At 37.9% G+C, this 144,179-nt stretch overlaps 3 protein-coding genes across 5 annotated transcripts; 1 reads left to right on the forward strand and 2 right to left on the reverse strand.

Moving 5' to 3' along the window:
* Positions 1-2,015: 2,015 nt before the first annotated feature.
* card14 (caspase recruitment domain family, member 14) lies at positions 2,016-75,125 on the reverse strand. 3 transcript variants are annotated; one of them, XM_056459867.1, is made up of 21 exons: positions 74,791-75,125; positions 52,135-52,272; positions 51,553-51,759; positions 51,139-51,257; positions 42,161-42,313; positions 41,937-42,056; positions 41,613-41,738; positions 36,465-36,614; positions 36,203-36,316; positions 30,789-30,907; positions 30,363-30,421; positions 28,744-28,816; positions 28,421-28,637; positions 27,193-27,319; positions 26,130-26,367; positions 25,764-25,827; positions 24,863-24,977; positions 16,135-16,299; positions 5,791-5,909; positions 5,225-5,340; positions 2,016-4,555 (listed from the first exon to the last, which is right to left on the reverse strand). In XM_056459867.1, exons 1-21 carry the CDS (start codon positions 74,999-75,001, stop codon positions 4,348-4,350), a joined length of 2,958 nt encoding a protein of 985 aa, XP_056315842.1. In that variant the 5' UTR covers positions 75,002-75,125; the 3' UTR covers positions 2,016-4,347. The 3 variants fall into 3 exon arrangements, 2 of the variants coding, with proteins under 2 accessions (XP_056315842.1, XP_056315843.1); XM_056459868.1 differs by having other exon boundaries at positions 52,135-52,177; positions 74,791-74,860; XR_008837976.1 differs by lacking the exon at positions 5,791-5,909 and having other exon boundaries at positions 4,466-4,555.
* A 10,987-nt stretch (positions 75,126-86,112) lies between these two features.
* On the reverse strand, positions 86,113-105,926 carry ccdc40 (coiled-coil domain containing 40). Its single transcript, XM_056459055.1, has 20 exons — positions 105,704-105,926; positions 105,525-105,583; positions 104,561-104,636; positions 104,083-104,207; positions 103,894-103,977; positions 103,556-103,775; positions 102,992-103,149; positions 102,641-102,763; positions 101,792-101,913; positions 101,471-101,714; positions 101,172-101,354; positions 100,012-100,257; positions 99,621-99,834; positions 99,175-99,344; positions 97,194-97,285; positions 96,953-97,073; positions 96,670-96,861; positions 95,140-95,298; positions 94,592-94,729; positions 86,113-86,361 (listed from the first exon to the last, which is right to left on the reverse strand). The coding sequence occupies exons 2-20, from the start codon at positions 105,579-105,581 to the stop codon at positions 86,245-86,247; spliced, it is 2,841 nt and encodes a 946-aa protein (XP_056315030.1). The 5' UTR covers positions 105,582-105,583; positions 105,704-105,926; the 3' UTR covers positions 86,113-86,244.
* A 343-nt stretch (positions 105,927-106,269) lies between these two features.
* On the forward strand, positions 106,270-112,517 carry anapc11 (APC11 anaphase promoting complex subunit 11 homolog (yeast)). Its single transcript, XM_056459869.1, has 3 exons — positions 106,270-106,369; positions 107,650-107,763; positions 112,372-112,517. The coding sequence occupies exons 2-3, from the start codon at positions 107,655-107,657 to the stop codon at positions 112,515-112,517; spliced, it is 255 nt and encodes an 84-aa protein (XP_056315844.1). The 5' UTR covers positions 106,270-106,369; positions 107,650-107,654.
* The last annotated feature ends 31,662 nt before the right edge of the window (positions 112,518-144,179 follow it).

The raw sequence follows: 144,179 nt of genomic DNA on the forward strand, positions 1-144,179 counted from the left end.
GGAATAACTCGAGTTGGGGTGTCTTCCCCGAGCTCAGAGCCCTCTCCCCCGAGCTCAGAGCCCTCTCCCCGGACAGCACGCCAAATACGCTTTATTCTGAAACTATTGCAAGTGTGAACTCGTGAAATAGTGGTTAGTGTCAAAATGATCTCTCTTTGAACCCTATTAATGGTAAATTGATAACTATAGGCACTTTTAACTTATTGTATTATCAAATTTCACACGTCCAAGTGTTTTCCCTCATATTAGATCTCATGCAAAGTAGACAAACATCTTGTGAACCCTACAACCCACATGTTTTAACATACAAAAGCAATGATATTGTATTTTATTCCTAAAGTATAATGTGCTTAAAATATGTAAGAAAAAGGAAGGTTTTTAAAGCAACTGCTGTTAAAAAAAGAAAAACAGATTAGTCCAGAACATATTCATTCACAACGTAAACCATAAAAATAGAACATTTAACCTTTTATTTAAAACATAAAAATGGTGGATATATATTGGTGAGAGGAGGAATCAAACACGACTGCGGATTCTTAAGCAAAAGGCCCAGAGGGTGCTTAATTTACAAAAGGATCCAGAAGGTGCAATGAAGGCAAGTAGTGTTCGGGAGGCTTCTGGATGGTGAGTATTGGTGTTCTCCAGGGTGTGCAATAGGTGTGCAGTCTTGTAAAGCTAAGGATGCCAATCTTATCTATATCTATATTATTTTCACATATTTTATTTACTTTACTAAAATTCCTTGTACTTGCAATTTTACTCGAGTACAGATTTTGGATAGCCTTGTCCACCTCTGGTAAAGTATCAGAAGTACATAATATCATTAGAACACAGAGCAAAAATCAAGATCATTGTGAGGTTTAATTTACAAAGCCTGGATTAAGCTGGACTAGCTGGTTTTGGCTGGTCTCCCAGCCTGGAATTGGCCAAAACCCTTCTAAAACCAGGCTGGTCGACCAACTAAAACCAGCGAACCAGCTTTGCCTAAATATCTGGGTGTCATGCCTCATCGCTCTGTTGGGGAGCATATTATTTTCTTGATACATACAATTCAACCATCCATCTATCATTTATTGGTCTACTTTTGTAGGATTTTTTTAACATTCCTGTGATTAACAAAATGCTTGCTGACATTTCTCAGGCCATAGGAAGTATAGTGTCAATGAAAAGCTACAAACTGCTACTTGACTTCTTTTTTAGATGAGCAGAAGGATACATCAATGGAGCACAAAAATAAAAATCTTTACATGAAGAGATATATTTTAAAACATTTGTCACAGGATTTGTAAAAAAAAAAGAAATATACAACAATAAAATGGAACATTAGCTGTACAAGTTACACATTTCCAGATTTAAATTGACTGTTATAAGTTTGATATATAGTTAAACATACACAAGAGTAAACAAAAGCAAATATACTTAACAACATATTAAAGACAGCTTGGTCTAGCAGAATGATAAGATTGTTTAAATTTCAACCTGAAAATGTTGATTTGGTGCTCCAGTATTAACATTCATATAGGGGTGTGACGATAACCGCATCACCGCCTTACCGCCATAATGAGATGTCAACCGCGGTGATGTGGTTATTACCGTCATCACTGCCAATTTTAGTTTATTATTTATTTTTGCTTGAATCTTTCAGTATTGTATAGAAAAACAGAATAAACTAAATAAAAGGAATAAAAGGCCTGACCTAAGTATTTTCCACCTAAATTACAAATTTAGATTACAAAACGAAAACACTGAATCCTTTTTAATAACCAGCATGGGCTGTTTTTATTTTAAGCTTATTTTAATAAAGCAGGCCTAACTCAAATCAATCGCTCCACAGAAAATAAACATTTTTAACGCACTGCTGTAATTTCTATATCCCAATCCCTTTATCAACATGTTTAATACAAGTCATTATTTTAAAGATTATGACTTGAGAATATAATTTTACATCAGCGCTGCACTTTTCTCCTTGTCTCTCTCGCTGAGTTCAGGTGACGGAGTGTTGTGAAGTAGTTAAACTCTCCTCAGTTCAATGTACAGTGTCAAACTGGCACAGGAATATCAGTATATTAATATAGGCTTTGCTAAAAAGCTGGTTAAATGTAGGTCTTTTTTTACAGAAGCTATACAGAAGCGCGAGCTGCGACCACGGTGATGAGTCAACAATCGCATATATTTTGACTTATTTATAGCATATAATAATTTTGTGTAAAGACATTTATAAAAACATGTAGCTAATATATCACAGGGGTTTGTGTAGGAGCAATTACAGTGGAGCATTAATTAAAGCAGTTTATTAAATTAAATAGTTTATTTAATTAAAGCATTAATTGCACAGTTGTGTAGCGGATGGGGATGCACAAAAATACACAATTCATATATTTTCGTCGGAAGAAAAATATTCTTTGAACGAATTTTGTTTTGTACAATTTGTATCTTAGTTTTTGTCGGTCAGTTTACAAAATAAACAAAAATAACTAATAAACTTTGAGGTGAAGCGATGTGCCTCAGGGTCCGCTATATGCCGCGGCCAAAACACAAACCGGTCAAATACAACTGTAATATAAGTAAAATAAAAGTGAAATATTCAGTTTGGAATATTGAGTCTTTGTTAACTGTATGATCAAAATTAAAAGAGCAGCCTATAATATCACTCTTTATGACAAACATCCATTGATCGGTCAGTTTCGCTATATTTAATCAAAGCGTTTAAACTTTTTGATATTTTAGGCAAAGTGGTCTTCATAACCAATGATAGAACTTCTCCACCTGCGACCCACCCATAATTAAACATCATGTAGGCGAGCTGGCTTTTTGATTACCTGAACCGTGTATTAACGGCTGCACCAGCATAACCATCTGCATATTAATAGCAGCACCAGCAGATATAAGAGAGTTTATTAAAAATCCTATATTAATATACTGATATTCCTGTGCCAGGTTGACACTGTAAATTAAACTGAGGAGAGTTTAACTACTTCACAACACTCCGTCACCTGAACTCAGCGCGAGGGCGAAGGAGAAAAATGCAGCGCTGATGTAAAATCATATTCTCAATCTCAAGTTATAATCTTTAAAATATTGACTTGTATTCAAAATGTTGATAAAAGGATTGGGATATAGAAATTACAACAGTGCGTGAAAAATGCTTATTTTCTGTTGAGCGATTTTATATATATGTATGGTTTCCGCTACATTCATTCTTCCATGGCGGGGCGCCAGGCCAGGATTCATCCCGCCACGGCTACATTACAGCTGCTCATTCAAAACATTTTATTATTTTAATAGCGGGTGATAATCGCACCAAAGTGTATTAAAGGGTAAGTGAGTTATAACAGCGCGAACTTTTCTGTAACAGTAGTAATGCTGTGCGTCTTTGTTTAACCCTTTAAGGTTACGTGCTGACTGACTGACTGGCTGACTGTGACAGGTGCATGATGCGTGAGGCCAGCAAACACGACGCCGTTTTACTTTATTTCAGGACGCATTAATAGCGGAGGAATTCATAATTATTCCTAGAAAATCTAATAAATGCTGGAGACATACTCGTTACATTAACGCACTAAATCGCACTTCAGCAGCGCTTATTTGAGAGGGCACAAGAAGATCTGCGCGCTCTTAAAGCGGCTTATATTTGAGGGGGAGGCAAGAAGTTTTGTGCACGAGCAGAAAAAAAAGCAGAGATCCGCATGCTGTAGGCTATTATATAAATGGGATCTCGGCTTCTAATACTGCACTCACGACATTTGTCATTGACATAACGCCACAGGTAGTTAGTAGATCTGTGTAAAAAAGGCCTGCCGCCACAGCTGGAAAAAATCCTAGAGGAAACATATATATGCGCGGTTAACCGACATACCGCATGATTTCTTGCTTCATCAACGCCGTAACAGAAAATCCGTTACCGTCACAGCCCTACATTCATATTATTAATATTATTGAAAAAAGTTGCTCTACTGAATATTTTTGACAGTATTACTTGCTGAATAAAAGAGCAGCATTAATTAAAAATTTAAAACAATATACAAGTCTACAGTAGTATTAATTTCCATCAATTGCCATTACTGAATATGTAAGAAATATTTATAAGCATTACAGTATCCTACTGTCCTCAAACTTTTAAAAGTTAGATTATTGCACCATAATGCATGGTTTATGAGGTTAAAGGGATTGTCCTTCCCAAATTAAAATTTACCTCACCATTTCTTCTTCATGTTTTAAACTTTGAGTTTATGAACACAAAAAATAACATTTAGAAAAATGCTAGTACCCATTGATTGCCCATTGAAGTAGAAAAAACCTTAGCTCTGTAGCAGTCCTCCATTTTTGCCATAAACTCCTATTGTTGCCTCACCAGGGATCTGACTCAACCCACACAATCTTGTTCTGTTCCTCTGTCACCACACTTTTGAGAGTGTCCACTAGGGTGGCGGTATCATGCCAGCTTTCTGGTGGAATACTTCGGTAAAGGCAGGGCAGTTTATCTAGAAGTGGCTCCTCGCTGCAGAAACACTCCAGCACCTGAGATTCAGTAACGCTGTTCTGCCGTAATTTGTGTCTGCAATACAAAGTATATAAATAAATATTAATACTCTGAGTAGCATTTTGATGATTGTTATTCAGAGTTTATTTAAAGGGAATGATTTTGATTGGAAGTTTGTTGGCAGCAATACATCCCTAAATCAATAGATGGCACCTCCACTGACGTGCATGTGCATATTTAATCATGACAGAAGCTGCAATAATAATAATAATAATAAGAACAACACAGCTTTTAGACATTCCTAGAGCAACATAACTGAGACCCCCTCAGCCCTGAAATTCTCCTCTTTCTCTCTTTTTTTCCCTATTATATGCAGCATCAACATGTTGCTTTTAGTGGCTTACCAATGAGACCAATGTAAATCTTCTGGCCTCAAACACACATTTTACTGGATCAGGATTAAGTAAACTGTTACTTGCAGTTACACCATCAATATCAAACAATTCAAACTACACCTCACAACATACAAAGGCAACATATTAAAGTTTTTGTTGAGGGGACCTGGAAATTTAATACCTTTAGATAAAATGTACCTTTTACATTTAGTCATTTAACAGACGCTTTTATCCAAAGCGACTTACAAATGAGGACCTTTTGAGTCTTCATTATCAGGAAATGCAGCCCAGGCCATTACTAGGCCAAGTTATTGGTCTGATAATGCCCATGTGTGACCATTGATACTACCTCAATCTGCGGAGACTTCTCTCTGTTGATATGATGTAGACAATGATGGGGAAGATTTCAGCACGATGGAGACGACACACACAGTCCAAACCAAGAGGTAAAACACAGTGAGTACCCTATTTAAGAAACCAAATATTAGATTATAGTATTGTGGACAGAGACGTGACTTATAGTATGTTGACAAATATGGCTTATGTGTTGTAAATGTATATTAACTATAACCATTTTATACATTAGCACAGGGAACTTTTAAAGCCTAAATACCTTTTTGTCCTACTGAAATCACATGACAGGTATGAGTGAAAGATGTATTTTTGGGGTCAATAAAACTAGTTACTAAATACCATTTTAATACAATAAATTGAATATGAGTTCAGTTCAATTCTTTTAATTTCACCTCTGACCTTATTTTTACAGAGCATATTTCTAGGCTTTCAGCTACTGCAATTCCTATTACTGCACTGTATTATTGTCAAATCTGTCATTTTGTTTTGTTTGAATTGAATGCACATAAGAAATTTGCCAAGCGGACATTTGTTAATATGACAGCAGCGTTTATGACAAACCCGTTTCATGATCTTCTCAACTCCCTGCAGTGTATAGCAAAGGTGTGTTTTTGAGTCACACTCTTCAAGAATCTCCCCTTTCTGCATTTGCATGCCATGCTCACTTGTCATTAGCAGTTCTAAAATAAAAAGAAAGGAGAGGAACAATTATTAGAGCGATTGACTAATCATTGATTGTTTCAATGACTAATGAGAAGACCCCTATTGCTGCTTGGCAAATATATATGGAAGGTTATTAATAATTAATTATATTAATGGAAGGTTCAGTAAAGCAATGGTCAATACAGGGGCAAACAGGTGTAAACAGGCTATCCAGAGTTGTAGTCTTAAACACAGGCAGATAAGGCGGCACAAAAGACAGGCGGCAGACAAGAATGAACAAACTTACAAAGCGAGGGTCAAAACACGGGAAAACAAACCAGGAGAAACGCGCTGTAATATTCGTGGGATAAAGACTCGGCCCTGAATGAATGAATGTGAGGTGTATTTATAGTCCATGTAATCAGTGTAGATGAGCAGCGGCTGTGTCTGTGTGCGTGAGTGTCCGGATTATTGTCAGCCGTTACCAGCGTTGATGAGCGCAGGGGTTTCTAGGAGTTGGAGTTCGCTCAGAAGTAGTCTCCCATATAGGAAACCCCGCTGGCAATTGGCACAAACTACAGGAAGTGATCACCAGCGAAGACAGCTCCACTGGCATTCACAACAGAGCCCCCCTCTACGAGCGGATTCCAGACGCTCTCAATACAATGCAGAAGGGAGGTGGAGCAAAGGAAGAACAGGGGGAGGGATGGAGGGCCAGAACCATGCAGCAGAGGTGTACCTGGAGCGTGGAGCTTTGGAGGACTTGGAGCGTGGAGCTGCGGAGGACCTGGAGCGTGAAGCTGCGGAGGGCCTGGAAGGTGGAGCTGAGGTATGTCTGGAGGCTTTGGTTCAAGGAGTACAGGTAGTTCATACAACCCCAGTGGATCAGGAGGCTTTGGTTCGAGTACTGGCAGTTCATATAACCCCAGTGGGTCAGGAGGCTTGGGTTCAAGGAGTACTGGCAGTTCATATAACCCCAGTGGGTCAGGAGGCTTGGGTTCAAGCAGTACTGGCAGTTCATATAACCCCAGTGTATCAGGAGCCTTCGGTTCAAGGAGCACTGGCAGTTCTTTTAACCCCAGTGGTTCAGGAGGCTTGGGTTCAAGGAGTACTGGCAGTTCATATAACCCCAGTAGATCAGGAGGCTTTGGTTCAAGAAGCATAGAGAAGTCACATGACTCTTGTGGCTCTGGGAAGTCACATGGCTCTGGCAGCTCTGGGAAAATCACACGGCTCTAACAGCCATTCATGGACTGTGGTGACGGCTCTGGCCATTCGTGGAACTCAGGTGGCTGCTCTGGTCATTCGTGGGACTCAGGGAAATCTGACGCCCGACATTCGAGGAATTCAAGGGGATCTGGTGCCTGCCATTCAAGGACTTCAAAGGACTCTGGCGCTCGCCATTTGAGGAATTCAGAGGAATTTAACGCCCGTACTTTAGGGAATTCAAGAGGATCTGGTGCCTGCCATTCAAGGAGTTCAAGAGGATCTGACGCCCACCATTCAGGAAGCTCAGGTGGCAGCGGCCATTCAGGAAGCTCAGGTGGTGGGGGCCAATCAGGAAGCTCAGGCGGCGGCCATTGAGGAAGCTCAGGCAGCGGCGGCAGCTCAGACAGCGGCTGCACCAGCTCTAGCAGCGGTGGCAGCAGCTCTGGCAGTTGCAGCAGCAGCTCTGGCAATTCTGGTAGCTCTGGTGGTGGCAGCTCTGGCAGCACTGGCGGCAGTGGCTCTGGCAGCAGCTCTGTTAGCTCTGGCAGATCTGGCAGCAGTGGCTCTGGCAGCGGCTCTGGTAGCTCTGGCAGTAGTGGCTCTGGCAGTGAGACTCTGGCAGTTCTGATGATGACTGAAAATCTAGCAGCTCTGGCAGGGACTGAGGATGTGGCAGCTTTGGCAGTGACTGAGGATCTGGCAGCTCTGGCAGCAACAGCTCTGGTGGTGGCAGCAGCTCTGGCAACTCAGGTGGTGGTGGCCATTCTGGTGGCTCAGGTGATGGCATTTCAGGAACTGGAACAAGAACTATGGCAGGAACAGACTCTGAACAGGAAACCATCTTCTGAGCTGGTGACCGACTGGCGCTTACCATATTGTGAGCTGGAGGGCTGATTGAGGCCACTTTGTAAGCTGGCAGACTGGAGGCAGCCATTTTGTTAACTAGAGGACTGGAGGTGGCCATCTTGTGAGCTGGAGGACTGATAACCTGGAGACATGAGTACAGGTGATGCCAGCATTACGTTGTTACTGAGTTGGGCAGCAAGCATTGTTGTGGGTGGGTCTTGCTGTCTATTGCCCCCCCTTCTCCCCAAAAAAACATTTAGGAGTTTCCTCTACCATTTCACCAACAATAAAGGAGGACCCACTGGCAAGGAGAGTGGGTCCTCAGTGGTTTCAGTGTTTCATTTAGTCCATGACAAAAGAAATCAATGAGTATGCAGTCCAGGAGAGTTGTGTCATTAGCAATATCCAAAAAGGAATTTATATGGTCCTCGAAGGAATTCATACCTTGCTTTAAACTGACGAGACAGCCTGCTGGACCCATTTTATGGCCGAGTTTTCTGTAACGAAGGAGACGCTGTGAGCAGACTTGTGGATCCAAATGCAGGTTTCATGGAAGGTTCAGTAAAGCAATGGTCAATACAGGGGCAAACAGGTGTAAACAGGCAATCCAGAGTCGTAGTCATAAACACAGGCAAATAATCAAAAGACAGGCGGCAGACAAGGATGAACAAACTTACAAAGCAAGGGTCAAAATACGGGAAAACAAACCAGGAGAAACGCGTTGTAATGTTCGTAAGATAAACAAGACTCAGCCCTGAATAAATGAATGTGAGGTGTATTTATAGTCCATGTAATCAGTGTAAATGAGCAGCGGCGGCTGTGTCTGTGTGCACGAGTGTCCGGATTATTGTCAGCTGTTACCAGTGTTAATGAGCGCAGGGGTTTCTGGGAGTTGGAGTTCGCTCCCATATAGGAAACCCCGCTGGCAATCAGCACAAACTACAGGAAATGATGTCAGTGGAGACTAAAACACATTTTCTAAAACACATTTGCCGCATTCCTTGATGCTATGTCTTTCAATAAAATTGCAACAAGTGCCATATCATTAGCATACTTATATAGTTTAAAATTTGCACTATGCGTTCTCATTGCATTTGTGTAAACAGAAAATAATAGAGGATAAGACACATCCTTGCCCCTGTATTTAGGACCGTCATATCTGACACAACTCCCCTTTTTCATACTTGTTGTGGTCTATACATTAGAAAATGTTTAATCCAATTAACAATTTCTCTATTCACTCCAAGACCACCTTAGTTTCAATAACAGTTCCTTCATAAAATTGTATATATGAAGAACACTGTTAACCCTTACTGTAGATTATGCAGTAAATAACTATAAAGTGTTTTGCTGCGATAAAAGGAAACAGTATTTTACTGTAAAACGAGCAGGATTTGTATGAAATTGTGTAGTGCAAAGAATAAATTACAGTAATTTACTTTATGTAGCCATTACAGGTAGTAACTGTGATAATAAATGGTAAATTACCAACCATTTCTGCCCCATCTACTCATCTACATCTACTACATCTACTATTGTGCTATATATAGAAAAGTGCATTCATCTTAATGCAGAAAACAATGATTTAGACATTGACGCACACATACCCAGGATGTCTGTATTATTCTAAACACAAAATTGTGAAATATGTTGGCCCTTTAAGGTAGCCAGTTGTTTGATTTGTTTACTTCTGAGTGTCCTCCATTCTCTGTTTAGCAGTTCAGATGCAGAGTCTGATGTTTTAAGCCATAAACAAGAATCTACAATGAGTAAGTAAAATGTGTTCAAATGTTTTTGAGGGTTTCTAAAATAAGTTTGTGTATTAAGTTATATTGTTGTTGTCTTGAACTGTGTACTTGAAGGCTACATTGTTAGCTAGTTAGCCTAACTTCTGGGCCTGTTCTCTTTGTCTCTCTCTCCCTCCCCCTGTGTCTCTCCTTCTACCTCTGGTAACTTTAATTTTACATTTAAGCTGGGTACAGTTTATATCATATGTTTTATCATTTCATATTTGATCATTTTATACAGTTATTTTGTAATTAATTCAGTTGTAACCATAGAGAATTATTGTCATTAAATCATCTCATTTTCAAGTATTTGTGAATTACTTTTGATTTAACATCAACACTTAACTGTTCCATATTGCAATACAATACAATCACATAATATCAATGCTCTCCCACATTTATAGCTATTAATACTGCCCATTCGGCAGAACTACAGTTCGAACCGCTGTAGTTTTAATTAACCTAATTCTACAGATGGTGCCGAAACCCGGGATCCTTTGCAGAGAGTTTTCTGAAATTTACTTTAGCCGGTCATAGCTGGACTTTTCACAGCTGACCTGGTGAATGGATTAAAACTGGACTTCTAACCACAAGAGTGGGTAAGTCTGCTTTTATTGTTCCTCCATTTGCTTAAATTGCATGAAACAGAATTTACAAGACTGTAATTCGTTTCAATAGTTAAATTAGGTAAATTTCAGATTACCTCCTCAAGGATGGAAGGGTTCATTTCTGAAGAAAGTGATGTATTGTTTGCTTTATGGACTGAAAAAGTTGAACCTACATTGTGCAAACTTAGCAAAGAAGGACTTAAGTTAACAGGCTCAGACTCTACATTGTTTGCATGGTGGAATGTAATTGGCAAAAATGGAAAAAAATCAAAGCGTGGTGATGTAATTGAAGCGCTTAATTACATGTGTTACTCAGGACTGCGTAACATGATGTCAAAAATACCTTCAATTATAAAAGCTAGATGTGAAGAATTTAATGTTCACAAATCAGAGGCAGAGAAGTCAGAGGCAAAAATTCTCGATCTCCAGTCACAGCTTGATAATTTATTAGCTGAACAGTTAGCCCTGGCTGAAAAATGCAGAAGTCAAAAAGACACTATTGCAGATTTAAAAGCTATGCTAAAAGGACAGAAGTTTGTGTCTCCCAAAATGCTTAACAGCGGTGGGATTGAAAAGCATGTTCACTTCTCAGATGATGTTACCTGTAATAAATCTGAAATGATTTGTTCAGAGGCCGTAGCTCAAAACAGTTTGCCTGTTTCAGTAATTAAGGTGATGCCACACCATAGCGCAGCAAAGACGCATGGTGTAGAAGCATTAGAGAGTCTTAAAAACCCTGAAACCTCAGATGATCACAGCAATCAACCCTCAGGCAAACAAAACAGGCTTTATATGACCTGTAATAAGTTTGGCCACAGAGAGGAACAATGTTGGACTTCGGGGCAGGGAAGACCTCCACCATATTTTCTGAGAAAACGGAAATCACTAAAGAGCAACAATCAGTGGTCTTCACGTAACAAAAACTCATCTGTTAATAACACACTTAGTGAACTAACTGCAATGTTAATACAAGGCCTGCAACTGTTAACTTCCTTTGCTGGTGGGTTAGCAGCCTAATGGCAATAAAAGTTAACAATTCCTGATCCTGTTTGCATTTCCAAATTTGTTATATTTGTGTTATACACATTTTCATTTCCATAGAACACAATGGTATTGTGTGATACTACATGTACACATAGACTGAGTAATTCCTTAAAACATGATTTTCTTACTGTAGGTGTAAAAACACTCAGGTCTGAGGTTTTAGAAGCCACAGATGCATTCTAGACCGCATGTCATGTATAAAAAAAGGAATTAACTGTATGCTAAAATTCATTAATTTTAAGGTACTTGTGTTTATATGTTGGATGAGTCTCATCTCCTAAAAGTGGTAAACTCTGCTATCCTCAATATAGCTGCAGTTTAAACTACAAACAGGAGTATAGAATTGCCTTGTGGCTCCAGTGTAATAACTGCAGTAACTATGAAAATGCTTTCTTACAGGATTCAGCCTTAAACATTGCACTTTAGCATGCTCCTTAAAAAAACATTGATTTGGAAGTATTTTGAGCCAGATCACATTCACATCTCATGCTCAAATTCCATCCTGGCTCCCTGTTACAACAGGACTAAATTTTACACACTGTCGTAAAACTTCCACCCTTTGTGGCGAGCATGTTTACACAAACACATAGCCTCAGCTGAAACACTGCCACACAGAGAACATTTCAAATCTTCACACACACATAGTCAAATTCACATTTGTCTGACACTGCTTCATATAGATTTTACATGTTATTTAAGTCTTTTCAATCAGACTTTATCATAACTATAGATTTTTCATCTTTGTTATTTCATCGTTTTGTTATTTTGGTTTCTTTTGATTATTTAACCAGTTACTTATTATTTGTTTCAATAAGTTATATCAAAATGTAAATTGGGATTCTAAATCCAAAATGCTGAATTGTTGCTTTTGTAACATTATTGACATCTCTACAACAAAAGTTATTTGTGTTTACTTTGTTTTTAATCCATCTAAATGTAATTGTGATTGTCTTTGAACACTGATTCATTTAATTCACTGTATTTGGTTACACTGAATATTTTGCTGATACTCTTAACCAGCTATTGTTGATTTTGTTGTAAAGCAATTTAATTTTGATGTTTCCAGATATTGTGTAAAGAGCTTGTTTGCTTTTTATTTTGTCTTAATCTTGACCATATTTTTAATTACATTAATTTAAGAGCATTTTGCTTGAGAAGAACTCAAACTGACCACATCAATCCTTTGATCAATGACAAATGCCATGTGTTTGCTTTTGCTGTTTGTTGTGCCATTTGCTGTTTTGAAATACAGGATCCATGGAGAAAAGGTTCACGTCTTCTGATCTACTTCAAGAGAAGAGCAGGGGTTCCCTGCATTCCTCAGCACCTATTCTTGTGGGGGTGTGAAGGACAATTTGCATATAAGCAGTGCAACACCATTCGACTGAAACCTCTCACACAGGGCTGAAGGACAACAAAGACTGACCATATACCTGCAACAAGCTTGGACAGGAAGTCCGAAGATAACAGCAGCACACATCGCAAAGCATATTTTCATCATTAATGTCACCCTTTTGCCTCTATAAGTGTCACAACGGTGCCAGGGGAGGACTGTAAGAGGCTAAATTATTATATGCGTTTGTTTAACTGACAAAACATGTATTTTTGACTCAAGAAGGTCCATACTGACTCCAAAGGCAGATACTGATAAGATCAGGGCCTGGTCTGTGGACTTTGGGGGTTTTACGATGTGGTCACATGTTGATTGGTCAGTTTGAATGTCTCAGCATTTGGGCTTTAGTCACATGGTCAAGAAAGATACAAAATAGGTGGTAAAACGCTGCTCTGTCTTTTTTCTTTTCCTTGCCTGCCTTTCCTGGTCTGCTTTCCTCCTCTGGTCCTCTCCACCTCTGAATATTCTCTGACTCTACTGCAGTCAGGCTAACTTCTGGGCCTGTTCTCTTTGTCTCTCTCTCCCTCCCCCTGTGTCTCTCCTTCTACCTCTGGTAACTTTAATTTTACATTTAAGCTGGGTACAGTTTATATCATATGTTTTATCATTTCATATTTGATCATTTTATACAGTTATTTTGTAATTAATTCAGTTGTAACCATAGAGAATTATTGTCATTAAATCATCTCATTTTTAAGTATTTGTGAATTACTTTTGATTTAACATCAACACTTAACTGTTCCAAATTGCAATACAATACAATCACATAATATCAACGCTCTCCCACATTTATAGCTATTAATACTGCCCATTCGGCAGAACTACAGTTCGAACCGCTGTAGTTTTAATTAACCTAATTCTACACCTATTTCCAGATTGTACAGATGCTAACAGTGTAATGTGTCTTTATGGCAAATAAGCAAATTTTATACACATAAAAACATTAAATTCCAATTTAATCTTTTAATGTTTTTAACCTTATATTATTTAACCTTGTAAATCAGGAGTCAAGTAATGCCACATTAGAGCTTATTCAAAGGTAAGTATTATACTGTATATAAACAACATACATTTAAAGGCAAAATTAAAAAATCTCTCTCTTTAACAGCACTTCCATACATTTTTTGCAGAGGCTCAATGAAGTTGACTGGAAAACATCAAATGAAGTAAGTAAAAGTGGTATTTGTAGAATAAAGGGTTTCTTAAATAAATGCATAAATCAGGTTATCTGTTTTGTTTTTTATTCCTACAGGTTTGGAACAACATCAGGATCAGTGCTGAACGATTTTACATTTTTTGCTTTGGATGGAGTTTGTTTATTAATTAATTTATATTGTTTTTTTATTGGATATGTGATTGTGATGTACGACAGTACGACAGAATTTCGCACACACAAAGCCCAGTGTAACCGCAGCTTTTCTTGTTGATTTCTAATAAGCCTCAATTAGTTTGATCAGGTGTGTTTAATTAGAGTTAACGCTAAACTGTGCAGACCTGTGGCCCTCTATTATATGGTATCAAATGGTATTTAAATGTTTGACACCTTGTGCTATATACGCTGCATGTGTTGTTTATGAATTGAACCTTTTCATTGTAAATAGAAAAAATTTATTGATATCTGCAGATTTCTTCAATTTTTTTGTACATTTTCTTTTGTATATTTGTTTGAAGAATTTATATACTTTCTAATTTAACAACACTTAGGAATGCTGATTAATTTTAGTAACACTACAATAACTATAAATGACATACCGTTAATGTGTATGCAATATAATGCTGTGAGTTGTAACAGGACAGTATTAACTGTGAGCAGTTTCCAGTTAGTTACCACTACTGGTAACTACCACTACCACTACTAATTAACTGGCAACACTGTTGCCAGCTACTTACTGTAATGGTTCAGTCACTGTAATGGCTTAGTTACAGTAATTAACTGGCAACACTGTTTCCAGTTACTCACTGTAACCAAACCATTACAGTGAGTAGCTGGCAACAGTGTTGACAGTATTCTACTGTATAAAAGCCTGGTAAGGTCTAACTGCGTTCACACCGAAAGCGGTGAGAGCGTCCAAGATTGCTCTGGCCGCCCTGGTGACAACGCTCTGCCTTTAGCTCCGGCGGCGAGAGCGTCAAACTTCACTACACTGATCTCATATTTAAAGGAGCTGTTGCAGCATATCAGGTAATTCCATGATTTCTAGCGTGAAAATGTTGCGCATTTCTTATCAAATTCATTTACCATTGGAAGATCAAGTTGCATGTGGTGTGGCTTTGCTCTACTTAATTATCCAATGTGTCCATATGTCTGAAATATCCTGAAGCAGCAATACTGTTTTGTACTGTCGCGTGAGATTCCCTCTTTTTTAAAGATAAATATATATATATAACATTAATGCACATCAGTAACTCTCCAGTAACTTATTTAATGCATGTTCCATATAAGAAAACATTGTAAATAATTGAAAATCCGGCGACCGCTATATTAAAACCCTTGGGAACAACTGTGGTCGGAACCAAAGTTCACAGGTCTGTGTTCTCTGAACTCCTCTCAAGCAGTGGACTTCTTCGTTCTGATTGCTTGATGCCGAACCGGGTCATAGCTCATTACCATAAACTTGACTTGATTTAAACTCTGCTCGACGCCCACACAGGCGAAGACGCGCCGCGCTGCTCCTCACCGCTTATCGCCGCCGCCTTTCATTGAAAATGAATGACTTCCGGCTACTTTGACGCTCTCGCCGCTTTCGGTGTGAACGTACGATAACAGTGTAATACAGTCCGTCAGTTATGGGGGTTGCTGCATGAATCAAAGACATCTTAGTTTGTAGTACAAAAGCATGACATAAAATAATATAAAACATATAAAACATGACAGTGTTAAGCATAAATGAGTACACACCTCACAAATCTCTCCTTTAAATTAATATTATTTTAACTATTATTAAAAGATGATATACAATAAAACATGTGCATATGTAGGTGAATAGTCAGTACCAAAGCCAAAACTGAAACGAATCTAACAAAAAAACATTAAGATCACAGTGAAATCAAATCAAGAGAAACATTAAAAAAAATTGTCATTTGTAATTTTTTTTTCAAAGACTTCTTTGAATTTAAATGTATTATCTGTCTATTCTTAAAGATCTTAGGTGACCAAACTCTTTGTTTTATTAAACACTTATATCCATTAAAATCTTTCGTTTGAAATGAACCAACATATATTGGCTATATTCACTAAGAAATGGATAAAATATACATTTTCAAAAGGGGTGTACTCATTTATGCTGAGCATTTTATATACACAATTATGACCGGAAACTTTTTTATTTCTTTATCATCGTGTAGTTATAGTATGGTTTCTACATGCTGTTTTTACCTGGCTCACAGAGCTGATAACCTTCCTGTTCTGCCAGGCGTTTGTGCAAGACACGGCCAAGGATTGTGGGAAGGAGGAGGACTGGGCGGCAGATGGGAGGGAACCGGGGTGTGACCAGTGTGAAGGGCATCAGGGTCACACATCTGCTGGGCAAACAGCCATCACCTACAACAGAGAAAATTTTACTTGATAGTTTCAGTATAAAGATATTAAATTCAGATACAAAATTTTGCCTGAAAATGCATACCACACCAAAGGAACTTATTAGCACCTCTCTCTCATGCACACCCTTCCACTACTCTTCATGAAACTATGAACCAAATGTGTTATATTTCTACATAATCTTTGTGAGAGTTAAATCAGTATAGTAACAGAGTCTGTCTGTAGTTTTTTTATTAAAATAATTAAAATAATATTAACAAAGCATTTGGTTTGTGCTGCATGGCTCAGTGGTTAGCGTTGTCGGCTCACAGCAAGAAGATCACTGGTTCAAGTCCATTTCTGAGTGGAGTTCTCCCCATGTTCGCTTGGATTTCCTCCAGGTGCTCCCACAGTCCTAAGACACAGTCCTAAGACATGCGCTACAGGTGAATTGAATAAGCTAAATTGGCCGTAATGTATGAGTGTGAGTGCGAATGTATGAGTGTTTATCAGTACTGGGTTGTGGCTGGAAGTGCATCCGCTGCGTAAAACATATGCTGGATAAGTTCATTCCGCTGTAGCAACCCCTGATATATAAAGAGACTAAGGAAAAGCAAAATGAATGAATGAATGAATGAATGAATAAATGAATGAATGGTTTGTGCTGCCTCAGCCTCCAAAATGTATTTGAAAACCTTCCGCAAGAAGCATTGGAATTGACCATTTAGAATCTGTACGATCTCCTTACAGGGTTGCCCTTTGTCACCGGTTCTGTTCATAATTCTATTCATAAATGTCAGAATTTCTAGGTGCAAGTTGGGGCTGGAGTGCGTCGGGTTCAGGGAGCACAGGTTGGAGGAGAATCCTTACTTCAGGTGGAAGGTTTAAGTATCTTGGGGATTTGTTCATGAGTGAAGGAAGGATGAAACTAGAAATTGACAGAAAAAAAGTCAATCAATCCTATTACATCCTATTATATCCTAATTACAAGTCAATCCAAGTTCCTAATCTCACGTATGGTCATAAGCTTTGGATTATGACTGAAGAGGGAAGTCTGGGGTTCCCTCCTGAGACTGTTGCACCCACGACCTGGTCCTGGATAAGTGGAAGAAAATGAAGGAAAAAAAATACAGGGATTTAAACAATGAAACTGAAAAGCCTTGTTTAGTGTATGGCTTCCTTTTACGGCCAATACAGTAGCAATTTGTCTGGGGAATGACAGATACAAGTTCTGCACAGTGATCAGAGGGATTATGAGTCAATCTTCTTGCAGAATAGTGGCCAGGTCATGCTGGTGGAGAAAAATGTTTCCTGACTCTCTCTGCTTCATGTTTATCAAAACACTCTGTCACTAATCTTGCTGTGTGTATTACCATCCTGATACACGGCACCACCGTCAGTATACAATGTTTGAACCATTAGGGGCACATGGTCCTCCAGAATGGTTCGGTGGTTCTTGGCAGTAGTGTGCCCATCTAACACAAGTGCAAACAAAGTGGACAATTTTGACTTTTTCTCCTTGGCAGTTGGCTCTCCAGTTACATATATTTCTACATGGAATTACAAAAGACTTGAGATAATGAATAGGAATGTATGAAAGTGAATGAAAATGAAGGGCTACAGCACAATTGTCAGATGACACTTAGCAAGATGCTAAAAAGTGTGTAGGACTTGATAATAGAAATTCAGGTGTCTTGTGTGAAGAAATGCAAGAGCATCCCAAAGCTCTCAGATGCAGACTGTATGGCAAATCTAGATTTTGCTATTGATGTCCCTTCACTAAATACTAAGCTGCAAGGCAAGGCAAGGGCCTTTTTGTGCATGAAATGTACAGCTTGGTGACAGCTTTAATAAGAAAGCTGAAGTTTCTTTAAAGTCAATTGGACAGAAACATTCTTACACACATGCAATCCTCACTCAGTGACGATCATTTGTGTGCTGTACTTCCCATATCCACCTCAGTTAAGCTGCAGTCACACTAGAGTTTGAGCTTGCGAAATTCTGTTGTATGGCTCTGTGAAAAGGGGCAGGATTAAACAAGATGATTAGACATTGAATAAAGCGAGCGATTGGTCCATGTTTACATTTTCTGTACAGAGAGGTAAAAAAAAACAAACAGGCGTTAACCCACATTTCTATGTTAAATAGATGCGCTCACAAGATAACTAAAAATCATAACATACAATCTGTCAGCACATATTATCCACTAGCATTAACCGCAAGCTAAAAGCCAGAACCCAGGACTCTTATTCCAAGCCCCCACACTCCAAAGATCTCAGCTCTGCCTTTTATCTGCAAGCTAGCTTCATATTAAAGGGCACATAGTTTACCTCTTTTTATGATTTAATATTAATATTATGGTTCTTCTGAGTGTGCCAGTTTAGGTTCAGTTCAAAACACAATTCAGATTTTTTTATTATAATGTGTTAAAAAGTGTCATGTTAGGGGCGTGTCCACAGTTCGCTGATTTAGGGGTGTGTGCTTCACATGTAGACTAGTTTCGGCTTCTCGCCCAACGTAACAAGGGGGCGGAGCCATGAGCTCACCCGCTCTGCGTTTGCAACAGAGACAGGCAGACTGAGAGAAGGAGCAGGAGTGAGAGGATCAGCAATCAGTCGTACATATACGACTTGGACACATACCAAACAGAGAGTACAAAATCATTTGTGTCTTTGTATAGTTTTACAGCCAACTGTGTGCTAGTTTCAAGTACCGAGCTTGTACACCGAGACTAATAACCACGCACACTGGAATTAACTTTGACTGAGGCATGGGATGCGTCGCTCGAAGTAGACTCAATGAGAAATACACATGTTTGCAAACCTACCTAAAGATACAACTTATAATTCTGATTAGAGCGATAATGTGGAGAATATTGATCTTGTGTTGAGCCCAATGAGCCTTGCATCTAAAAATAGAGCAAGGGTGTTCCTTTAGTGATGTCGCTTCGACTCACGCTGAAAATGGCGGACCTGAATCAACAAACTGAGGATATGATGACGTGCCTGTCAATCAATATTGGTGGGTGGGGGGACCGCACTCCTATGTAAAGTTGCGGTCGATCTGAAAACCGCTCCAATTGGTCCACCGTTTTTTATGTTGTTAAATTGAAAAAAAAGCACTGGGTGTGCTTATATCACCCCAATATGACGGTCTATACACCTTACATGCACATATGTCTGTCCAAACAGCTAGAAAAGTTGATTTTTTACCATAGGTGCCCTTTAAACCAATCAGGATAAAGCAACTATCAATAGTGCCAATCACTCATGTTAGTTTCACCTGATCTGCATCAAGGCCTCATTGAGGCAGAGAAAGTGAGAGAGAAAAAACAAATAAAACCCACAAATAACAAACACAAAATACACTCGTGGAATATTTAAGCATGATTTACTCCCAAACCATCTTATTCGGTACAGTAAGCAAAAGTCATAAATGGGTGAATAACTGTAAACAGAAACAACAAGCACAGACATGGATAGCTTGGACTTACTAGGAACACTTTTCTAATCATTTTGAAACTTTATCTTAGCTTGTGTTAAGAATTTTGCAGAATCTCAAAAAATGTGCCACTTTATGTTGATTTTCCGTTGAATTCAGTGATTGCGGAATTGCGAAAAACTAAGGGGTCTGCAATATGGTGATGGTGTTGAAGCATGCTCAGGGCCCATATGTGATATCAGGTGTATATATCTTTGTGGAGAATTGGTGCTGGACATTTTTTTTGCAAATTCTGTGTAGTTGGAGTAGTTTGCACCATGTCCAAAAAAAATTAATAATAATAAAAAAAACACCTCTGGGACATTTATTACTTTTTCATATTAAGTTGATGCTGGTCTTTAAAATACATACGCAACAACAAAACGATCCCGGATCATATCAAATCATCAATAGCCAAATCCAGCTAATTGATTAATCCATGTATGAAGAACGGACCCCTGGTGGTTATCTGGGGTCTCAGATAATAATAATAATAATAATAATAATAATATTAATAATAATAATAATATTAATAAACTCCCAAATAATAATCCTGCACTATTAGAAACAAAATGATTACACACTTCCATCTTGTATTCCTATTCCTGAGTGGTATGGTTCTGTACAATACATTGCAGTATGGATTTATGGCCGGTTCTACTGTCAAAGGTAACAAAATAGTAAACTGTATCATACCCCTTTTTAGCACCCTTTCCAAATGGTACCTAGCACAACAGTAGAGTACCAAAAAGGTGGAGCTAGACTCTGCCAATGCCAAATGCGATAGAATAAGATAGGTAGTGTGTTGCAAGCACAGCTAAAATATGACCATAATGATACACTGACAGAGTACAGCAATGAACCATGGGCGACCGAGTTTTGTTTCCATGTCGTGTTTAAAAACATGTGGAAAGAACGAGAAGAACGTGGTGGGATTAAACAAGATGATTAGACATTTTAAAAAGCGAGCGATTGCTCCATGTTTTAAATTCCTGTAAAGAGAGGTTGTAGCTGTTTAAGCAGAGAAAATAAAAAGAAGAGACATTAAATGCAGGATGAAAACTTTGTGAACCAATCGCTTTATTTCTCTCACCACACACTCTTCAAGGGGAAACCAACCCCGTCACTTTCAGCTCAAATCTCCTAAAGGGGAAGAACAACTTGTGAATTCTGTCATATGTATAAATGTATGCGCCACACTAGCCCCCCCAGAATTCACAGAAATTTACACATCCTGACGAACAGGAGGGCAAACACTTCGACGCACTCTCGTCTTCAACTTGCTGTTGGCTGCTGCCAGAAAAATCTGGAGCAACAGGTATGGGAGCAACAGGCTGAGTAGGTTGATCCAGGTCTCTGTGAGCTGGTTGCAGGCAGTCAATTGAATTCCGACCTTCCCCCAAAATCAATCCTGAATGTCTTATCCGTCGATTGTAGAACTCTGAATGGCTCATCGTACGGTGGTTTCAGCAGACCTCTGTGTGCAACCTGTCGAACAAACACAAATTTCGCCGCAGACAGCTCATCCGGAACCCAGGTCTTGTGAAGTCCATGCTGAAAGGTAGGCATTGGAGCAAAAGAGGAGGCAGGACTTTGCAAAATGGAAGGGTGTTGCGATCCAGAACATGGAGTGCTGACACTAGGTACAAAATCGCTAGGCACTCGAAGTGTCTGCCCATATACCAGTTCCGCCGAAGAACGTGGAGATCCTCTTGGGGGCTGTTCGAAGCCCAAGCAAAACCCAAGGGAGTTTGTCATAACACTTGTCATCCTTCAGGGCAGCTTGCAGTGCAGACTTCAAGGAGCGGTGGAACCGATCACACGGGCCATTCGCTTGTGGATGATAAGCCGTAGTGTAATGAAGCTTAACACCCAGATTACGTGCAACAGCTGCCCAAAGCTCAGATGTAAACTGCGGTCCACGGTCAGAGGAAATGTCCAAAGGTGTGCCAAATCTGGCAATTTAGGTGCCAATAAAAGCACGTGCAATATCCCCAGTTGATGTTTACGCTAAGGGCACGATTTCTGGCCACCTAGTAGTCCGGTCCACCATCGTAAGCAGGTGAGCGTACCCCCGAGATAGAAGAGGAGGACCAACAAGAACAATGTTTACATGGTCAAAATTATGCTCCGACACCTAAAAACGTGCCAATGGTGCTTTAACATGACGCTGCACTTTTGCTTTTTGACAAGCGATGCATGAAACCAATTTCGCACATCTTTTTTAAGGCCTGGCCAGACAAACTTCGAAGCCAACAATCGTTGGGAGGCTTTGGCGCCTGGGTGAGACAAACCATGAAGAATGTCAAAAATATGCTGCCTTCAGTTCCTGGGGACAATAGGATAAGGATGTCCCCATAAAACATCGCACAGAAAAGACACACCATCCTCCTCAAATGCAGGAGGCCTTTGGTCCCTCTCTGTAAAGACTGGCATCTGGGTCAGAACTCTGGTCTGCAGCCAAGCTGGAGTAATTGGCCCCTTAAGTGTACCACATTGGAACTTGGCTAAGAAAGGCAATCCACTACCACATTAGATTTGCCTGCAACATGCTGAATATCGGTAGTAAATTCAGAAATGTAAGCCAAATGGGGCTGTTGGCAAGCAGACCAGGGCTCTGACACTTTTGACATTGCAAAAGTCAATGGTTTGTGATGAACAAATGTGGTGAAGGGCCGACCCTCAAGTAAAAAACGAAAATGTCGAATAGCAAGGTAGAGGCCAAGCAACTCCCGAATGTGCTGTATTTCCGCTCATTAGTACGAAGTTGACAACTAAAGAAAACAAGAGGTTGCCATTGTCCATGCACCAACTGTTCCTGGACCGCGCCAACCATAATGTCAGAAGCATCTGTAGTTAGAGCGATTGGCACGTCAAGCAGCGGTTGCACCAATATGACTGCATTAGCTAGAGCTTGTTTAGTACTTTCAAAAGCATTAATCATCTCGTCTGACCAACTAAATATTTGACGAGGAGTGCCGCTCTGAAGAGCCTTAAAGAGAGGACCCATTAACTCAGCTGCCCTAGGAATAAACCTGTGGTAGAAACTGACCGTTCCTAGGAATTCCTGGAGAGCCTTAATCGTATGCGGCAATGGAAAATCTGTAAACGCAGCCACCCTTGATGGCAACGGGCCTTCGCTGGTAATCCTGTGCCCTGGAAAGTTGATAGACGAATGGCCGAATTGGCATTTGGCAGGATTAATTATAAGACCGTGGCTGCTGAGGCGCTCGAAAAGAGAACGTAAATGCAACAAATGCTCTTCCTTGTATGTACTCGTGACTAATATGTCGTCTAAGTAGACGAAAAGGAAATCCAGATCCTGCAACACAGAGTCCATCAGTCTCTTAAAAATGTTTGAGCGGCATTTTTCAAACCAAATGGCATACGCAAAAACTCGAATAACCCAAACAGGGTGACCACGGCAGATTTTTGGGATGTCATCCGGGTGAACGGGCACTTGGTGGTAACCCTGTACAAGGTCAATTTTGGAAAAAATGTTTTTGCCAGCCAATCGTGCTGCAAAATCTTGCACATGCGATACAGTGTAACGATTGGGAATTGTTGCTGTGGAAAAGGTCGGCTGAGTGATATCAGATAACTCAGGGAGAATTTGTAAAAACTCAGAACTAGTCTCTGAATGGTTGTGGTTGAAAACGCGCTTAGTGAGCATGGAAAATAATTTAAATCTTTTGCATCAACTAAACGGCAGTTTTTCACATCCACCAACAAACCGTGTGCGCAAAGAAAATCAGCCCCAAGTAAAAGGCTGAACTACCTTAGCCACAACAAAATCCCAAGTAAAACATTTGCCATTGAAACACAGCTTAAGCTGGCGCTTACCAAAGGTTGGGATTTTGCTGCCATTGGCCGCCTCTAATAAGGGGTTTTAATTGTCTGAACACGTATCAAATGGGTTAGCCGGAAGTACGCTCACCTGCGCCCCTGTGTCACAGAGGAAATTGTTCCCTGATATGTCGTCAGTAATGAAGAGAAGGCAACCGGTATGGCCAGCATTCACAGCTGTCTCACACGCTCCGACTCAGTCAGTCCAAAAGTACCAAACAAGTATGATTTAATAGCGCCATACCTGTCTCTCTCTGGGGGATCGTTTAACAAACTCACTGCTTGCTACACTGTGGAGCTGCTGAGCGAAGCCACTACGTAGTAATACTTCGTGTCATCTGCAGTGATGTCTCGCAGCGCAAACTGGGCCTCCACCTGTGCAAACAATGCCGCGGCTTGCTGTTCCCAAAACTCTGGTAACTTGAGAACGACTGCGTTGGCTATTATCTCCTAAACGTTGACAAAATACTCTGGAAATGTCCAAGAGTATCGGGGTCACCAAAAGTAGCCGTATAAGCGGAGAAAATAAAAATAAGAGATATCAAACACGGGATGAAAACTTTGTGAACCGATCGCTTTATTTCTCTATCTTACCACACACTCTTCAAGGGGAAACCCACCCCATCACTTTCAGCTCAAAACTCCTAAAGGGGAAGAACAACAATAACAATTTGTGAATTCTGTCATATGTATAAATGTATGCGCCACAAGGTCATGTTTTGATCCTCATTTGGTCTCACACAGTCAAGTGATGTGATTTTGCAGGTTAGAGTTCACCAAGCTTGAACTTATCAACGCAAAACGCAATCTTCGAAACTTGATGCAGAACATTGCGTTTCCGATCTGACGCATTCGTGTGCGTATAAATGGAAGTCTATGGGAAGAAAAGTCCAGTGTGACCGCAGCTTAAGTGGAATGATATGCAGGTGTGCGGCTTCTACTCGTTTTCATTCTTCCTATTTTTACCAATGATGCTACATGGGGAAATTAAACTTTTCATTTACATTATGCATGCGGACCTGCTTATAACCCACATACTGTTTAGAAATCAGCAAACATTTTTAAATATTTCATCCATGCACACAAAGGCATCTTTAAAGGAGATGCACTATTTTGCCTTAGTGCTCCAGATAACCATTCTGAATCTCCTGAACATAAATATATATTATCCGTTGTCTTTTCACCATTCTACTAATTCTGTGTCTAAAATTTCCTGATTATTATGAGTTAAACAGCAGTATAGGGTTTGTTATATACTAACTGTCCTGGCTTTTGCTGTTGTCATCTTCCACACTGACCCACAGTGGGTTTCTTCTCTGCTGACTGGTGCTGACAATCCTCACCACTCTCTGTTTTTCATCAGCTGCAGTTCTCTCCTGTAGACAGAAGACAGGTACTCAGTACTAATTTCTCAGTCTCTTGACACATCTCACAAAATATGAATATGTAAGTCACAATCCACATGAAGAAGAGATATGAGTAGTGAATACCCTGGGATTTATTGAAAACAGTAGATGACATGCAATGCAGGAATGTGAGTATTTTAAGTCTATGCTTATCTGAGTTCTTTAGAGATATGGGTGAATACATTTAAAAAAGGTAAATAAAAAAAAGAAAACATAAATTTTTGTCAGCTGTAGTTTAAAGTAAAGTGGCCCATAGTGCCATCTGCGGTCTTGATGGAGGAAATCCACCTAAATGAATTTGTGAGAAAATTCAAGTTGAGAAGAATCTCAGAAGAAGATGACTGTCTCACAATCTAGTTTCAGTGTTTCAAGTTTTGCATTATTATTCACTCAAAAAGTTAATCATACCACACCCACAGTTTGGTGGGCATTTTTGTAATTCTACACTAAGACAAAGATTTGTGCTATAAACTTTTTAGTATGCATCAGATACAAGGTATACGATTAATATAATTAATATTTAACTTTTTAACTAATCATGTCAATAGAGCAGCAAAGACTATATATGTATTGGTCAGTTAAGCATTACCTTGCCCTTGTGCAATGTTTCAAAATTACAGAAATAAATACATATAAGCTTCATTTGTATATTATGAATACTTAAATCACAAAGATGAAGAAATTTGAAGAAAGTGAGAGAAATTTCATTTCTGTTAAGACTATATGAACCTTACAAATTTACTGATGGACTCTCACCTTTCTGTGTGTTTTGCGAGAGTAGGTCATATCCTCTATAGCCCTGATTAATAGCCTCTGTGCTCTGAAACATTTTAAATGACAATTTTATTTAAATTGGAAGTGAACAAACTGCAATAAATATAATAAGAATATTGTTAGTTACTATTTAAAGGTTTGGGGCTAGTAATTTCTATGCTTTTGTTAGAATTCTATTTACATGTATTATAACAATTGCTTTGCAAAGCTGAATTTTAGCAGCCTCTGCTCCAGTCATTTCTTTGCATGCATTGGCATGTAGTGCTCAAAACATTTGCTAAATTTACTTGATACTGTAGAAATGGTTGTAGCTTTTCAAGATTCATTGATTAATTGAATAAAGTGTACCTGTAGTAGTTGGGCAGAGCCCCACTCTTAAGATCTTCCAGGTGACAAGGATGCACATGACTGCCCCACCAGAAGCCATCACTAGTATGGTAAGTGTTTGTAATATGGATAATGTCATTACATTTGACAGCCAGATTTCCTGCTACATCCCCCGGCAATGTCATGTTAACACGTACATAGAACGAATCACCCGACATCACTTCACCGTTCTTTAGTTGTTGTAGCAAGTTCTCATAAGCTAGGTAGAAATTAGAAGATCTTTACTTTGCTTTATAAGTCTCCAACCCAAACAAGAAATCTTGACAAATGACAAATAATAGCATTTACAGGATCACAATTAATATTATACAATGTTAAAGGAAATTTTGCCACTTTATATCATTTACTTTTACTATGTTCTTAACATCTAACAGCTGATCCTAATTCTCCAAAATAAACCCAACCATAAACAAAAGCTGTTACTGCCCAAACCTTTACTCCACATACTTAAATGTTGTTATAGCTGTAAAAAAAAAAATAATAATAATTTTTTTTCTTAGGATGGAACAAATCTAAAGTCATAGATAACAGTGTTAAAAATCTGCTAATTTAGCTGTAATTGCACAAAATCCGCAAAATTGTTATCTTGTCTCTACAGAGCACTAGACTTGATAAATGGAATAAATCTCATGAATGTTGATGTTTAGGAGAAAAGGCAAGATTACTAAAATACCAACCATTCAATAAATGTTTTAGATACGATATAAAGATCTTTAGTAAAAGAAAACAATCGCATCCTGGGCTACACCATTCATTCAATACAGAAGTATAAATTTGGCTTAACCTTACTCTTGTCAGTAACAGAGAACTTACATTTGACATACAGCAAATGTGCAAAAAAGTGTTATTTTGGAGAATTGTGATTTGCATGAATGAAGAATGAAAAGTACGAACAAAAACAATCATGTTACTCACACAAATTGATTTAGTGAGTCCAATAATTTAATAATTTAATAATTTTAACTACTTTAAATTCTGGATTACAGTATGCATTATTGTTTAATTGAGTATTATTTGCTCTTACCATCTTGGCTGGGTCTCACAGTAATGTGGCATGGTCCTTGGACTTGCCCTAGGGCCCAGAGAGCCTCCTCCATAGTGGTGTCTTCCAGAACCATTTGTACAGCTCTCCGTTTCCGCTCATACTTCAGCTAAAAATACACCACTTAAGGTTTTTTTGTTGCCATATCATGTAACTGCATTTGAAGATGCATACATCATGGAAAATCAGCAGAGACCTGTCACTTCTTTTATCACAGAAATTTCTTCATGAATACTTATACACTTTGTTCTTTTTAAAGGTGCAGTAGGTGATTGTCTTCAGAAACTTTTTTTGTTGTGCTGGTTGAAAGTCACTTCACATTCCAATAGTAATGATTAAAGTCAATTATCTAAATGTATTTATGTTTTTTATATATATCCTGGGTAAGGCATAAGACAAAAAAATGTTTGTCAAATTAAAATTTGTCAGGCCTAAATTACCATAATTCTGATAAGTAGCCCAAACTGTCTGTCAACAAATGTAGATATGTACATGCACGCACGATCGAGACAGCAGTAAAAACAAAAGCTGAATCAAAAGTTTTTAAAATCCTGAATCAATATTGGAGTTACTTTTGGATTTTTTTTAAGGATGACACCATGGCTAAAGTATTTCTTTTAGACAGGTAATGTTATGTTTTAAATATATTTAGTCATGCAAAGCTTATGTAGATTTTGTTGTTTTACAAATGCACAGAAGTGTTGTTCCGGCGAACAATCCTCCTGCGAAAGATTGATGTGACTATTTTCAATTTCATTAGGGACCTTTTACAGCACCCATGATTTTTATTTAGTTTAACAAGTTGGTTTTATATCCTTGCATGCATGAGATTTTGCACATGATGACAAATTTTACTTGCTGCACAACTGAAAACATGCTAGATATAATACAGTTTTTCTTTCGGAATTGTAGTATTATAAAGTACTATAACGTTTTCTAACTGGCGAATGACATGATCTAGTGAGTTGATTACTGTTTTCAAAGCTATTATGCTAACAGTTAACATTTTGGCAGTTCAACCACTGCACCTTTTAGGAATTGCATCACTCTCAAGTTAGACTAGTTTTTCCATTGGATTCATCATGACAGTTCAGCTATTAAAACAAACAAATTGTTTTGGCTTAAAATGAAAGAAAAAATATTATTTGAACTTTGTAACTCTGAGAGTTGTTCTTCCCCAAACAAAACATTATAGAGTTCAGAAACTAACCTGAAGTATCTGAGTGCCTGGGCTGATGCCAGTGTTATGAGCAGAAGATTCTTTAGTCACGTGATGTACAAACACACCAGTTTTATTGCCACCAATGATCTGTATTTGGTTCAATAGCGTTTCTCCTTGGAAAAATATGGTGAGTATGCGACCAGTGATGCGCAAGGCCTGGGGTCTGGAACGCATTAGGAAGGGTGGAGCAGATGCTCTCGAGACACTGGATTCGTAGAAAAAAAATGTAACAATGTTTTCTTTTTTTTTTTTCTTTAGCAATGAGACCGTCATACATAAATGTGAGTATTATGTTTTACATTTAGTTTTACCTGTCAGCATGGCTCCTTTTACGCATAGGACTGGAAATTGATGATGGCGAAACTGACTCTTCCAAGCAATGTCCTTTCAAAATGCAGATCAACAAGTGGTATATATACAATTGAGATTTATTCTCATTGAAGAATGATATTTAAACACTTTTGGACAATAAAGTCACACATAAAATGTCAAAATGTCATTGCATTAGATAACACAATATCAAAGCAGCTATTAACCAATAAAAAGAGTGATACTGTATCAAATTACTCTCAATGTAGTTACTTTCATATTTCCAGACATACAGAAATATATCTAAAAATATACAATAGATATTTCCAATTAAATTCTCATGTTTTGCAATGACTAATATTTTATATCACAAGAGCCACACGCAAAATCCTGTAAAGACTGATAAATAGCCTGAAACAGACGGTGCAAATAAATTACAGTTTAGCCTATTAAAATTATATTAAATGTATCATTTAAATATATATTAGCAGTAGCAGTAATGAATCTGGTATTAAATGTTTTGGATTAACATTAAATAACAGAGATGTCAGTTTGTCAGACCTATATGGATAGATAGATAGATAGATAGATAGATAGATAGATAGATAGATAGATAGATAGATAGATAGATAGATAGATAGATAGATAGATAGATAGATAGATAGATAGATAGATAGATAGATAGATAGATAGATAGATAGATAGATAGATAGATAGATAGATAGATAGATAGATAGATAGATAGATAGATAGATAGATAGATAGATGAGAAAGATTGTAAACAGCCCTTGTGATTATATTAGATTATTAAGAGAAAGGGGGCCCCTGATGGTGCAGCAGTATTATGGGTAAGGGGAGGATCGGCTCTGTGTAGATGTTACTGCTACTTTTCTTGTCAGGATGGGAGAAATACAGGAATTTAAAGAATTAATTATTGTAAAATATGGGAGAATCCCCGGTAAAACTGGTGGGATAACAGGTATGGTACCCAGCTGAACCTGTGTTAATTGTTTCAACAGTTGTAATTGAGTAATAATAACCTTGGAATATTGTGATTGACCAATCAGAATCAAGTATTGCACAGAAACAAATGTCTTAAACAGCTGGATGTAGGCTGTACACTAAACCACTTGTATTGTTATCCAGTCATAATAAATTATAAAAAAAATAATAATAATCCCTTACATTTAAATAGCTTTACACAATGGAGGGGGGGGGGGGGGGGGGGTTCTCCTCATCCACCACAAATGTGCAGCATCCACCTAGATGACGCGACGGCAGCCATATTGCACCAGACCACACACCACACACCAGAGGAACCAATTATGATATGGGGATGGTTAGGAGGCCATGATGGACAGAAGCCAGTGGGCAAATTTGGCCAGGATGCCGGGGATAAACCCCTACTCTTTTTCGAAGGACATCCTGGGATTTTTAATGACCACAGAGAGTCAGGACCTTGGTTTAACATCTCACCCGAAAGACAGATGCACTTGATTTGAAATTTTATTGTGCTATGCAAAGAGGATTTTTTGGGAACATATATACAATTGAATGCTTATAAAATTAAACTTTAGTTTTCGTTTGTGTAATTGCAGTGGCATGGAGAAAACAGCAGTACCTTTCGCGATGACGACATAATCATCGTCTGTAAAGCAGTCATCAGCCAGATCCTGAATGCTGAAAATAAAAGAAAGAAGTGACGTTTTTTCTTTTAAAACCCAGTTTTTTTTTTGTGATACTTATTTTCAAAAAGTTGTTAGCATCTATAGAGAGAATGCCTGCTGAATATGCCTGCTTGGTTCAAATTCAACCTGTATTAATATGCAGACAGCATATTCTGTTGTATAAAACTTTTTTTAATCTAAATTATACATTTATCAAGTTACATTACTACAAAAAATTAATAATTACTTGCAAGCAACTGCCATTTAAAATGTCAATTAAACCAGTACCAAACTTGTATTTTTACTTAAATTCTGCAGTATTTATGTTAAAGCTTTACATTGACCCTACATTTCACTGCCAGAGAAAAGAAACAGTGCACCTGTAATTGTCTTCTGTGTCACTTCTGGATGAAAAGTGTAAATCTCGTCTACGGAGAGATTCAGAGCAGGGTGGCTCCACTTGATTGGAAATGATACTGCTGATCTGTTCATCACTGAACTGTAAAAAGATTGATACACATACACAACTAAAATCTAAGAAAAACATTATATTTCCTACACCTGCTTCCATTAAAAACATTATTGCTATTTACACATTCAAAGCTTTTCTTACATTATGAAATGCATTCTAAGTTGTTTTCAGCAAAACTGCATGCACATTAGTTTTAATTACTAACTTAATGCATGCCTTCACACCTGGAATGATTAACATAAATGATAAGCACACCAGCCTCCACATCAATGGACGTATTTTAAAGTTTTTAAAATTATGATTGGCTAATCTAGCAGCTGTGGATCGCTAGAGAACTACAAACATGGCACGTTAACGAATTACAACTTCCAGCATGCACCTCGCACACACAGGTTCCGGATTCCCACTGATGGACTGATATCCAGGACTATTTATACACCACACGTGCACACACACAGAGCTTAGTCTATCCTTAGTTATCCTGTAGCATCACAAAGTGTTTTCCTTGTTTTGTTTTCCATGCCGTGTTCCAGACCCTTGCTTTGTTTATTGATTTTTGCTGTTAGCCAGCAGAACCGATCTCTCACGCCCGTGTCTCGACTACTCTTTTGGATTGCCTTGTGTGATACTGTTAGCTTCTGTGATTTGCCTTTGCCTGACTTGCTACTCTTGTAAATGAAGATGCTGCATTTGGATCCTCAACCCTGTTGTCCGTATCATATGTTCCACCTTTACTCGTGAAAAAAAAGCATAATCATGTGTGGATGCCACCTTAAAATAAATGAAACAAATTTTAAAGCTTTATATTAGATGTTATTGCTTTTAAATGCATGTACATTGCTCTAAAAGTCTACTGTAAAAGTACAAAGCATTAATTGATTATGTATCACAAAAGGTTATAGAAATGCATCTAACTTAGGGTGACATTATGAGTCATCATGAGTTTTTTGTTGTTGTTCATATATGGTGTTTGCGGGTGGGGTTTTCATCATATTGGACCTCAGTGCTCCATTTACCACAATTGATCATTTTATTCTCCTTGATAAGCTTAAAAATTATGTTGGTATTGCATTGGCCTGATTCAGGTCTTATGAACTTTATCAATTTGCAAAATGCAGCTGATAGAGTGCTTTCTAGAACAAAGAAATATAATCATATTACTCCAGTTCCTTCATCATTACATTGGCTCCCTGTTAAATATCATATACATTTTAAAATTTGATTGACTACCTACAAAAACCCTGAATGGTTTAACTCCCCAATATTTGAGGAAGTTCCTTATGTATTATAGCCCCTCATGTCCACTACGCTCAATTAATTCTGGACAATTGATTATTCAGAGAAAATCAAAATCAATTGTAGGTGGTAGATCTTTCTCATATCTGGCATCTAAACTCTGGAACAGCCTTCCTAGCACAGTTGGGGAGGCAGACGCACTCTGTTAGTTTGCATTAGCATACACATAAAATGGAAATGCTTTCCCAAGCGTGGGAAGCGAGCCGGCGCGCTCGTCAGGCTAAGACAGCGCGGCTTCAGAACGGCGCTGCCCAGCATTCACCTGGCGAATCTCCGCTCTCTTCCTAACAAAATGGACGAACTACTTCTGCTCACATGCAAAAACAAGAACTTTAACAACTCTGCTGTCCTGTGTTTCACGGAAACCTGGCTAAACGAAGCCATTCCGGACAGCGCATTAAACCTACCGGACTTTCAGCTGTACAGAGCAGATCGCGATACGGAGTCAACGGGCAAAACGCGCGGTGGTGGGACATGCTTTTACATCAACAGAAGGTGGTGTACGGATGTAACTGTGTTAAAGAAGATGTGCTGTCCTGATGTGGAAGTGCTTTTCATTAACTGTAAGCCTTTTTATTCACCAAGAGAGTTTTCCTCATTCATTCTCGTCTGTGTTTACATTCCACCGCAAGCACACGTGAGTACTGCGCTGCAACAGCTGGCTGATCTGATCACAGAGACAGAACAACAACACCCGGACTCTGCTTTTATCATACTTGGGGACTTTAATCAGGCAAAACTCACACATGAGCTGCCTAAATTCAAACAGCACATTACATGCCCCACCAGAGACAATAACATTTTGGACCATTGCTACACCACAATAAAGGATGCATATCGCTCCGTCGCCAGAGCAGCTCTAGGACTCTCCGATCACTGCCTGGTTCATTTTATACCAACTTACAGGCAAAAACTTAAAACTACTAAGCTAGTATTAAGGACTGTCAAGAGATGGACCAACAACACAGAGCAGGTCTTACAAGCCTGTTTTGAATGCACTGACTGGAATGTTTTTGAAGCTGCAGCCACAGATCTGGACGAGCTCACAGAGACTGTAACATCATACATCAGTTTCTGTGAGGAGTTATGCATCCCTACCAGGACCTACTTGTCATTTAACAATGATAAACCATGGTTCACACCAAAACTCAGACAGCTTCGTCAGGCCAAAGAGGATGCTTACAGGAGTGGTGACAGGATCCTGTACAATCAGGCCAGGAACACATTGACAAAGGAGATTGGTGTGGCTAAGAAAAGCTATGCCAAAAAGCTGCAAAACCAGTTTTCAGCTAACGACCCTGCATCAGTGTGGAGAGGCTTAAAAGATTTCACTAATTACAAGACACCGTCCCCCAGTATCGACAGCAATAAACATATTGCAAACGAGCTGAATATGTTCTACTGTAGGTTTGACACCTATGACCAGACACCTCACACCCGCCCGGACCATCTCCCTACACAGCCATCAACACCACATCAACACAGCCCTGATCATCTCCCTACACAGCCATCAATACCACATCAACACAGCCCGGATCATCTCCCTACACAGCCATCAACACCACATCAACACAGCCCGGACCGTCTCCCTACACGGCCATCAATACCACATCAACACAGCCCGGACCATCGCCCTACACAGCCATCAACACCTCCAGCCATCTTCCTCTCCCCCCCTGCTCTTCAGATCAGTGAGGATCATGTGCGTCAGATCTTCAGTAAACAGAAGAGAAGGAAAGCACCAGGGCCAGATGGTGTCTCACCAGCCTGTCTGAGAACCTGCTCTGACCAGCTGGCTCCCATTTTCTCACATATCTTCAATAGATCACTGGAACAGTGCAAAGTTCCATCCTGCTTTAAGCGCTCCACCATCATCCCAATCCCGAAGAAGCCAAAGATCACAGGACTCAATGACTACAGACCTGTGGCCTTAACATCTGTGGCCATGAAGTCATTCGAAAGACTGGTGCTAGCATATCTGAAGGACATCACTGGACCCCTGCTGGACCCCCTGCAGTTCGCCTATAGAGCAAACCGGTCTGTGGATGATGCAGTCAACATGGGACTGCATTATACCCTACAACATCTGGACAAACCAGGGAACTACGCAAGGATTCTGTTTGTGGACTTCAGTTCTGCCTTTAACACCATCGTCCCATCACTGCTTGAGTACAAACTGGCCCAGCTCTCTGTTCCTAGCTCTGTCTGTCAATGGATCACAAGCTTTCTGACAGATAGACAACAGCTAGTCAGAATGGGCAAAATCACATCCGACAGCCGCACCATCAGCACTGGTGCCCCCCAGGGATGTGTTCTTTCTCCACTGCTCTTCTCCCTGTACACCAACGACTGCATTGCAAAAGACCCCTCCATCAAACTCATTAAGTTTGCAGACGACACTACTGTTATCGGCCTCATCCAGAACGGTGACGAGTCTGCATACAGACAGGAGGTGGAGCGGCTGGCGTTATGGTGCAGATACAACAACCTGGAGCTGAACACGCTCAAAACAGTGGAGATGATAGTGGACTTTAGGAGAAACCCCCCTGCACTCCCCCCACTCACCATCATGAACAGCACTGTGGCTGCAGTAGAGTCATTCAGGTTCCTGGGCACCACCATCTCTCAGGATCTGAAGTGGGACATTCGTATAGACTCTATTGTGAAGAAAGCCCAGCAGAGACTGTACTTCCTTTGCAGCTGAGGAAGTTCAACCTGCCACAGGAGCTGCTCATACAGTTCTACTCAGCTGTCATCCAATCCATCCTCTGCACTTCAATCACCGTCTGGTTCGGCTCAGCTGCCAAAACCGACCTCCGTAGACTACAGCGAATAGTCCGGACTGCTGAACGAATCACTGGCACAACCCTTCCTACACTTCAAGAACTGTACTCTTCCAGAGTGAGTAAAAGGGCTCGCAAAATCACTCTGGACGCCTCACACCCAGCACACTACCTGTTCGAACTGTTACCGTCTGGTCGGCGCTTCAGAGCACCAAGCACAAAAACAGCCAGACACAGGAAAAGTTTCTTTCCTCAGGCTGTCTACCTCATGAACAGTTAAATATTCCCCTACTGTGCAATAAATATGTGCAATATTTTTCTCATACGCACTTGTACACAGCACCTTATATCAATATACAATCCAATACTCTCTACATTCGCACTTGTACACAGCACCCTGTAACCTGTATATTTATAACAATCTGTACATACAACTTAACATCCAGGTTTCTTCACTAACCGCATCTGTTTAATGTTCATCATTTTTTATTATTATTATTTTATTTTATTTTTTTTGTTTTGTTATTATTTTGTGTTGTCACTTGTCACTTTATGTACACTGGAAGCTTCTGTAGCCAAAACAAATTCCTTGTGTGTGTGAAGCACACTTGGCAATAAAACTGATTCTGATTCTGATTCTGAAACCAAAATCCAGCTTCAATTGCAGCTTCTCCACAATGGACATCCAGCATTAATCCAGCCTTCAGTGCCTAGACTGCAGCCCTGCACAAAAAGTTTGGCCAGAGGAGAAATGGTCGTGCCAAACTGAGCCTGGTTTCCCTCAGTTTTTTTTCTTCACTTGCATCAATTGGTTTGAATAAGTGGTTTAAGCTTGAGTTGATCGATAAGTTTGTTCCTCGCCACTTACTTGTTTGGTTTGGGATTTGTGGAGCTGTGCATCGATGGATTTGCTCTTCAATGTTTGGACTTTCAGAATTGAAAATTAAACTACACTAAACTGAACTTCAACTCTGAAAACTGGACTGATAGTTTCCATTTACTAGAATTTCTATGTTAAGCTGATTTGACACAATATACATCTATATTGTAAAAGCGCTATAGACATTAAGATGAACTGAATGAAAGATTCCACAGTAATGTGCATTCTTTCTCCATTAACCATAACCACTATCTAATCAAATTATCTTTATAAAAGTTTCCAGTGTTGCTGCAGATGTACAAATCTAAAGAGACTAAATCACACAATGCACATATAAGCAGAATATTTGAACAAAAAACGTACCTCAGAAGCATCATATGAAATAAAGCACTCAGGAAGGATGGTTTTTAAGTCACATGGCTGTCTTCTTAGTGGTGGGCTGGAAGGAGGGCTGCTCTCACAACTAAACTTCCTTTCCTACAAATTAGAGACATTGAAAATGTATTATTGCATTAAATTACAAATGTAACTTACACCACAATACTGAAAACTGAATTTACAAAAACACTGTGGTAAACTACCACTTGGTGGGTTTTAAATAAAAAATAAATTTAACCAGTTTTACCCTCGATTTTTCTCTTCTTTCTCTTTGCCTGCTACAAGCATTCATGGTGAAAAGTTTCTCTTGTAGTTCCATGAGCTGGCTTCTTAAAGTGTCCTTTTCTGCAAGACTACGTGCAATCTGAGCCTGGGCTTCATCACGGGACAGATATGCCTTAGGAAATATCATGAACATTATACATCAAGACAGCTTATTTGACAGTAGCCAATACCGTACATATTCTCCAGCATAATTTTAGAATGTTCTAAAAGGTTATTAATTAATCATATTCATGTCATTCCAATCCCCTGAGACCATTCTCATCTTTGGATAACAAACTAAGATATTTTTGATGAAATCCAAGAGTTCCATCATCTTCCATAGACAGTCCGGAGATATTCAAAGTCCACAAAAAAAAAAAAAAAAAACTTTATCAAAACGTTCCATGTGACTTTACTGGTTCAACTGTATTCATACAAACAAATTTGTGTGCACAGACCCCATAATAAATTACAAGAAGCAGAAATCCATGGTCAATACCAGGGGTGCCCAAACATGGTCCTGGAGGGCCGGTGTCCTGCATATTTTGGTTTCAACCCAATTAAACACACCTGAACCAGCTAATCAAGCTCTTTTTGGGTATACAAAAACTTCCAAGCAGATGTGTTGAAAGAAGTTTGAGCTAAACTATGCAGGACACCGCCCCTCCAGGACTGAGTTTGGACACAACTGGTCTATACATTCAGCAAATGTATTGATGGAGATTTTGTACTCTCTAAAAGTGTGCAGCACATTGTATTCTCTAAAAGCAAACATTCAAGCATGTGAACTAAAGACACATTACATTACGTTACATTTTTCAAAAAACACTGGCAGCTGTGGATGCCAGAATTTGTCGGTAAAAAATACAAAAGTTTTATAGATCTGTTTAAATGTTAAGTTCACAAAAATGTAAAGTCATTAAATGCATTAATGTATTCATGTGTAATTGCAATTAGCAAACAGGTTTTCACTGCATAAATAACTACATAGTAAGCTTTTTTTCCTTGATTTACAAAAAATACTGACAGCTGTGGTTGTTTTCAACATTTTATATTCGTAAATTCAATTTACAGAATATTTCTGTTAGAAATACATTCCACAGTGTGTATTATTCATCGAACATATTTAACCCCTTAAATCCAAGAGCAAAATCCTCACTAATGTCCTCACTACAGAGGGTTGAACACTAAAACAGTGATGAAGTTAAAGGTGCAGTAGGTGATTGTCTTCAGAAACTTTTTTTTGTTGTGCTGGTTGAAAATCTCTTCACATTCCAATAGTACTGATTAAAGTAAATGTATTTATATGTATTTTTATATTCTGGATAAAGCATAAAACTAAAAAATGTTCATCCAATTAAATATTGCAGACCAACAAATAACTCAATCCCGACAAAGTATCTCAAACTGTCTGTCAACAAATTAACATTTGAATTTATGCACAGCCTCTTTAAGCAAACAGATAAGTCACTTGCGTATTCACATACAGCTGACAGAGAGATGTCATCAGGCAAACTCATCAACCTGAATTTCTTTCTGAAAGACCAACATGGCCTGGTATGCATGTTTTTGAAAGGGCTTCTGCCAAAACTGCAGAATCAAAACTTTGATTTTCCAAAACATGGAAACTCCACACAGAAACGACAACTGACCCAGTTGAGGCTCAAACCAGCGACCTTCTTGCTGTGAGGCTAACATGTTACTCACTGTGCCACTGCGTCGCCCCAAAAGGATGAATAATATATGAATAAAACACAAAAAAATTATATAATATATGAAAATTACTAATATGAAACCAAATGAAACCACTGGAGCTTCAGGCCTAAATACACCATTCACAATGAAAATGTTTGATCTATGGCAGAACTTTAAAACACACAAACATCTACAATTAATCTTTGAATCTCAACATTGGTGACAATTAAAAAATAAAAATCAACCCAGAATACAAATCATACAACAGAAATATCAAAGTTCCCTTTTCTGCTCAAAGGTGTTATTCATTACCACAGCAGTGATTTCCATCTTTTTCAAATTAGATTTACAACCACAGCAGCAGTAATTTTTCCTCCTAAGTGTTCTTTTCACTGCCAAGGCAGTGACTTTCAGCAGTAGTCTTTTCTGCTCACAAATGTTGTCACTGCCATAGCAGTGATTTCTATTTTCAAATATTATATATATTTGATATATATATTTGATACTTGCAGCAGTATAAGTCTTTGTATCTTTACATATGTTCTATTTTTAATATTTAGGAGATGTATACTGCTTCAACAGTATAAGTCTTGGTTCTCAAGAGTTATCAAAGAGATTGGTATCTACACACATAAACTTCATGAAATTCTAATACTGGTAAAAATGCTCACAAATGTATTGAGCCATACATTGGCATACCCATGTCAGCAGTCATTTATCTGCCAAAACTCTCACTTCTGCTGCAGTGATCTTTCTTTTTTTAACAATAACTTGCATTTTCTGCTATTTCAGCAACTTAGAGGGATCAAACTCTTCAAATCTTTCCTTCTACTCCTAGTTCTACTCCCAGCTTGCTCTCGATTTATCACACATTTTGGGGGACAGGAGGTTCAAGGACAGGAGGTTCCAATCTCCTTTTGAGGACAGAAAGCCAAAGTTTGTTTACGATGATTGTTTACAAATTATCTACATCATCTACCATGATTGATTGTGCAGGCAAACTTATGAAATGAAGTTCACAGCGTAGGTTCGGGAGGAGCCTAATCATTTAGGCATATCAATCATTATCACATTGGTATAGAGGTTTGTGCCAAAAAAAAAAATATATCAAAGGAAAATCTATTTATTTCAATAATTTGTTTTAAAAAGTGAAACGTATATGTCACTACACACACAAGTGAAATATTTCAAGCCTTTAATCTATAATCATTCAAATTAAAGAAATAAAGAATGACCAATTAAAAAATTAAAAAATAGATTAAAAAATGAAGGGAATGACCGCATGAAGTGTTCTAAAATGTTCTGGTAGACAGCTGAGTTGACTGTAAACACCAGCATCAAACCACTCGCTTATGACACTACCCCAGATTTCTGAATTGCCCTTGCTTGACAATTCTTTCAAGGCTACAGTCATCCCTATCACTTGAGCACCTATTCCAGCCACATTTTTCTCTTCCTCTTAACACTCTGTTAATACACTTGGATACTGCACTCTTATAGAGGGTGTCAATGATAGTCTTCTGCACAACCGTCAAGTCAGCAGTTTTCCCTACCATTCTGAGGTCTACTAAGCCAGACTGAGACAATTTCAAGGTCGGGGAAACTTTACAGGTAATTATTAGCTCACTAGATTGGGACACAAGGATACTACAATGTTGAACTTTGTCATGATATTCTAATTTTATGAAATTGTGATATATTTAATTTATCTTTAATCCATAGCCATTACAATTGAAACAAATAAAGGTTTGAAATATTTCACGTGTGTAGTGAACTAATATAACATACAAGTTTTACTTTTGAAACAAATTATTGGAATGGACTTTCACTCAATATTAACATTTTTGGCAGATACCTGTATAAACAGCAGCCACTGCACTGTGTCAACTTAGCTTTCCAGCATCCCACCACCTCCCCTAATTCTTCTCTTAATCACTCAATCTTCCTCATCGGAGGTACACTCAAAGGGAATATTTATTTAAATATTTCCCAAGTTTCCCAGAATAGTTTTTATCCTGGAGATAGTCTTATTTATTTTGGTTTGGCTGGAGTAAAATCAGTTTTTAAATTACCACTGTTGTCCAATGGCTTTATAAGGTTGGCTTTAACCTAATAACGTAGTTAAGTCTTTACATTGCATTGAATTTTAGAATCTTGCAAAATAACTAGTAAAATATAATGTAAATGATATAATATTAGGTCATCATGGCAAAGACTAAAGAAATTAGTTATCAGAAATTAATTCTTAAAACTGTTTAAAACTGTTTTGAAAAAAATAAAATCTAAGATTTAAGGAATATTTCAGGATTTCCTAAATTTGTCTCAGATGATTAAATTGTGGCTGATATCCCACAGTTTGAACAGGGCTTTAAGGGTTGTTTGGTCATTATGCTTTGCTCTGGGGATTTGCTTTGCTCTGTACATGTTTACCACCAAAACCTGCAACCAGTGTTGCCAGACGGAAGATAATTATTGTATTTCTACGATAATATCGACCTCTGTATTATCAATAATGAAAAAAAATCCTATAAATGTACGATAATTTCAGAATTTTAATCTTAGGGCTTCTATACGTATTGATCTAGCTGCATCTTTTGTCTACTGTCTGTGAGGAGAACGTGGAGTTATACGTGGAGTTAGTTATCTCATCTTACGTTATTTTCTCAGCCTATCAACATGGAGAATGGCTCTCTCTCGTGAGTAAATATTCCTGCTGTGCGTGGCCATGCTTAAGTTAGTCGTTTTCAGGTTGAGGTTGATTGTTTAAGCAAGAAATTTTAAAAAGTAGAGCTGAAAAGGAAGGTGAGAAGGTCAGGGGAGTTTGTCCTTGATGCTCTTGTTTTTCCCCAGTCAAATGCATCATGAGTAAGTGTTTTCCCAAAGTTAATCTCATCAAAACAAAGCCACGAAATCGGCTCATTACAGATACTCTGTATGGGCTCATGCACACCTCAGAGTATGTTAAAAATTCGGGAGGGTGCACTGCTTTCAAGCCAACCAGCACTATGTTGCGGTCCATGACGGCATCCAATTTGTACCTCAAAATTAATCCCTTAACATTTGGCAACACATGCAGGACAGCGACTTGGAGGTGGAGTTTGAACCTTCCCACTAAGGTACACCTAGTTTTTATTTTTCTTTTACATATTGTGGTAATTTGCATGTTGGGTCAAATCGCTATTTATCTAAATAATAGCTTTATACTCTCTGGTTGACTCTGGTTGTATGATAATTTTCCTCCAAATACAATAATTTTCAGGTTCTGGTATGATACTTTGACATTTAAAATCTGGTAACACTGCGTGCAACACAAGATCCCTAAAGGTTTGATCCCTCTCACAACATAATATCATTATTCCCTCAACCAAGGAACAAAGGTTACCATTAGATTTCTATATTAGTGTAAAATGATTTTTTAAAAGATGAGGTTACTAACCTTGTCTCTCTCTGCCTGCACATCTTCAAGCTGACTCTGAAACAGCATGCTCCTGTGCTTATACATCTCACAGTCCACGGTCATCTTTGCCACCTCCAAAGCCAAAGAGTTCTTCTCTTCTAGGAGCTTAAAATGTGATGGAAGGGAAATGGTGAGGACATTAAAAGCAAAAAAGTGAAAGGGAGTTCTAAATACAAAAACTAAAACATGCATTTCTCCTAACAGGGAAAAGTACAGCAAAATACATTTTATAGAAAGTACAACATACAAAGTAGAACAAAATAAAGACAAAACAGACAACATTAAAATTGAGTCCAATTTTACTTCTTCTTTCTCTTGCTGAAGTTGTTCATTTTCTTCATTTATTCTGTTGACCTCTTCAGCAAGTTCTGAACGTCTGGTCTCTATCTCTTTTAAATCATGGGCTAGGATATCCTGCTTTACCTGATTGAATGAGTCAGACAGACAGACATGGTTACAGTGAAGATCAGTAACATAAAATTGGCTGGCTTGTTATAATATTATATTGAAATTAATCTATAATTTACCGGGGAGAATGTCTCAGTCTCCAGTAACTTTGCACGTACAGCACTGAGCTCATCTTTCAGCTTCTGTGTGTCACTTAAATTTTTTACAGAATTCTGCCTCTGGAATTCTGTCTGTTTCTGTGCCTTCCTTAAGTCGCATTGCAGCTGGTAAATCTAGAGAAGAGATGAGGAGAGTTCATTGCACCTTGATGCTAATAAAAATACTTAAATAAATAAAAATATCTGCATTTAATTTTTTATAGAGCAATTTTGAAAAACATTTTTAATCCATTTCAAATGTTGACTATGGTATTTATTGTCTGTTTTAAAGTATGCATACCTTATTTTTCTGGTAATAATAAAAAACCTTTCCTTTTAAGGGAACTTGAACTGCAGATTTATTCAGCCCTTTAGCTAATTATTGCACATTATCCCAACGGAAATAAAAATCAAAGGCATAATCTCTTTACACCTCAAATTTTTAGACAGTAATGAGGTTACTTTACAGTCAAGTGAAGACATTAGCATATGTCTCCTCACATTTTTCTCATGAGACAAAAACTCTAATGCTGATGGTACACAGTGAAGTATTACTCGACAGCATTACGAGTTGATAAGAACATCTTTACTTGGTGCTCACATGCTCATAAAACAAATCAACTTCCGGTACACGCAGGTAACCATAGGAACGTATGACATAGCATGCATATTACATATTACAAAACCCCACCTGTTTAACATTAATGTGTAAACATCTCAGACAACATTGACAACAATTTCTGTCTATATCTGTATTGTGCATACAGAACATTCTTAAAGACATTACAGTTTGTTTGTTTTTTCTCTTTAATGGGATGTCATTATAACAGTATTGAATAGTGGTGGACTGGTTATGTGTACAGAAATAAGCATTTTGGAACTCTCTTTTTTTCTTTTTTAAAACTGCTTAGCTCTTCACTCAGCTTTACACATAGTTTTTATATTGCACTGGCTTAATGACAATCCGTCCAGACGTGCGTGTTGGTATTGTCTCGTCTGTATCCTTTTTTTTTTTCAAGAGGTCGAGTGCTATTATTTTCAATGGTTTTCTTGTGTCTTTGTTCAATCAGATCTCTCTTAGATGTTTCACCAAATTGCACTCTTTTCTGATTAGACTATGCTTGTGTAATTGTGTTTCCATTTGGTGTTTGAACCAAGTAGCCTTTTGTCTCTCTGCATTTTTCCACAATATTCCCTGGGTGCCATGTTCTCCTTTTCTTGTCCTGCACTCGTACACTCTGTCTGTGGAATAGTGGTGGTAAGTTTCTACAGCTGCACCGATCATGATGTGTTTTCATTAATGTTGTCCTTTATCCAGGCATTGCCTGTGTTCTAGCTTCCCTTGATCTGCAGGACTTCATAGGAGTGTGGTAATAGGTCTGCCAAGGAGCAGTTCTGCAGGGGTTGGTAGAGCACTGTCAATGGGTTTTGTGTGCACCTGCAACAAGGCCACTTGCAAATCTCCTTTGTGTTTTTTTTTGTTTTTTTGATGATGATGATGATGGATTTGAAGTGTCTGACGTGACTTTCAATAAAGCCATTACTTTTTGGGTAGTGAGGTGAACTTGTGTTATGTTTTATTCCCCAATCAGCCATGCATTTCTTGAACAGTTGTCCTGTGTACTGTTGTCCATTGTCTGTTATTATTTAATCTGGTTGACCAAATAGAGTCATATAGCATTGCATTTTTTGTGCAACTGCATGGCTGCTTGCTGGAATCAACCAGTGGATATTTAGATATTTAGTAGAATACCTGTCCACAGTAGGTTGGTGCTGATGTCCATATATCTCAAACAGATCAGATGACAAGTACTGCCATGACATTGTTGGTGTTTTGTGTGAAATGAGGGGCTCTTTTTGTTGTTCTTTTGTCTGGACTCATTTCTAGATTTTTGTATCTTGCTTGAAGTTTCTGTGCAAGATATGGATAATCCTTTTGTTTTTGTCAAAATAAATTGCTGCACATGGATTTTTGTGTTTTGTGATTCTCCATCTCATGGCAGCAGCATGTAAAGACTTTTGCATATGGGGACGAGGGGTTTGTGGTCAGTAACCACAATGAATGATTTGCCATACAAGTGTGTATATATAGTATCGCTGCATTCCATACAAGAGCGAGCATTTCTCTTTCAATGTTGCTGTATCTAGGTTGGCATTCTGTTAGTGTTTTTGAACTGAAAGCAATGGGCCTGTTGTCTTGCGGCTGTGCTACACCAATGCCTCTCTTCTCAGTGACTACGTTTACATGGACACCAATAATTTGATTTTAATGCAATTAAGCCAATACTCTGATTAAGAGTTAACCATGTAAACAGTGATTTTTTAAAATTAATTTAATCTGATTAAGGTCATAATCGAACTAAAGAGAATCGATTTAAGACATGTGGAGTATGCTGATTTTAGTCGCATTATTGAAGTGCATTACAGACATGTAAACACCTTAATCGAATAATTACCATCATCTAGGACTTTTCGCAGCGTTTTGCGATAGGAAAGTCCACACACACGCACGCGACTGTTTGACACTCTTTGCACCTACCCAGTCAGTGTAGACCACAGACACTTGCATCGTGAAATGTGGAGGTTTTTTTTTTCTTCCATTCAGCATCCGGTATGAACTTTCATTAAACAACACTTCCAGCAGTTCATACTCATCCAATATCTCGTTTGTCACGGAGGGCGAGCATGAAATGTTCGTAAATGAACATGAAAGTGCCAAACCGCAGTTGAAGTCAGCAAATTAAAAGTGAAACACCTGAAATTACATGAAACTCCGGAGGCAATGCGGATTGCGTGGTGACACAATGACGTTAATCGAATTATGTGCAATAACATGTAAAACAGGATCATGAAAGGAACATTCAAAAAGCAACTCATGTAAACACCTTAGTCTTATTATTCTCTTAATTAGATTAAAGCAAATAATTTGATTACTGATGTTCATGTAAACGTAGTCACTGTTAAACACTAGTCCTTTTTCTGTAGCTCTTTCTAGATGCTTTTTCCCTTTCACAGATTAGAAGTGACCCATCTTTCTTTGTGCTGAAAGCAAGACTAGAACACCAATCTGTGTGCTCTTCTCCTTTTCACAAGTCTCCTTGGCTAACAAGTGTATTAAATTCATTATGAAGTTTGTCCTTGATGTGGATACTGAATTTGCATGGAGGGTCAATTAATGGGTTAACACCTTATTTTAAAACAAGCTTGGCTGTGTCTGTGAAATTGCCAACTTGTGGTCTGGGTACATCAAAGACGTAAAACTTTGCATCAGTCCATCTGGACTCCTTATACTGACATGACATGTTGATTCTGAAGCAGAGAATTTCATCACCAGTGTATGATGTTAGCTTTACATTGGATGCTGGTTTTAGATATTCCATGTTTTGAGTCAATGTAATATACATCTGTCTGATTGTGTGCAGTGAAAGTGTGCTTCCAGATGCCCTGGTATCTATTTTTAGGTCAACCGTGTATCTATATCTTTGCAGAAATAGTGGTTTAACATTCAGAGTTGTATATGCTTCATTCCTGGGCAGTTTTACATAAATGCTGTGCATGCATTTTGCACTGATAGTGATGGAGTAAAAGTGTTTTTGGTATCCATACTCATCTTAGGCAGCATCTACAACATTGATACTGAGCTCATCTTTATGTTTGTGGTCTTTACCACACAAAGAGCATGTGTCATTGTAAGCTGGACACTGTCTTGGCTTGTGGTTAATGTCACAGTTCTGACATATTCGTTCTCTTGTTATGTTATGGACTTTTTCACAGTTTGACATGCAAAGCTGTTGTATCTGTTTGTTTCCGGCTGCTAAGGCTTCATACTTTCTCTCCTCTGCTAGTACATCAGCAATGGGATGGAATTTAGGCTTGCTGTGCAGATAATTTCTGAGAGCATCAAAAAGAGTCCTGAAAATAATAAGCTCAACAAGAGGCTCAGTAAGTTCATCATCTGTGAACTGCACTTCAGCGCTAAAGTTTTGGCTCTAGTCACAAAGTCATCAATGCTTTCGTTTGGCTTTTGCCTGCACTGCATGAGATGAAGTCTGTGAAATCTGAAGTTTACGTTTAGTTTAAGTTGTCCTTCAAAAAAAAAAAAAAAGTTCGACAAGGTGGCAGACTTTCTCTTATCTGTATCAAAGAGCCTTAATCTTTGATACTGATTAATCCTTCATCTTTAAATCCTCTACAAATTTTTCTAGCCTGTTTTTCTGTATCTGTTATCATGGTTGAATAAGCACATTGCTTCACTTATATTGGCACCAGACCAGTTCATCATAAGTAAGTGCGATGCAATTATTTAGTTTTGTGTTGCATTCCTTGAACTTGCGTTATAAGCTATATTTTACTTTCCATGGTTTTTGTACTGGACCTTGTAGCGGTTATCATGCAGGCAATGTGCTTCTTTTTGGTCCCACAATGTTTACTCAAGATTGCATTGTGAAGAGGACTTGCACGTTATGCACAGCAATCGGTCACAAATCAGGCTCAAAGCATAATGATTTTCTGCTTCAGTGGTCACGAATACTCAGGCGGTTAGCGCGGTTAGGTATTTACCGCTGCCATCTTGAAGCCTTCATAGAACAAATCAGCTTCCGGTACACACAGGTATTTATATATGTGTATGACATAGCTCGCATGTTACATATTACAACACACAACGCAGCAATGTTTTGAGCAATGTTGCCAGGCAATTTTGCAGAGCGATGTTGTTTGGCTACTTTCTATTAGGAATGGGAAACAGTATTGCATCTGTAACCCATTGACCTAACTAGTTACCCTGTATCTCACCTGGTTGCCGATTAATAGCATCATTTCCCAAAGTTGTCCAGCAATATTGCTCAAAAAGTTGTCATGTGTCAGTTAACACTCAGCATAACACTCTCATATTCATGTCCTCTAGTTTCATCAGAGATCACATCAATATCCCAAAATCTGCTCAGACTATTCTCCTTGATCAAGGAATCTGGTGCACTCATGGTTGTCTCCTTTAAATATTCATAAAACATCTCATTATGATCCCAAGATTTTTTAGACTTCTTCTTAAATTAATCAGATGCTTTCACATAAAGTTTCATAAGAGATCCCTTCAGCATTTCAAAATGTTTTTAGGCCTTTCTCCTTCATGAAGAAATCAGGCGCTCTCACAATTGATGCTAAATTTTCATTAGAGAACTCTTTAACATCCCATAAGATTCCATAAGAGATCTCATCAGGATCTCAAAATGCTAAATATAATGATGTTAAAATAATAAATATAATAATAATAAAAATAATAAGAGATCAGTTTATGGAAATGACCATATGTAACATTTATAATAGGAATAACAGATTCATTGTGATGACATGAAATTAGAAGTATATAAATGATAGACGGTTTGGTGCCGCCCTATTGATTAAAACATTGCAGTAATTTTCTTTATTTTGTATTTGCTACTTTAGTTCAGCAAAAAAATGCTGATGCTGCTATCGGAAGCATGTATTAAATGCAGGAATAAAAAATGTGATTAAAGTTAGGGGTGTGACAAGATGCTTACTCCATGAAACAAGTCACGAGACTGGGTTCACGAGAATGAGACGAGATTTTTACACTATGTTTAAGAATCTACAATGATGAAATATATACTTTAAAAATGTATGTAACCATGTATTTTTTGGAATTTCATTTATTATTTTTCAGCAGTTTCACTTTCAGCTACATTTCATTCATGCCCCCTTGACAAATTCTGAGCTACTGCATTCAAGTATGAAGTAAGGACTGATAGGAGAGAGTTGTTTTAATGGAATTTGATACCACACATGAATGAAAAGAAAACATCTGCTTTTTCTAGACAGCATAAATGTGTATTCTGTGATGATGATGTTAATGACGAGTGTGTTGAATCTCCAGCAGTTCACTCTGTGTGCACACTCGGAGAAGATAGGTATGAGAAGTTCTTTACTGACTCGGTAGGTGTCAAACAGTAGTGTCAAACAGCTGTGTGTTTTTATATGGCTTATCCTGCGGCAAAATGCTGCTAAAAGTCCAACACAATGCTAATAAATTGATTACTGTGTTTGTGGAATACTCCAAATGTCTTAATTCGATTCTATTTGAATTATGACTTTAAGCATATCTAAAGTGCTATTCCATCTCATGGTTACAAACCATGGTTAATTTGTGTGGTTGCAGTTGTAGCAGCCTGTTTTAGACGAAGCACCGGTGGCCTCTGGTGAAAAAAAGTGGTTACGTCACCCAATCAAACGAGTGACAGAACACAGAGGCCGCCTGGGTTGCCAGGTGTGTGCAAAGCACTGAATGTATGGTTCAAATTCAATCCTTACTTTTATTCAAGCAATTTATTTTTATAACAAACTGTTTTTTTTTATCTGACATGACACAGGCTTCTCCAAAAAAAATAAGTAGATGTACAAGAGACATCATTATATATTTTTTCTATTTACCTTCAAACAAAAAAATGTAACGTCCAAAACTATTCACACCCTTTGCAAATTTGTCATATTCTGTGGGAAAATTCAAAGTTCTACATCATTCCAGATATTCAAAGCTATTCTAAAGCATCCTAATTACAATGATTCATTGGGAACAGCTCAACTCAACAGGTAAAAAAAACAAAGGCTCTCTTTTGTTGTTTTGTGGACAGTCATGGCTAAGACAAAATAGCTCATTGAGGACCTGTGGCTGTGCACTGTCACTTCTCAATAGTCAGGAAAGGGTTATTAGACCATCTCTAAATGTTTTGAAGTTCCAGTGACTACAGTGCAAAGTATTACTAAAAAATCCAAGACATTCCTCACAAAAAATCTCAGCGGACATGGACAAAGGAGGACAGTAAGAGAGGTAAAAAAAGATTTCAAGAATCACTACCAAAGCTATCCTGAGGAATCTGGGCTCTGCTGGTGGCAACATCTCAAGGCAGACATACAGTTGAAGTCAGAATTATTAGCCCCCCTGTTTATTTTTTTTTCCCAATTTCTGTTTAACAGAGAGAAGATTTTTTTTTCAACACATTTCTAAACATAATAGTTTTAATAACTCATTTGTTTTATCTTTGCCATGATGACAGTACATAGTATTTGACTAAATATTTTTCAAGACACTTCTATACAGCTTAAAGTGATATTTTAAAGCGTAACTAGGTTAATTAGGTTAACTAGGCAGGTTAGGGTAATTAGGCAAGTTATTGTATAACGATGGTTTGTTCTGTAGACTATTGAAAAAAAAATAGCTTAAAGGGGCTAATCATTTTGACCTTCAATTGGCTTTTAAAAAAATTAAAAACTGCCTTTATTCTAGTCGAAATAAAAAAATAAGACTTTCCCCAGAAGAACAAATATTATCAGACATACTGTGAAAATTTCCTTGCTCTGTTAAACATCATTTGGGAAATATTTTAAAAAGAAAAAAAATCAAAGGGGGGCTAATAATTAGTAATATAGTAAAACTAATATAATTAGATAATAATTATGCCACAACCTATTTATATTGCAGACCTTCCATCCTCCACTCTTAACATGGTCAGATCATCTGCTTTGCCCTATTTAGGGTTTAAGGAAATTCGTCATCAATGCTGTCCTGTGGCATAAATCTAAAAAATCTCATTGTGTGACTTTGGACTCATTCCCTCTCAGGGAACCATTATTTGTGTAATGTGTGGACACAATATTCATGTCTAACAGAAAAGTACAAAAAATGTATAATATAAAATGTTATTAAGTAATACAAAAAAATGTAAGAGCAAATATCAGATATAATGTGATGATCGTCATTAGAATTGTATTTATACTATTATATTGGTGGTTCATGACTGGACCACAATTGTGTCACTAGATAGTAGGTTATTTAGAGCTCCTTGTATGGTGGTTCACTATCTCTCATTCTCACTCATGCTGTCAGAGTATACGGGTGATTCCGGGTCACTATGTGCATGCTGTTGTGTCTTTGCAGAGAGTGTGGTTCTTGTTTCAGAGAGTTATTAGATGCGGACGTAAAAGTGAAAACAAGTTTTCGGTTAACGAGTGTTAAAAACATCATGTGTTCTGGTTTTATTTGAGTGAGGTGCATTTTTTTTTTACATTTTGGGGCTTAAGTTGCCTTTTTTTTATTTTATTTGAAATGTTTAATCACCGTTGTGATCAGATTTAGTTTTTCTGGGCCCAGTACCTACAACGGGTGATCTGGTAAGCAAATGTTTTTCTTTTTTTTTACTTTAATTTGAATGATGTTAAGAGTTTTGTATTTATAGATATATTATTTTATCACCCATTGATTGGATTGTAAAGGGTATTAATAGGTAATGTACCTGGGCTTGGAAATGAAAGTTTGTTTGGTTTATGACATAGGTCTCAAACTCAATTCCTGGAGGGGCGCAGCTCTGTAGTTTGCTCTAACCCTATTTAAACACACCTGATCAAACTAATCAAGGTGTTCAAGGGTAGTCTTAAAAACTCTTGATTATTTGGATTAGGTGTTTTTGAATAGGGTTGGAGCAAAACTGTGTAGAGCTGTGGCCCTATGGTTTGAGAACTATGGTTTATGATGAGTTGAGCTATAATGTGTTGAATTTAAAGCTTGTTTTTTTTTCACCCTTTGTTAATAAATTGATTTGGTAGTTTGGTTTAGCTAATTTAATAATACATTTGTTGAAACTTTATTATTTCATTAATGAAATTATTTGATTAACTGTTTATTAATTTATTAGCTAAATACCACTACAATAGAATATATTTTGCAATTAGAAAATGAACAATTGAGTTGCTTTAACTTATAAGACCAAAGTTAAAGTATTTAAAAAATGGAATTCTGTCTATGGAATTCTGCTGTTTGTCAGGGATATAAGCACATGTACTGTAGACAAGAGAACAGGTTTAGCCAAGCTTCATACAGGTTTCAATGTCATACTTCATACATGTTTCAAGGCAAGTAAAATGCATACATCTGATTGTTTTTTTTTTACCTCAAGTTGCAGGTCTCTGTTGCGTATAACATTTGCAGACTTCTCCTCAAGAGCTGTAGTATATCTTACATAGAGATCACATTTCTCATCTTTCAGTTTCAACAGTTCCCTGTTTAAACCTACACAGAAGACAATCAGATATTAAATAGAATTGACACAAAGAACAGCTAAAAAAGTAAAGCACACAATTCAATTCAATTCAGAATTTCAGTTATTCCAGTTCACAATAAGGAATTGACAACTGTCAATGTTTAAGTGCCTATTTTATTAAATATCATAAAATATATTTTTAAATCATTTTATCTAAATGTATTTGAATAACAATAAATATGTTTGTAAATATATTTAGTATTGATATTTATTAGGAGTTATTGAAACATGTCAAATCAATGTAAAAATGTGTTAAGTGCACACCATCAAGGTGATTGTGCAGTCGTGCATGCTCTCTTTGTATCTGGATGAACTCTTGATTATTTTGTTCAGCCTGTCCCAGTTTTCCTTCCAGCTCACAGCACTGAGCTCTCAGCCGTGCAGACTCATGTTGTGTCACTTGTAGCTCTGTCTGCATACTGCTCACAGCATGAACCAGGTACTCCGTCAACTCGGTGTACTTTATCAGGCCTGGCAAGCAGTAAACCAGGTTTTAGTAATTACTCTTAAATGTGACAAAATTCAGTAAAAATAAAAAAGAAAATAACAATTGTTTAAATAATCAAACAAAAAATCATATTCAATTAATCAATTCAAATAAATTTTAATATTAAAATTCAATATAAAAATCGATTTATAATTGTTTAAATTGGTTTTATGTTAATGTATACTTTATCATCAGCCATTATGACAGACACCTAAAAAGGCTTTCAAAACATTTTAACTAAATTAAGAGTTTAGATCAAGGCCTGGTATTTTAAGTTAAAACCTTGCAATAGTGCAGCTCTTTAACTACAGGAGATCACTTGATCAGAATTCAAATGGGATAACAGGGCACTGACTGACCGCTGAAGTGCGAAGGCTCAATGCTGGGCTGGCGGCCAGTGATCTGTGTGTAGAGAGTGGGGTAATGAATCATCAGACTTTCAAGCAGAGCCATAGCTCCATTACGACTCTGTATACGTAACAAATCAAGCATATGACCTGCAGGAAAAAAAATCATTTTTATTTTTAAACAATAATTTAATAAAAGTATAATCTATATATAAAATATAACATAAAATTTCAGATTTTATATTACAAAAACCAATATAGTAGAAATTTACAGAAATTAAGGGGCCAAACAATGCAGAAGCAGAATGAGTTGTCAGACACATGGCAGAAAACAGAAAACGTCAAGACAAAGTAAAGCCATTAGGAGATGATTTTAAGCAAACTGATTGAAAACCTGTTTAACTACTCTTAACGGGCCAACTGTTTATTGCATTTGGCAAATTTGTCTATCATATGCTTCAAGCATCAGCCTAGGTTGATAACACCAGTGTGATTGTACATGGGAAAGGGTAAAAATAATGAAAAAGCTAAAGATTCTTAGTAAAATATTAGTTTCTTCACCTTACTGCTCAAAATGTGTTGTAATATATTGCAACTTCAGTGGAGGCACTAGAAAGTTTGAGTTAAGGAATTCAAATTTGCTCTGTGTAATGTCCTGTCTGTGTAAGACACAATTTGCGTTCCTTCATGCATAGTGCTGCAATTTGTCACACACAGTCACGTGCTTTTGCATTGTTGCTTTTGCAATGCGGAAACCATTGCTAACCAACTAAGGCTGAATGTCCATTGTTATAAATATAAGGAAAAAAAAAAAAAAAAAAATTCTGGTCAGTTTAAGATATTCCATAAAATGCCTTATAGGCTAGGGGTCTTATTTTTTGGGCTTAAGATCACCTTTATGTATCCCTTTTAAAATTTAAATGCGTTTCAATTATTTTAAATTAAGTGATTTTTCTTAATATGTCCTCCTTGATGTTTCAATAATGCATAATAATTTACACCATGTTAAAGACACAGAAGCCAGTAACTTTCAGTTGTCCAGTTTGTCATTTAAAATTTCCACTTTTGTAGGCTCTACACAATGGTGTCATAGATCGACATAACAGCCTAAGCTATATTGTAATCATTTAAAGAATTACAAATATCAGCTATTTAAAAAAAAATAAATAAAAAAATACCAATATAACACAAACAAAAGCTATAAAAATGTAGGTATATACGGTATAATTGGAACACGGGAAGTGAGACAGACAACTGAATTTTGGATCCACTTGCAGGTTTAATCAAAGTCAGGCAAGCAAAGGTCAGGTGCAAACAGATGTATAAAGGCAGTCCAGAATCGTAGTCAAATGTATCAGGCGAGAGGTCAAAAAGGCAGGCGGCAGACAGGACAATATAAACTAGGCTAAGGTCAAAACACAGGAAAACTAGACTAGGAGAAACACATTGTAAATGTCACTTTACAGAAAACAAGACTCGGCAATGTGAATGAGTGTGTGCTGCTTTAATGGTGTTTGTAATCAGTCCTTGACGATCCTCAGGTGGCACGAGTGTAATCAGTAGAGACTTGGAGCAGGTGAGAGTATGTGTGTGGCATGACTGAATATGTAGTCCATTAATGGCGGAATTGTAGTCCATGTGTGTGAGATCCAGCGATCTGGGAGTTATGATCACTGGTGATCGTGACAGAGCCCCCCCCCCCCCTCTAAGGAGTGGCTTCCAGACACTCCTAATACTGTTCAGGCAGGAGGTGGAGCGGAGGCGGAACAGGGGGAGGGATGGAAGGCCAGGACCATGCAGCGGAGGCGTACCTGAAGCATGGGGCTGAGGAGGGCCTGGAGGGCGGAGCTGCGGAGGGCCTGGGGCGTGGAGCTGCGGAGGGCCTGGGGCGTGGAGCTGTGGAAGGTCTGGAGCTGTAGAGGACCTGGAGTATGGAGCTGTAGAGAGCCTGGAGCCTTACTTTCAGCAGACATCGGCGGGTCATATGAACCTGGTGGATCACACGGCTTTGGCAGCTCTGTGAAGTCCTACGGCCTTGGCAGCCATTCGTGGAACTCAGACTGCGGCTCTGGCCTTTCGTGGGACTCAGGCAGTTCGGGCCTTTCATGGCACTCAGGTGGCGGCTCAGGCCTTTCGTGGAACTCAGGTGACTGCTCTGGCCATTCATGGGACTCAAGGGGATCTGGCGCCCACCATTCGGGAAGCTCAGGCGGCGGCCATTCGGGAAGCTCAGGCGGCGGCCATTCGGGAAGCTCAGGCGGCGGCCATTCGGGAAGCTCAGGCGGCGGCCATTCGGGAAGCTCAGGCGGCGGCCATTCGGGAAGCTCAGGCGGCGGCAGTAGCTCTGGCAGCAGTGGCTCTGGCAGTACTGGCGACAGTGGCTCTGGCAGCGACAGAGGATCTGGTAGTGACTGAGGATCTGGCTGCTCTGGAGGTGGTGGTGGCGGCATCTCTCGCAGTAACAGCTCTGGTGGTGGCAGCAGCTCTGGCAGCTCAGGTGGTGGTGGCCATTCTGGTGGCTCAGGTGATGGCATTTCAGGAACTGGAACAGGAACAGACTCGGAACAGGAAGCCATCTTGTGAGCCGGAGGACTGGAAGCGGCCATCTTGTGAGCTGGAGGATGTACCGTAGACTGAAGAGATGGTGATGCCAGCATTAATGTCTCAGTGGGGTGTACAGCGAGCCCTGTTGTCGTCTGTTCATGCTGTACACTGCCCACCCCAAAAAACATTTAGGAGTTTCCTCTACTTCGCCTTCTGTGAATGGGGACCCACTCATTTGTAGCGCCAGGTCAATATAGTTCTTTATCGAGCAGTGAGGATCATTTAATGGCATCTGTGAGTATAGTGGTTCAGATAGCCAACCATGAAGAAAGAAAAAAAACAAAAAGGCATACCTCGTTCAACGTAGTTAAATGAGCCAGATTAATAAAGTCTTCCACATATTCTTCGATTGACCGGGCTCCCTGACGCAGGCATATGATTTTAATCCCCACTGGATCGATGTTTGGCCGAGTCTTCTGTAACACGGGGGGGGTGACACTGTCATTGAATTTTGGATCCACGTGCAAACAGATGTATAAAAGCAGTCTAGAATCATAGTCAAATGTATCAGGCGAGAGGTCAAAAGGCAGGCAGCAGACAGGACAATAAGATAAAATAGGCTAAGGTCAAAACACGGGAAAACTAGGAGAAACCCATTGTAATGTCACTTTACAGAAAACAAGACTCGGCAATGTGATTGAGAGTGTGTGCTGCTTTAATGGTGTTTGTAATCAGTCATTGACGATCCTCAGGTGGTGCGAGTGTAATCAGTAGAGACTTGGAGCAGGTGTGAGTATGTGTGTGGCATGACTGAATATGTAGTCCATTAATGGTGGAATTGTAGTCCATGTGTGTTTGTGTGTGAGATCCAGCGATCATAAGAGTTATGATCGCTGGTGATCGTGACAATAATATAAATAAATCGTTTTAAGCCATTTTTAACTTTCATTTTACAAAGGCCTATCTGAAAAAAGATTTTAGATATTTTCTAAAAACAATAAACAATAGAGGTGTTTTGAAATATTATTTATGAAGTATTTGGATACGATGATATTATTCAAAACATGCAAAGAGACAATTTTTTTTTGGGTGCACGAAACCATCTTTTAATTGTTTTCTGTCTTTCAGTTCTGTACTGACCCATTCCTTTCGAATGTTCCAACATCCATTATGAATGATTAATTAAAAAAAGAAAAATATCTACGCACGAATCATTGCACAGAAATGAAAATCATTAAAGTCCTACTTCAATTAAATAAGCTAATAAATATTATATTAAATTTGTACCTTTAAATTAGCAAATTAGCCCATATAGACCACAGTGCGTGTGTGTGTGTGTGTGTTATGTTTACTATGTGTGTGACATAATACATACTAATATACTAGAACATTTCTGGATGATGATATAAAATGGGAGAAAAAGCACTGTTTTACATTGCAAGAATACTGACTTTTGTTTAGATTTAGTCCATTCCACAATTTACACATTACTGTCTGGCAAGTATTGCACAAATATATGACAAAGCACTTAACTTTACTGATAAAAAAACAAACAAACAAACAAACAAACAAAAAAACAAATATGTCTAGTATTATGTAAGTGTAGCAAACATAATATAACTCATAAAAAACTCATGATACTATTGATGAGACAATCATAATTAGGCTATTTAATTTCCTTCGCACATCTCTGTGTGTTCGCTGCTGTATCAGTTTAGTATGTTTACTATGTTACATAACTGCCCATTGTTGGTAATGTCTTTCTTGTTTTAGACCATTTTGTGTGGTACTGCGCAACACTGGAGCATTCCGTGTGGTCTACTTCAGCACTCACAAGCAGTCAGGCAGCCATAGTGGAGGAGAGAATTAAGCAGCATCAGTATGACAACCTTCTTCAGCAGATAGAGGAGGACAAGTTGGCAGAATCACAGAAGAGTAACACAGACTGCGAACTTGAGCAAAGGAGGCTCAGCGTGTACAGGAAGAGGCTCCTGGAGCAAAGGAAGCATCAGCTAAAAAAAATAGCTAAAAAAACAACAAAAGCTAAAAAAAGGCAGAAACTGACTTAGACGTAGGGTTGGGTACCGAAACGTGGTGCCATTATAGCGCCAGTACCTTGTAACCGGTATGTACCGGATCAAATCAGCATATGGATTTTGGTGCCACTGGTGCTGCGACAAGGACGTAAGAAGCATTAAGGGGTGCATCAAAGGCACACATAAGTATGCTTTGTCACACCATCTCTAAATATACTATATACTATATCTAAATAAACTTTGAGGAATACGGACAGGCAATGTCAGGCGTTTGTTCTTGTTACTTAGGGAACGGATGGACGCACGCATATGGAACAAAATCAATGCCAAAAGTATTGAATTAAAAAGCTTGTTGAATAGCACAAACTGAAAAAAATAATGCACCGTATTAACAAGTTCTTGCATTTTAATGACTTGAATTGCAGGGTTTGTATTTTTAGGTCCTAAAATTTAACATAGCTGTTTATTTAAGCTGTGAATAGTTCAACTAAAAATATTTCAAACATGTTTTCGTACTTATAAATTCAATAATTCATTTTCAATTTCCAGGATTCACTTACAAAGTATTCAATACCCTTTAAAAATACGATGTATAATATTCAAAAGGTAATTTTCAGTTCATTTTATTTCAGTTCAAATATTCGCTTCCATAAATTCAGTGGCTCAAATTCGACTGTTAAAATTCAACATTACATCCGGGAACTGCAGGAAAAGCAATAGATTGCAGATTGAAGATCGCCAGCTGCTTTTCCACCAGCAGGTGGAGATGGAATAATTTAAGATTTTTTACCCAGTAAATAGACGAGAAAAAAGCTAATTAAGGCACAAAAGTAGCATTTAATATTAATATCAGTGTCTTGGACATTATAAGTAATAAAATGAGTATGAGTAAAATAAGTAAATGATCTTTTGGTCATTTATATTTGCCCTTATGTAACAGAAGCCAGTTGGTGATCGCGTAAACCTCACTCCTCGGATTCAGCGACAGACGTTGTTCTGCAATATTTAGCCGGTTGTTGCTAGATCGGATACGTTTGCAGCCGGAAGTTAATGACAATTATTTCTATTATTTATAAAATTTCCCATTTATTGTATTTTATTAACGTCTACCTCCACCCCAACCCTAAACCCAACCATCACAGTACCGTAAAAACAGTTGTTGTACAGAGTATTATTTATGTTATCTGTTAAATTTCCCAATAAATTGTATTTTTTAACTACTCCCACCACAACCCTAAACCCAACCATCACAGTACTGTAAAAATATTAATTATTGTTACACAGTTTCATTAAAAAATGCTGCTTTATTAATGTGCATATCGCACTTCCGGCTGGCAACATATCTGATCTAGACTTTACTATCTTTAATCTCCTCACAGCATTTGTCTCCCATACCGGTATCGCCAGCTCGCGCCCTGCTCGGACCAGTGGCGTTACATGCACATTAGAGATGCGTGGATGGGCTTTTATTTCATCCGCAACCGCATCACAAAACTCATCATCCGTCCGCCATCCATCCGCACCAATATTTCTGACCAATTTTTAAAACCGCACCCGCCCGCCATCTGCTGATAGGGCTTTTTATTTGAATGGCTTATTCATTTTTATTATTAAATGAATGTTTCTTTATTGATTATTAGAGAATAGAGAATGACTTTAATGTAGACATGTAGTTAATCCAAACGTGCAAGCCAAATCCAGCATTAATTGACGACGCTTTGAAGTGACGCTAAATGATACAAGGACGTGTCTTTGGTCCTCGAGTTTTTTCCTTGCGTCCTTCCCTCGCATCCCGGAGGGGTGGAGCTAAGACACGAGGAAAGAAAGCAAGGAAAGGAAACGAGGATGCACAAATAAGAAATGAGAAGCACCCTATAAAGCTCTCAGAATATCCAACACGAATATCAGCAGTGAACTCCGTCTCCGATCAGCGCACAGGGACAAAAATAAATAGTCTAAATTAAACGCACTGTACTGTACATATTTTTTTTTATAGTAGCCTAATAGAAAACGCATTTTGACACATCACATCATTTCACTACTAAATGCCTATTTCACTTTATTTTTAGCAAATAGATAGAATAATAAGTCATTTCCATTATAGCCTAATAATGTTCACATTTGTAGTTGTCCATAGCAACCCCAAAAACTTATCTGCTTGTCTTGCACATCTAATTAATGGCCACAGTTTTTCGACTACTTTTATTTATTTTTTGCTGTGGAAGTTATTGAGCTTGTAGAAATCGGAAACAACACCAATTCTGCGACACAGATGAACCTCTATTGATATCTCTATCAGACAATGCCTATTTTATATGCCAAAAGAAACAACAGGCAGTAAAAAAATATTAAAATAAATATCTTAATGTAGGCATAGGCTATAGTCGCATGCGTTGGCAAATATTTGAAAAAAATAAATAAATAAATAAAAACGTCATATCGTAGTTAAGCCTTATAGGCTCAGTCACCCCCACAATTAGAAATTCAATTAACAAATATATATATATATATATATATATATATATATATATATATATATATATATATATATATATATATATATATATATACCATCCCTCTTTAAGCGAACATGAAGTCTGACCAGGCTAAATTGCCTGTATGACAAGTCTATGCCCCAATAACCCATGAACTTACGATCATCCCCACAAACTTGAAGCATAATGAAGTACTACGCTTGCGACAAAGCAATTCTGGCAAAATAACCTTAAGCCTCAGAACGTAAAAGCGAGGCCAAATAACTAATACACAACATGTCTAGAATAGAACAGGCTAAACCAATATGAACGTAAAATTATCAGCTGACCGAACTCAAAAGTTTATATTAAACATGGGCTATGTGTAGATAACATAGGCTAATTGGTTTAATATGCCTGACCTTAGGTCTAGTTTGAATTTTCTTGGCACTATGCAGGAATAAAATAGCATCTACAGTGTCAGGATTCAGACGAGAGCGCCTGGCCTCTATAACGCGCCCTGCTTCACTGAAGGAGCGCTCGATCACAGCACTTGTTGCTCATAGACTCGACTAGACATATTACTACCTGATGAAAATTTGACTATTTCAAAGTGTGCTCGATTTTTTGGATGTAGGTATGGTCAGATCACATTTAACAATTTATACATATTTTTTTTATTTGATCGGTACAACCGCCCGCCACCCGCCCGAATTTAATTAAAATATTATTTTTCGTCACGTCATCCGCCCGATCCGCGGTTTATCCGCGGAGTCCGCGGCTGAAACCGCCAACCGTGCATCTCTAATGCACATAAACCGTCTTTTGATGAATATGATATTACATTCTCTATCTTCATTAACTCATTCTTCCATAGATGTAAAGTATAATATTGACTGGCTGCTAAAGAATATAAACGTAAGAGAAAGGAAATAAAATAATCATACAAAATTCAAAATCAGAGAGATTTTATGAGAATGTCACACAAAACAGTTTACTTGCAACTGTTGGACAGATAGTGTTAGATAGTGACAGTGTTCAGGTATGATTTAAGGTTGGGTATGGATGGGACGTGTAATTTAAAATAATTTAACATAGCGAGCAAATGCATTAAAGGAGCGTCTTCAGTTATTAATACAGAACCGTCTAATATATGGCATAAGCATTAAGGGCTTATTAGAAGGGTTTGCGCTGTTTAAACGCAGCTTTTTTTCAGGATTGGGGGAGGCTATAGTTTCATTATTTAAATTATTATTGTTGTTGTTATTATTTTATTATTATTATTGTTATTATTATTATTATTTTATAACATTTATTTAGGCTACTGCGCTTGAATAAGTCATCAGTGGTTCTCAATTAGTATTTCTTTTTAACACTCTGCCTGCCTTTCATTTTTCTAATTTTTGGGGTTCTGCCATGGTGCCTTTAGTTTGTCCAGATAGTTTTTATTGTTATGTAGTAGCCTAGGCTTACTGCACGCCTTTATTTTTATATTATGAACGAATATATATATATATATATACTTTATTATTTAAAATGATTGGCGACCTCTAAAATATAGACTAAGCCGAAGGAGAATGAATGAATTGATGAATGAATGAAATATTTGGCGTTTTTTTATACCTGTGCGGCTTGTACGCGGCAAACGCAAAGGAGTGGCCGCGAGCTCTGGTGGCCGGTCAGAGCCAGCACCGCACTTCAAATACTGGTTGAGAGATGCTGGATGGCTGCCAATATTTGATGGGAACACCTCTGAAGTTTCAGATGATATCTGGGCCTGTGCATAGTTATGAATGTGAAAAGTGAAAGTCGTGACATTTGGCCAAGCATGATAACACAAGAGCAGGGATGTCCAGACGCGGTCCTGGAGGGCCGGTGTCCTGCAAAGTTTAGTTCCAACCCCAATCAGACACACCTGGGCTAGCTAATCAAGCTCTTACTAGGCATTCTAGAAACATCCTTTCAGGTGCATTGAAGCAAGTTGGAGCTAAAATCTGCAGGACACCGGCTCTCCAGGACCGAGTTTGGACACCGCTGCACAAGAGTGTTTCCATTATTATATTAATCATACCTATTAACCCCCCCCCCCCCACACACACACACACACACTTAGCGAGAATCACGCGACCGTCACCACCCCCACTTAGCTAATTTTCGCGACCGTCACATCCCTACCACGTAGCATAAATGAGCACCTGCCCATTTAAGAGTCTGTGAATGGCACTGCAGAACAACTTCTGTCACTGAATCCGAGGAGTGAGGTTTACGCGATCACCAACTAGCTTCTGTTACATAAGGGCAAATATAAATGACCAAAAGATCATTTACTTATTTTACTCATACTCATTTTATTACTTATAATGTCCAAGACACTGATATTAATATTAAATGCTACTTTTGTGCCTTTATTAGCTTTTTTCTCGTCTATTTACTGGGTAAAAAATCTTAAATTATTCCATCTCCACCTGCTGGTGGAAAAGCAGCTGGCGATCTTCAATCTGCAATCTATTGCTTTTCCTGCAGTTCCCGGATGTAATGTTGAATTTTAACAGTCGAATTTGAGCCACTGAATTTATGGAAGCGAATATTTGAGCTGAAATAAAATGAACTGAAAATTACCTTTTGAATATTATACATCGTATTTTTAAAGGGTATTGAATACCCTTACGAAATAAGTACGAAAACATGTTTGAAATATTTTTAGTTGAACTATTCACAGCTTAAATAAACAGCTATGTTAAATTTCAGGACCTAAAAATACAAACCCTGCAATTCAAGTCATTAAAATGCAAGAACTTGTTAATACGGTGTATTATTTTTTTCAGTTTGTGCTATTCAACAAGCTTTTTAATTCAATACTTTTGGCATTGATTTTGTTCCATACACGCAATGCATGCACTACAGCGCATTCAGTGAATGAGAGAGACTCTCATCAGATCAGCACGCATGATTGCGTTCATCAAATTTGCTTAAACTAAGCATTCTAAAGCGTATTTTACAAGCAAGAATCCTGACACAGCGACGTGAAGTAGATGCTTTATAAAATTTGCGTGTAAGCTTTGCACGTCAAACTTAATGATACATTTGAGGGCTCAAAGGCAGAGGAATGCACTCTCTGACATCGTCTGGCACTTTCAATATACGTACACGGACACCAATGCTCCGATTTTTACATGATTTAGACAATACTCTGATTTAGAGTTTTTTTTCTTTCCATTTAACGTGCGGTATCAAATTCCATTAAAAGAGCACTCTACCACCAGTTTCTGTGTAAACAAGCTTGGCCCCCCTAAATTTGGACCCGTATTTTTGTGTCAAAACGCCACGGAGAAGCGAGAACAGCCATCGGTGGCAGATTGCGGAGATATGACTGAGGCCTCTCTCTGCGCGCTCTATATCAGGACCACTCGCTTTCTCGGGCACTTGCTCTCTCTGTCAGTGATGGTGCTGCGCGTATTAGCCTAGTTCCCCGCATTCGTCAGAGGTTGACGCCCAAATTGACACAGGTAATAGCGATTTTAACACATTTAATATAGGAAGTCCTCGGCTATGCAGAGACCATTATTAATCAGAAATGTGTACATAGTTTTACGTTAGGATATGCAGTATTGAATTTACAAACAGTCAGCAAGTACCAAAGAACAGATGTAACACATTGATCAAATGTAGTTTTTAGTCACGCTCATGTAAGTCATATTTACTTGTTTAGGTTTGCCTTCATTCATTTTTGATTTTCGTCTTCAACACACGATTTATTTACAACACATTTTTAAACATAATAGTTTAACTAACTCATTTCTTATATCTACTTTTTTATCTTCCCCATGTTGACAGTTAGTGCACAACATTTTACTAGTTATTTTGCAAGACAGTTGTATTCAGACAAAGTCCCTTTAAGTATTTTATAGTCTTTCATACAGATTGAAGTGTAATTTAAAGACTTAATCAGTTAATTATGAAAGTTGAAATTAGTCAAATTATTTTGTAACTGATTTGTTGTGTATATCAAAAATATGCAGTAAATATTTCTTGAGGAGGCTAATAATACTGACCTTATTTTTTTAAAGAAAAAAAACTGCTTTAATTTAAGAAATAAACAATAAGAAATACACTTATTATGACTCCAGAGTAATTATTTTTAGGAAACACTGAAAATGATCAGAAACGTTATTTTAAATGAATGGGAGTGCAAAATAAATTGACTTCAACTGTAGGCCTATCTGTTAAAGTTTACAGGTGCAAAAATGTGCCTTGATGTACTTGAATGTTAGAAATGTGTTAACCTACACCAGTACAAAGTTACTTGTCAAATAAATGAACAAGGAAGATTATTTTGAGTTTAAGTTATTTAATTATCTTGTTTATGAAGACTGCAGAGTGATGCATGGAATGACTTCGAATAATTTTTTAAGTATTTTGTGATATATGGTAAAATGTGCCCCCCAAAAGTAAAAGTGGCCCCTGAACTGAAAAGGAGTTCAGTATTTTGATGACAGCCTTTCCACAGGTTAGTAGTAAGCTAATGTAATTTCATAATGCAAATCTAAAATTAATGCTAACCAACAGATAATCAAAGGAAATTTATTAATGTAATTTAAATATATAAAATATGATTTTGATATGATATAAAATATGATATACAAGATTTTGTCAAATAAAAGATTTTTCTAGAGTCATCCATCATAATTTTGTGGCTGAAAAGTATCGGTTCAGGCACTGTTTTGTCACCAGTATCATTTTAAAAGAGTCGATTTAGCACCGGTATTGAAATAAACCCAAACGATACCCAACCCTACTTAGAAGTTGCTAAACTTGTAAGTTCTTTAATCAGCCAAGACTCAAGTGTGAAAGATGCCAATCTTCAAGCCTCCCCAGACACAACTGCACTGCCACCAAAGTCCTTTTGTGTCAGCCCAACTCCATATTCTGTCCTACAGCAGTCTCAACACCTCACACTTCCCAAAATGCAGTTCATACAAACTGTTCCACATATACACTCTCAGAAATAAAAGTACAGGAGCGGTCACCGGGGCAGTACCTTTTCAAAAGATACATATTTGTTCCTGAAGGGTCCATAATGGTACATCAAAGGAACTTTTTAGGTGCATTTGGGTACAAATATGCACCTTTGAGGGACCATTGTGGACTCTTTGGGTACAAATATGTATCTTTTGAAAAGGTACTGTCCCAGTGACAGCTCCTGTACCTTTACTTCTGAGAGTGTACAGAGCACACTAAAGGATCCATACATAGTGTATTCAACACCCTACATTCCTCCAGTGACATTACAAGCCGCTAAGTCAGCACACGTTCGAGCTCAAACTGCACAATTTTCCATTCAGCATTCACCAAGACCAATTTCAGTGACACTATCCACCTTTATTCATATGCCAAAGACAGTTACTCGTGTTGCTATGCAGATGAACCTGTTTCCCATACCAGCTACTTGCCTCAACCCGGAACAGAGCTCTTGATGGCCGAAGCCTATGGTATTCCTCACCCTACACTACCTGTGCTTGACAGTGGTACAAAAAGCGACTTTGCCCTTCTGAAATTGGCATTAGACAGGCTACTAAGTCCCTATAGTCACATTAGCAAGCAATACAAATAATTAATTCAGTTCTATTAATCTTTTATTCTATAGCGCTTTTACAATGTAGATTGTGCCAAAGCAGTTTCACATAGAAGATTACAGTAAATTGAAACAGTGTCAGTTCAGTTTTCTGTGTTGAAGTTTAGTTTACTTCAGTTCAGTGTGGTTTAATATTCACTGCTGAGAGTTCAAACACTGAAGAGCAAGTCCATCGATGTGCAGCTCCACAAGTCCCAAACCATGCAAGCCAGTGGCAACAGCGGCGAGGAAAAAAACTTTACCAATTGGCGAAAGTAAAGGCTTAAAAACCTAGAGAGAAACCAGGCTCAGATGGGCACGACCATTTCTCCTGTGGCCAAACGTCTCGTGCAGAGCTGCAGTCTAGGTGCCAGAGGCTGGAGAACGCTGGATGTCCATCGTGGAGAAGCTGCAGGTGGGAGTGGTCATTGGCTGGTGTACAGGCTGGACCTTCAGGATCAATGCTAGGACTCGTCTGTCACTGGGGTTTTACAGGTATCAGTCTCATGCTCTCCACTCCTCCATGAACACCACAGCAGCTGCTGAGGATACCAAGTGTTAATGAGTCATCTGAAATTTGCTAGTGCACAACAGCTGGCTAAAGCTTATATGCACCACCCACAACTATACACTGCAGCTTTACAAGCTTTACAGGCAAAGTATGGCCAACCCAATCTGAATTAGGGGCCATTATGAGTACACCACCACTTAAAATAATCCAATCCAATCCCTAGTTGGTATGTTGAGGACTCTGGAGGGCTTGAATGCATATGAGCTCATGTGTGGTTCCCACGTTGACCACCTTGTGAAGCCATTTGCCTACAGAGTACTTTTGGAGTACTGCTTTAGTCATGGCATCCTTCAATCTGGTACAGACAGAACTTGTACACTCTACGACCTAGCAGCCTGGTCTCAGACAAAATCACACGCCAAGCAGACCTCCAGTTGATCTGTTGCTATGTTTCAGTCAGATATTACAAAGTCATCTGGGAATTTCATTGGGAGCATTCAATGTCTTTGTTTCTGACTTCAGAAAACTCTGTTAAGTCTCAAGCAGCAACACCAATAAATGTCAGTTCCAAGCCAAAGCCGTATTGTCTCTATTGTGACAACCAAGACCACTTCCTTAACTCATGTGATAAATTTAAGAAGCTGACCACTGAACACTGATTACGAGATCACGAGTTGAATCACGAGAGACAAAGTTTGTTGAAGTGTGGTAGGAATCACTCAATAATTAATGTAACCTCCAGCAACAGTGTAAAATATGCAAAGAAATCCATCTTACCATACTGCACGACCTAATTAAAGACACTTCCAGAACAGTTCTGATGGTGAGCTTGCCTTTTGGCCCGTTTCCACTGAGTGGTACGGTACGGTTCGGTTTGGTACGCTTTTATGGCGTTTTATGGTATTTTCCACTGTCAAAAAGCGTACCGAACCGAACCGTACCATACCACTTTTTCGCCACCCTTTCGAAACGGTACAAATCAAGAGAAAGGGTACCAAAAGGCGGAGCCACACGCGTAGCTGAACGCTATTGGTTTACAGAGACACGTCATTCGCTTACGCAACAAGCCAGAATGAAAACAAAAAACCCGCCATGTTTGAAATACACAGCGAGAGATTATAGCAGAATTATAAATACATATAATAACGAGCCATGGTCGACCCGGGCTCAAACAAACCTTGTCGTCATCTTGATGAACAGCCACAAAGCCAAGAAGAAGAGCAGATTTACCCTGTGCCCCGTAGTTTTTTACAAGCCAGTCTGAGGCGCGAGCGGTTTCGCTTTCTTGCTTGCGCTCGCGCGCATCTAACATTATATCTGAAATAACAAACTTCTTGAGCTGATGATAATAACCTGCGCTTGATTATTGACGTGCTTTTGAAACCCGATCCTGTCAGACACTGACAAACGCGAGAGTAAAGCATGAAGAAACAAAGGAGAAGCCGGAAAAAAGGAGCACATTATTTTTCAGCAAACATGAACAAAATGCCATGTATAACCAACTTATTATCTTCACCTTTTGGACTAATATGAACTGGGAATGACGGAATTACTCTCTAACAGAGGCTACATGTGCTGCTGAAGATTACATACACAGATAAGAGGTTTTCACTGACTGTAGGCTATATTTTGTGTTGTTTTGAACCTAAATACGGAAGAAATGTCTGCTATATGTAGTTCTTCTGTAGTTGGTAACATATCGGAGACTGTAAAGGGCTGTATGTGTTTATATATGTTCATTTATTTAGTTATTTAATAGAATTACAGACGTTACAGTAGGCTGTTTCGCACTGTCATTGATCTGCAGTTATAATCAACTCATGTTCATTGAAAAGTTAGTAATAAACATTTCTACACAAGTATTTATGTGTATGAAGCATCTGTTTTGTGAGAAGTGCTTTCCATATGATATGTGAATGACCCCTACAGATTTATTGTAGACTTTTCCTCGAGCGAGAATGACGTCGACTAAAACTTTCTGTCATACACTACTCCCACCAAAAGGGTACCCTTGTTAGTGGAAACGCAAGCCTGATAAAGGTGACCCGTACCGAACCTTACCATACCAGTCAGTGGAAACGAGCCATTTGACACAGATCTATCTAGATAAACCCAACCTTTTACAGAAGGTCATGCTTAAGCTTGCCCGAGTTCTCCTGGACATTGGAATCCAAACCATGGAGGCTTATGCGGTGCTTGATGACAGCTGAGAAAGAATTATTGTCCTTCCTCAAATGGTTCGACAAAGTTCCAGAAGTGCTTTCTCTGCAGACAATTCAGCAAAACCATACTAACCTTGATGGGTACACAGTCACCTTTGAGGTTTCTCCATTCACCAAACCAACAGAGAGGTATGTCATACAAAATGCCTATCTGTCTCTGGTTTATGTTTTGCTGAGCCTAACTACCCTGTAGCAGCACTCCAGAAAGCTTACCGCATTCTGAAAAGTCTGCCTTTACAGCTGTTGTCAAGCTGTTACTCCTCATTGGGTCTGACCTGTCACGCCTCCTGATCCCTAAGCAGCCAGTACATAGAGGAGTAGATGGTGGCCCCATTGCTATACTTACCAAGCTTGGCTATGTACTGCAGGGACCAATATGTCCAGTTCAGCCCCCCAAAGGCCTGCAACAATGCCTGCACATTATGACAGCCCCATCAAGTGAAGAGCTGTCTCAGCATGTGGAGCCCTTGTGGCAGATTGACACATTGCCATACAATGAAACGCTGATAACTATTACAATATGTTATATATGGTCAGCAGGATGTGAGGATGTGACTGACCATGTATGGTTAAATTGTAATTTGTAGTGTGTGACATCATTGATATGCGCAAGCATGTGAAGTAAGGGAAAGCACAGAGAAAACCTGCGTTTCTGAGATTCCTTGTTTATGCTTAGTTGAACTTAGCATAAACAGTAACAAGATCACAGCAAGACAAACAATGCCATAACCTCTTGCAGACTACTATTGTCAGAGTAGACATAAATGGTACACAGCGTTATGCTACTTCACTGCTAAGATGTTCCCCCATCACTTTGATTCATGCAGGCATGGAAGCTGTACTTCTCAGCCTCAGAAAACTTGAGAGAAAATTAGCTAAGAATCCTGAACATGCACAGATTTACTGCTCTGAGATCCAAAAGCTTGAATCAGCAGGCTACATTACAAAGATAACACCAGAAGGCAATTCCACAGAGTCACTGTTTATTCCGCACCACCTGGAGCATCATAATGGAAAGGATCATATTGTCTTTAACTGTTCTTAGAGTATAATGGCCAAAGTTTGAATTAGGCCTGTGCTGCTATTTATCTGGAGAAACATGAACAGGGAGGCAGTTCCGGACATTTACGAGTCGCAGGTACTTCTGTTTGGCACAACCTGCAGTGCCATTCCCAAGAAAACAGAGACAGCAGGCCTGACTTAGCTAACATTATGACTCTAATGAGATGCTGGGTAAATGCAGGTGGAGCAAATCAGGATCAGCCACAAACAGGAGCAAACAGTAACATACAGGTCAATACAGATGGCAGGCAGGATAAACAATAAAACAAGGCAAGGGTCAAAACACGGAGAGATTAACATGGAAAATGCTTAGTAATGTTACAGGGTATTTACCAAACAAAACTCAGCAATGTCTGTGAGTGTGTGTGCTGTTTATGCGGTCCATGTATTCAGTCTTGAGTAGCTCTCAACTGTATGTAATCAATGGAGAACCAGGTCAGCAACAACTTCACGAATCAGATTAAAATGTCTGGATGAACTGATCTGAGGTCGCTGCATGTGTTGTGAAGGACAAATCTATCGATCCTCGAAATCATGATCAGCAATACAATAATTGGCTGATGGCACAGTGGCAAAATGACATCATATCATTATTATTCAATTATCCATGTGAGCAAAATTACATAAAATTAGCATTAAACGGTTTGTTAAATATGACACGCAATAACTTTCCACATTTGTTGTGAGCTGCAGGCTTTACATGTTCATGTGTCAAGAGTATTCACCATGTATTTCAATGCATATCAATGTATTTAGTTCTACGTTTAGAGAAGATTTTCTTTACTATAGTAGCCTAGGCCTACTCAAGTTTTTTTAATCGGCAGCCAAGAATAACTGTGTAAATTTATTTTTCATCAAAAAACCATTTTGATATCAGTAAAGGTGTCAATCACCGGCTTATTAGCGGTCAAAACACGTGTATGACTGCATAAATTATTAGGCCTATCCTTTTTTTAAAAAAAGTCGAATATTGTGCATGTACACGTTTGTATCTAAAAAGTTCATTTCAATAATTTTTCTATTTGAACCACCAGGTTGCAGTCTTAGTAGTTTTATTTTGGAGTGCAGATTGCATAAGTTTTATTAATATATATATATTTAACTTTATGTATATAGTTAAAAATATATATTTACTATTTCCCCAAGTGTATATAACTACTGTAAGAAAATATCAGCATTTGGTACATACTTTCAGTATTATCTTTGCTTGAACTGACCCAATCTAATCCCATTTATGAAATGAACCTGCTCCCAAGCAGTTGAGGTACCAGAACTGCTGCTATAACAACAAGTCTCAGATGAATGTTGAAGAACTAAACAATCCTGGATTGTGTCAAATTGTCAATATCTAAATCCAGCTAATTGAGTGATCCACGTACGAAGAACAGACTCCAGGACACCATTACTTAAAAAACTAGATGACGATCTTCAGCGTTGGATGGACTTACACAAATGGATCCAACCAAATTCAGAAAACACATGGCAGGATATTGAACAGTCAATCTGCAAGGACATTAAGACTTCAGTACTACAATTCAGATTCAAGCAATCAAAAAACATCACTATTTTAAAATACCAGCAATAAAAGCAACTCTACAGCCTGGTGGAAATTCTGTCAAATCACAAATTCCCCACTCACACCATCTATGGAATGACCCTGATTTTATAGCTAACAAGCCACTCAACTTCCATACATGAACAGAAAAGGGAATCACACATCTTCAGCATATATTTAATAATAATAACCTGGCACCAACTAAAATTACTCAACTAATCAGTCAATCTAGACCTTTCGCCTCAAGTTTATTAATATATCTTCCTCCAAGAAACTACTCTCCCAAATATACAAAATGATATCAAAATCAGACAACACATTAGTCCTACCAACCACTAAATGGAAATCAGACTTGTCCATTACTCTCAATGCTGCTTTTTGGACACAAATTTGCAAAAATATATATTCCATGACTAAGAATGCTAACTTACAACTTATACAGTATTACTATAGTACAGAAATTTTTAAAAAGGTTTCACCTCAAGAGACATGTTCACATTGCACACAAAACACCCCAGACACATATGTTCATGCCTTGTGGCATTGCAGTTCAATTAAACCACTATGGGAAAAGGTTACTCACTCACTCTCTAGCTTTATGGGATGTCACATCCCACTGTCTCCCTCCCTCTGCATACTAGTTGACATATCCACAATAGATATAAATAATACAAATGGTCAATTTCCCCTGGTGGCTCTAACTATCGCCAAAAAACTATCCTCATGAATTGATAATTAAGAAATACCATGCACAATTTATTGCAGAATACATCTCCATTGAAAACATGTCCACTTCCACTCAAAATAATACATTTGAATTAGATTTATATTGGGTATCCCTTTTAAATTTTCATCAATCATGAATCCATTGATTCTCTTTGTCTACATAAACAGGAGGGGAGAGGATCCACTGCCTCTGGACCCACGGACCCCCCCCCCCCCACTTCTCCACAGCACGCCTTATCCAAGCTTCGACTGTTTGTGGCAGTTCATCCTCTGGGATTTCTGTGCTTTTGTTTGATGACACCAGAGATCAAATGTCCATCGTAGCAGATGTCCATAATGGAGGGAAAGCCGTCATGTTCAGATGACGGACCAGACCCACTTCCACCCTCCAGGGTGCTAAGCGCTGTCATGGATCTGGAGTCAGACAAGATGGCTGTTGTTGCACAGGATGCTTTGGCAGTGGATCAGGAGGTGTCATTACCCCTGGTCCAACTGCCAAATTGATTAGAGGGGTGTGATGTGGAGGTTAATAAGAGAGGTAAATCTTACCAGCTCCCTGCACAGTGAGCTCACACAAGTATGAAGGGTTCCTTTCTCCGCCTGAACCTTGTGCGCTTCAACTCTCTCCTCCCTTGATGGCGGAGTGGCCAGTGGGTACGAGGCTATTCCCTAGGTCGTGGTCGCCAACACCTGGAGGGGTAAGCCATGAAGCTTGCTTTCTTGATGTGCCCACATCCCAGGCAGGTCTATTCAGCAACACTGTCGAAGACTTTAACTTATTCTAAATATTCCCATATTCTGGTAATCAAGGGCCTGGGGGCGTTGGATGGTTGTGCCATTGGTGATGCTTGTGCCCTAACGTCTGACTTGCTCTCGTCCACTTGCAGGCTATAAACTGAACTGATTATAATTAGCCACACTTGTGAGGAGCTGCACTTGCCAACTCATAGCCATTCATTGGCCTTTTTTCTTACTAATGTTAGAGTGTTTGGTCGTCTGGTGTCATGCTGACACAACATCTCCATTTCCTCCTTCAGGAAACGAGGGTAATGAGAGTAACTGAGACATGTCTACTGGTGGTTTGTCAAGCCCCCTCACCTGTGTGAGGCACACTCAGAATTACATGTTTTGAGGTATTTAGATTTGCATGTTTTGAGGTATTTGTGTGGTGGAGAGGAGAGGGAATCACAGTTTTGGGAGAGGGGAATGTGGATAATATTTCAAAGGTGGGTTAGGTAAATGGAACTGAGAGCTCTAACAGCTTGTGGAAAGAAACTTTTGAGTAGTCTAGCCAAGCAGGATCTAATACTCAGAAACCTTCATCCTGGTGGCAAGAGCTGAAAGAGACTGAGATGGAGTCTTTCGTTATACTGGTATCTTTGCTGCAGCACCATCAAAGGAAAATGTCCTGAATGGAGAGAAGAGGGGCACAGATGATCTTCTCAGCTATGTTCAGTATTCACTGAAGGTTGTTTGAGGTCCAGGTGAGATCTTCTGTGATGTGCGTTTCCACTACCACGCCTAAAATGAGTGAGTCAGGGCTAGTCGCGTTTCCACTCTCACTTCCAGGGCCTGATTGGGCCAAAGAGGGGCTTTCTCGGGGCCAGTGGCCGGCCTTTTTCAGCCTGCCGAATACCTTGGGCCAAAAAGGGCCAGCTGGGGCTTTGGGGCAGTATGAAAGGAGAGGCAGACTTAGCCCGAGTCTGGTAAAGATGGCATGCCGTCATTACATTAGTTTTCTGATAACACACAAGTAAATGCGGCAAACAAATAAATAAATAAGTGAAAAAAAACATAGCTGGTTAGTTTAAGATAGGCTGTTCCATAAAACACCTTAGGCTAGGGGACTTTTCTGCTTATGATCACCCTTATGTTTCCCTTTTAAATGTAAGGATGTTGCATAAAATAATAAAGTTTTAATCTATAAGGGACATTTCTGTGCTGCGTCCTTCTTAATGTATCAATAACGCATAATAATCTTTACACCATATTAAAGACACAGCAGCCAGTAAAGGTTGTCGAAAGTTTTTGTCAATTTTAAAAGGTGTGTTTGTGCATGATACGTGCATGTTTAGATGCCTGTGTGAGAGTGTGAGACCGGGCAAAAGAGCGCTTGCTTGAACCTCTTGAACCTTTTTTTCTTTTTTTATTTATTTTGGCGATAATACAAAATATGAATACAACAGAAAAACATAAAACTCTACAAAGTTTTTTTTGTAGGCTCAAGACAATAGTGTCATATCTTGATGAAATAGCCTAAGCTATATTGAAATAATTTAAAGAATTACAAATATCGGATATAATAAAATATCATTAAATAAATAAACCAATATAAAACAAACAAAAGCTAGTTATCAATGTAGGTATATACAATACATATATTAAACCGGTTTAAAGCCATATTAATCTTTCATTTTACAAAGGTCTATCTGAAAAAAAAAAGATTTTAGATAGCTTCTAAAAACAATAAACACCAGAGGAGGTTTAAAATATTATTTATAAAGTATTTGGATACGATAATACTAATCAAATCATGCAAACAGAGCATTTTTTGGGTGAGTGAAACCTTCTTTTCTGTCATCCAGTCCTGCACAGCGCTACTTTACATATGCATTGGGGAAAACTGCAAGTAAAAAATGTGTTCTGTCCTCAAACAAGTGGTTATGTTTTTATATGACGTGGTTAAATGTAAAAATAAAATTTTAAATGTAGAGCTATATTAGTGAATAACTGCTGAGCGCAACAAAATATAGACTATATTTTATTAGTTGCTCTTATGTGCTGAAACACAACACTTTCTTTTACTTAAGATCACCGAATAATATGCAACATCCTTAAAAAAGCATGTTGTGTCACATAGCCTAGGGAAAAATTTATATTTTTTTGGGCTGAATGTTCGACGATGTCTATCAAAACGAGCATGTTATAAAATACATTTTATACAGAGTTATTACCGGAGAATTTCTGTGGTTTTATATTATGGATGGGTGCGCTCACTGCACTGGGTCTCTCCGTTAGTGGCGAGACCACTCGATGCACAATGCCAACAGTCGGTCAGTGAGTAAACAAATATAATGAATGTTTGCGTGACACGCTGCGAAGGCTGTGGAGATTGCTTTATATCGTTTTAGTCATTTGGGATGCAGTGACACGCAGTCAAATATTTCACAGATCAGCCACTTTTGACACTCATAAACAATCATAAAGTTCTCGTGCTGCAGGAATTAGAAGATTTGCTGAAAGTGCAGCTGTGGTGCAGTGAGGGGTTTGTTAATGTTCATTAAACTGTAAGAATGATAAATAAATCCATATGAAACAGTCCCTTAAAGTCACGTCTCATGTCCAGTTTCGGGCTCAGGCGCGCTTTGCACTCACACTACAAGCGTACCGCGCCAATGCCCAAGTGAACCGCACTTTGGCACACCTCTTTCAACCGGGCCAGGGCCGGCCAACTGAACCGTGCCTGAGCCCGATTCAGAGCACTCACACTTCTCAAATGATCCGGGAAACGGGCCTGGGCACGGTACCATAATGTGAGTACGCCCTTAAATTCAGAATGCAAGTATTTTACTTTGCAAACAAATTATATGATTTCAGGACATTTACAACAGAGATTCAAATATAACATATTGAGTCCTTTTTAGAGTTTGAAAGGCTGTGCTCACCACAAATGTTGTATAGCAAGAACATCTGAGTAATTCTTAAAATTGTCTACTTTTGTATTTCACAGGTTATTATACAGACTTATTATTTATTATAGTCTATTGATTGTTGGGCGGCGCTTTTTGGTTTTCAGCGGTTTTTCGACAGCTTTTGGGCTGGAAACAGTCAGCAACATTTGGCAACACTGGTAGTAGTAGTAGTATTAGTAGTAGTAGCATGAAAATGGTATACAGTATATCAAGCATCACTCATTAGGTTTCTTACTGGTCCTCATGGAGCGGTTGATCAATGTGAGACAGTTGAGAATCTCATCCTCATCCAGGTCAGTAAGGACACGTGCCTGCCGAAGGTAAGGTATGAGAACACAGGGACGTGTACCAAGACAGATGGCATGACGGTTATCATTGATAAGACCCCACAGTTCTTCTTCCTGTAGATCCTTCAGGTCTGGACTGTCCAGGACACTTTCCGCCATTCTGAAATCCCTAATTCCGACTCTTTATCAAATACATATACAAGAGAGGATTTTACACAATACAAAACAAACAATACAAAACAAACAAAAAAAACTAGATACTAGAAAAAAACGTCTCTAAATGTAGGCATAAACACAGCAGAGTGAAATGAGAAAGAGTGAAATCACAAGGAAGTTATGTCAAATCTCCTCCCCCTTCACACTCACAGGTACGTGAAGAAACCTGAAAGACAAGAAAAGATTTTTCCCGACAACACACACCCATATACGCACAAAAATTGTGTGAATTTCCCCTTCTATAAAAAAAGAGTCACACAAACATTTTAAACATTATTTAAAGATGCCAAAAATAAATAAATGCTTATTTTAATTACTAGTAGAATAATACTATGTAGTTGCTCATATTACCATTATCACCTAAGCTAACAGATATTTTTTTTTACAAACCACAATATATCTAGCAAAATACATACACATCAGCTGTTCTTGCATAACCTTTCTGAGTAAAGCAAGTTCTTATTATCTAAAGCAAATGAAAAACACTGTTAATGGGTACAAAGTCCAAAAGGAAACAAGGAAATTAAAAGAGGATTCTAAAGTTTATGGGAAATTGTATGTTACGTGCACATCCTTTGCTGGTATTGATGTACCATTGCAGTGATATGACGATGTTCAAATGCATAATCTGCTTATCACTTATTTTTTTTACTGTAATTCCAGTTAGTCACAATTTTCCTGCCATACTTATGACTCACATCTCCCACATTCTCATGGCCCACATACTGCATGCATTGACAACGGTGATGACTCAACTGGAGTCTGATTGACATAAGAACCCAGCTGGACTAGATCTGGGCCACATCTCAGAAAGAGGATGACCAAAATCTGACCTAAGCAGCTGATTAGAGCCTCCATATCCACTCCTTTCAATTTTCTGTTTGTTTTTGGCGGATAAATTGTGAATATATATTTTTTTGCATAATAGACTGATGTGTATATATATATATATATATATATATATATATATATATATATATATATATATATATATATATATATATATATATATATATATGCTTTACTGTTGGCACGGTATTGGACAGGTGATGAGCAGTGCCTGGTTTTCTCCACACATAGCACTTACAGTAAAAAATTTTATCAGAGAATCTTATTTTAATAATCTTATCTATTACTCACCATTTTAGCAAACTCCATGCAGGCTTTCATGTGTCTTGCACTGAGGAGAGGCTTCTGTCTGCCATAAAGCCCAGACAGGTGAAAGGCTGCAGTGATGTTTGACTTTTTACAACTTTCTCCCATCTCCCGACTTCATCTCTGGAGCTCAGCCACAGTGATCTTTCTCCCACCATAGCTCTTCTCCCCCGATAGCTCAGTTTGGCTGGACAGCCAGCTCTAGGACGGGTTCTGGTCATCCCAAATGTATTCCATTTAAGCATTATGGAGGCCACTGTGCTCTTGGGAACCTTAAGTGCAGCAGAATGTTTTTGTTACCTTGGCCAGATCTTTGCCTAGCCACAATTCTGTCTCTGAGCTCTTCAGGCAGTTCCTTTGACTTCATGATTCTTATTTGCTCTGACATGCATTGTAAGCTGTAAGGTCTTATGAACTTAAAACAAATGGCTGCAATTTAACAAAAGTGAAAAATTTTAAGAGGGGTCTGAATACATTCTGTACCCACTGTATATACATAATAATCAGCTAATAATAATAATAATAATAACAATAATAATAATAAATCAGTTTATTATTATAATATAAGTGGAAAAAAATTATATGTGTAAATTACACTATGGTAAGCTTGTACTAAGTTTGATTGAAAATTTCAGATCTGATAGTACCCAACAAGTGGTCTTTTGCTGCCCTTCAGTGGCTATAATGGTCATTTCAAACAGAATTGAACCTTGAAGAACAGTTGTAAACCTTACATTTTGCTATTTTTTTAGAATCATATGTCACATGCTTAAATAACTAATGTTTTGAGATTTCTATTAGGATTTACAGGCTTACATCATGTCATAAATATTTTCTAAATTATCATGGTAAGGCCTTTAACCTTTTTGATAATTTTTTTTATCTGGGCAGTCCAGAGATTTGTAAAATACTGGTTATGCTGATGTAGAGCAAAAAATGGACTAGTTTTATTTTATTTTTTACATATTGATGAATCTTTAATGAATGATTTGAATGGTAGCTTCGCTGCGTTTGTTTGGAGTTTAGATTCGCAATTTACATTTTTATCATAAAATACCTCCTCATTCACTAAATATTTATCTCTCCTACTTGGGGTGAACAATCCCTTAACACACTCATACAAACAAATCTACTTTTAAACGTTCTGTCTCTCGAGCATCCGCCTGGTGTTTGTAGCTTTAGCCTGCTAGCACCGCTGGTCAGCTAAAGCTACCGACCTCTTTCACTCACTTATTTTCTCACTTACTGGCTTTGCTCTTCACCTTGTACAATGTCGCTTGCGTGTCTGTCCTTGAGTGCAGGAGAAGCATCGATGGAGGCGCTGGAGCTGGAGCTGGAAGCAGTGGAGTCCCAGATTCGCTCGCTGGAGACGAAGCGAGAGGGCATCAGGGCTATGCTCTTAACCCGTACTCGCTCGTCTGAGGTAAGTGTTCGATACAACGACAATCCTCCTGCTTCCTCAACCCCGTGTGCTTCTCTGTCCAGGCCCAGCGCACCGAGGACGCGGTTCGCCCAGGCGTCGTTCACGCCGACACCCGGCTACCACGGCCCCTGGGTGCAGCCGCGTAAGGTGCTTACCAGGTCCCAGGGCAGAACGTCTCCTCCTCAGGAGTTCGAGATCCCCACGGAGAACCGCTTCACCCCTCCCCGCGAGAAGGGTCGCGATGTGGCCATCATTGGCGACTCAATCGTGCGCCACGTCCGCTCCGCTTCCACCAAAGGTAACAAAGTACGCACTTTCTGCTTCCCTGGTGCCCGAGTTAAGAATATTTCTGCACAGATACCTACTATCCTGAGCGCTGCCGAGAGCCTCGGTGCCGTCGTCCTCCACGTGGGGACGAACGACACCGGGCTCCGGCAGACGGAGATCCTGAAGAAGGACTTCAGGAGCCTGATCATCACTGGACCCCTGCTGGACCCCCTGCAGTTCGCCTATAGAGCAAACCGGTCTGTGGATGATGCAGTCAACATGGGACTGCATTATACCCTACAACATCTGGACAAACCAGGGAACTACGCAAGGATTCTGTTTGTGGACTTCAGTTTAACACTGTTTTGCCTTTAACACCATCGTCCCATCACTGCTTGAGTACAAACTGGCCCAGCTCTCTGTTCCTAGCTCTGTCTGTCAATGGATCACCAGCTTTCTGACAGATAGACAACAGCTAGTCAGAATGGGCAAAATCACATCCGACAGCCGCACCATCAGCACTGGTGCCCCCCAGGGATGTGTTCTTTCTCCACTGCTCTTCTCCCTGTACACCAACGACTGCACTGCAAAAGACCCTCCATCAAACTCATTAAGTTTGCAGACGACACTACTGTTATCGGCCTCATCCAGAACGGTGACGAGTCTGCATACAGACAAGAGGTGGAGCGGCTGGCGTTATGGTGCAGATACAACAACCTGGAGCTGAACAAGCTAAAAACAGTGGAGATGATAGTGGACTTCAGGAGAAACCCCCCTGCACTCCCCCCACTCACCATCATGAACAGCACTGTGGCTGCAGTAGAGTCATTCAGGTTCCTGGGCACCACCATCTCTCAGGATCTGAAGTGGGACATTCATATAGACTCTATTGTGAAGAAAGCCCAGCAGAGACTGTACTTCCTTCGTCAGCTGAGGAAGTTCAACCTGCCACAGGAGCTACTCGTACAGTTCTACTCAGCTGTCATCCAATCCATCCTCTGCACTTCAATCACCGTCTGGTTCGGCTCAGCTGCCAAAACCGACCTCCGTAGACTACAGCGAATAGTCCGGACTGCTGAACGAATCACTGGCACAACCCTTCCTACACTTCAAGAACTGTACTCTTCCAGAGTGAGTAAAAGGGCTCACAAAATCACTCTGGACGCCTCACACCCAGCACACTACCTGTTCGAACTGTTACTGTCTGGTTGGCGCTTCAGAGCCCCAAGCACAAAAACAGCCAGACACAGGAAAAGTTTCTTTCCTCAGGCTGTCTACCTTATGAACAGTTAAATATTCCCCTACTGTGCAATAAATATGTGCAATACTTTGTCATACACACTTGTACACAGCACCTTATATCAATGTACAATGCAATACTCTCTACATTCGCACTTGTACACAGCACCTTATAACCTGTATATTTATAACACGCTGTACATACAACTCAACATCCAGGTTTCTTCACTAACCGCATCTGTTTAATGTTCATCATTTTTTATTAATCTTATTTTATTTTTTTCAGATTTATTTTGTGTTGTCACATGTCACTTTATGTACACTGGAAGCTTCTGTAGCCAAAACAAATTCCTTGTGTGTGTGAAGCACACTTGGCAATAAAACTGATTCTGATTCTGATTCTGATCGAGACGGTTCGACACACCTCGCCCGCCACGCAGATCATCGTTTCTGGACCGCTTCCTACCTACCGCCGAGGAAATGAAAGGTTCAGTAGACTTTTTGCTCTGAATGAATGGCTATTAACATGGTGTGAAGAACAGAAATTGCTCTTTGCCAATAACTGGAATCTTTTCTGGGAGCGTCCTAGGCTTTTCCGCGCTGACGGGCTGCACCCCAGTCGAGCTGGAGCTGAACTCCTATCGGACAACATCTGCAGAACACTTCGCTCTATCTGACTAGTAAGTAAAAACTCACAAAATTCACAATTTAGCCATACAGAGTCCCACATAAATAACAGTAATGCATACCTAGCTAACCCCATAGAGACTGTGTCTGTTCCTCGCATTATTAGATCAAGAAACAAACGTACTGTGTGCTCCAGAAATAATCTATTAAGAATTAAACCAGAAAAAGCACTAAAAAGTGAAAATACAAATTTCATGAAGCTTGGTCTCCTAAACATCAGGTCACTAGCACCTAAAGCACTTATCATAAATGAAATAATTACAGATAACAATCTTAATGCACTTTGTCTCACTGAAACCTGGCTGAAACAAAATGACTATATTAGTTTAAATGAAGCAACTCCTCCAGGATTCTTATATAAATATGAGTCTCGTCAAACTGGTCGTGGTGGTGTAGTTGCGTCAATCTTTAGTGATATTCTTAATGTTAATCAGAGAAACGGACTTATGTTTAGCTCCTTTGAAGTATTAGCGCTTAATGTTGTCCTTCTAAACACTATGCAAAAACCTATGTTATCTCTCACTCTAATCACCATATATAGACCCCCAGGACCCTATGTCAATTTTCTAAAAGTTTTCTGATTTTATTTCTGACTTACTAGTTAAAACTGATAAAATACTAATTGTAGGAGACTTTAACATCCACATAGATGACGCTAACGACACATTAGGGCTCGCGTTTATGGACTTACTGCTCTCACTAGGAATAAAGCAAAATGTTATTGGTCCAACCCATCGCCTAAAGCATACACTAGATCTAATTCTGTTTTTATGGAATTGAGGTCATTGATGTAGACATTATACCACAAAGTGATGATATTACAGACCACTACCTCTTACTATATAAGCTGTGTTTACCTGAAATTAGCAGATCTGCTAAGATGTATCGCTCTAGTAGAACTATTGTTCCAGCCACCAAAGATGAATTTATAAATAACTTACCTGATCTTTCTCTACTTCGAAATGCACCCGCAAACGCAAATGACCTTGATGTAGTAACCAGCAGTATGGATGCCATCTTTACTAGCACTCTAAATACTGTGGCACCCATCAAACTAAAAAGGCTAGAGAGAATAAAACTACACCATGGTATAATAGTCGTACCCGAGCTCTCAAAACAGCAACCCGTGCCCTGGAACGTAAATGGAAAAAACTAATTTAGAAGTCTTAAGAATTGCATACAAAGACAGTATGTCCAGCTATAGGAGGGCTTTAAAATCTGCCAGGGCTAAGCACCTCTGCAAACTGATAGAAAATAATCATAACAATCCTAGATTCTTATTTAACACCATTGCTAAATTAACAAATAATCAAAACAAAATGTTCCACCGCAAATTAGTAGTGATGACTTCATGAATTTTTTCAGTGATAAAATAGAAGGCTTTAGACAAAAAATAGGAGATATTAACCTTTCTGCACCGCCTTATACTTCAGATCCAGTAAACACGCCACTGAATCTAAATAACCTACAGTGCTTTAAAATCATAGAACAGGAAGAGCTAGATAAATGTATAAATAGTTCTAAATCAGCTACGTGTATATTGGACCCAATTCCAACAAAGTTACTGAAAGAATTGCTACCTGTTATAGGAGAACCTCTTCTTAACATTATCAACTCTTCTTTATCTTTAGGCCATGTTCCAAATCCTTATAAGTTAGCTGTTATTAAACCTATTATTAAGAAACCTCAACTGGACCCCAGCAACTTAACTAATTATAGGCCTATTTCAAATCTTCCATTTATGTCTAAAATACTAGAAAAAGTTGTTTCTGCTTAATTATGCTTCTTTCTGCAAACAAACAATGTTTTTGAAGTGTTTCAGTCAGGTTTCAGAGCTCATCACAGTACAGAAACTACATTAGTGAAAATAACCAACGATTTACTCTTAGCTGCTGACCAAGGGTGCATCTCGCTATTAGTTCTACTTGATCTTAGTGCGGCATTTGACACCATTGACCATGGTATCCTTATTAATCGCTTAAAGTCTACAGGTGTCCAGGGACAGGCCCTACAATGGTTTAAGTCATACTTATCTGACCGTTACCAGTTTGTGAATATTAATGGACAGCCTTCACAAATCAGCCCAGTAAAATACGGGGTTCCCCAAGGATCAGTTTTAGGCCCTTTTCTGTTTACAATATACATGCTACCCCTGGGAGACATTATTAGAAGACATGGGATCAGCTTTTACTGCTATGCAGACGATACTCAATTATATATTTCAACTAAACCTGACGAGACGTCTAAACTGTCCAAGCTAACTGAGTGTATTAAAGATGTTAAAGACTGGATGACCAACAATTATCTTCTCTTAAACTAAAGACAAAACAGAATTATTACTTATTGGGCCTAAATCCTGTACACAGCAGATCTCACAACTCGACCTACAATTAGAGGGATACAAAGTTAGCGTTAGCTCTACTATAAAAGATCTGGGTGTTATATTAGACAGCAGTTTAACTTTTAAAAATCATATATCCCATGTCACAAAAACTGCTTTCTTTCATCTGAGAAATATTGCTAAGTTACGAAGTATGCTATCCATCTCAGATGCAGAAAAGCTAGTCCATGCTTTTATGACTTCTAGGCTGGACTACTGTAATGCACTGTTTGCTGGCTGCCCAGCATCCTCTATTAACAAACTTCAATTAGTACAAAATGCAGCTGCCAGAGTTCTTACCAGGTCTAGAAAATTTGATCACATCACCCCAATTTTATCCTCCTTACACTGGCTGCCGGTTAAGTTTCGTATTGAATTTAAAATATTGCTTCTTACATATAAAGCTTTAAATAATCTAGCTCCTGTTTATCTAACCAATCTTCTGTCTCGCTACAATCCAACTCGCTCTTTAAGGTCTCAAAACTTAGGGCTTCTGGTAGTACCTAGAATAGCAAAGTCGAGTAAAGGAGGTCGAGCCTTCTCATTTATAGATTCTAAACTCTGGAATAGCCTTCCAGATAACGTCTGAGGCTCAGACACACTCTCCCAATTCAAAACTAGATTAAAGACCTATCTGTTCAGTAAAGCATACACTTAGTGCACCACTTAGGGGGCTTCCACACAGGTTCTGCATCTTGTTGATATACACTGTGAACATCAGCTACGCTAATTATTTTCTTTATTGTCCATTTCCACCTGGGGATACTCTTCCCGAGGCCCTCAGACTATGCAGAGTCACTGATTCGATCCAAGACCAACGACGAGATGATCCCAAGGTTTCCATATCCTGGACCAGGCCGAATCCTGAGCAGCTACTGTGAGGGTCATGGAAGAGTGGAGAACATGAGACTGATTCCCGTGACGCTCCAGAGACAGACGAGTCTTCGCTGAGGCCAGCTTACAGCCTCCGCCACTGAGACTGCAGCTCTGCACAAGACGTTTGGCCGGCGGAGAAATTAAAATGATCGTGCCCAACTGAGCCTGGTTTCTCTCAAGGTTTTTTTTCTTCACTTCTGCCATTAGTGAAGTTTTTTTTCCCTCTCCGCTGTCGCCACTGGCTTGCATGGTTCAGGATCTATAGAGCTGCGCATCGTTGGATTTGCTCTTCAATATTTGGACTCTCAGTAGTGATTATTAAACCACACTGAACTGAGGGACTAGTATGCAAAAGTATTTTTTCACATATTGATATATCTTTAATATATTGAGTGACTGCAGTGATTTTTATGTTAAAATATTTAGTATGAGCAGCCCTATCATATGATATGTATTTTGGATGCCTGTGCAAAACTGTGTATAATACACAATTTAGAATATATTGGCTAACTTCTTTTTAAAATATGGCCACCGAGTTTCGTTTCAATCTGCCATCATTAAGCATTGCTCAATATTATTTGGATGATGGTGGCCATGTTTTCATTCATTTCACCTTGGACAGCTGATAAAGTTTTTGTGATGTTATAGCGCCAGCATGAGACCAAAGTCTGCAAGTTTTGTGATGTCACCTCACAATAATGAGTTACATAATTGACCTCTGGCTACACAAGTGGTAGTGACTGTGGCGACCCGATGTGGGTGTGTCGTGCAATGTGACAAAGTTGAGAATGCAACAGGCTGGTGCAGAGGCCAGTTGTATTCTCTGTGCTGGGTACCTACTGTACACACCCCCACGTTTATGGGAGATAAATAGCTGCAATGACAGAGAATAAAGTTGTTTTTTTTTGGATCATCTTTGTAATTAAATGTACTGATTCCATTTATATTTAGTGTTTTCCCAGCAGCATGTAAACTCATTTGCTCTTGGTGAATGTCATCATAAATGTTACTCAAAAAACCTCAAGGTGGGAACGCCCACTATCAACTTCAATCACCACCCAGAGCGATAGGCAGCTACAAATTCGCTGTTAGTGTGAATGAGACATTAGTTGCTTGCAGATAGCTCACTCTCTCCAAACATAAATCTCTTCTCCACTTCAGTTGAAACTGTTGTCATTTCTTAAGTAGCCATGATTCGTTGTTTAATCATCCAAGCTGATATTGATAATTAGTTGACTTTAATATTTTAATCGACTTAATTTTTGATTATTTTCATTTTACTTTTCAAATTTAATTTTCAGGATTTGACTACAATAAGCACTGTAATTAAACCACTAAATTACAAACTTTTATTTAAAATAAAGAAAATATTAGTTTAGAAACAGAATATTTAGCATATGGAAACAATAATTTTCAGAATCAGAATCAGTTTTATTGCCAAGTGTGCTTCACACACACAAGGAATTTGTTTTGTACATGTGTTGTACATTTGTGTTCGATAGCCAATGTAAGGAACATCATGTGCATATACTAATAAATGCTCACAGTTCATTCTTACTGTACTCTGCCTCCAGCCCGATATGCTGAATGTGCTTTTTAATCTTTTCCCCCTTCATCAATGTAAAGCTGCCCTGTCACAGTTCATTCATTCAATTTCCTTCAGCTTAGTCCCCCTTTCAGGGGTCGCCACAGCGGATGCCTTTACAGCTACAACCCAATACTGGAAAACACCCATACACTACAGCCAATTTTATCTAATTCACTTATACTGCTTGTCTTTGGACTGTGGGGGAAACCGGAGCACTCAGAGAAAACCCATGCGAACACATGCAAACTCCACACAGAAATGCCAACTGGCCCAGCCAGGACTCGAACCAGCAACCTTGTGAGGCGACAGTGTTAACCGCTAAGCCACCCTGCCACCTGCTCTGACATAATCGCTTGACTGATTTGTAATTCTTTTGAAAATCATGATTGTTCAATTTCTATCTTTGCCTAATCTCAGATGGTCAGACAGTGATAATTTTTTTATTAAATGTTAAAATATTGGAGTCTGGATGCTGGAAATCCAAGCACTGATGTGAACTTCATGATTTGGTAAAATATTAATTTCAGTGCTAATACATGAGTTCAAATGATGCTTGGATCTGGAAACAGTTTTCCACACATCAAAAACGAATCAGCGGATAGGTTTGGAAGAAGAAAAAAAAAAGAAACATTGCTGAAGAGATATATAACAAAATAAATCAAGCCACTATTATTTTAAAAAACTCCTGCTCTTTTCAGTTCAGCTGAAGATACTTTCACTGGTATTCATAACAGTAAACAGAATAACGTTGTCTCTGAAAAAAAAACTTTTTGAAACCACTGTAGGTTGCATCATGGTATTCTTACTATAATTAACCATTACTAGTCATTTGGTAAATCATAAATAAAATCAAACAAAAAAGACAAAACAGATGGACAGGAAATGTATTTTTTGTAAGCAGCCGACTACTGTTTTAATGACCAGTTTTAATATACATTATCATTACAATCCCATTAAACTGGACTAATACAATAGATCGATCTATTAAATGCATCATCTGACAGCTGTAATCACAATATACATAAAGCTTCAATGAATACACTAGGTTTAGGTAATCACTGCTGAGACCTGATTGAAAAGTTGGTGTATGACTGAAATAAAATTCTTTACTCTTTCATGCTGTAGCAGAAAACAAAACGTGCTGCAATTATGCACTTGACTTGAAGACTCAACTGTACATTTCTTTAGTAATCAAAATGAGGAAATTCTGTAGGCCTTTTTTATAATTCAATACCTACTCACATATACTGTACAGGACACACCATCACAGAAAAAGGTTCACAGAAAAACATTCAATTACCCTTTGAAAGTTGAACAGTATACACACACACACACACACACACACACACACACATATATATATATATATATATATATATATATATATATATATATATATATATATATATATATATATATATATATATATCAATCACTGCATTACATTACACTAGTCTAAAGCAATGAGCATAAATATACACAGTACTGTGCAAAAGATGTACGCCACCACCATTGTCAAATGTTGTATGTCCATTTATGTGTTTTATTTTAGGTATTATGTATTTCTGGGCTCACTGGGTGTTTTGACATTCACCGTGGGGGTGTTCTGCCAGAATGACGTTCATCCTGTGGAGTGTGCTGTGGTGCTGAGGGTATTCTTGAGCCAAACGCTGGAGGGTGAGGCTGATCTAAAATAAAAGTGCAGAATTAAATTAGCATCATTAGTCAATGATTATTGTCTACATTCTTGTTTGTTGTCTTTGTTTGGCGTTTACAGCTATTTTAGCTACACACACATTAAAGGTCTCCAATTTTACCCCTTTTACAAGATATAAGCAAAGTCTTTGGTGTCTCCAGAATGTTTCTGTTAAGTTTCACCTCAAAATACCCATCAGGATTGCATTTCCGAAAAACCACCATTAGCCAACTGAGGTTGCATATTCCATAGTTACGAACATAGTTCAGTGATTTGGAACCCACTATTTCAACAAACATTCGCAAACTGTGTCACAAACCTCTGCAGTTGCAACAACATCTCTAGAGTTTTAGTTAAAAGCATAGTTCCTGGCTCTGTTATATTGCGAGTTATCCCGCCTATTCCTTTTAAACATTCCAACATCCACTTATCTATCTTCAGCTATCTCGATTCATAGTGCACTTTGAAATCATTTATGCCATTTTGAGAATGCAGCTGTGGCTCATGACTAAAGATATAAAGAAAATCTTACATCTCCCTTTTACTTTATAGTAGGCTATTTACTGTAGGAAATGTATCTGTACTGGATCTGTTTGAGTGTTAAAGTTATAAAAGTAGACTTTTTGTTGGTGCCAATAGCCTAGTGGTTATATGCGCTGACAAACTGAGAGGGGTCTGGATGCAGACCTGGTGCAGTGCAATCTGAGCTGCATCTAATGCTTTTTATTGCGCTTACCTAACCCCACCCCTAACCATCACAGTGGCATCACTCACTCTATTGAGTGCATTGTGTCTGACATTGCATCACTGAGTGATGCAATCTCAGCTTGCATCATAAAGGCTGCACCCAGATACTATTGAACACGGTGACCCGAGTTCGATTCCCGGCTCGAGGTCCTTTGCCAACCCTTCCCCTCTCTCAGCTCCCAACTATTTCCTTTCAATTCTCTGCACTACTCTATCCATTAAAGGTAAAAAATAAAAATAAAACCTTAATAAATAAATAAAAAATAAAATAAAAGTAGACTTTTCAACTAAAGCAAAACATTAGCCTATTTTAAAGGGTACCTATGATAAAAAAAAAATTCTAAGCTGGTTGGACAGATCTGTGTGTAGGTATAGTGAGTCCACAGTCATACTGAGGTGTATAAAGCAAAACATTAGCCTATTTTAAAGGGTACCTATGATAAAAAAAAAATTCTAAGCTGGTTGGACAGATCTGTGTGTAGGTATAGTGAGTCCACAGTCATACTGAGGTGTATAAAGACAATAAGTCTCTTTTTTCTCTTTTTTTTTGAGTTTCTTTTTTTCCTGAGTTTAAAATAGGATCCAAATCCCTCCCGTTTTTAGGCCCACTGCAACATGACGTAGGAGTATGGTTTCCCCACCCACCAAATTGATTGAGCCTTGTATTACTGTCTCCATAGTAACGCATATAATCATATCAACAAGACAGGGGCTGTTTCTCAATACCAAGTATGCAAAGTTCGGACTTGCATCCTTAGAAATTCAGACTTGCCAAGTTCACACTTGGAAGAACAAATTCCTGAGGACGTGAGGACACAAATCAGGTCCTTCTTCAAATGGAACAGCAGTGTACTTTATAACGTCACTTACTTCACCGGTTTCACTGTACATTAACAATAAAATGATTTAATTGTATAAAGCACAGCTTTATAATTAATATTATACTGATATTATAAATCTATATTTTTTATTTAAGAAAATATCAACGTAAATAGCCATAAATGTGAAGTGAAACTGGTTATTATACACAGACTTGTGTCTTTGATTATCAGATTTAATAAACTACAATAGACATTATACAAGTATAAAGTACAAGACGTAAACAATAGGAAATAAAGATAACGTTAAGCAATTTGGTAAACAAAGGCAAACAGCGTAAAACACAGTAACATAATTCAAGACAATTATAAAATGTAACAAAATAACACTGTCAAAATAATACACCTGAGAACAAATAATAGATTTAAAAGACTAAAAACTGTTCTTTAGATATAGTCAAGATGTATTAAATATGATGTTTTAACTACAATGGACAAATGCAATCCAACAGTACATCCGTGATGGACTGGCCGATTAAAGCTGCTCTCGGCGGGGGAGGTGATGACGAAGCTCCTGCTGACATGCTCGGGGTCAGAGTCCGCATAAATTGAAGCATACCGCCAAAGATGTGCTATCTTTTTAAATAAACTGCTGATTCAAGTTTAAAACAACTACATTCTCACCTGAAAAACTTTTAAAACTTTATTTTGTAACACAACAGGAGAGTATTTTTAAAACCATGTGGGTATTCTCCTCGGCTATTAGCTTTCGCTGGTTACGCTCTAATGCATTTTGGGACACCTGTGCTTCGTAAGTTCGCACAAGTCACCTCTCGATGCATCCTTGGCAAAAGGGGTCGAGCAAGTACACATCTTGGAATTTTATCTGTAGTTGACAAGATGTGAACTTTGAATTGGAACAGTACTTAGGTGATGGTTGATGAGGTTTCACAAGCACACAAGGACACAAAAACGCAAGTACAGACAAGAACGCATATTGAGAAACAGACAGGACGTACACAAAGCAACTGGGATTAAAAGATCTGTTGAGCTCGCTGTGATCATCAATTATCATCAAATGTAATCAAGAATGAGTTGTACTAGTTTAAACAGTTTTATTTTTTTAAATCAAGTTTTTTCATTAAAACAGGTTTATTTTGTACATTTCATAACGGAAATCCATACAGCAATGGATGTTAACGTGTATCCTGTCACATTTGCCGTGCAAAAACAGTGCAAGGTTAAAGGCGCATGCTGTGTGTGTGTACGTGTCTGCTGTGTGTGTGTGTGTCTGTGTGTGTGTGAACTTTGTAATGACATTGAGTGTGACTCATCGACATACAATGCTTGAATTAAATCCACAACAAGGCTTGAATTAAATCCACAAAAAATACATCATATAATAATGTATTACTGTACATCAAATAATAATACTTATTGTAGTATTTCTCACAAACGTTACGCAAGATCTGCTTACTTCATGTCTGTCACTGTGCTGTTTATCTGACACAGCCGAAGATAGAAGTACACTATGACAGGCACATGGGAATGGTGGGCAGGGAAAACCAGCATTAAAGGCACAGGCAGCAAAAACAGCTACAAGATGCTCAGAGCTGAAAATTACAAACTTCTGAAAGGTATAATAAATAATTGGATGGGTGTTTTGAGCTGAAACTTTACAGACACATTCTGGAGACACAAAAGACTTATCTTAAATCTTAAAAAAGGGTAAAATAGGTGCCCTTTAATAATAATATTAATAATAAATCATACTAATTTTTAAATCTAAATGTAATTACAGACAACAAATAAATGAACGAGTTTTTACATAATTATTTGACCATATATCTGTCATAGATGGTGAGAGGCTGGAAGACAAGCCAGGAATGACCAGGACTGGTGGGAGGTGGTGAAGGCCTCGCATATAGTGTTGTTTTCGGCTGCATTTTTTGTGAAGCTGACATTTTAGTTTTTATTAGTTTTAGTCATATTCATGCTCTTTTTAGTCTAGTCAGGTTTTAGTTGACTAAAAGTCTGATAATTTCAGTCTTATTTTTGTCAGAATCATCCATGTCTATTTTCATCTAGTTTTAGTCTAATGAAAACTGATGACATTTAGTCTAGTTATAGTCAAAGAAAATTGTATTTTAGTAATGCAATTCTATTTAACCCAGTAAATATAAGTACCTAGTAGATAACACCAAAATTTTCCTTTAGACAAACGCATTTTAGTTATCATATTATATGGTTACTTTATAGACACAATAACACATACACCACCGGTCAAAAATTTGGGGTCAGTACAATTTTAAAATGTTTTAAAATAAGCTTCTCCTGCTCATCAAGGCTGCATTTACTTCATCAAAAATACAGTACAAAATGTAAAATTGTGAAATGTTATTGCACTATAAAATAACTGTTCAAAAGTAGCTTATAATTTAATTTAATAGTTTATTCCAGTGATTTTAAAGATGTTCTCCCTGTGTTCGCGTGTGTTTCCTCCAGGTGCTCTGCATTCCCCCACAAGTCCAAAAACGTGGAATAGGTGAATTGGGTAGGCTAAATTGCCCGAAGTGCTGGCTGTTTCTAAGTGATGGGAGCAGCTGGAAGGGCATCCGCTGCGTAAAACATATACTGGATAAGTTGGCGGTTTATTCCACTGTGGTGACCCCAGATAATAAAGAGACTAAGCCGAAAAGAAAATGAATGAATGAATGATTTTAAAGATAAATTGTCAGCTTCATTGCTCCAGTCTTCAGAGTCATGTGATCCATCAGCAATCACTCTAATATTAATTATTATAATTATTACTATTATTAATAGTATTATTATTATTATTGGAAATAGTAATAAAAGCAATTATGATCGGAGTAATAATTTCATTTGAAACTACATACGATAAGAAATCAGTTGTTAAAACTCTTCATAAAAATTTAACAATTTTTTTATATTTAATAAATGCCGCCTTGATGAACAGAATCATTTTCTTAAAAAAAAAAAAAAAACATGAAATAAAAAAATAAACTGACCCCAAACTTTTCACCAGTAGTGTACATACCAGACATGGAAGGTGACACTCTGATTGGAATTTACAGCATGTATTTGACCAACCAAACATGTTAGAAGTACACACACATAAATTTGATGCCAAATTTAGTTTAGTGTGATTGCTATGTAAATGACAAAACTAGCTACAGGGCCAAACACAGGGGATGCTTAGTACACATAAAGCCAGTCAGGTCGAAACTAAGAACTCACTTTACACTCCTTTCTCTCTCTCACACACACACAAACAAATACACAAACACACTTTACACTCTCTCACATATACAAATACACACACACATTTCTTCACTTTACACTCTCATAAATTTACATACACACGCAGGTCGTTTTTAGCTCCCATGGCTAAATTTTAAGACTAATGTTAAAAAGAGACACATTAACAGCAGCCTCATGAGTTGGTGTGAGTTTTCTAAAATAGTAAGTAATGTTATGTTACTGCCTTGAGATGTCTCTTAAGGTTTGTGGTGTTTTTTCCTGTGATAGCTTTTGTGGCCGCATTTCCCTCAATCTTTGACCACAACACATTCCGTTTTCTTTTTACTTGATTGCAATGAAAGATTTTTTCAAATGTCGCTTCTTCTTTTTCTCCCAATGAACCCTGGCTAGCTGGCCATCATTTCCTAGCTTTCTCAGAGCTCTTCTCTGTTTGTTGTCATCTTCTAAATAATCCTATAAGTTTGGTTAGAAGAAGTGACGCCGCCTGCGTCTGCACAGTGCAAACTTACTGCCGAATAATAAAAGCGTGAAGAAACAAAACAAAATAACATTTTAACACTATATTTTGTCTTGTTGTAGTCAACGAAAATGAAGAGACATTTTAGCATAGTTTTATTTTGTAAACCACATTTAGTCTTGTTTTTATTCAACAATATTGCATTATAAATTTAGTTATAGTCATTGTCACATGACAAGCATGTTCGTTGCGTCTTGTCTCGTTTTCATCATGTTATAAAGGTTCGTTGATGAAGATATTTAGTCATAGTTTTCATTGATAAAAGCAACGCTACTTGGATGAGGCACAGCAGAGCACAGTCAATTAAGATTAGTGGTCTCTGAACCAGTCGCAGAAAGAGTTACCAGCAGCCAGGGGCTCACAGGAGGCAGGGCTGGACAGGACCAGTGAAACACAAAGAGACAGTACAAAAGATGAACACACAACACACAAAGACAAATGGGAAGAACTAAAGCAAAAGCTAGAAAAACAAAAAGTAAAACAATAAACTAAAATTACTAAAATGACAAAAGGATAATGTTAACAAACTGTTGAAAAAAATAATAAAACCAAAGACGTAAATTGAGATAAAAATAAAACAAGAATGTAAAAGAATTTGATTTAACTATTACATAAAAGCAAACCAGAAAAGGAGTATAAAAACTCAAACAAGGTTATTAATAAAAGACAAACTGGACAAGGACTGAAAGCTCAGGTCCAATGCACAAAAGCAACAAGCACAAAGATCAGACAAAGCACAGGGCACAAAACGAAGACTAGAAGTGGGCTAAACAAGGGGACATGATACAGGGAAACAACGAGGAAGGAATAGGGGGAGCACATACTGTAGCAGACATAAACAATGAGTGAGCCATGTGCTTAAACACAAGACAAACATAGAAACAAAGACAACACAGACATGATAGACAGAAAAGAACCCTGACAATGTGTGTACAATATAATTTGCACACACACACACACAAAAAAAACATTATGCACTTTTTCTCTAAAGAAGTTACTCCACCCCATTTAGAGCACAATTACAGACGTTTTATGTTCTAACCAATGTGGTTCAGCTGATTCAGTCATCTGTGGCAACCCTTGATTAATAAAGGGACTAAGCCGAAAAGACAATGAATCAATGAATGAATGAATGAATGAATGAAAGACTGTGGTTTAAAGGATGTATCTGTAACAGATCAACTATTTTGGAAAGTACTTGTCACTACATTCACGTTCATTTACCAAACAATGCATAATGATCTATGGTAGATCAGCTGCAAATTACGTTGTTGTTTGGGAAACGCACTCCAGATCAATTATCATACTCTGAAAATGTCAGAGGAAATTGTAGCTGTTTTTGTAGTCTAAGCCTTTAAATGCAAAAGAGCCATTTCTCCCTGCCTACCGTGCTGACATGCCTGCTTATCCAATGTCACCAAAGATAAACACAGCACATTGACAGAGACAGATAGCGAGATCCAAGTGAAAAATACAACAGTAAGACTGAACTAGAAAGTTTCTGGATGGTTATTTGATGTTTGGAGTTCATTCAGCATTACTGCACCAATAAATGAGCAACACACAAATGCTGTTACAAATTTCGATGTGCACATACAAACACACGTTTATCTTTCCACTGTGTTTGCATGTATAATCATGGCACATGTGACAGGAAGCAAGTAAATATACACCGCTGTATAGCTATCCATTATGCTACTGTACAAATAACATTCACAAACCAGGACGTCTCTTATGTGACTGAAGCGTTTTTGTTAATAGTTGTACTGATACTATACTGCTGTGATGTTTCCAGTAGTTATGAATTACAGAGATTTAAAAAGTAAAACTTAATGCTTTTTAAGACCTTTTTAAGACCTCAACAAATATAATTTAAGACCCAAATATTTAATCATTTCTTTGGAATAGGCTACTCAACTGAATGTCCTCGTTAGATTTAAATGAATTGTGCCTCGTCACAGTATGGATAACCCACAGTACCTGCCTTTTGGGTGTCTGGCGATGAAATGAAACTGTTATAGCTGACTGTGAGGTGGTGTCTAAACTAGAGCTGTAATCGGGCCATAAAAGTTAGGCCCGATAGGGCCCGAGCCCGACAAGTACACTTTGATTGACAGCCTTTAAAAAGCCCGAACCCGTTTATAGCCCGACATTATTCAAATGTGTACATGCACACAGCTCTTTTGCCTTTTTTTCATGAATGAGTCGTTTATATGTGTGTTAACATTACTTATTCATAACATGGGCTATAGGCTACTTGGAAGTTGAAACAACGAAAAAATAAGTCTTCTGTAACATCTTAACATCTCAGCACTTTAAATAGGCCTGGGTACATAAAACAAAAATCAACTTGTAATACTTCTTCTTGAGGTGCAGCTGATTACAAATAGTCAGAACAGATCTTTTAATTTCAGTTCTTTGCAAATCCTGTCTTGTTGACATGATAATATGCATTAACATGAGACATGATAATACTGTACATGTCAGTAGTCAGTGGGTGGGGAAACTCGCACTGCTATGTCACCATGCGGTCAGCCTCAAAAATTACTGGGATTTGGATCCTGATTTAACAGTATATTTTAAAAAAAAGGTTCCAAAAGTTGATTTGGTGTAATTTAGCTTGCATTATGATTTTGTTTGAGGGTTAATTTAGAAGTTTTGCCTCTAAAAAGATGCTCTTTAACCCTCTTTTCATCATCATTAACAAAGCAAATACTGCATGTAGAACTAATGTTGCATGTAAAAACCAATAACGTATGTGTGATGTTCATTCTTTCTTTCTATAATTTTATTATCTGCATTATTATGGTCTGCCTAGTTTACTTTATGAAAACATTTTCTGTGGATTTTACACTGACCATTTTCAATCGCTCTTCTTGTTTCTGTGTACCCAGCTCCAATGCTGTGACTCCAGTTGCCATTGGTGTGTACCGTCCATCCTTAACAGCATGCAGGTGTTTTGCCCGAGTCTGCAGCATGGGCAGACGATACAAATTCTGCAAAAGTGACCACAGAATCATTGGTGATGCACTTAATCATCACATAGTTACGAAACATTAGTTAAACATAAGATTGTTTAGAACCTCCATCTAAATTCCAAAAGGGCCCTGCCCATAAATGTTCTTTTACACAAGTATTTGTATTGAAATTCACCCATTGCTGCCTTGTTTCTTGCATTTGTTACATTCTTTGAATCTTATTAAAAAATATCTTTATGTAAACCTATTTTGTAAGCATGAATGTACAGACAGAACTTGCTGCTGTGATGTGACATTTGTGTGGAATACAATGAATTTACTTAACAATGATATAGCTAATTTCACAAAATGAAGAGCTCCTAAATATTGGATCATCATAGTGTCCAGTACGCAAGTGTGTGATGTATGCTTTTGGTGGATGCACTGACTCTCTCTTTAGTTTCTTGTAGTCTGCGAAGATCCTGGGTGAGAAATGATCCGGTATTCTGTATGTTATTGAGATGCATATGTTTGTCTTGAAGTCTGGATGTCATAGAGCCCTGCCTCTCCTCCAGTTGAGCTATAACACCATCACACTCTTCAGCTTGCTAAACACACAAACACACATAGTATGTTAGAACAGAACAGACTTAGATACAGCATAAACCCAGCATCTGCATACTAGTCATCATAAAAAGTTTCCAGAGCAGGACTGCGCAATTTGGGGAAAAGGCTTTTATAGTTTTATGCAAAAAAAGATTTTCTGACTTATATAGCAATTTCGATTTGATTATTACAATAATGTGCTGCACACACTTTAAATGGAATGAATACTACATTCTTTAACTTTACGTAAAAATATGGTTTACAGTAATGTTGTATTAGTTAATGTTAGTTAGTTAATATTAATGTTTTACAAGGGGTGAGACGAGACGCTTACCCCACAAGTCGAGACGAGATGCGAGATTGAGTTCATGAGGATGACACAAGATATTTTTACACTTTTTAAGAAATCTTCAATGATGAAATATATAAAAGGAAAATAGTCTTTTATTCACCTGAAAAAAAATCACAAATTGCAAAACTAAGTGCTTTATTTTATTCAACTTGTAATTAATGTTATTTGACTTCTATTTTAATAAATTCTATGCAGTAAAGTACATAAAAATGAATTATTTGGCCACAATGATGTAGCATAATTTGACTTAAAAAAGAAGAAACCTTCAACCCTAAGAACATTCCCACTGTCAAGCATGGTGGTGGCAACCTGTATATGTATAATACAGCCTGAAGCATTCATATTAATGATGCCAGAGAAACTTATCAGTCTGTGTTTTAGCTAATGATATCGTCATCTCCGGATGATGTAGAACCTGGCTTAAAAAACATGCAAATGCTGAGGGCATGCCCTGTGAGTCACAAAGCAGTCTGTTTTGTGTTTTGACTGGCCTTTTGTCCACCAGAGTTAATGGTGCCTGAGGCTCAGGATACGGCCATTTCCATATACTGATATAATAATAATACTCTTTTAATACACTTAAAATAATACTTATTATTTGACTATGCCTAGGTATTCCCTGATTTTCTTTATAGGGCATCTTAAAAGGGCATAAAAGCACCGTCTTTAGGACCTGGAGTAGCCGCCATCTTGTTTTTTCTTGTTTTATTGTCTATTATTTCTCATGCAATCTCCTGTCTAATCCCTGAAGATTTGAAAAAAAAAAACTTTTCTCGCTACTCTACATTGTGAACTTTATATAGCAGCTACCGCAACATTAACAAACTCTAAACTAACAACAACATCAGTTGCCTGGCCTGGAACATTGGTCAGTTACATAGTTTATGTTTTGTAATATTGTGAATGGTACATCTAGCAGCAAGGTACCAATTAGAAAACCTAAAAAGGCTAAATATTATTTGTGACACACCATCTTATTTTTTAAAATAGTGAAAACTAATTAATTTAACTTAACACATACCTTCTTTGTTTGGAGAATTTTTCGGCGAAGGCTCTGGATAGTGTTGTGGTAGTCACTGTGTGTGGGTTGCTTATGTGCTTGTGTGCGTGCCTGAGCCTCACTCCAAACTGCTATAGTCTCACTTTTAGCCACCATTGACTCCATGTCTCTCAACAACCTCTCCTGTTGCTTCATGAGTTGGGCATAACGAACCTGGGCACATGCACAACATTCATTCACGCAGAAAATACACTTATTATTTTAATCTTCTTCCACACAAAAGCTTTCTATGATATAAACATACCTCCATACGGTGAATCTCTGCTCGCATTGTTCGTATGTCTCCCTGTCCAATATCTGAATCTATGGCAGAGCAAGTTTCCTGCATCAGTTGCGTTCTCTTCCCCCACAACATGACTTGACGCCTTCACACATACAAAACAGGTATGTGCACAAGTTTAGAAAACAACACTGACATTATCCAAATAAACTTTGAAGTCAAAAGTGAAAAGAATGAAAGACCCCTGAAATTGGGTTGGACTCACTCTGCCTCCACCAAGCTGTTGATAAGTCTCTCTTTCTCTTCGTTTAATCTCTCCAACTTCAGTTGAGTTTCAGCTGAATCCCTCTCAGCCTCCTACACACACAAAATATAAACTGTTAAATGCTTAAACAATAAATCTTTTGAGTGACAATTACATGACTATTTATATTAAATCTGGCCTTTAAGGTTCATTGTGCTGCTGAATTTAGCCTATTTGAACATAATGTAATCAATACTTAAAATTAGATAAAATAAGACAAGTGGTAGCAGCTAAACTTAGTAAATACATGGCTGAAATGTTTCCAAAACCCAATAGGAAGCATCTGTAAATAACTCTGTTACAAGGAAGGGGACATGGGAATCACTCTAGTGATATAGAGCATCACCTGTTCACGCAACAGTCTCGAGTCTCATGGAGAAGCTGAGGTTTAAACAGAGGAAGACGAGAGCAGACCGGGCCTGGACATGTTATGTTTGTTTTGCTCTTAGTTTGATGGTAGTCACCATGAGGCCATTTGTTTTTCATGTTGATTTTCATTATAAAAATAATTTAAAGTTTGTCAGTTTCCTGTCTCCTTCTTCCTCTTGGCCAGGGAGCCATCAACTTTGCTACAAACTCTATGTTTAACCTTTAGAACTTTCATTGATAAATATTCTCAGTTTTTTATATAGAATGTAGAAGGAATGTAGTATAGTTTTGTTTTTATATTACTACCAAATTTTTAAATATTACATAAACTCTGAATAAACTGTTCATTGTTGCTCTATCTTAGGGTGTGTGCCTTGCATAATACATGTGCTAAAGATTGAAAAGATAAAACAAGTGGAATAAGGAATTATGGATTTGATCAACTGGTCTCTGAATGCGATTGACACCATCTTCTCGACGAGAAGTTTGGGCTCGGGAGAGCCCACCTGTCCTGCGGGGACGTTTGCAGCTGGATACGTGATGGACGGGTGGGAGAAGTGGCGCGTCCTGTGCCTGGCTGCTCTGTCTCTGGAGGATATTGAAGACATTTACCTATTCGGAACTTTGATAACAGGGTTTCTGCTGATTGGCTTATGCGGGGCCCTGGCGTATCGACGAGTGATGGAAGCTGTCAGTGCTGCTCAAAACCCCACCAGGCTGGCCGGCTTGATTGAAGCGCAGATGGGCAGGCTTGCTAATAATCAGACTGCAATATTAGATAGCAAACTGGAAAACATCGGGGTGAAGTTAGCAGCTTTGCAACAAAATTTGGCCAGATCTGGAGACGAGTGATGGACATTAAATATCTGTGAAATTGGCAGGTATTGACCTAAAGTTGAAGTATCTTTCTACTCTTTTGGCTTCCCTGTGTTTTCTTTTCTCCTGCCAGACGGCCTCGACTGGAGGAAAACAACTTCTCCCGGAGAGCAAGATAAGGAGACGCTCTGAAATTCCTGCTCCCTGTCAAGGACACCTGTTGGACTATACAGGCTTACACACACACACACACACACACAGATACACAGCACGACACTTCCTGGCCATAATCCAACACCTTCGTATGCTTTTACCCACTGGACGGGGTAGGCAGGTCTGTGACCAGCGCCTCCATGGCTGCAGGACCTGATGGCTGCCCGCCCTTACCGGACTATATCCACACCCCCTGTTCCCATCCCCTGTGGCAATGTTATGTCTTGTCGGTGTGTTTTTGTGCTAGATTGCTGGGGCTTTTTCTTCTCCCTGATCTCACATTGCTCTAACTTAAGAGCAAGGTGAGAGGAACTTTTTTTTTGCCTCTCTCTCCTGATTGTATTTTATTTCCTGTTCCACCTCCTGTGACCTGTCTTCCCTGGAGTTGTGATGTCTGTGCACGGTCGGGGGGTTCCATTTACCTGCATTTCGTTGCCTTGTACTTGTACATGTGTGATGACAATAAATTGAATCTGATCTAAAAAAAAATACAGACAAGGCCCAATTTTCATAATATACAGCTGCACAGTGCATTTTACTGAACCTTGAGTCTCTGGCTGAACTCTGTCTCCATAAGGTTGCTGCTCTGCTGCAAGGCATGATTCAGATCACTGTTCTTATTGAGTAGAGAGTTCAGTTTCACCATGTCTGCCATGAGAACTTTAATTTGTTTATCCAGATCTGCCAGCTCACTCTGATCCTGCTCCATCTCACCTGTTACACACAAACATAACAGACACACATATGCACATAATGATATTAATATTGTATTTTTTATCAGAATTCATTTATTATTTTGTTTGCTTTCTGTACACAAATTGTAGTAAAAACTTTATTTTGAGCTTCATAATTTAAATGTATAGTTCACATTCAACAAATTTTAAAAAATCTCAAAATGCATGATCGTCATGTAATTCCAATGATTGACTTTGTTTCTTCTAACAACACAATTAAGATACTTTTACTGTATTTATGAACTGTGGTACATACTCTCTCTCCTGATCTTGCCCTGTTGCAATATTGTGAGCTGTGTTTGTAGGATCTGTACAGAAGAACTGTGGGCCTGTTTTTCCTGAGTAAATCTCACTAGCTCCCCCTGCTGCCAGAGCCACAACTGCTGACGCTCTTTAATCTCAGCACCAACTTCCTCCAGCTCCTTAGACAGTGTGGCTGCATGGATCTCCATAGGACCCAGGTCTTCATGCTACACTCAGACACACATTCGAATGTTTAAATATGCACTACATACAGCAACTTATATATGAAATGCAGCAATGATAAATTATTACTCTTTCTCATTATAAGAGAACAGGGATGTCTGTGTCCTATTCAAATTATTCATGCAAAAACTATGTACTGAATCGGAGGTGTAAGCTCTAACCCCAGTACTGGACACAATATCCTTGATCTTCTTGTTGTATATGCTGATTGTGGCCTGCTTTCGCTCAATATCTGTGATTTGTTTTACAATCTCTTCCTCGCGGGAAGAGAGTAACAAGTGTCGCTGGGTCGATTTTTGCTCAAGTTCAGCTTGAAATGCTAACAGAGAATCCAGATGTGTGGTCAACTCCTGTCCCTCCAGCGTAACAGTGTTGAAGTCATTCTCCAACTTAATTAACTGAGCCTCCTGAAAAATCAAATATACACAAATGTTATTTGTAAATATATACAAATATCAAATATTTACAAATGCTTTCCTTCAGATTAGTCCCTGATTTATCTATTACCCTGGCATTTGTTTTATATCTCGCATGACCTTCCAGTTGCAACCTAGCACTACACAACTTGGGAACACTTAGTGCTAGGAAACACCATATTCATTCATTCATTCATTCATTTTTCTTCGGCTTAGTCCGTTATTTATCAGGGGTTGCCACAGCGGAATGAACCACCAACTATTCCAGCATATGTTTTACGCAGCGGATACCCTTCCAGTCGCAACCAAGTACTGGGAAACACCCGTTCACTCTTACATTCACACAAACACTCATACACTATGGCCAATTTAGTTTATTCAATGCACTTATACACCGCATGTCTTTGGAATGTGGGGGAAAACCGGAGCACTCAGAGAAAAGTGAGTGCCAACTGGCCTCGCCAGGACTTGAATCAGTGACCTTCTTGTTGTGAGGTGGCAGTGCGAACTACTGAGTCACCGTGCTGCTGGGAAACACCATACACTCTCTCATTCACACACACTCATACACTGCAGACATTTTAGTTTATCCAGTTCACCGATGCCACATGTTTCAGGGGAAAACCGGAGCACACGGAAGAAACCCATTCAAACATGATGAGAACATGCAAACTCCACACAGAAAAGCCACCTGGCTCAGCTGGGCTTTCTTGCTGTGAGGCAACAAACATGAAATCTATATTATCTAATATATTTCTTTAGATACATGAAATATGACCTGGCTACCCTGTTATTCATCCCCAATATTTGGTGATATTGAGCAAATGCATAAAATGAATAAAAATGATTCAAATAACAGTACGATTCATAAGTCAGCATTTCTAGGTTAGCTGATGGCATCGTACCTTCTCTCTCCTGTGAACTGCAGTTTTATCATTCAATCTACGTGAGTATTTTGCTGCATTATTGTGAGTAAGCTGCTCCTGCAGTTTGTTCATGATCTGGCTTTCTAGGTCCAAACGCACTGCAGACACTTTCTCCATTTGCTTCCTAAGAGCCTTAAGCGCAGACTGATGCATCTCAAGGTTCTTAAAGGGAGAGAAAGAAAAACATATCACATATATAAGCTTCAGTCCAGTACCCATTACCAGTAAACACAAGTCTGGTGAAATATTTCTGCTATAGACTGATGTGAATTAAGTACCCCATGCAATGTGCTAAGGGTCTTCTCCGTCTCCTGCAATATTCGTGTATATGTGCTGAACTGGGCCTGCAGGACTTCCTGCAGGTTCTGCAAGTGTGTGATGAGTTTACGTGAAGTGGTGCAATCAGTCTGGCCTCGGTTCAGGCGCAAAGTGAGGCATTCATTCTGCTCTTCTTCTTGTGTGATGGACTTTTTATAGCTCTCAATCTCTGTGTCCAGGGAGAGCATCTGATCATTGGCTTGTCTGGAGGAGGGACCATCAATACACATAAATACTGTTGTCTGAGTCATTCACACAGATATCATGAGCATTATGTTCACCTTAGTTCCTCTTGCATGGCTGTGTAAGCCTCATCCCTCCTCTTCATCATTAAGAGGCTGCTTTTCCATTGCTGAAGTAACTGTCTATGCTCAACAATCACCGAGTCCAGTTCCAGCTGTGCCTATAATACATGTACAAATGCTTATTTAAAAAATATATATATCTTTTTTTGTAGCATATGACTTGCAGGATTGTGTAATATTTAGAACAGAATTTAGAAGGATTTTGAAATTCCTGCTAACTAAATTTGAACATAGATAGCAAAAAAATATGCAGCATGAAGAAATTAATACAATTAAGTTATTGATTACACACAAAAAACCTTTGTCAAAACAAATATTGACTTGAAGATTAGGGAAGTGAAAAGATTAGGAAATGCAGAAAAGGCTTCAAAAATAAAATTGACAATGAAAAAATGTTTAATTTATACAATGTGACACTGGATAAAATTCAGCTTTAAAAGCCATCATAAAAAAAAAAAAAAAAACAATCAAAGTTGAATTTAAAAATATATATATATATATATATATATATATATATATATATATATATTTTTTTTTTTTTTTTCAAGGAATAGAATAGTTGAATATTGATATACTTTTTTGCATTGTAGTGTTCTTGCTTATTTAACTATTCCTCTATTATCTATTTAAGAAATATGTGGACCTATCATTCTGTCAATGATGAAAATTGATCTAGCTTTGTTTAATTACAGAACTTAAATGCAGAATGTAAAATTTGTAAAATGCAAAAAAGTTTCATTGCTACATTGGAACTTAACAAAAGTGTAATAATCAGCTGAAATGAATATAAAAGGTTTTCATGATCTGTTTCGAAAAGTTTCTAACCTCAGAAAGAGAGTCCTTTGCAACCCTTGTCTGCTCAGTCTGAGAAATTAGTTGAAAATCATACAGAGAGATCTGCTCCAACAGCTTTTCCGCACGATTGGTCAAACGCTCAACATAAATATCCTGACAAGAGAGAATGAGACAGAAAAGAGTTTAAATCTGATAGAATTTTCATGAAACTGGTAGAATTTCTATTTTATAACACTGAGCTGTACCACTATAATTAACTGCTTAAACAATCTACATGAGAATGCATAGATTATTAGTATAAGTATATAAATATAAATATATGAATATATACTAAAAGAGCAAGACACATGAAATGGCCATTCATGTACTCTAGAACTCCACCTGTTGGTGTTTATGTTCCTCTGTCTGAGTTCTGTCTTTCTGGGCTTTGTTTGAGGCATTTATTATTGCTTTGATGTCTGAGCACAGATCGCTGTTGGCTTCCTGCATATAGAGCAACTTCAGGGCCAAACTATCCACTTTAGACTGCAACTCCAAGACTTGGAAATAAGCACAGATTTTCAGACATTATCATTATATATTTAACTGAGTTTTTAATCTTTTTTATTAAATAAACATGAAATTTATAGCAGAAGCATCACCAATCAAAGCTGTAAAATAAATTTCAATCCATTTTTAGGTCTACTCCTCTATTTCTTTGGGAGATTAGAACTAAATAACAGTTGGAGTATTAATTAGTGTTGTTTTAAAATGCATTATATTGAAACATCCTGTTGATTTGGAGTACAATACTCTGCATTATAATTGTGTTCTTGTTCATAGCAGGGTTATTATTATTAAACTAAACTAAAACCTCTAAATCACTAAAATGAAAAAAAAGTGAATTCAAAATATTAGTTCAAACTATCATAGCTAATAATTAATAATAAACATAGATCTTCTTACCTTGCAAACGTTGTACATTTGTTTGACTGGCAGTATTTTGGTACTGATTTTTTACCACATACAGGTGGTCCTTGGCCTGTCTATGCTGAGCTGCAGCTTCGCCATTGGTCTCTTGGCATACCTCCAGCGAGGCCTGGAGTCTGGCCAACATCTCTTGGACCATGTATACCTCTTCAGCAAGGTCATGGCGCCGCTGTGCCTCTGCCTTCTCAACTACTACCTTCAGCAGAGCAGTTACAATAGTTTCCTTAGACATTTTTATTTGTGTGCATATATTTCCCAAATAACAATTATTTGTGACCAGTGTGCACATGTATTTTTAAAGAGAGATTTATTACCTTCTCACAAAGATCAAGGTTCAGTCTTTCCAGCTGATTAGTGAAATTGGTTTTTAATGCAGTCTGGAATCTCTTCATTAGAGGCTTTTGTGTAAAAAAAATAAGACAATTGCATCAGAAAATGGATAAAGGGAATCTTTTATTATTATTATTATTTGCTGTATTTAACAAAACATTAGGTTAACGCACATGCTCCGGATCTAGCACCACAATTTCTTCCTCTTCCTCATCATTCTCTCTGACACTTCCTTCTGCCCCAATGTTGTTCATCTCCAGCTGGAGGGTGTGCTGTGGTATCCACTTGCTGTTTATTTCTACATGTACAAAAAAAGTGTATACTGTGTATATATATATATGTGTGTGTGTGTGTGTGTGTGTGTGTGTGTGTGTAATCTAAATACTGAGAAAAGAACTTAGAAATTAAAATTACTAATCCAAAATTGAGTTTTGATTAATTTACAATAAAAAATTTACAAAATATCTTCATGAATAACAATCTTTACTTAACATTCTAATCATACGTGGCATAAAATTAATTTTGACTCAATGCACCTTTCGGCTATTGCAAAAAAATATACCAGTGTAACATAAGACTGGCTTTGTGGTCAGCGGTCATGTGTGCGTGTATGTGTGTGTATTATATGTTGATTAAATATTACAAACAAACCAGAATTGTCTATCCAACTTGGTCTACCAGTCCTGTCATGATCAACGCTTCTGTCATAATTAATTGACAGCTCCACCTTTAAATAAAAACATTAACAAGCATTACATCACATCACATCAATGTATAATACAAAAATGATTAATTAAATAAATAAACAAACGCTAGTTCACATTGTTTGGAATGTGAACATTCTATGTCAGTTGAAAAACTAAAAAACACAAGTTGTTAACAACTCTGTACCCAAGATTAATGTCTGGGACAGGGGTAGGGAACCTTTGGCTCGGGAGCCACATGTGGCTCTTTGACCAAAAATATGTGGCTCTCCAGCTGTCTCTCTTCAATAATATTATAAAGTTAAAAAATTATAGCTGTCACTAGAAATCAGTTTTCTATTGAAAATACAATTCCCATTATTTTGTAATTTTTTTTTTACAGCAAAAGGAATAAGAACTCCAATGCACATGTGTGGCGCCGTGGTTTTTCTTGAATCGTGACACCAATAAAGGGCAAGCAACTTTCATTTCTATGGTAACCTCACGCATGCAAATTCAAACAACATTCATGAGTGGCGATGGCAAAAATAAAAAGTAAGTCTTTAAATTGTCCTTTCTTAATACATTGTGATGCGTCATATATGCTTATTTTTGAGTTGTGCATGGACATAAATAAAGATTTTATTTATAAATAAAGGTTTTGTTATATGCACCCCCCCCCCCCCCCACACACACACACACACACCCAATGGCTCTTTAAAAAATGCATTTGATAAAAAAAATCAGAAATGGCTCTTTGCTGAAAAAAAGGATCCCGACCCCTGGTCTAGTATGTAGTACTCACGCACACACACACAAACACACACGCACGCACGCACGCACGCACGTACACACACACACACACACATTCACAACTGGTTTCAACGAAAGTTTAATGTGTGACTTCGGCTCTCAAATTTACCAAGATTTACCTCTTCCTGCCTGTTCATCTGATCCTCTTGCCGACCTTCATCCCACTCACCTTCCATTTCTTGGTTATTTACGTAACGTAATAAAAAAAGACACAAACAAATAAACATATACATATGAACAAGATAGAAATATAATAGTATAATAGTAATAGAAGTATAATAATTATTATTATAATCACCTTTTTCTATCGTATCCTGGATATATGTAACAGAGCTATACGTTAAACGTATAAAGATGTAACGTTATTCACCCCAAAGTTATCGTTCAGATAGCAATTTTTAATTCAAAGTTCTTCAGCGGAAATAATTAACGTTTCCCCCTTTTTATTCGGTATATCGAATGTTATCAAAGTTTTTAATTTAATTTCTGTAGATGACCATTTAGCACACTAGTGGCTTTCCTTTTGCATCTCTGTTGCTAGGAGAAGCTATACACTTCCGTCTTTTTGGTTGTTGGGAAAAGTCTAGATGGGATACAGCTGAATATGTTAGTATCCGCAGCTGTATCGCTTCTAGCATTTAACGGCATTAATTCTTTGTTTGAATACAAACGTACAACAAAAATATAAACAACAAATATATATATATATATATATATATATATATATATATATATATATATATATATATATATATATATATATATATATATATATATATTTCAAAAGTTTAACTTCTTAACTTTTTGTTTATTTTCTAAGGACAAAGGTCTATTTATATCTCCAACACTGCAGGTGGCGATGTTGCGGTTTTAGCTGGCTTAGGAGAGCGTGAAAAAAGCTGAGCATAAATGCTACACTGTGCTCACTGCTCATCATGTATGTTATGGATGTGAGAACATAAGTGTAAGTAAGTTATATTACTTCTGTTTGTTAGTATATATATAACGATTTGCTCTCGACCATGCACGGGGAACGCAGCATATTTAGATTAGTAACGTTATTATGTTAGCGTTAACAGACCAGTGTAACAGACCACTCGTACAGTATCTGCGCTGTCAAGGGTTGAAATGTAATTCTTTCTAACAAAATAAGAGTAATAATTAAAATATTACAGTTGTTTTGTGGTGGTATTATGATGAAAAGCATTTCCGTGACATCAATTGTAAAAATGTGATCTAATATGATACTATCATCTAACGAGGTGGGCCCAAAGATAGCGGTGAAGTTGGTTTTATATTCGCACATCCGTTCATTTAGAAGTCTCTATATTGTTTGCCATGATACTTTGAATATTCGATCGGAATTAGCATGCAAGTATGACTTGAAAACAACATTAGCACTGTTTATTTGCCTGTGAACAATGTTGTACTTTGAGGGTCATTGGCTGCTAATATGTTTTAGCTATTTAGAGTTTGCAAATAATAATTTTGCGAATATAAAACCAACTTTACCTCTATCCCTTTGTGGCCATCAGCCTTTCGATTATTATTATTATTTTCATAGGATTATCGTGTTTATGTTAGATTAACAACACAGCAATAGCCAGCTGCTGCAGGTTTTTTATAGCACCAGGTTAAACATTCTCACACCTTTATGATAATCAAATAACTTACTTTAAAGATAAATACCGGTCACAACTGAACATTGAGAATGATCTCTGAGTGGCGGCCTTCAAAATTAAACCATGAATAGACTTGTGCTGAAAACATTGTGCCCACCAATCTCTTTAGTTGAGGTTGATATTAAATTAAACAAATAAATAAAAGACTATAAAAATGATATGGTTGTTAGACTGTTGCACTTTTTTGTGTTGTCAATAAGCTCATGTTTATATATGCCTATTGTATGCACAACATTTGTATATTTATAACCACCTCCAAGAAATGTGGGGGTCGCAGGCTGAACATTTTCTGAACCCCTGATTGAACGGTTATATGGACATTGTATTCGTTCAGTCTGTATGGGATCCTACTTAAATTTTTAATCATGATTATAGTCTCCATAAAATGTTTTGCAGTTAATTTCTAATCCTCACTAAGAGCTGGAAATGACGTGAAAAACCATTGGTTAAAATTTGGACCTTGCATGGTAATAACATGTGGTACACTACTGAATGTGAGTGACTGATGCTTTTGGAAAATGTGTAAATAAATGAATCTGCAATGTGTTTTTGTGTGTTACAGAAGGAATGAAGGTTAAAATAAAGCAGTGGAATGGTGTGGCCTCCTGGTTATGGGTGGCCAATGATGAAAATTGCGGCATCTGTCGAGCATCTTTCAACGGTTGCTGCCCAGACTGTGGGTAACCTGATTGCACATCACCGACAAATACTACTCTGCCATCTTAGTCCTTTAAGTTTTACGATAAAATGCAGGTTTATCATAAAACCGTGTAGATTAGAGTGGAAATCCAACAGCAACATGTTTTAAAAAATTTTTGTTTTATGAAAGTAACATGACATGAAAGTGAAGTGACGGGAGCAAGTATGGTGACCCATACTGTAGCTGCATCCCAAAATTGCTTTCACAATTCAAAGCAAAGTTATCCAACATGTGTGCTCGATAGTTCCACCCCTTCTGCTACGTAAACAAAGTTGCGGTTGTTGAGTGCCTGACATGTCCATCATTCCACACTTCATTTTACCGGTTAAATGAGTGCATCATCTGGGTATTAAAGTGCACTTATTATTTTTAGAGATTTCAGTGTGACCGCACTACTTACTCTATTTATTCTACAAAATGGCATAGAATAGTGCATAAGTATGCGATTTGGGTCGCACCTGTTGTATTTGCATTTAACCCATTAACCTCAACCTGCCATCTCTGTAGGTGCTAATACCCCAGTATAGTGAAGGGGACTATACTGTGAGCATCGTCTTTCAGATAAGATGTCAAATGGCACCTATTATACTCTTTTTGCAACATGTAAAATAAGTCTCTGACATCTTTAGAGTGTGTATGTGTAAGCTATAAGTTTCAGCTCAAAATACCCCACAATATTTTTTGAATTCTTTGAAACAAATTGATCCAAATTGTGCCATTTTGGTGAGTGTTGCTATAAATTCAAATGAGATTGTGCTCCTAGTTGGGTAGTGATGTTAACCACATTATTCCTATAATGAGACATCAACCACGGTGATGGGATTATTACTGTCATCACTGTTCCTTTTTAGTTTATTATTTGAAACTTTCAGGAGTGTATATAAAAACAGAATAAATTAAATAAATACAATAAAATGCCTGCTCTAAATATTTTTTCACTTAAATTAACAATTTAGATTACAAAATGAAAACACTGACTAAATCCTTTTTAATAACCGTCATAGGCTGTTTTTTCATACCAAGTTTTTTCTTCCCTCAAAAAATATAGCAGGCCTACTAACTCAAATCAATCGCTCCATGAAAAATGAGCATTTTTAATGCATGTAATTTCCATATCACAAACCTCTATCAACGTTTTTAATACAAATCATTATTTGAAATATTATGACTTGATAATCTGATTTTACCTCAGCACTGCACTTTCATTCACATCTCACTTTTCATTTTCATCTTGCACTTTCATCTCACTTGTGGTGAGTTCAGGTGACTGAGTTCTGGTGAGTGTTTTGAATTTGTTAACTTTTCTCAGTTTAATGTAGCTTGTGTTAAACTGTCACAGAAATATCAATATAGGTTTGCTAAAATGCTGGTCAAATGTAGGTCTTTAAAATTTTTAATTTTTTTTTACAGAAGCTATAAACAGACGCACATGTAGCGACTGTGGTGATGAGAGACAATAAATCGCATATATGTTGACTTATTTAAAGTAGGCTATAGCATATAATAATTTTCTATAAATAATTTTCTACAAAATGTAGCCAATATATATCACAGAGGTTTGTGATGCAACAGTTACAGTGGACCTTTAAATAAATCCTTATTTGCCCTAGAGCAAAACAAACACTGCACAGTTGTGTAGCGAATGGGGACGTACAAAAATATGAAATTCATATATTTTTGTTGGGAAAAATTATTTTTGGAAAAAAATGTGTTTTCATGATCAAAAATAAAAAAGTAGCCTCATTTTATTCAAATCGTTTTTTAACAAAGTAGTTAAAAGTTTGCATGACCAATGATTGATCTTAGCCATCTATGACCCACTCATATAAACATCATGTAGCCAAGTTTTTGATTACCTGACCCACTTATTAATAGGAGCACCAGCTGATATAACAGGATTTGTGCATAACTGTTTTATGCATCCCCAATATTCAATATCAAGAGAGTGACTCCATAAGTAAACTGCACATACTTGATTAATACTTTAATGTATAAAGTCGTGGACATCTCTAATATGTAGGCCTATGTAGCGTGAATACGAGCAATTCCATGCAAATGTCAACCTTGCCATGAAAAAAAATATGTTGTCAACAAAATAGCGAAACGCTTTCAAATTTTTTTGTGTGTTCTTTTATTTAACAGTACTGTAGAAATACTAAAAAATGTCCCTGTCAGTGTTTTCAAACAATTATATTTAATTTACCAAAGTCACATTAGTGGCAATGTCACATCCATAACGGAGAGGCATCACATCCATAACGGCACTTTTTCCTCATAAATAAAATAAAAATCTATAATTTTTGTTCTATAGAGAATACATTTTTTTTATTATTATTAGCATTATTTCTGTTGGATTGTGCATTTTAATTCACAGAATTTCTACAAAGTATGTTGTATACTGTAAACTCGCTAACTTTTTTGTCACATCCATAACGCGTTTACGTTCCTCATTTAAAATATAAAAAATGTTTACAGATAGATTTTTTTTCTGATCCCATAACTCTGTGGTTAGTTGTTGAAAATATAAACAGATGTTTCAATCTAATGTTAACATACATTTTCTCTGTGCGTTTATGTTTTGAGCTGTCACATCCATAACGCTGGAATTGCTCATATATATATATATATATATATATATATATATATATATATATATATATATATATATATATATATATATATATATATATATATATATATATATATATATACATATATACATACATACACACACACACACACACACACACACGGTTGGAGTCAGAATTATTAGCCCCCCTTTGATTTATTTTTTTATATTTCCTGAATGATGTTTTACAGAGCAAGGAAATTTTCATGTCTAATAATATACATTTCTTTCAGGACAAAGTCTTATTTCTTTTATTTCAGCTAAAATAAATGCAGTTTTAATTTAAAGTTTTATTTAAATTATTAGCCCCTTTAAGCTAGATATTTTTTCGATAGCCTACAAAACAAACATCTTTATACAACAACTTATCTATTTGCCCTAACCTGCCTAGTTAAACCTAATTAACCTAGTTAAGCCTTTAAATGTTACGATAAGCTGTATAGAAGTGTCTTGAAAATATATCTATTTAAATATTATTTACTGTAATCATGGCAAAGATAAAATAAATCAGTTATTAGAAATGAGTAATTATGTTTAAAAATGTTTCGGGGCAAAAAACAAAAACATATATGTATGTGTTTGTGAGCAATATTGCATGAGTAGCAGTGCGATATGGCTGTATATTGGCACTGGTGGGAGGCATGCGTTAGTGTCCCACCAGTAACTAAATACAGCCATATTACACTGCTCCGAGTGTGATATTATGTTTGTACAACAGTTGTGGCATAATCGTGTACTTAAAAAAATAAATAAATCAAACAGGAGAGTCTAAAAACCCTTTTGTAAGAGGAACTACTTCTGCCATTCATTCACATCTGCAGCTGAAGTCAGAACAGCAGAAATCATTGCTACTTCACCAACATCACTTTAGAGCAATTATCTGAATGATTCTTTAGGGTAATGTCTGAAGTGTTGACTTTGCTGATTTTTGTATGATTTTGCTGACATTTTAAGATTATAAGACTGAACGGCATGAAATGCCATCAGTCTACAGATATTTCCCAGTATTTCTCTGTTGCAATCAGGAGATCACTAAAATTATCCCCAAAAAAGTCAAAGCAGCGCAAACACTACCAGACTACTGTTGTGTTTGCGATAATGAAAAGCACTGAACACCTATATATATATATATATATATATATATATATATATATATATATATATATATATATATATATATATATTTTTTTTTTTTTTTTTTTACTGAACTAGTCTGCAGTAACAAAAACAGGAGACTTATTAGAAACACACAGATGGCCAACCAAAAAGTAACTCGCGGTTATACAGAATGGCCAACACAAAATGCATACATTCCTGATATCTAAGTCTCATCTCACACTCAATACACTTCAATTATATTGTATAATAAAGCACTACAACATAAAAAAGAGAGAGATTAACTTATAATGTCACTTTCCTTTTTAATAAGGATTTGATCAGCTGTAGTTAGAAATTACTGTATGCTGTTTTCCTCTAAGGACTTATTATGTGGTCTCTGTCGCCATCTTGTGTATGGACAACGTCAATTGTCTTTGCTTCATAATAGGCTAATGGTCTGAGTCTGCCGTACTGTCTCTCAGAAACTATATTTAAAATCGGCATTATCCTTATAAATAAACTGCATGGAGTTGCTAAATGAATAAATATAATAATATATCAAATGAATTGGTTGTGGATAAATTTGGAGACAACGTATAAAAACATTTGGTAAAAAAAATTGTTCTCTGTTTTAGCCATCTTGCCAACAACATCTCATTGTGATATCTTGCATGGTTCAATCGGATCTCGATAACTGCAAGTTACACCTTTCTAACTTACTACCGCCGTCTTGCAGTCCGCAGACAGATACACAGATACACTTGATGTTGGCTGTCTTGGGATGCCTTAAGCATTAGTTGTGCGTGTATATATGTGTATCTGTATATACTAAAAATAAGACTTTTTACTTTTAACAGGTAAGGTTCCAGGAGATGACTGTCCATTGGTCTGGGGTCAGTGTTCACACTGTTTCCACATGCACTGCATCCTGAAGTGGCTGAACTCTCAGCAAGTGCAGCAGCAGTGCCCGATGTGTCGTCAGGAGTGGAAGTTTAAAGAGTGAGCTTGCCTGTCAGGCAATAGCATAATTTACACAGAATTTTACTTGCTCCTAAATCTTAAAATCCTGGACTTTGGCTAATGAAGTTCTTTTTTTTTTTCAGGGGAGATACTTCCTGAGGAGATTAATTGCACAGAAATAAATGCAGAGACGTATTAGTTTTCATCTATTGTTTGTTTATGATGTACTTCATTATTAAATTTCCCAAAAATTAAAATGCTGAAAAATGACATGGTATGATTTTTTTTGTTGGCTGGTGGAGCTGCTCTTCAGTAAATCGTGACATTTGTATTGAATTGAACTGAACTGAACTGAACTGAACTGAATTAAAGGGTTAGTTCACCAAAAATGAAAATTATTATTATTTACAATGTAGATCAATCCCAAGGGGTATTGCACAAAAGTTATCCTGGCTGAATTTAAGTTACTACTGAGATTTAGTTTTTATTAGAGAGATAAAAAGATAGATGAATGACTAGAGGAAAAATACATGCTCAACATCAATGAGTACAGCCCCTTTATAAATTAATATTTTGATCCATTTCTCAATAAGTATATACAATATTTTGGCGCATTTAAACAAATCAGCTATATTCATTAAAATAAGACTTTGTTCACCTAACATCTTCAGGTATAGAAAGATAATAAATTTAAATTCAAACGATATATTGCAAAAGAATAAATAAATAAATAAATAACAAACTAGAAAATTTCATCAATTGATGATGAAAAAAATGACGATGAAACATATAGATTAAATTTACTCAATTAGAAAGAAAAATCCTAAATGAAAGTGATATGTAAATGATATAGATGAAAATTCAATAAACTTGATAAACTAAACTGATAAAATAGCAATATTGGGTAAGTGTGCAATAATCTTCACGATAAATTCATTAGTTTCCACTGGTCACATTTAAGTAAATGACTGGATTTGCTAAAAAGTCTTACCTCATGTTTCTGTTAATTTTCTGAATGAAAGTAATGGGGGTTCTCAGATCGGTGGGCGAGAGAGGCGTTTTTCAACTCGATATCTGATTGGCTCACATTGGGTTTTATCCATACTTGTATCCTTAATTCTGTGATCGATCATGTGGTCTGTTAACAAATGCCATGAATGTGCACATATCTACACCAGGCTTGACATAGCAACTCATTCTCATCCTGCATCATGGATGCAAACATGCAACAGATTAAGCGAGGAGGAACCGATTAAACTAGGTCAAGCTGCGCTTTTTCTGTTATTATGTCATTCTTGATTCTCTTTTGTGCAATACCCTCTCGAGCCTATTCCGTAAACCAAGCTTAAAGAACAAGCCAGTCTTCTTTTACTAAGTCAGGCTTATTAATGGTGCATTCTGTTTTATAAATCAAATTTACAATATTCCACATAGTCTATGTTGGGAAATTAGCCTGGACCAGGATTAAAATTGTTATAATGTTGCTTTTTGTTCATGGTGCAGTTCGCTTTCACATGGCAACGTTTCTAAACTGACCAAAATAGTTAAACCAAGTCACGTGCAAGTAAACTTTCCTCACATTGGTCAGAGTTTCACGGTTTATTTTTCAGGATTCCGCTCAGCTGTCATATGTTGTCTTTTTAATTGATAAGTGGTAAGATATTTTAAGGTAAAAGGTGTGCTTTAATTTTGAATGGTGACACCCACAAACATCGTCACCACATAGAAATTTGACTTTTTCATACACAGCCTAATTCAGTTGTCAGGGGTTGTAAAATCTATCAATCTACTGCCTGTCATTTTTTGTAACAATTAGTTTATTTAACATAAGAATAAGGCATTTAATAACTTTTGTTTTCATTATTAATTATGAGTTTAACAAACGTTGGCTTGGATTATGCTTTAAAGGTTATAGAGAGAAATCGCCTAAACCAAGACTGCAGTCAGATCATGAAGCAGAATAGTCCAAATGAACAAAACAGTAGGCCTAATACAAAATGGATAAACAGCTCTCATTAATAGTTTAGCATGCTTTCACTTTTGTATTCAACATAAAATGTACATTCACAGCAGGGCTGGACTGGGACAAAAAAAACAGCCCTGGACATCATCTAGAGCAGTCCACCGTGCACTCACATGTCTGATTTGCACTCATGTGTCTGAGGACTGAGGCATAATGTTTGTTATATTGTACAAACTGTATTATCTATCAACCTAGAATCTAAATACACTTAATATCAGACCCAAGTATCCAATCAAAAATCAAAATAATAAGAAAATGCTAAACTTTTATCAGCCTTTATTGTAAATAACAAAAGGTTTAATTTCTGTTATTTTTATTCTAATGAAACAAATTACTGCTTAAGCTACAAATTCCCGGCTAAAAGTTGGGTTTATTATGGCAAATAATTGAAGCAGTAAACTAGAAGAGTATGTACTGTAGTACTCATGCATGTCTTCTCAGAAAAAAAAAAAAAGAATATTTTAAGAACTGAAAAAGCTAGCTGTGGAGCCGACATTTAAAAATTCCTAAAAAGGTTGTTGACCTTATTATATTTATTTATTAATAATATGTTTAAAATGTTGAATGAAACAGTTTTTTTTTCATGACAAGGTTGACATTTGCATGGAATTGCTCATAGGAAATCCTGTGGAATTTTCTGTTGCATTAAACATTTATACCCCCTTAATATTTTTTTATCCATTTCTCAGTGAATATAGGCAATAATTTTGGTGCATGTAGACAATAGAGTTTTATTAAACAGCTATATCCATTATAATAAGAGTTTATAAGATAATAAAAGTTAATAAAAAAGAGTTTTGTCTCCGAACATAGATTAGAAAGATAATATATCAAATTCAATACAAAAAATTGTATTAGGATTAAAAATGTCAAAAACACCATATCATTTTTTTTTGGATGTGACTGCAACCATTGTTTAGTGTAACGTCACGTCAATATTACCATTCCACAATAGGTACTCTTAACTCATGAAACTCACATTTTTAATGGTTAAACCCATTTATTAACATTAAACTTCAAATGTACTTGCATATTAAAGATGTCAAAAACACCATCAATGTACACACATTTTATGTTTCAAGGTTTGTTGGCCAAACACAGATATTTCACTTTTGTTTGATAAATTGGCTGAGCACAATTTAATATGTTTGGTGAATATATTTTAAATTTGAACTTCAGCTACCAACTTCTGACCATCAGCTAAAATTAATAGTGTTTTTTTTTTGTTTGTTTTTGGCTAAATATTGGAAAGTAATTATATTACTATAATTATAATTATATTATATTTCTAATAGGATTAAGAAAAAGCTGACTGATATAACTTAGTATATTTTGAAAAGTCATAAAGAATGCAGATTGCAGACAGTTATGGCTGCAAACCCTGAGTGAAATAATCGGGGCAGAGCAGTAGCCAGTCGCATTAATATAAAGAAATATAAACGCAAATGTCAAAGAGCAATGCAGCAAATACCAGGCAGTATCAGGAACAAAGCTTGTACAATAAAAATCCCATCACTTACTGTATATGCACACAGCTCTTTGTTGCCATTATTTGAAACGTACATTTGATATGTTTACGGCGAGCCACTTCATGCATGTATGCAATGTGAAGCAACACTTAAAATGAGCAGGCATACACAATTTCAAATATTTAATTTAATGCTAATATTGTAGGCTTCTATTTTAAAATGATTTACTACTTATGGTCCATTTTAAAGGAGTCATACCAACTCCATTCAAATATTTGATGGTGCCAGGCTGTCTGACATGCTACATTGCTAAACAAGCGATGCAAACAAATTTAGAAAAGACGTGTAAGATTTGAGAAACCTTTAATGTGTCCATATACAAACGGTGTATAAACACAGAGACAAATGCCTCCATACCCTATGGAGTTGGAGAATAGGGGTTAATCGTCTCTGTCTAATGACCAAGACTAATATGCTTGTGATTAAGAGATTGTAGCCTATATTGGAAAAAAAACAACAGCTTATGCCAGCTCTTAAAAAGGATTCAGTCAGTGTTTTTCGTTTTGTAATCTAATTTGTAATTTAAGTGAAAAATATCTAGGGCAGGCCTATTTATTTTATTCTTTTTTATGCTGTTGGAAACACTGCAGGTGCGTGAAGATGTTTTGTTGTTATGTTCTGTATGCTGTTGTTCGCATGTTAAAATAAATCAGTAGCCTATTTTAAAATGCATTATTTAATGTGTCAGACAGAAAATAGACGTCAATTCATTCTTTAATTAAATAAATTTTATGTGACTGGTTAACAGTTGTTTTCTAACCAGCGGCAGTTGTCGGTTTGGAAAATTAGTGAAATGAGCAACCCTTTCACCTTTTAAATCCTTCCCGTGCCACACTGTTGCATCACGTTATGTTTTAAATAATTATCAGCACCCAATTTAGCATTGATTTGGGTTATTTTCCAAGATAAAACGTAAATCAAAGGAACTTGTTGATTAAATAAGTTAAAATCTGTTGAAATATTATTAAATGTATTAAGAGTTTATTTTTAAAATGAACAAAAAAAAAAAAAAAAACCCACACATAACACTGCTGCACCCCTGTGCACACCCAAATATGTTAAATAAGACATATTCATTGATAACACATATTCATTAATCAGAGCAGCACGGCTGCTGTGAAGGATTTGTTGGATCAGTGTGTGGTGATAGCCTTCACATGTGCTTATTATAAAATTCAATTCAATTCACCTTTATTTGTATAGCGCTTATACAATGTAGATTGTGTCAAAGCAGTTTCACATAAAAGGTCATAGTAAATTGGAACAGTGTAGTTCAGTTTTTAGTGTTTAAATTCAGTTCAGTTTAGCTCAGTTCAGTGTGGTTTAAAAATCACTACTGAGAGTCCAAACACTGAAGAGCAAATCCAACGATGCGCAGCTCTACAGATCCCGAACCATGCAAGCCAGTGGCCACAGCGGAGAGGGAAAAAAAAAACTTCACTAATTGGCGAAAGTGAAGAAAAAAAACCTTGAGAGAAACCCGACTCAGTTGGGCACGACCATTTTAATTTCTTCGCTGGCCAAACGTCTTGTGCAGAGCTGCAGTCTCAGCGGCGGAGGCTGGAAGCTGGCCTCAGCGGAGACTTGTCTATCCCTGGAGCGTCACAGGAATCAGTCTCATGTTCCACTTCTCCATGACCACCACAGTAGCTGCTCAGGATACGGCCTGATCCAGGATATGGAAACCTTGGGATCATCTCGTCATTGGTCTTGGATCGAATCAGTGACTCTGCTTGTCTAAGAGCCTCGGGAAGAGTATCCCCAGGTGGAAATGGAGAATAATCAGCGTAGCTGCTGTTCATAGTGTATATAAACAAAATGCAGAACCTGTGTGGAAACCCGCTAAGTTGTGCATTGAGTGTATGCTTTACTAAACAGATAGGTCTTTAATCTAGTTTCGAATTAGGAGAGTGTGTCTGAGCCTCGGACGTTATCAGGAAGGTTATTCCAGAGTTTAGGAGCTATAAATGAGAAGGCTCGACCTCCTTTACTCGACTTAGCTATTCTAGGTACTACCAGAAGCCCTGAGTTTTGAGATTTTAAAGAGCGAGTTGGATTGTAGCGAGACAGAAGATTGGTTAGATAAACAGGAGCTAGATTATTTAAAGCTTTGTAGGTAAGAAGCAATATTTTAAATTCAATATGAAACTTAACAGGCAGCCAGTGTAAGGAGGATAAAATTGGGGTGATGTGATCAAATTTTCTAGACCTGGTAAGAACTCTGGCAGCTGCATTTTGTACTAATTGAAGTTTGTTAATAGAGGATGCTGGGCAGCCAGCAAACAGTGCAATAAAGTAGTCCAGCCTAGAAGTCATAAAAGCATGAACTAGCATTTCTGCATCTGAGATCAATAGCATACTACGTAACTTAGCAATATTTCTCAGATGAAAGAAAGCAGTTTTTGTGACATGGGATACAAGATTTTTAAAAGTTAAATTGCTGTCTAATATGACACCCAGATCTTTTATAGTAGAGCTAACGCTAACTTTGTATCCCTCTAATTGCAGGTCGAGTTGTGAGATATGCTGTGTACAGGATTTAGGCCCAATAAGTAATAATTCTGTTTTGTCTGAGTTTAAGAGAAGATAATTGTTGGTCATCCAGTCTTTAACATCTTTGATACACTCAGTTAGCTTGGACAGTTTAGACATCTCGTCAGGTTTAGTTGAAATGTATAATTGAGTATCATCTGCATAGCAGTGAAAGCTGATCCCATGTCTTCTAATAATGTCTCCCAGGGGTAGCATGTATATTGTAAACAGCAAAGGGCCTAAAACTGATCCTTGAGTCACCCCGTATTTTACTGGGCTGACTTGTGAAGGTTGTCCATTAATATTCACAAACTGGTACCGGTCAGCTAAGTATGACTTAAACCATTGTAGAGCCTGTCCCTGGACACCTGTAGACTTTAAGCGATTTATGAGGATACCGTGGTCAATGGTGTCAAATGCCGCACTAAGATCGAGTAAAACTAATAGCGAGATGCACCCTTGGTCAGCAGCTAAGAGTTAATCGTTGGTTATTTTCACAAATGCAGTTTCTGTACTGTGATGAGCTCTGAAACCTGACTAAAACACTTCAAAAACATTGTTTGTCTGCAGAAAGGAGCATAATTGAGCAGAAACAACTTTTTCTAGCATTTTAGACATAAACGGAAGATTTGAAATAGGCCTATAATTAGCTAAGTTGCTGGGGTCCAGTTGTGGTTTCTTAATAATAGGCTTAATAACAGCTAACTTGTAAGGATTTGGAACATGGCCTAAAGATAAAGAAGAGTTTATAACGGTAAGAAGAGGTTCTCCTATAACGAGTAGCAATTCTTTCAGTAATTTTGTTGGAATTGGATCCAACATACACGTAGCTGGTTTAGAACTATTTATACTTTTATCTAGCTCTTCCTGTTCTATGATTTTGAAGCACTGTAGGTTATTTTGATTCAGTGGGATGTTTACTGGATCTGAAGTATAAGGCGGTGCAGAAAGTTTAATATCTCCTATTTTCTGTCTAAAGCCTTCTATTTTATCACTGAAAAAATTCATGAAGTCATCACTACTAATTTGCGGTGGAACGTTTTGTTCCAAAGATGACCGATTATTTGTTAGTTTAGCAATGGTGTTAAATAAGAATCTAGGATTGTTAAAATGATAAATATGCAATCAAACTGAATACAATCTTAGGCTACATCAACTATATATGCCAGGCAACGCGTTAAGAACAAATAATCATTTTAGATTACAAACAACCCAAAATGTTGTTTAGCAAGTCTACATCTCTGCATCTGTAGTAGACATGTAACATTTTTAACCACCAATTTAAGGCAATTTAAACCAAAACACACACTGACACTCAATTTAAGGCAATTTAAACCAAAACACACACTGACACTGTCAGGATCTGTCATTTTTTGAATTTAGTTTTTACATGTTATGAATTTGTTTCTCCACTAGATGTCCTCATTTCTCCCCACGTGTTTGAGTTCAGTAATTACGTGATTGTTTTCACATGTGTCCTGTTATGTCTTGTGTATTTAAGTTGTCTAGTCTCCCCTGTTTCTTTGCTTGGTTATTGTTGAAACTAGCCCTTCGTTATCGTGAGTCGTGTCCTGTTTTCTTAAAGAGTGTTTTTGTCAGAGTTCTATGCAACTTAGCCTTTTTTTCCTTTGTTTTCTGGGTGCATTTCTCCTGCTCTAGTTTTTTCAGAGATATTTTGCCTGTTGGCCTTTTTGTTCCTCCGGTAACTTTAGTCTTATTTTATCTCTGCATTTTTTGTTCCAAATCTGGATTTTTGGTTTTTATAAATAAATCTCCCACAGTGCAAGTACCGTCTCGCTTCTGGGTTCATTATCGACCTGTGGCTGAGTGTTTAAGCACTCTGACACTGGAGACCCGGGTTCAAACCCCGTCCCTGACAGACACTCTATCAAACATATCTACAATGCTAAGGAATATGGTTACTTACTGAGATACGTACAGCAATACCACACAAAACAAAGACAGACTTTGAAGAAATAAAGCATGTGAGGAAAGCTCTGTTAGTGCCGCCAAACTGGAAACTTTATGCCTGTAGCATGTGCAAGGCAGGCAGTTCAGTGCAATTACGTAATCTATCGGCTTAAAGATATCAGCCTAATTTTAATAAAGGATCGATAACAATTATATTAAAAATAGCATTTTTCGGCAAATAACGATATGGCCACCAATATATTTTGCATCCCTACACTTTAGCCATCAAGATAATCTTGAGCGCAACACTCCACGCTCATGCCAATTGGTGTTGACCCAACCTGAACAAGCCCCTACAAATCCCGAATCTGCAGATTACTTCTACCTGCCTTTCCTTCGAAGAGAGAGATCGGTGTTAACGGGAAAACTTATGACTCGATTGAGTCAGACTGAATCAAATTAAAAGCTTTACATGATATCTACCATTTGTTCAGCAAAAAGAAGACATCGCATTTTACCAATCTCGTCTATATTATTTCCGTGGCCAACAATAATATCATACACCGGTATTGGGTTAAATTTTAGCAAGGTAACAAAATCTATAGCTTGAGGTATTGAGTATGTTTACATGGACACCAACAATTCTATTTTAATATGATTAAGACAATACTGTGATTAAGAGTTTACCATGTAAACAGCTAATTATTTTTTTTTATTACCTTAATCGGACTAAAGTCATAATCAAACTAAACAGAAATTGAATTAAGGCACGTGGAGTATACTTATTTTAGTTGCATTATTGAAGTGCAGTACAGACATGTAAACACCTTAATCAAACTATGACCGTCGTATAGGATTTTCGCCACATTTTGCGACAGGATAGTCTATACCAGGGCTATTCAATTAGTTTGTCATGGGGGCCAGTTCATGAAAAGCATCCCAAACGAAGGGCCGGAGAGATATGACTTGCAATATGAGTGATGACACAACAGCATATAAGTGCCCATATGTTGTATTTTTGCTCCTTAAGACACCCACGTTGTATTTTTCTACATTAAAATGTTAATATGTTGTATTTTGAATCTACATAATATTAGTGCATTGTACAATGTTGCTTTTTTAATCGCCTCACAAATGTAGCTTTTTTTGCTCTTATTATTATTATTAATATTAATTTGCTAATTTATATAATTATATAATATAATTTTCCACTTAATTTATATTTGATTATTATAAATATTTTCTATTTTACTAAAGTAGGCATACAAGCTTAATGTTAAAAAGGCTGCCAAAATCTGGAAAAAAAACACATATTTGCAATAATTCCTAAATGAGTGCTTTACAATAAATACTTTAAACATGCTTAATTTTACTTTAAACTTCAGCAGAAATCCCTAAAATATCTTTACAGTCCATGCTTCTAATTTCCCATTTGGTCTAGAGTCATCAATCAATTACAAAAGATTTGTTTTTTCCCTTCAGCTACATTGTCTGATGAAAGCCAGTGCCAATATATTTAATTTCTCTGAATTATTACTGTCGAAATTCATTAATTTAAAAGTTTGCTTTCTAACTGGTTCAGTTAGACTTGTATTTAAACCATGTATTTTCTTGAGGTAGATACTCTGCAGCAATGGACATTTTGATAACTGCGTGTAGGCTATTTTATTTGGTCCCACACTGTCTTGGTTATGAGAGGGATGGATTGTGTGAGCGTGTTGCTGCGGCCGAGACAGCGCTTCAGTTAAGAGTCCATTTTGCATGATTCTGCCTATCCTGAGCTCTGTTACTGCACATTAATAATGAATACTGCATGAATTTTATTTTTTTGTTCTCTGATGCTCTTGGTTAGCCTACCTTTGACTGGACCATTCTCCTGGTATAGCTGAAATAAGGAACTGTCCTGGAAAATAAGGAACTTTTTTGGGGAAAAACAGGACATCTGTTCACCCTTACTAGGGACTAAATAGGGCTATTTAAAACTCTGATTGAGCTACAGCCACTATGAGTCACAGTTTATCACATTTATTCATAGACTTTATTACAGACGTACCTCAGTCCAACAGTTTCACAACTATTTTAGTAATTGTAAATCGATTTTCAAAGGGATGCAGATTGATCCCACTGAAAGGACTACCCAATGCCATGGAAACAGCTATAGAGCTATTTCAGCATGTATTTAGAACCTATGGAATTCCAGAGGCCATCGTATCTGGCCGGGGTCTTCAGTTCACTTCTAAGGTGTGGCAGGCCTTCTGTAAACATCTGGCCAGAATCAAATGGTCAAGTAGAAAGATCAAATCAGGAGGATAGACATTGCCTCAGGTCTTACTGCAGCAGAGAACAAAATGGAGCAATTTCCTCCCTTGGGCAAAAAACGCTTAGAACTCCCTCATCCATCCATCTACAGGTCTTTCCAGCGTGTACTGGGCTATCAACCTCCCATGTTTCTTGGATCAGGAGAACCCTCAATGGTGGATGACTTGGACAGTTCTCATGTAAGGCTTCAGAGAGCAATACAAGCCCAGCAGATCCAAGTCTGGCTTGCCACCTGAGATCTCCAGCTATGTCTACTATGCAGGAAGCTCACTCCAAGGTATGTTAGACCTTTTAAGATTCTCAAACAAATCAATGAAGTTATCGTTTATAGCATAGGTATCAAATCCAATTCCTGGACAGCGGCAGCTCTGTACAGTTTTGCACTGGTTTCTCCGCTGAACAACTTTGGGTTATAGGGAGATGAGAGAAGTCTTGTTTTTGCACTTGTCCCACAAGCAGTGCTAGTTTCACCTCAAATGCTTTTATGTTGGAATAAATGTTCCATTCTGCGTCGATCAGTTCTGGGACAGTTTTACCCTTTGTCAGAAGAAAGGCGTTAATTTCGGGTAGCAGCTCGTAAAAACGCCTCAAAACTCTGCCCCGGCTTAACCATCGGACTTCAGTATGATAAAGCACATCTCCGTGAGCAGATTCTAGCTCCGCAAGAAAGGTTTGGAATTGCAAGTGTTTAAGTTTGTTTGCTCTGATAAAGTTTATACATGACACCACCACCTTCATGACCGATTCCCACTTCAAAACTTTGCAGCAGTGAATCAGGCAGTGGACTTGTAATGGAGAAGTGAGACTTCTTTCTTCCATTTCTCTGTTCATGTGTCCTAAGCCCCCTCGACGTGCCAACCATACTAGGTGCCCCATCAGTAGTGATGCTGGCCATCTTAGACCAGTTTAGACCCAGCTCTTCCATTGTTTGGCACAATTTGGCTGTCATTCACTGTTGCAGATACAGTGGGAGACTTTGAGTGGCAAGAGAGTTTAAGAACAACATATTCCTACGTAAGCAGCATCAAGTCATCTTGAAATTAGTAATTTTAAATGCTTTAAAGGAAAAGCAAATATCTTATGGACATTTAAGTTGAAAGGTTAAATTTACAAAGGACTTTAAATAAAGGGAAATAAATAATGTTATAAAGAACATTTACTTCATAGTTTAAGGTTTGAATTACATTATTTGAGTAGAATTTAAGTGGAAAAAAAGGGAACTTAATTTATTTTATTTAGCATTAGAAAAGTTACAATCAGTGTAATGTTAGCTGTACTTATTTGAAAACTGACATTTACTTGTTATTCCTGTTACAAGCTAATATTTTGGATGTCATATACTGCTGTTTGCATTCATATTGATCTTGATTGCAAATTTATTTGGGTGCTTAAGTGCTAGAGGTCTGGTGAAAGTGTTATTATTCACTGCTTAAGTTCCTCTTTAATTATGGAAGCTGTACACGCTGAAGAGGCTATGGAAGATACACATAGTACACATGAAGAAGCGCATGCATTCAAACAAGCAGATGAAATGTCACTCCCAACAGTAGAAATAAGCAACCCAGTTGTGCAGAAGGTCAGATCAAGCACACGTGAAAGAAGCTTCACAGAAAGGGGTCCAGAAATGCATGAACAGGAAGCCAAGCGACAAGAGAAAGCTTTCCATAAAGCTTATAACAGTTGGAAAGAGACTGCAAAAGATAGTAAAACAACATTAAAAATGTTCTGTTCACGTGAGAATCTAGAACAAATTCAGCAAGACATTCAAAATCAATGTAATCTAGTCCATCAGCATTATGAGCCAATATTGCGTAACCATGCTACGTCTCCAGACATTGTCAATCGTATGGATGCTTGTGCTCCACTGACTGCTGAAATTGTTGATCTTGTGAGTAAGCGGCTGGAGACAATAGGTGAAGATTACAATGAAGAGCTTGTGAAGGAAAGAGTGAGACAAGTCTTAAATAAAGATGAATATGGATCAATCTTTGGATGCACAAAAACAAACACAGTGATGTCGGAGTCATCGCTAGGATCAGGTAACCAGTCAAAGACCTCTTCTAAGATATCAAGTAAGCGAGCTAAAGCAGAAGCTGAACTTGCAGCAAAACAAGAGCAAGCTAAAGCTATGCAGGAAATCCATGATCAACAAGGCAAAGCTTAATAAAATGGAGAGTGAATGGAAGCTTTCTGAAGCTAAAATGCTAGTAGAAATAAAGCAAAGGAAGGTAGAAATGCAGTTAAAGCTTGAAGAAGAAAGAAAACGGTTGCATCAGTTGCAAGCGGACAAGGAAGTAAAAGTAGCAGCAGCTCGTGTGAAACTGTACAATGATCTTGAAGGGATCAGTCAATGTGGTGATAAAGAAATAGATTCTAGCATTCACAGATTTCAGTTGAACCCAGAAGCTGAATTGTTCTTGCCTCAGCAAACATTCAAGGAAGAGCATAAAGCCCAGCCATCTCAGAATAACGTTTCTTTAGCTCAAGCAATAGCAGACTCACTAAGCACACATGGACTGCCTGTGCCTGAACCCATGATCTTTGCTGGTGATCCTTTAAAATTCATAGATTGGAAGATGTCCTTCATAGCTCTTATAGAAAGAAAGCCCCTCCCACCTGGTGAGAAGATGTTCTATCTTAAAAGGTACCTCATTGGAGAAGCTCGTAAGGCTGTGGAGGGATATTTCTATAGAAATTCAGAGGATGCATACCAAGGAGCATGGAAGGTCCTGCAAGATAGATATGGGAATTCATTCATACTACAAAAGGCCTTTAGAGACAAGCTGATGAGGTGGCCCAAAATTGGGATAAATGACCCACTTGCACTACGAGACTTCACAGATTTCCTGCAAGGATGTGCTGAGGCAATGCCACACATTAAGGGATTATCTATTCTAAATGACTGTGAAGAAAACTACAAGATACTAAAGAAACTTCCTGAATGGTTTGTACACAAGTGGAATCGAATTGTGACGGAAGAATTAGATGCATCAGGGGACTATCCAAGTTTCAAGTGTTTTACAGAGTTTTTGCAAAAGGAAACTAGAATAGCTTGCAACCCCATTACTTCCCCATTCATAAATATGAAAAATTCAGATGAAAAGTTTCCCAAGCAAGCTAAGGCGCTCAGTACAAAGACTGACGTGAAAGAGTTCAGTTCTAAAGGGCTTAATACATCTAGCGTAAAGTCAAAAGTATCATGCATTGTTTGTAAAGATGAAAACCACAGCATTGTCCAATGTTCTGCATTTGGAGAAAAAACCATTAAAGACAAGAAAAACTTCATTCAAGAAAATCAGCTCTGTTATGGGTGTCTCAGGAAAGGGCACATTGTAAAAAAATGCAGAAGACAACATAAGTGTGGAACATGTGGCCGCAATCACCCCACCTGCTTACATGAAGAAAGATATATGGTGTCTCCAAAACCATTAAATAAAACTTCAACAGAAGTACAAGCAAGTCAGGAAGTTCAGAAAGTTATGGCCCATGCACTCACACAAAGCTCTTCTGCTACTTCCAGTATTGTGCCAGTCCTTATTTCAACAGTGGAAGAGCCACAAAGGGAAGTACTCACTTATGCGCTACTGGACACGCAGAGTGACTCAACATTCATTTTAGAAGATCTTCTTGATGATCTAAATGCAGTCAAGCAACCAGTTCAACTTAGATTAAGCACTATGACAGCTGTGGATACTATAACGGCAAGTAACAGGGTTTGCGGTCTGCAAGTTAGAGGACTCCAAGCAGCAAACTCCATTCAGTCACGGCAAGCATATACGAGAGACTTCATTCCTGTTGATAAGTCCTATATCCCAACGAAGAGCACAGCACTGGAGTGGCCTCACCTCAAGCATCTGGCCAATCAATTGCCACCACTGCAGAACTGCGAAGTCGGATTATTAATCGGATATGACTGCCCTTCAGCTCTAGCTACCCTTTAAGTCATAATTGGTTATGAAAATGAACCATTCGCACAAAGAACTGAACTTGGTTGGAGCATTATAGGTCTCTCTAATCCACACGTAGACAGGCAGGGAAATCAGAGCTTTGTCCACAGAGTTGCAGTCAAGGAGATATTTGTTCCATCACCCAATGATGTCTTGAAAATTCTTGAGTCAGATTTCAATGAGAAAAGTTATGAGGATAAAAGTGTGTCTCAAGAGGATGTTCGTTTCATTCAACATCTCAGTACCAACATCAAACAGAAGGAAAATGGACATTATGAACTTCCCCTCCCTTTCAAGAGTATCAGCCAACCATCACTGCCAAACAATAGAAGGCTGGCAGTTGCCCGGCTGCAGAAATTGAAGAAAAAGCTCAAATCTAACAAGCAATATTCAGATGACTACAAAGTCTTCATGAAGGAAGTCGTTGACAAAGGTGATGCTGAACTAGCTCCTGAGATATCTGAAGGAGAGACTGTATGGTATATTCCACACCACGGAGTATACCACCCTCAGAAACCAGGTAAGCTGAGGGTTGTGTTCGACTGTTCAGCTAAGTTTAGTGGTATATCTCTAAACGACACTCTGTTGACTGGGCCTGATCTAATAAATTCATTAGCTGGAGTACTCTGCCGCTTCAGAAAGGAGCTAGTCGCAGTCACCTGTGATATAGAAAAGATGTTTCACCAGTTCCTAGTTCCTCCAGACGAACGTAATTATCTAAGGTTTTTATGGTGGGAGGATGGAGACTGGGAGAAAGAGCCTCAAGACTATCGCATGACAGTCAATCTCTTTGGCGCTACATCGTCTCCTGGGTGTGCCAATTTCGGTTTGAAGTACCTGGCACAGCAGTACGAAGTTAAACACCCAACAGCTTCAGAGTTTGTTAAAAGAAATTTCTATGTAGACGATGGGCTAGCCAGTGTTCGTTCAATTGATGAAGCCAAGGAACTAATTACTGATGCTCAAGCACTCTGTAAACGTGGAGGTTTACGGCTTCATAAATTCAACTCTAATGAGGAAGATGTTCTCTGCTGCATAGACCCATCTGAAAGGGATATTGTCTCTAAACCTCTCAATTTAAACCCTGAAGCAGCACCAACAGGACATTTACTTCGTGTTCAGTGGTCAACAAGGGATGACAATTTTCAATTCAACATCAACTATAAAGATCAGCCATCGACCCGCCGTGGAATCTTGTCTGTCATTAGTTCCCTGTTCGACCCAATTGGGTTTGTGGCACCATTTATTCTTCAGGGAAAGTGCATCCTGCAGGAACTATGTCGGAAAAACATTGGATGGGATGATCAGCTACCAGAAGACATGTATTCACGGTGGGAGGATTGGAAAGGTGGACTTCAAAGGCTTAAAGAAGTTGTCATACCAAGATGTTTTCACCCTGACACCTTCAATGAGATCATCGAAACGGAGCTGCACCACTTCTCCGATGAGAGCAACACTGGATATGGAGCTTGCTCTAATCTTCTTTTCAAAAATGACAAAGGTAAAGTGCACTGCAGTTTGGTAATGGCAAAGGCTAGAGTCACACCTACAAAAGTCACCAGTATACCAAGACTGGATCTTGCGGCGGCTGTTCTATCTGCAAAGATAAGTGTCATACTAAAGACAGAGCTTGAAATGAAGATTGACAGAGAATTCTTCTGGACAGATTCACAGGTTGTTTTGGCTTATATTAATAACGAAGCAAGACGGTTTCATGTATTCGTTGCTAACCATGTGCAACTCATAAGGGACATTACAGATCCAAGCCTGTGGTACTATGTTAATACCTTAGAGAACCCGGCTGATCATGCTTCAAGAGGGTTTCATGCCTCTGACATTGCTACTTCAACCTGGTTAAGAGGTCCCAAATTTCTGTGGGAACAAGAAGTGAATCCAACACCACATACCTCAGCCAATTTGCTTGTTGGTGACCCCGAAGTTAAACCAGTCCAAACATTTGTGACCACAGTTAGTGACAGTTCCGACATTTTAAGTTGTTTCAGACGATTTTCTTGCTGGTCAATGCTTCTGAAGGTTGTGGCAAGGATAAAAAGACTTGGATTGAAACAGAAATGCTCCACTGACCATATAACTGTTGAGGAGTGTCAGAGAGCTGCTGAAGTGGTGATCAAGCTCATGCAGCAGGAAGCATTTTCCAAAGAAATGAGAACGATTAAAAATGGGAATGCTCTTCCAAATTCTAGTTCGTTGTATCAACTCGATCCTGTTTTGGATAAAGGTCTTTTTCGGGTAGGTGGAAGATTGAAGAAGTCATCACTCAGTCAAGATCTCAAACATCCTATGATTCTACCAAGGGATAGTTACATCACCAAGCTAATTCTGTAACATTACCATGCCAAAATTTGCCATCAGGGTCGAACTCAAACTCAAATGCAGCTTAGAATGAATGGATTCTGGGTCATTGGAGGTAGCAAATCAGTTGCTAAGCTGACACACAAGTGTGTGCAGTGTCGAATGCTTAGACGACCGACAGAAGAACAACGAATGTCCGAACTTCCCAAGGAGCGTGTCGAAGTATCTGCTCCTTTTACTTTTTGTGGCATGGACTGTTTTGGGCCATTTGTTGTAAAAAGAGCTCGCAAAGAATACAAGCGATACGGTCTAATATTCACTTGTCTGTCATCTCGCGCAGTTCATATTGAAATGATTGAAGATTTGTCCACAGATACCTTCATCAATGCATTGAGATGCTTTATAAGCCTCAGAGGAGCAGTTTGCAAACTTTATTGTGATCAAGGTACAAACTTTGTCGGGGCCAGGAACGAATTCAAAGATTGCCTGAAACAAGTCGACATCAAAACTCTGGAAGTCTTTCTCGCAGAGAAACAATGTGAGTTTGCCTTTAATGCTCCTTCTGCAAGTCACACTGGAGGTGTCTGGGAACGACAAATACGAACTGTGCGCAGTGTACTTAATGCAACACTTGCACTGTGTCCCGGTAGACTTGACGATGCTTCACTTAGAACATTGTTCTATGAGGCTATGTCCATAGTTAACAGTCGCCCGCTTACAGTAGATGGCATTAATGATCCAAATTCACTAGAGCCTCTAACTCCAAACCACCTAATACTTAAGTCTGAAGTTTCACTTCCACCTCCAGGAAAATTTGTTAAAGAAGACATGTACGCTACGAAAAGATGGCGAAGAGTCCAATACTTGGTTGAGCAATTTTGGAGTCGCTGGAAGAAGGAATACTTGCTTAACATTTCAACTTGCCAAAAGTGGCACATTCCTCGCAGAAACCTCAGAGTAAATGATGTTGTAATAATCAAAGAGGATATGCTCCCAAGAAGTCAATGGCAGTTGGGCAGAGTGGTTGAAACTGTCAAAGAAAGTGATGGATTTGTGAGACGAGTAAAGGTACGAGTAGCAGAACGAAAGCTCACTAACAAACGTGATCAGGCCTCCAAGCTCTCAATCATTGAAAGACCGATACAGAAATTAGTTGTACTTCTTGAAGAAGACTGACCAATAATTATTTCTGAAATACTTGATAGTCATGAAAAGTAAACGTGGTCATTTTATAGTTCAAAATCATGTTCTGATTAATTTCAGTTTGTTCTTTCAATTTATCATAAAATGATTGGTGGGAGTGTAAGTGACCACTAAATGACTATATCCCTTTAAGTAATTTTAGGGCATCAGAGCATGTCACGTGTTTCGGTAGCCTAGGTGACTAATAGGTTAATCAGGCTAGCAGGAGCGAAGAGAAGACACGTTGTTGCGCGATTTATGGAAAAAGGAGGCTTAATCCTGCATAATTTATTTAATAGAACCCTTTGGGAAAGCGGAGCGAGGTATGTGTTCATATGAGTTCATTTGTATGTATATGTTAATCGTGAGCTCTGCCTTCTTATTAGTTGTTTCAAACTGTCTTCATATACTTCATTGTTTCATTTTTATATGTCGCTCTGTGTATATCTGTATTTGTCGTATTATTCTGTATACGAGTTGTTTTTATTGATTTTTGTTGTTTCTTTGTGTAGTTTCACGGTGCTACGCAACGAAAGTTTAATGGCTCTCGTCGTGAGCATAATAAAGAATCAAGCACCCGTCAGAAACTCTCTGTCTCGTTCATGGAAACCAAAGGGCAGCTACATATGGAGTCCAAACTTTGAAAAAATGTTCTGTTTTTTTGTGTAAAACATGGGTAAGATGTTCCAGAGGAATCAACTCAAAAATTATCTTGTGCCAACCTTTAAATGATGGAGATTTATCACTAATCCAATTAAGTAAAATATTTTTTCTGGTAGCAAAAGTCAGTATATTATACAATTTCTTATTGGCCGACGAAAGAATGCGTCCGTTAGGTATACCCAAAATCAACGAAACTGGGTCTAAATCCAATGGCATGTTAAAATTCTTTTCCATTTCCCCCAGCACCAAGGACCAGAATCTTTGTAGCGTGTTACATGACCACATACAATGCGTTAAAGTACCTACATCAATTTTACATTTTAAACACACAGGTGAATTAGAAGGGTTAAATAGATGTCTGCGGTTAGGGGAGATATGAAGTCTGTGTATTATTTTATATTGTATTTCCTTTGTACGTGTACAAACAGATATTTTCTTAGCATTAGACCAAATATTATCCCATGTTTCCTCATCAATATTAGTAACCAACTCCTTCTCCCATTTGGTTTTAATTCTCTGTATGTCAGGGGATGGGATTGAGCATACAGACGCATAAAATCGACCCACAGAAATCTTTCCAGATGATAAAAATAATAACCTCTCAATAGAAGATAGCTCACAATTGTTAACAAGTGTTGTGCTGTTAGTGATATAATGTCTCAATTGAAGAAAACGAAAAAAATCCTTTTTGACTAACTGGTATTTCTGAGCTAATTCTGTGAACGACATTAGTTTGTTGTCTGAGAACATGTCCCCAAGCCCTACAATTCAAGAATTACACCAGCATTTAAAACCATCATCTAGAATTCCTGGGGTGAAATCGGGATTATCTAGAATTGGGGTAAAGAAAGAAGTCAATTTAGATCTTCCTTCAAGCCTGCAAACCGATCTCCAAGCTTTCAGGGTACTGACTATAATTGGGTTTTCATACATCTTTATTTTTTGAAAGCTCTTAACAAAAAGAAGAGCTTTTAAAGGAAATCTTGAAAAAGTGGATTCAATATCTAACCAAGTAGAGGAAGAATCATTCCTAACCCATTCTGCAATGTATCTCAAGTGTGAACTCAGCTGATACATTTTAATGTTTGAGAAGTCCAACCCTCCCACAGAATTGGCAGATAAAGTACAGACATTTTTAACCTAGGTTTGCGTTTACTCCATATAAAGGAAGTCAGCCAGCTATTTAGACCCTTCAATGCTCTATTAGAAAACAATATAGGAACCATATGAATAGGATATAGTAATTTGGGTAACACAATCATTTTTACTAGTGCTATCCGACCTAACCAAGACACTGGCAAGGAATTCCAATGTTCTAAATCCTGCTGTATTTTATCAAACAACGGAACAAAATTAGATTTGTACATCTGCTTTAAAGATGTTGCTATAGAAATTCCTAAATAAATAAAACCAAGAGGTGACCACTTAAAAGGAAAACAGGGCACAATATTAGGTTTGGAAGAGTACCTAATGGCATAGCTTCAGATTTAGTTAAATTTATTTTATAACCAGAGAAGGTACCGAACTGATTAATTAACTCAATAAGAATGGGAACTGACTTCTCAGGTCTAGATAAAAAAAAGTAATACATCATCTGCATATAATGCAATCTTATGATGTTTATCTCCTATCTGCAAACCTGAAATGGATGTTTCTGTTCTGATTGCCTCAGCTAGAGGCTCTATAGCCATCGCAAATAAAAGCGGAGACAGGGGGCAACCCTGCCTGGTGCCCCTATGCATAGGAAAGTAATCAGATCTGAGGCCATTCGTCAATACTGCAGAGCATGGGTTTGTATACAGAACTTTGATCCCATTTTGTGCCATTTAAATCTGCCTGAATTTCTTTCTATTGTAGATTATTAAAACACGTGTTTACTTGCTTATTTTCACATTCAATGATGAATTGAAATCTTCTTTCTTGGTAACTTCTGGGTCAATTTTATAACATTAAACATGGAATTTTCTCAATAATTTGCATTAATTCAATTTAAGATAACCAATGACTTTTAAGTGGTCACTTATTTTTATTTTTCTCCAGGGCCATAAGTATTACATGTTTGAGGCAATAATCCATTCATTTCAATCATGCATTTTCAAGAGTTCACACTTAGCTCACGATTTATACATAGCTTGTTTGGCGTGCTGTCCCGGGAGAGAGCCCTGAGCTCAAGGTATCCTCGAGCCCAGGGCTCCCTCCTTTCACAGGGCGAGGGGAGACTGAGCTCAGGTCGATCTGAAACTCCCCCGCTGCTGAGGCCAAGGTGAACTTCCTGAGAGTAAGACATGAGAAAAAGATTTAGGCTTATTTTATCAATAATATAGAGCACATTTGCATGGTGGGAGGAAACCAGGGAACCCGGGGGAAACCCACACGGAGAACATGCAAACTCCGCACAGAAACACCAGATGGCCTAGTGAAGACCCAACGCCATTGGTATTCTTGCTGTGAGGCAAACGTGCTAGTCATTAGGCCACCGTGCCGTCCATTCTTGATAAAGGTGGAAGAAGGGGAGGAGGGGGGTTTCTTCCAGACGAAGATAGTTGTAGAGAGGAAATATATATATAGTGACTTGGGATCCTTTGATTGGAGGATCATGATTAGCTAATGTGGACCAGCTGGGTCAATCATGAGCACATGCTCCTCTCGAAATTAGTTTAACATTTAAACTTCACTTCAAGAGTTCACACTTAGCTCACGATTTATACATAGCTTGTTTGGCATGCTGTCCCGGGAGAGAGCCCTGAGCTCAAGGTATCCTCGAGCCCAGGGCTCCCTCCTTTCACAGGGCGAGGGGAGACTGAGCTCAGGTCGATCTGAAACTCCCCAAAAGGCAAATGATAAACGCTCGGGACAGCAGCCGCGTGTTTACACAGAAACTCCCTAAAGTGCAAAGAAAAAGTGCTACATCCGGCTGCTGGATGTAATGTAAAGAACTGGTAAAGGGAGGGGGTTCTAGGGAGTGTGTAAAGGCCAGGGTAGGTTTGGTGGCTATGAAAATGAACACAGCAGACTAAGTTTGACTCCTGTGGGAGTCCGAGTGTGGCTATGAGTGAGGGTGGAGACTCGTGTGAGAGTTGGACCTTAAGTGGGAGTCAGTGTTTAAGAGAAGGTTTGTGAGAGGTAATACAGAAGGGCATGGAGTTGGCTGTTAAAGCAGAGGGAAGTGATTTGGTAGCGGAATCATCCGACGCTGCTGAGAGTAAAGAAAGGGCAGAGAAGCTGGAGGGAACTTAAATGCTTTATAAATTAATGAATGGAATATAGGACTAGTATGCAGCTGAAGCATCCAATGCTAGCAGGTAGCTCAACACTGGCATGGAAAAAGAAAGGGGAAGGCAGTTGGAATTAACACAGCTTTAGTATACGAACAATAAAATATAGACATGGAGCATACTAGTGAACTACTATGCATAATAAAATGCACTAAAGCAGAAAAACCGGCTGTAAGTAACAAGTATTATTATGTACAAATTACACGAAAAGATACTAATGCAGCAGGAGCCCACGACGCTAAGAAGGGGAAAGAAAAGTGGAGAGCGGTTAAAGTAACAAGGTTACTAAGCAAAATACATAATATCATAAACATGAAATGCTAATGAACTACTATGCAGAATAAACACTTTAATGCCGAAACTAGTGAATAACTATACAGAATAAATAAACTGATGCAGCAGAAGCACTCGACACTGCAGGGGAAATAGGAAGGTGAGGGCGATAGGTGAGGCTCTTGCGAGAGCCAAAGCTTGTATTGACTCCTGCGGGAGTCAGATCTTAGGGTGATGCAAAGGTGGAGGAAGGAAGTTGGATGAGAGTCAAAGGCTAGGAGTAAAGGCTGGGAGAAAACCGCAAAAGCACTCATTGCTGGCAAGGGAAAAAGGTGCTGGAAGTAACGTGATTATGCAGAAATACACAATATTATACACAAAATACTAATGGACTACTATGCAGAATAAATGCAATGTAGATTTGTTTAATGACTATGGAAAACAAATAAAACTGGTACAGCGGAAGCCCTCGACACTGGCAGGGGAAAACAGGAAGGTGAGGGCGATAGGTGAGGCTCTTGCGAGAGCCAAAGCTCGTATTGACTCCAGCGGGAGTCAGAGCTTAGAGTGATGCTAAAGTGGAGGAAGGACATTGGATGAGTCAAAGGCAAAGAGTAAAGGCTGGGAGAAAACAGCATAAGCACTCAATGCTGGCGAGAGAAAAGGTGCTGGGAGTAACATCGGTTTGCAGAAATACACAATATTATACAAAATACTGAATGGACTATGCAGAATAAACAATGTAGATTTGTTTAATGACTATATGGAAAAATAAACTGGTACAGCGGAAGGACTCCACACTGGAATGGGAAGAGAAAGAGGAAGGTAGCTATAACACAGGTATACTATACAATTATGCAAATGATACAATACATGAAAGATAATGGTAAACTACGATGGAGAATAAATGATTTAATGCAGCAGAAGCACTCTGCTGGCAGGAAAAATAAAAGGGGGGAGAGCAGCTGCGAGTAACACAATTATCCTATACTAATACTATACAAACTATGCAATAAGACACTAAAGCAGCAGGAGCACACAATGCTGGCAGGGGGAAATAACAGGGGAGGAGCTGTTGGAGGTAACTTGATTACTATGCAAAATACAGAATATAATAACATGAATGCTAATGAACTATAATGCAGAATAAACAATGTAAATACTGGTGAATGACTATACAGAATAATTAAACTGATGCAGCGGAAGCACTCAATACTGGCAGTGGAAACAGGAAGGTGAGAGTGATAGGTGAGGCTCCTGTGAGAGCCGAAGCTCGTGTTGACTCCTGTGGGAATCTGAGCTTAGGGTGATGCTTAGATGGAGCAAGGAGGTTGGATGAGAGTCAAAAGGCAAGGGGTAAAGAGCTTGGAGGGAACAACAGAAGCACTTAACGCTGACAGGGGGAACAGAAAGGAGAGGGTGAAAGGTAAGACTCTTCCCAGAGCCAAATCTCGTCTTGACTCCTGCAGAAGTCTGAGCTTAGGGTGATGCAGATGGAGCAAGGAAATTAAATGAGTCAAAGGCGAGGGGTAAAGAGTTAGGAGGGAACAGTGGAAGCACTCAATGCTGGCAGGGGGAACAGAAAGGTGAGGTTGATAGGTGAGGCTCTCCAAGAGCTGAAGCTCATATTTACTCCTGCGGGAGTCTGAGCCGTAGAGGGGGGTTGCTAGCAATGGACAGATAGATGGCTTTGGCTAGAGTATAAAAGGGTGGCCGATATTGGCTGAGAGGTTTAATAGAACCGACTGAGGTTGTTTTAGATGAAAAGACTGAGGCGAATGTAGGATTTAAAAAGCTTCAGAGGACCAATGACCGAGGGTCTGGATCTGATGCTGGGAAAGCCTGTTAACGGCTGCTGTGGTGGCATGCCAATTCTGAATGAATGGCTGGAAAATGGTTCAGGAAAGAATCCTGATAAGCGAAGGACTTTGAGGTGTTTCTGGAACCAGAGACATGATACTGGACAATTAGCGTCATCAGTAAAAAGGGGGGCTATGGGGGGTTGTTTCTTGAGATCCCCTTAAGTGTAGGTATGCTAGGAGGGCATAGGTGAGGGCAAGGATGTTGAAGATGTGAATGAAATGTTGTCGAATTAATCTCTTACTTTGCAGGATGAGGAAACCCTTTCTTTCCTCGAACAAAATTAGATCTGCTATAGTGGGTTGGAGTGAGGGGTTGAGTTTGAATATGTTCCATGCTGTGATGGGTGACGGAAGGGTTCTGAGGGCTACTACTTGGAGGATAAGCGATATGGGGTTTGGTGGAGGTTATAAAGAGGGTGGCTTAAGGCAATGTCACTTCTGGAAAGGGAGGGACAAGCGTTGGGTTAGGATCCACTTCTGGAGCCAATGACCAGAATTTCTGAAAAGAAAATGAGAAAGAGTCAATGATTTGGTTTTTGCAACCTGGCAAGTCTTAAGCAGACATGATACATTGTTTTTTGGCTGATGTCCAAATAAGACATCTTAAAAGTAGCATTAAAGGTTGGGGAGTAACAACGCCTTTGTCTATGCATTATATTATGTCTTCCTCATCACAATGAAAGAATGCTGGAGGTGGACCATTCGTCTCCCCATAGTATGGCAGCAGCAACTTTTGAGTACAGTTTGAAGGAAGCTGATGAGTAATTGCTTTTTGGAGTAGAAATCGATTGAGGGGGCCATGTGGTAGCAAACCAGTGGCCTCTGAGTAACCTTTGAACCCAACTGATGGGGCAGCACCAGTATATAGGCTAATATCTAATGGGGGTGCAAACAATTACTGCAAAAGGAGGACTGGTCGTTCCATTGCTTAAGGAAAGTAATCCATAAGCTGAGTTCATTGCGGGTGGGTTTGGAGAGAGACCTTGTGTCTTCTAAATCGTGGACTGTTGTAGGGAGCTGAAGCAGGGAAGTTTGAGGTAAATTGGCATTGTGAAATTTAGGTGGTCGAGAATGGATAACAGTATGCATTTTATTAAAGTCTGTTTTCTTGAATTATAAGGGAAAGAGAAATTCAGTCAGCTTTCTCTTTAAGAAGGGAAGCTTGGAATTTATGCAAATTAGGGTTGATGCCTAGAAATTCAGTAAATGTACTGGTTCCAGCCTTCTGCAAGAGGAATACCTAGTTTGGCGAAAACCTTTTGGGTGATCTCTAGGTGTTAGGCTGTAGGCGATGTGAGGGGAGAGATGATTAGAATCTCATCTAAAAGTTGGGTGAGATGGGGGATTCTGAAATTATTAGATAGAATCCATTTGTCAGAGAATTTACGAGTTGCACTGCTTATAGGACAAATGCATGAAATATTGAATGGTGGGGCAGAGAATGGTCCAATTATAAAGTGGTTGTCAATCTCTTTTTAAAATAAGATGATCGACAGTTTCGGGTTAGGTCAGGATTAGGACAAAAAAAAAAAATTAATGGAAGGAAGAGCTGAGAGGCCCGGGTGGAATCCGTGGGTTAGACCTGAAATGAGAAAGTCAGAAAAATTAGTGTCAGGGTGAGAACGCAGTTCTCTAGCGAGGTGAGGAATATTTACATGAATGAACAGAATCCCTCCATGGGATGGTGGAGGGATGGAGAGCTAAAGATATGGAGCATGGCTTGGCTGGTGGTCCTGGAAATACCTCTAAGACAGAGTAGGTGAAGTGAGAAGTTTAAATCCCTGTGGCATATTACGATCAGACGTCTATGTTTGATGTGTAGAATTTCATTAGCTGGGTAATTTTCAGAAGTTAAATTGCTATCGGGAGTGGCGGGGTTTATTTATTTATTTATTTATTTTATTTATTTATTTATTTTTATTTTATTTATTTATTTATTTTTTTATTATTTATTTATTTATTTAATTTTATGTATTTTTTTTTCTTTTTTTTTTTTAACTTCAAAAACGATGTTGACATTTAATTTATACTTGAACCGTACTTATTAGAAACTTTGTCAATGTAATGTTTGCTACAGGCTTTACTTTTATCCATGATTAAATAACATTAAGTTTGGAATCTTAACATTATTAAAGTCAGAAGCATAACTGGCCCAATTCATTCACAAAGTCTTTGCAACTGTGTCTGTTCGTAAATATCGGGAGAGAGGGCGGGACCGTCTCATGTTCTGAGAGCCCTTGGACGGTGACACTTCTTCCAGCTATTGGCTCAAAGAAGTGTCCATCAAAAGTGCAAAGGTCAGCGGCCATTTTGTTACAAGTGTTTATGTCTGAAAGATGCTACTTACTGAACGCAGTCCAGCAACTAGTTTGGATGACAGCAGTGAATCCATGGATAATTATCAACATACAAGTATGTTGTGGACTAATATTTTACGGATTAGATTGCTTTAATCCTTGCAGTTGAATTATCCAGGTTGTTAAACCGTTAGGGACCTGTGGACGGGCCGGAAGCTTGAGAGGTGGGTTTATTATCTCTGGTTGTTTACAGTTCAACAGAGGACGCTAAGTCCATAGTGTTTGTGTCCTTAAAATGATTTCAATTATTTTAGTTATGCGAGTCTTGCTTTCTAAAGATATACGAAATGTTTAGTTTTGTTGGAGAGTAGTTATTTTGCACGGCCTCCTCTAAAGCATGCTATGTACATTACCACGGGTGGACCGCTAAGAGAGCAGTGAGAGTTTGGCTTCATGGCTCTGGCTGCAGTTGTAGATGTTTGTTGGCTATTTCCATATTGATATGCTGAAAAGCGCAAAGCTGTAAAAGCTTTTTAGAGCTGAAGCTTTTTAGCAGCCGGAAGCTTTCTTCCAGACGAAGATAGTTGTAGAGAGGAAATGAGGATATATATAGTGACTTGGGATCCTTTGATTGGAGGATCATGATTAGCTAATGTGGACCAGCTGGGTCAATCATGAGCACATGCTCCTCTCGAAATTAGTTTAACATTTAAACTTCACTTAGTGAAAGTAGACTCACCTACTTCAAGACATTGAAAACGTTTTTTTATTAAAAAATATTTTTTAAATGAAGGTTATCAATATTATTTGACTTGTAAATATTTAATTCTTAATGTCTGAAAGATTTAGTCTGTTATTTTATGTGTTTTTGTGTTTTATTTATTTCAGAGATGAGCTAACAGCAGCTTGGTCCATCTGAAGTTTCTTCAGGTCATTCAGGGGACATCTTCTGACTGGGCATCAGGCCAATCTTCTGCTGTCCAGAATCAAGTGTTTTGTCTTAGATGGTCATCTCAGCGGAGCCCTGTCCACTATGGGTGACCCTACCGGTTGCTGTGAAGTACCAGTGGCACGTACTATTTGGGTGTACTCATTTTTGAAATTTGATCTTAAGATTTTTTTTTGTTTTGTATAATTACAGTTTTGTCTTGGATACTGACTGATCGAATGTTTATGCACAAACATATTAATATAAAGCATCCTGTAGAAAATATTAATTTAAAAGAGATCTGTGAGGGGTGTATTTATACTCAGCACTATATATATACGCCTTAGTGTGAGAAGAGCAAGTTTGCTTGCATGACCTTTGGCAGGTTATGAAAAGAGATCAGATTTTATTATTAATGCATTACTAAAATTGTTAATATTAGTTAATGTTCTGTGAGTTCACATGAATTAACAATGACACTTTATTTACATTAACTAATGTTACCAAAGAATAAATACTCTAATAAATGAATTAGACCTCACCAGGTTTTTTTTATTTTTATTTTTTTTACAATGGAATACTGGCAGAGCAGAGCAGTAGCGGTAACTAACTGGAAACTGATTTCAGACAAATGTATTTTATTGTTCTGCAGCAAACAAATATACAACAGACAATGTCTCACAAAATTAAAGAAATCAGCAGATATGAAGACATTTTCTATTCATAATGAAACAAAAAGGTTAAATTGCTGAACAGCACATGCAGTTTATATAGGACTTGTGTGGTGAATTAGGCTGGGAACTCCAGTTTGACATCGATGGTATACAGTGTTGGGGGTAACGCATTACAAGTAACACAAGTTACGTAATAATTTTACTTTTCTAAGTGACAAGTAACCAGTGGTGGAAAGAGTACTGAAAAAAATCATACTCAAGTAAAAGTACGATTACTTGCCTAAAAATGTAGTGCGAGTAGAGTAAAAAGTATCGATTGTAAATATTACTCAAAGTATGAGTAAAAAGTAGCCCTTTCAAAAGTACTGAAGAGTAGTGAGTATTACGCTGTTAAAAACTGATGCATTTACATGCAATTTGTGGATGTGTGTAAACGTAACATTCTGTAGTACATTTAGTTATTGCCCAGCAGGCACACAACATCATAAGACGTTATTATTAGGTTAGATTAAGGCCGTGACGTCAGGTGACCAAAATTCAACGTCTAGCCAGCGTCTAAGGACAATGTTATTTTGATGTCCAATTATGACATCAAATTATGTTGATATTTGGTTGTTAGGTTGTTAGAAAGTAATCAAAATCCAACATCGACCCAACATCTAAAACCAACATCATATTGACGTCAAATACTGACATTTATTCATCAGGTATGGCAACCAAAATCTAACATCTGATAAATGTCAATAGTGGTAACATCCACACAATGTCAAGCTGTTACATCATTAGACGTTGATATTCGGTTGATTTTAGGTTGGACATTGATGTCGACATGATGTTGAGTTCTGACGTGAACTTGATTTTCATTTCCAAACAAAATCCAAAATCCACATGACATTGGGGTATAACATCAATCTGACATCATGTGCCTGCGGGGTGTTTAAGGCCATTTCATCATACAGTAAACATCCATCATCTTCTCATCAGTGACATGCATCTAAACAGTCTCTGGGTCAATGCGTGTGAAGACTTTGGACATCTTCTTGGACACTCTTTCAATTATAAATCGCCCATGTCTTGATGTAGTTTATTATGATGCGATTTACCTTCTATGTGTAGTTTGATTGGACTCGCAGGACTGATTTTTCTAATCCCCATAGACAAGAAAAAATAAAGTAGTGACTGCAGGTTGAAGGAAAGTAGTGGAGTAAAAGTAGATACTGCACTAAAAATGTACTCAAGGTAAAGTAAAAGAACACATTTATAAAACTACTCAGTAAATTACAATTCCTGAGAAAAACTACTCAATTAAAGTAATTTGAGTATTTGTAATTAGTTACTTTACACCACTACAAGTAACCTATTACTTTAACAAATTAAGTAATATTTTTGTTACTTTTTAGTTTAATTAAAAGGCTGAAATAAAATTAACGATGAATCTGGCACTCAATAAAAAAAATTTCTCCCAGCAGAAACAAACTGAAACCAAGATGGCAGAGCCTTACTGTACATTTCTGGGCTGGAAGTATTCTCATTTTTCTGAACACACAGAAGACAAGTAAAAGAGGATTGTTTGTCCCAATGCTCATTTTACGTCACGAATAGGACAAAAAGTACAAAAGCATCAAACACATTGCTTTAAACTGTCATTAATCTGTATATACGGCATTCTCAGAAGATAACATTATCATAAATTATTATTATTTGATGTGTTTTTTAAAGGTAAATAAAGGTTACAGAGTGTGTTGTTAATTGCAGAACTCCTCCTACTTTGATATTAAGCATATCAAAAGAACATACACATACTCTAGATATGGTTAGAAAGATGTTTGTCAAAAAAACAAAAGTGCACACATCAATCTTAATATAATTACAAAAACAGAACTAAAATCTGCAACACCAAGGATCCAAATATCTTTTTTTTATATATTTATTTACTTTAAAAAAAAGCTCAAGACAACAAACTTTTCTATTGTCCCTAATATGAACTCACAGGTGGAAACACAGCCCTGGAAAAACTCTTAGCAACAAATTCACAACTTGGGGTCTAACAGTGGAGGAAAGTTACCTAACTGGGGACATTGGAACTGAATTATTTTAATGTGTAAAAAAACTGCTAAGTTCCAGAAAGGCACATTACCCAGAAGCATACGAATGTGGGTCACTTTAGGCAGTTATGCGGCACTGGTGGTATTCCATCGGCCCAGACAACATGAATGTGAGCCTGAAGTGGCCCACCTGTACAATGGCAAAGGGGGGCCAAAGATTCAAATTCATATAAGGGCCATTTAAGGCAAAGATTTGGCACTCCAGTCTATAAAGACAAAGACAGGACTAACAGAGCTGTACATGCTTGCTGAACTCCAGCAATGAACAAGCTGTTCTCCAGCGTTTTTCAGATAAATCTCCACTGATGCTCTTCTGAGTTTCCTTCTTCTGCCTGTTGTGTGTCCATTACTTGAAAAACAAACACCTGCCATAGACAAGACATCTAGCTAACGATCTAAGCCCACCACCACCCCTTTCCTCTTGGAAGGACATCTATTTTTCATTCATTCATCCAGCCATCCATTCAGGAAATACCTAAACAGACCTTCAGTTTCCATTCATTGCTGAGGTGTGATTTCCTAGTTTCTCCATTCCACTCTGTAAAAGAGAAAGAAAACATCAATAGCTCTAGCTGCTTGTTCAATACTATCTATCTCTCTGTCCGTCTATCTATCTATCTATCTATCTATCTATCTATCTATCTATCTATCTATCTATCTATCTATCTATCTATCTATCTATCTATCTATCCATCAAAAATACTGAATATCACTCTGTAAAAAATTTAAGTATATAATTTTGACTGTTTTATAAAGTTAATTTGATTCAACTTAAAAATGTAAGGCTGTACCTAATTTATTGCGATGCACTTGTCATTACTGATGTGTGTTTCCCTGTTTCTCCACATGCTCCATGCCAATCTGCCAAAGAGAAAGATATCAAGTCTTTTATTAATCTTAATACATTTCTTTGGAAACTAAATCCATTGTTCAAGCAGTTCTACTGTACCTGTTTGTTGAGCTCCAGGTCATCCATTATACAGTATCTCCACAGTTCCCCTTGTGAGTCTCAGGGGTGTTGGAAGACAAGAAGCGCTACTGGGGCATGAGCCCCCCGCAACCACACCACAGAATTATCTGTTGTCTGAGACCTGACTCTGATGGCTGAGAAATAATGTTATTCATTCTAACTTCCCTGACTCATCATATCTCCTTTGTGCTTCATATAAAAAAAAAATCATCTTACAGGAGCCATGTTTAGTCAAAATATGATCATCATCATATTACCTAAACATTAGTTTTGCCGACTTGCAAAACTTACTGAGAGCCGACACCACTGCATTAAAAAGCGGTGCGTGACGCGCACAAGAATGGTTTTCTGCACACATGCGTCAGTTTGTTTTCGATATAACTACATTGCTTTATTTACTACATAGCCCCATGTATGTGTAAGTGTCTCATAAATGGGGTTTAGCAACAGCCCTGGTGAGTCTCCCTTTTCTGCCTGTTGTATGTTCATTAACTACAACTTAAATAACTGCCACAAAAAAGACATTTATCTAACAATTTATACCCACCTCCACCCCCTTCCTCTTAGAAGGACATCTCATCTATTTACCATCTGACCAGCCATCCATCCATTCATTAATCTATCCATCATCCATCAATCCAAAAAAAAACCCAATCAGACTAGTTTCCAGTCATGCTGAAGTGTGATTCCCTTTTCTCCACATGCCCCAGTGTAATCTGCAAAAGACAAAAACAAGACTAACAAAGCTCTACTTGCTGATCTCCAGCAATAAACCAAATGTTCTCCAGTGTTCTTCAGATAAATATTCACCATTCCGCTTGCGAGTCTGACTCTTCTGACTGCTATGGTTTCATTACCTATAATGTAAAAAGCAGCCACAGACAAGAGATCTATCTAACAAT

The sequence above is a fragment of the Danio aesculapii genome, chromosome 6 (genome assembly GCF_903798145.1).
Source record: "Danio aesculapii chromosome 6, fDanAes4.1, whole genome shotgun sequence".
In the NCBI taxonomy this organism is placed as follows: Eukaryota; Metazoa; Chordata; class Actinopteri; order Cypriniformes; family Danionidae; genus Danio; species Danio aesculapii.

Excerpts from the sequence above, each read along its gene's own strand:
- card14 (XM_056459867.1), bottom strand. The coding sequence starts at position 75,001 with ATGGCGGAAAGTGTCCTGGACAGTCCAGACCTGAAGGATCTACAGGAA. Across the intron at positions 27,320-28,420 it reads CAGGCACTCAGATACTTCAG|CTGAAGTATGAGCGGAAACG; the intron begins GTTAGTTTCTGA and ends GTGTATTTTTAG. Across the intron at positions 5,341-5,790 it reads TTGAGAAGATCATGAAACGG|GGTACTCACTGTGTTTTACC; the intron begins GTTTGTCATAAA and ends TTTCTTAAATAG.
- ccdc40 (XM_056459055.1), bottom strand. The coding sequence starts at position 105,581 with ATGGAAGGTGAGTGGGATGAAGGTCGGCAAGAGGATCAGATGAACAGG. Across the intron at positions 100,258-101,171 it reads CAGTTCACAGGAGAGAGAAG|GAGGCTCAGTTAATTAAGTT; the intron begins GTACGATGCCAT and ends TTGATTTTTCAG. Across the intron at positions 95,299-96,669 it reads AAATTCTCCAAACAAAGAAG|CAAGCTGAAGAGTGTGATGG; the intron begins GTATGTGTTAAG and ends TTGTGTGTTTAG.
- anapc11 (XM_056459869.1), top strand. The coding sequence starts at position 107,655 with ATGAAGGTTAAAATAAAGCAGTGGAATGGTGTGGCCTCCTGGTTATGG. Across the intron at positions 107,764-112,371 it reads CAACGGTTGCTGCCCAGACT|GTAAGGTTCCAGGAGATGAC; the intron begins GTGGGTAACCTG and ends TACTTTTAACAG.